At 43.8% G+C, this 113,291-nt stretch overlaps 11 protein-coding genes and 1 long non-coding RNA gene across 18 annotated transcripts; 10 read left to right on the top strand and 2 right to left on the bottom strand.

Annotated features, from left to right (window-relative positions):
* Positions 1–20,809: 20,809 nt before the first annotated feature.
* evx1 (even-skipped homeobox 1) lies at positions 20,810–23,381 on the bottom strand. 2 transcript variants are annotated; one of them, XM_041955991.1, is made up of 3 exons: positions 23,018–23,381; positions 21,804–22,039; positions 20,810–21,337 (listed from the first exon to the last, which is right to left on the bottom strand). In XM_041955991.1, exons 1-3 carry the CDS (start codon positions 23,379–23,381, stop codon positions 20,810–20,812), a joined length of 1,128 nt encoding a protein of 375 aa, XP_041811925.1. The 2 variants fall into 2 exon arrangements, with proteins under 2 accessions (XP_041811925.1, XP_041811926.1); XM_041955992.1 differs by having other exon boundaries at positions 21,804–21,967.
* A 9,462-nt stretch (positions 23,382–32,843) lies between these two features.
* hoxa13a (homeobox A13a) lies at positions 32,844–34,298 on the top strand. Its single transcript, XM_041955566.1, has 2 exons — positions 32,844–33,504; positions 34,051–34,298. The coding sequence occupies exons 1-2, from the start codon at positions 32,844–32,846 to the stop codon at positions 34,296–34,298; spliced, it is 909 nt and encodes a 302-aa protein (XP_041811500.1).
* Positions 34,299–44,616: 10,318 nt separating this feature from the next.
* hoxa11a (homeobox A11a) lies at positions 44,617–46,326 on the top strand. Its single transcript, XM_041955452.1, has 2 exons — positions 44,617–45,283; positions 46,094–46,326. Exons 1-2 carry the CDS (start codon positions 44,617–44,619, stop codon positions 46,324–46,326), a joined length of 900 nt encoding a protein of 299 aa, XP_041811386.1.
* A 5,867-nt stretch (positions 46,327–52,193) lies between these two features.
* LOC121619449 (homeobox protein Hox-A10) lies at positions 52,194–54,207 on the top strand. Its single transcript, XM_041955174.1, has 2 exons — positions 52,194–53,058; positions 53,933–54,207. The coding sequence occupies exons 1-2, from the start codon at positions 52,194–52,196 to the stop codon at positions 54,205–54,207; spliced, it is 1,140 nt and encodes a 379-aa protein (XP_041811108.1).
* Positions 54,208–58,616: 4,409 nt separating this feature from the next.
* Positions 58,617–59,769, top strand: hoxa9a (homeobox A9a). The gene is made up of 2 exons (XM_041955041.1): positions 58,617–59,169; positions 59,528–59,769. Exons 1-2 carry the CDS (start codon positions 58,617–58,619, stop codon positions 59,767–59,769), a joined length of 795 nt encoding a protein of 264 aa, XP_041810975.1.
* Positions 59,770–63,975: 4,206 nt separating this feature from the next.
* LOC121620045 (homeobox protein Hox-A7) lies at positions 63,976–65,625 on the top strand. The gene is made up of 2 exons (XM_041955982.1): positions 63,976–64,342; positions 65,309–65,625. Exons 1-2 carry the CDS (start codon positions 63,976–63,978, stop codon positions 65,623–65,625), a joined length of 684 nt encoding a protein of 227 aa, XP_041811916.1.
* A 5,393-nt stretch (positions 65,626–71,018) lies between these two features.
* On the top strand, positions 71,019–73,558 carry hoxa5a (homeobox A5a). Its single transcript, XM_041954731.1, has 2 exons — positions 71,019–71,726; positions 72,368–73,558. The coding sequence occupies exons 1-2, from the start codon at positions 71,144–71,146 to the stop codon at positions 72,616–72,618; spliced, it is 834 nt and encodes a 277-aa protein (XP_041810665.1). The 5' UTR covers positions 71,019–71,143; the 3' UTR covers positions 72,619–73,558.
* A 7,733-nt stretch (positions 73,559–81,291) lies between these two features.
* Positions 81,292–83,760, top strand: hoxa4a (homeobox A4a). Its single transcript, XM_041955033.1, has 2 exons — positions 81,292–81,779; positions 82,317–83,760. The coding sequence occupies exons 1-2, from the start codon at positions 81,362–81,364 to the stop codon at positions 82,640–82,642; spliced, it is 744 nt and encodes a 247-aa protein (XP_041810967.1). The 5' UTR covers positions 81,292–81,361; the 3' UTR covers positions 82,643–83,760.
* Positions 83,761–86,374: 2,614 nt separating this feature from the next.
* Positions 86,375–91,333, bottom strand: LOC121619097. 2 transcript variants are annotated; one of them, XR_006007512.1, is made up of 2 exons: positions 90,834–91,333; positions 86,375–86,965 (listed from the first exon to the last, which is right to left on the bottom strand). It is a non-coding gene; the product is annotated as an uncharacterized LOC121619097 (long non-coding RNA). The 2 variants fall into 2 exon arrangements; XR_006007513.1 differs by lacking the exon at positions 90,834–91,333 and adding an exon at positions 87,582–89,219.
* hoxa3a (homeobox A3a) lies at positions 87,627–98,257 on the top strand. Of its 3 annotated transcripts, none has more exons than XM_041954694.1 (4): positions 87,627–87,773; positions 89,988–90,048; positions 93,916–94,495; positions 97,233–98,257. In XM_041954694.1, the coding sequence occupies exons 3-4, from the start codon at positions 94,033–94,035 to the stop codon at positions 98,018–98,020; spliced, it is 1,251 nt and encodes a 416-aa protein (XP_041810628.1). In that variant the 5' UTR covers positions 87,627–87,773; positions 89,988–90,048; positions 93,916–94,032; the 3' UTR covers positions 98,021–98,257. The 3 variants fall into 3 exon arrangements, with proteins under 3 accessions (XP_041810628.1, XP_041810627.1, XP_041810626.1); XM_041954693.1 differs by lacking the exon at positions 87,627–87,773 and adding an exon at positions 88,405–88,641; XM_041954692.1 differs by lacking the exons at positions 87,627–87,773; positions 89,988–90,048 and adding an exon at positions 91,523–91,937.
* A 3,682-nt stretch (positions 98,258–101,939) lies between these two features.
* On the top strand, positions 101,940–104,565 carry LOC121619338 (homeobox protein Hox-A2a). Of its 3 annotated transcripts, none has more exons than XM_041954970.1 (3): positions 101,943–102,172; positions 102,671–102,872; positions 103,503–104,565. In XM_041954970.1, the coding sequence occupies exons 2-3, from the start codon at positions 102,782–102,784 to the stop codon at positions 104,225–104,227; spliced, it is 816 nt and encodes a 271-aa protein (XP_041810904.1). In that variant the 5' UTR covers positions 101,943–102,172; positions 102,671–102,781; the 3' UTR covers positions 104,228–104,565. The 3 variants fall into 3 exon arrangements, with proteins under 3 accessions (XP_041810902.1, XP_041810904.1, XP_041810903.1); XM_041954969.1 differs by having other exon boundaries at positions 101,943–102,288; XM_041954968.1 differs by having other exon boundaries at positions 101,940–102,872.
* A 3,930-nt stretch (positions 104,566–108,495) lies between these two features.
* hoxa1a (homeobox A1a) lies at positions 108,496–109,923 on the top strand. Its single transcript, XM_041954953.1, has 2 exons — positions 108,496–109,108; positions 109,544–109,923. Exons 1-2 carry the CDS (start codon positions 108,502–108,504, stop codon positions 109,921–109,923), a joined length of 987 nt encoding a protein of 328 aa, XP_041810887.1. The 5' UTR covers positions 108,496–108,501.
* The last annotated feature ends 3,368 nt before the right edge of the window (positions 109,924–113,291 follow it).

The raw sequence follows: 113,291 nt of genomic DNA, 5'->3' as shown, positions 1-113,291 counted from the left end.
TACAACTCATGAGAAGACATTGAACTAATTATTCAACTTTGGTTCAGTTAACTCACATTTGTAAGGCAACAGAGAAACTTTTAAAAAGCTGAACCACCTTGAAACAGCGTGGCACTAGAGGGAAAGTCAGCAGGATTTATCCTCTGTGGACCATGAATGTCCCGACAACATTTCGTGGCAATCTGTAGCAATAGCTGTTGAGATATTTCCCTCAGTCAGTGGACCAACAGACAGACTAACAGTTTTTCCTCATTCAAATTGAGGGTCCAGGGATAGATGATGTGCTGCATGGACTGCGAAGCCCCTCAGGGCCAAACGTATGTTTTGGCCTGTATAAACAAACTGGACTTGATTACTTAACAGGTAAGGTAACCAACAGGACAACAACACCAAATACTGGGTAATCCTGTACCTTTTCAACTGTATCTGTTTCACCATGTGTGAACATGCCACTGTCGTCTGGTTCCACGTTTCAGAGGTTGCCATACAGTCTTATTTCACTCGTAGTTTGCTCTGATCCAGCCATCCTGCTCTTCAGTGGGCTATTGTTCCATTGTTTCTCCAAAGCTCTTCAGCAGGCGCTCATATAACGCTTAACGTCAGTCGGGGAGAAATAGCAGCACTAATCTCAGAATGATGCCCTTATTTCCATCATTACAATGAAATGAGAGGAAAAAAACAATTGCGGTTTTGTTTTATTTTACTCCCCTTTTTTTCTGAGGGCTGGTGTTTCTTCGCGACATTTTATGGAGCTGCTGTCGTCTAAGTGGCAGCCACAGTTGTAGCAGACTGCGGCGAGCCATTGGTGGCAGGGGTTGTGTCGTGGGCTTGTGACTCACTCTGTTATTGTTCTTTGGGAAGTATGCACTTGCCTCGGCGGTGTGCTTTGAAGATTATCTTCACCTGATTATAAAAGGGAAGTACTTGTAGGTTACGATGAAAAAGCTGACATCACATATCTCTTCCCATAGAAAAACTGGGCTCACTTATCAGGCGGGACTCGGTGTCTTTTAGCCTCCAACACCATCTTGGCCTTTGCAGACTGGTCTTCCTGAGGTCTCGCTAAAGAAGAGCTACGCCTCTGGCCTGGCCCGCCGAATTAGGCAGCGTAACTGATTCATATTTGGGTGTTTTAATTTGCCTGTGTTTTATAGCAGGCTGCTGAGCCGGCGGTTTCCTCATTAAAGGACACATGAAAGCAGGCTGTAAAGGAGCCTTGGTGAGACCGGCCTGCGCTGACGTCTGAAGGGGACGCAAGCAACCGAACGACCGACCGAGTCCTGAGCCAGCCGGTCTGAGCCGGAGGGCCTCACCCTCTCAATCAGGCAGCCAGTGGCGGGACACCAGACGCACCACACTGAACTCTGTCCACACCAGGATACGACACCAGTCTGATGTGTCAGCAGGAGTTCAGCGTTTGATGCAAGACTTGTGTTTGGATTGTGGGGTTTGAATAGGCCAGTCTTACAATCCTGAGCTGAGGGATAAATGCCTTTTTTTAACCTTTTCAAGCGTCAAACAACACAAAACTGGGCTAAACTGGTCTTGAAATTAAATTTAAGTACGTTATACACAGATGATAAAGTTTTGTATCCTTCCTATTCCTGCTGGTGTGTTCTCAGACTTTGAAGTTAATTGCCCACTTAGTACAACCCCCCCCACCCCACCCCCATTTAGAGAATAAAACAGCCTCGGCTCTGAGAGCTGCTGCTGTGATAAATACCTGAGGCAACAGCGTCCATTATTTCACCATTATAACCGCTGGTGGATCCTCTCGCCTGTTTAACGACTCGCTCCTTAAGGAAGTAAGAGCGGTGGGGTCACAGTGCAGGGAGGCACCCCGTGATTCATATCAAACGCACGCTAAGTGGCATGTGGCCAAATTAGCGGCTGGAATCTAGCAGGTATAATAGCTAACCAGGCGGTGCGTAACGAGCCACTGTCTCGCTGTGTAGTAACGTGGCCTTGATATCTTTTACATGAACCCACCAATAATAGTCAGGCTACGTAGCCCGAGCCCATATCCACACCCATAGTGTCTGCACATCGGCACAACACCCACACAAGTCTTCATCCTGTTTTGTAGACAACATTCTCCCATCCTGAGTCATTGACTCTGCTTAGATTCATTAGTGAAGATAATTCTATTGCAGACAGCGGGTCAGCACATAACATGTCATGACTACAGCGAGGCACATAACAGCAGCTAATTATAACTATGAAGGCCTCATTAGAATATCTATGGGGGCGTAGAGAGTTGTTGTGAAGCGTGGAGCCACTTTCTGGTTAAACGATTGCATCTCAACAATATGAGTAAACGTCTGAGAGAGGAAAGGACTTGGTCCTGACGTTTGTGTCTTTTTTTCCACTCACTCTGCGGTCGCAACTTGCTCCGAGCTGAACATGTGTGGTCAACGGCCTGCAAATAAGTCCATCAATATATCCCAATGTATTTCTAAGACGGCATCCTCCAACATTATATTGATTCATACTTTCCTATACTTTGCCCTTTCCTCCTCTTTTACACTTCCCTCTTCATATTACCCCCCACACACCCTCTGTCACCTATGACTAACGACAATATGCACACTCTATTCATCACACAGTGCTGCACATGCTCAGTAGCTCTTCATTATATTAATTACTCTCATTGGAAGAGCGATCATCAGCCCCCGTCAGAATCCATCACCGCCCTGTTCCCACAGAGACCCCGGCCCGGTAAATAATCACCGGTGTCGGTAACAGGGCTCCGGCCCCGCCGGTCTCGTCCGACCCACCAGGGTGGGCCCTAAATACCCCGGGGGTTGTAGCTCCCACTGAGCTACATTCATCTCTGCCAGTGGCGGAGGTAGCTGTCAGGCCGGTTCTAGAGGCTGCTGGTGCTGCTTCATACCTGCAAAGGGTGAGAGCAGAGTCAAGGCGGTCTGAGGCCGGCTCAGTCAGAGGGGAATAACACATTCTGTTTTACAACAACCTCTGGAAAGGTGCAGGAGGTTCTGTGGATTCATCTGTGTGGGGTAGTAATGGCTTTAAATGAAAAATGAGATCTAGAGTTCAAACAAATTTATAAATTGTAACAAATCAATCACAGGACCGTGAGAGAGACCACAGGGTAGAGTTCACACTGAACATGCTCAGTGTGGTTCATCAAACTCTTTGATTTCAGTCTTTTTGTCAGGTGAAAACAACGCCACTGAACCTGAGGTGCACACCAAGAAAATGCAGCCCGACTCTTAATGATGCACCAATCCAACTTTTTCTCCTGATGCCGATTCCTCAGCTACTGACCTGAGACCAGCGCTGTCTTCTACCCAAGTTTAAAATCTGTACACTGCACTGCATTGAAACATTTCTGTGAAAGGTAACACGAGGCCAGGCACTGTTGATGCGCTAAAAACTCAGTTCATTGGCCATGACTGAATAAATATAAGTTATAGCATCAGCACAGAGTGTTAAAACGACACAGATGAAGCAACTGTTGATTGGTCATATCATGCTTAATAAAATCCTGATATCAGTTCAGTTTCAGGAAGTTTGTATATACTTTAGGGAGTGTTATTTGAAGCAACTCCAAGAAACATCCCCAGAAAGTGAGCATTTGTTGATAGCTTGCAGTTACACTGCTTTTTTCACCCATTTGTAAAGTAACAAGAGTTCACTTTGCTAAAGGGAGTGGGATCACCTTTATGACACCAACAGCTACAGAGTGTGATGTTTTTAGGTCTTTTAGGTCACTAAAACACTGAGTCCATGTGCATTTTATTTTAAAGGATAAGGCTTGTGCTTTTCTACGTTTTTGTTATTGTCAACAAATCCCATGACAATATCAAATTTAGAATTGGGTTAGTCTGTCTATACTTCCGGACCTCTCCAGCTTGTCCATGGCTCTCAATTCCCAGCCCATTTGTTCCTAGTGAAGATGTAACTTGAATATATACTTTCATTTCTTACACAAGGCTAAATACTGTACTTCGCTAAAGCAGCTGTGCAGTGTAGTTTTCAGCAAACATTACTCAAACACAAGGAAACTGTATTTGTTGGGGATTATTTTCAGCTGCAGATGTGCTGGAGAGTATTTATGCTTCCAGAATGTTGTATGTGGGATTTACACAAAATAAAATACGGTGCCCATATTCATCTTGGCTGATGGCTACGGCACAGAGGAACAAGCTGTAACTGTTAGTTGACAGTCAGAAAAATACAGAATATCACCACCATATCTCATCACGTCCCTTTCACAGTATTTTTTTATTGTTTATTTATTTATTATTTAGAAGAGGAGACTTTTTTGAAACACAGTTCAGGACTGCAGAAGCATTTAAAATACTAATCGAAAATTTGGCTCCAGCCTCTAGTTGCCCTGAGCATAGCAACTCTGTGATAGCCTCATCTCGCTCTGTTTAAAGCTCTCTTCATGGCCAATTGACCTGATACTTCACTCTTGTCTCTTGCTAATTGAACAGAGAAGGAACAAGAGAGAGGAAGAGGAAGAGGGAGAGCGAGAAAACTAGAGGGGGCTGAGGAGGAAAGGATGGTGCGATAGAGGACGAGTCAGAGGAGAGGAGTGAGGGGTGGTGTAGCATGCAAGGCCTCATTGATTCGGTGGTGAGCGGTGCAATGTTTCTCTCCTGACGCTTACACGCATTAAAGCTACATAAACACCCATAATTGGTTCGTTCAGAGCAGAGTGGAGGGAAACAGCACGCGCACACACACATACAGCCATCGCTGTCTGTATGTGTGTGAGGATATGGAGAGAAACAGGGAGCAAAATTAATTTAAAAAAGGTATCACAAGCTTGCAGAATGGTCGGTGTGGGAAAGATGGCCATGAGTGTGTGTGTGTGTGCGTGCGTGCATGTCACATGTCCCAGTGCTGTACTAAGCAGGAATGATAAAACCATCCTCAGAGACGTGGGATGACAATAACACTCACTTCAGGGAGAGGACGAAATGGGAGGGACGCTGCTGACTGTGACAAATTGGCTCTCAAATATTGGGGTCGGCGATTGGCTGTGGGAGTCAGGAGGGAGAGATACGGTTGGCTGGCTGAGTTGATGGATAGTTATTATGCCACTCTATTAAAAGAATGTGCAACTTTGGGGCTTTGCAGTTCAATGATAGCTGTGGAGGGCTGCTCAGCACGGTCATATGGGATCCTGCAGAGTGTGCGTGCTCATCTGTGCAGGTCTGTCTATGTCCTGGAACACAGGTGAATAGACAGTCCATGAGTCCACTGTGAGAGAATTAGACCACTGTAAGAGCTGTGTGTCCTGCAGTACTGATGGGAGTGAGCCTGTCGCTGTTCGTGGATGACAGTGTGTGTGAGAGGCAATATTCAGGGTGTTCCCTGCGTCCCGTAACGTCACATCCATCAGGTCATAAGACCCCCTGACATGGCGTAACTGGCACCCCCACCTCCTGCCACACCCCAGAGGGCCATGTCACTGGCTGAACGGAGCGCTCCCTGGATGTGGAATGATGGGATTCCTCGCTTCTGGCTGTCATCTCTAATCCGACACTCTCACCCACACAGCTGAATCTTCATCTTGCTCGCTCTCATGCTGTGCACCGCAAGTCCGGTCACACACACACACACACTCTGCATCCCTGCATCCCTGCATCTCCCTACACTCTGGGCCGCAAATAAATTTGCATTCACTGCCAATTCAGATGCTGTATCAACATCGCTGAATATACATATCGTTGACGTGTCCAGGTGCTAAGTCACCATTATGTCTCTACAAACCATGCACACACACACTCACACAGGAAGGGGGAGGCAGGTCACAGTGGCCCCAGAGCACTGGACTGTGCTAAGCAGGTAAATATAGTGAGGACAAGTTTTATTAGAATAGAAAAAGCTCTGTAACTGTCACAGGTAAGCATGACCGATTGTGACGGATCTTTACCTCCCTGCCCAACAGTCCAACAGTCGCCCTCAGCTATTCTGAAAGGCCTCCACACCTCTGTGTTGTGCCTTTTCTGTACTATTCCTAAAAGAATAAACGTCTCATAAGGCTACATTTCCTCCTGTTTTAATTATTCCACAGTTTAAAAAGGAGGTATCTGCAGTTTGGTGTGTGTGTGTGTGTGCGCATGTGTGTTTGTGTGCATCCTCTGTAATTTATTACTAATGTCCTCGGCCTATAAAAAAGAGGTGTGTATATGTCATGTCTTTCTAATGTAACTGCCCAGCAGATTACCGCCTTATTGCCTCCAAATCAATACCCTTGAGTGGGTGAAAAATAAGGCTTGTTTCATCTCAAGTCACCTCAGCATCTGCCCTGCACACGCACACAAGCACACAGGCACTGTTAATGCATGCTCTTTCACATATATGCTCGTTACAGTGTGAAAATGAAAACAGATTATTGGGAAATGAGAAAAGAGGGTAGAAATAGAGAGATGATGAGAGAGATGTAGAGCTGAGGCGGTGAAATCTCTCGGGCCATGTCACCGCCACTAAGCCGACACACAAGGAACCATCCATTCTTGATCCTGTGAAGCTCATTGATCCCGTGAACCTCCAGACGCAGTAAGGAGGTCCCCCTCTCCTCCTACCATTGCTCCACACTCACTCTATTACTGGAATCAATTTTGATTATCATCTATAAACTGCCTGTGTTTGACCCGGTGCTTAAAGGAGCTGGTACACCTAAAGGTACTGGGGAAAACAAATGGCCGACTTTTGCTCTGGACTCCCCATTTTGGTGTTTTGTGATTCGAAGCGTGGAAGTGGAAATGAAGCACGAGAAATAAAACTAAGAGAAGAATGTTAGGGAGATGATAACAAACTCGGTCTTGTGGATTGGTTTTCTGCTCGGTGGAATGGGCCTTGAATCACTATGTGTGTATTTTCTATCTCTGCTCTAAACTCATCAGTAGCTGACTGCTGCATACTTTTGCCACCAAAGGCACGTCCATATCAGCATCAGTGTCCAGCTCCTCTCTGTCCTCCTTTATACCACTCTCCCATTCACACACCTGACTCCATTCCGTCAATCATGCCTCTCAGATAGCACCATGATCGCAATCGACACTCAAATGATGGAAGTGAATAAAACTCATTACTGACAGTCAGCGTGAGTCATGGCAGGGCATTAAAAGTTGCGTCTGGCCCGCAGCCGCTCATCCCTCAGCCATGCTTTATGATGGGGAGAACCTGGTCGGGTTCCCATCGCCTTCCCGCGCCAATCTCCATCAATCCACCACACCTACAGACACCCCCACCTCCCTTACACTTAAGGCACCTTGTGTTGTAAGACATCAAGCTGCTTTTATCCAAGTGGTGGGAGGGTTTTTAGCTGTGGGGTTTGGACGAGCGGTGTCAGAGAAGTCTTGGTGTCTGGGGTTGCAAAATGTGGTTGTTGCAATAAACCAAACGAGCTACTACTTTTTATTTTTAATTAAACACCCATTGCCACTCTCTGGAACTTGGGACCAATTATTTCTCACACTTGTAAATGCAATGGCTGCACAAAAAAAAAAGACCCCTGTGCAGCCATTATAGTGCCGCTGTTCATACTCTCCACCTGACTACACTAACCACTGGCTAAACAAGTCTTTACCTAATGTAAACTAAGCCAGACCAGTGAGTCACCCGCCGTCTTCGACCTCCTCCTAACTGTTCCTGTCCTCATAAACCCAGAGCAGAGAGAGAGCAGTGTTTACAGGAACACAGGAGCGGCTCACCTCTGATCTGCCCTGCGATAGGGGAAAAAGAAAAGACAGAGAGAGAAGGACGGAGGGAAACAGAGAGGAAAGGAGACACCAGGGGTTACATGATTGCAGGACAAACTCATAAAAGTTCCATTAACCCGCGAGGAGTTAAAGAGGCCCTGTTTTCATCCAGCAGACAGCCGTCACAAACAGAGCATCACCATAAACCGTATCCTCCTTCCTTAGCTCCATCTTCCTCTTAATCTCTAGCCCTTGCTCCCACAGGCGCTCTCCTCCAGTGCTTCCTTTTATTTTATTTTCCTTTTTTCCTGGTTTTTGATATTTTACTCATGTATTCCTTCCTAAGCAGTGGACAAACACAGATCTATAAAACAAGGATCCCCTATAGCCTCCGCTTCTTCAGCTCTTCCCTCCTCTCTTTCCCTACCTCCCCTCCTCCCCCTCAGATGACCAAAACAGGACTCCCTCCTTACGCCCTCTCCCCCCTTAATCTGGGTTCCTGGTTTGTGAGTCACAACCTGAAGACGCCACAGGTCTGTCAGCGTCAGTCTGTCTGTCTTATTAAACCGGCTCGCCATTCATCCATGTCCACTCACCGACTGCTTTCATGTAGATCTGCTTTAAAGAGAAGTTTGCATCAGAATGTGACTCCATTACACCAGTACACATGTGAGTGTCCATAGATTAGTGTAATAATACAGATGGAATAATTAAACTGTGCATGCTGTTTAAGTGAAAAAAAATCATGCCTTCACACACACTGTGAGGACCTTTTCTTGAGGTAATCTGAGATTGCTTTTATTTAATTTTGCTGCCATCTTTGGTGTTGAGCTCAGCATCAGCTCCACTCATCTCTGCACTTTCCAGAGGGTTAACTGTAAATCCACTCTTTTTCCTGCACTTTCAGTCCTGCTTTCTATTGTTGCAACATGCCAACTAAGCAGCTCTTTGATTGATTCCATGCAAACCACTGCGGCCTCTGCCAGCAACAAAACACATCACTTCCTGTTCGCCAGGGGGAGACCCAAGTCACAGTGGCTTCACAGAACAAATGTAAAAGATTCCCTGAACAGGGTATGAGCTTAAATATAACTACTGTATCCATCAGTTATTGTACGAGTAATTAGAGCAATTTTTGGAAATTAAAATAAGACAATTTTACAGAATTCAGTCATAAAATTTTAACAATTATATTTAATCTTCACTGTACTATGAATTAAATGCTGTGCAATTTATTGTGCAGTCGTGAAAAAGTCATCGGCTATTTCTCAATTAAGGTTTTGGTCTTGTTAAGTTCAACATCTCTTTTTGCAACTTTACACAAAACTATCATCACCTGCTAATCATTTCAACTGAATATCAATAACAGGGAGCACTTAAAAGTCCCTCAGAGAACTTTGCACAATTGGTTGGGAAATGTTTGGGTTAGAATAACCCATTGATCAGACGTCAAGACCTGGGACTCTCTGAAAGCTCTGCATTTCACAGGGATGACGTGGGTTTTGTAGGATGCAAGTGCACGCTTCATGGAGTGCAGTGATTGTCTGGGGCCGTACTCGTTCACAAGTTTTCCACTATGGGGGTTATGTTAGTTTTGTGCAAATAATGTAGGTTGCTACTCTTAATTAGTGCTATATAGTCATGCTGACAATAGAATGTCATAATGCGCCCCCATATCGTGTGACATGAAAATATTGGATGAAATTTACCATGATCCTACCCCCTGGGGACGGAAAGGAAGTGAAGACGGTAGTATATTTGGTCTGTGGCCTGGGAGATGAAAATAAACCTAATAAAACCCATGTATATGGAAATTGATAAGCCTGCCTTGTAAAACTGAGAATGTATTGATGCAAGATACAATTACTGTTAATGCAATTATTGGTTAATAAACAACTTTTTAGGTTACAGTTTGGCTAGTTAATCCAAAAACTGATGAGATGACCCAATGCAAGCCAATGAGAATGCCCATCAGGCAGACAACAGTCTGTGTGATGCATAAAGCTAAAGAGGTTAAAGAATAGCAAAGAATGAAACTGAAGGGTCTTAACTCTTCTCCCAAGTGGCTTTGGCGAGAGTTTCACTGTTCTACTACATAATATGATTTGTTGAGCAGGTCACTCAGCAGACTGAAATGTTGGCATTGAATTTTCTCAGATATGTGAAATTTGTACATATATGTCATATATATCAAATCAACATTTCTACAACAGGTATCAAAGTGATGTAGTTCAGATTTCTAATACATTTTTTTGATAGAAGGGGAGGTGGTGGCGTGACAGTTCGTTGAGTACACAGGGTATTTAATTAGATTTAGGTAAGATCACGGTTTGGGTTAAAATTAGTAAGTTTATGTACATCATGTTGGTAAAATATGTTAGGTATGTGATGTCATGTATGTGACGTATCTTAAGTATGTTAAGTTAAATTATGTACTTGAGATAAAATAAGTCAAAATTGACTTTTGGTATCAAACAGAACATGACCTCATAAGAATGCCGTTTTACTGCTCCTTCCTACTGTTTGTTGACCTGGGAATGAGAACAGATGGCTACATGCATTCGAAGACTAGAGCAAACAGGTCCCAGACAAAAAGCTGTCATCCTCTCCAGCTGATAATACATGTAGAGAACATGGACATAAAGACACAGTATTTTTCTTGTATTGATGTGAAGATCTTGGTCTTAAGCATAATAAGGGGGTGGGAAACAACATACTTACAGTATTTTCAGACTGTATTCATATATATTTACAATAAAGAACAGGACAGAGCTGGTTGTGCAGATGTCTGCCAAGCAGCCGACTAGCGTTCAAGGCTTGTTTGTGACCACAAAACTGAGAATTCTTTACGAGAGATCAGGATGTTTTCCAGCCATGTTTGTGGCAGCTAACCAAGCAGTTTTTGTTCCTAAATCTAACCATGCGTCAACCACAGCATTGTCGCAACATAAGATTTAAAACTGAAATGTAAAAAAACATAAAGTTTGAATGTAAAGAACATAATGAAACAAAGTTTAAACATTTCTCTGGTTTGTTGAAATGTACAATGCCAACAGTTATTCTGGTTTATGGGTTGTGATCTGATTGGTTCAAATTAACCAATGATTGACAATGACAGACAGATGGTTCTTCCAATCCCCTGCCAAGTACTGTATTTTTTAAAATGCCTCCCCTTTTTCAAACAGTTTCCATGGACAACTTCCCAGATGATTCTGTGAAACAAACCATCTGGCGCTTCAGGTTTATCTGCTGTTATTAAAAAAAGACAATAAGATGATATGGACTCTAGATGATATGGACTCTAAGAAAACAGGTGCAGTAATATATATAATATATATATAATAATATGATCATAATGTACATCATATCATCAAGATCAATAATCATGCATCTAGGGAAGAATCAGGATTATCATTTAAACCTGAATCCTGCAGCCTTACATGTACTTGTATACTCTCTTCAACCTACCTTTAATCCTGCAGATAAATGTGTTTCTGTTGAGTCATCCTTTGTAAAATAATCCTGGCAAGTTCATTTGAAGTGTTACTTTAAACACCGAATACACACACATACAAACACATACTGCTGATCCCACCTCTACCTTGTCAGTCACAACAGTTTTATAGTTTTGGAAAGGTCTGCTCGTACTCACAAAGTATGAGTGTTCTTTCAAATCATCCATTAAGGCACTAAGCGCAGGCTCTTAGACTCTCTTCTGATGCCTACACTATCTGGTACCACTATCTCTTCAGCAGCCTTTCCCATGGTGTAACCTTACCTCCCAAACAAGCAAATATCTTGCCTCTCACTCGCGCGCGCGCACACACACACACACACACACATCACTCTGCTCCTGCTTGGTTGGCACTTGCACCAAAATGCACCACTTTAGTATGAGCTCCTCCATTGGGACTTGACCATTTGCTAAGCCCCGGCTCCTAGTTACTCCTCCAATGCCTGTCAAGCTTTAGGTTCACTCACAGTGCATATAAATACAGCTGACAATGTTTTTTTTTTTTTTTTTTTTTTTAAATGTATATAGCTGACAATGTCAACGGGAGCACTTCTACCACACACTTCTTTGTAAATTTTGAAACCATGGCTCCTTGAATTTAGACAGAGATACACAAAACAGTCCTCTCATTTCTCAAAAACGCAGTTACTTGTGAAGGGGGTGCAACCTGTTCTCATTCCCAGTTTGTTAAATACTGCCGATGTTTTAGACCCACAAGGTACCATTTCGTGTCTGCGTGAGACGGCTGCTCAAAAGCCTTTCTAAACTTTTTAACACATGGTTAAAGTTGTGAAACAGTTGCAGTTTGGACAGTTTTAGGCACCAAAACTGTCGGTTCGGTTTAATTAAATTTCATGGTTTGGCTTAAAATTAGTATGTTTTCCGACAGGATGTAAGTTAACTTGCATGGGTGAGTTTAGCCAAGGTTGACTTTTGGTTTCAAATGGGACATGAACCCCCGGCCCTCTGGGTCAAAGTCCTGTTTTCATCCTTACACAGAATCTTTAGCCCTCTATACTGTGCCACCTTGCTCTGAGCGTCTAACATTGTCATGGACTGGTTTACATTGGAGTTCACTGAAAGCCTGGTGCTCAAAAAGTCATCTTCACCAGTTGATAATCCAGGTAGAAGACATGGAAACAAGCACACAGCCTTTTTCCTGTATTGCACTCCAGAGCTACTTAATCCCAAGTACAATAAGGAAGAAAGGAATTATTAGTATTATCACATCGTATTCTGCAAATACTTCCACAGAGCTTTTTGTTTTACACGCGTTCACGTGACAAACTAACATGGTAACTTAATGATGTGCTCCTCAGTCTTGAAAGGAACAGTTACTGTTAGCTAAGATAGTAAGATAGTTGGACAGACATGCTAACAATTGCATCTTACATCAGATAAACACACGGTCTCATCAATGCCTGTTTTTGGTTTTGGGAAAAGGAGGATTGCTCTTACTATATCTCTGTGCACATCATGTCAACATGCACAGAAATCCAAAGGTTTACAGGTCCATTGTGCCACAGTTACCAAGCTGATGCCAATCGCTGCACTGAGGTTTACCATCAGAATTTCTGATGAGGTCTTATGAGGTCACAATACATGACCCTCAGTTCAGCCTGCAGTGCTTTTGAAATGAGCTTTTCATCTTCAGTTAACATCACCAAACCGCAGCCATTGGTCAGCAGCAGTTAGAGGTCAGCAGGACGACTCAGCACTTCACCCTGAGTGCAGGTTGGGGGATGGGGGGACTGGAGTCAGAAGGGCAGGGGGTTGGGAGATGGAGGAGCGGAGAGAAGGGGAAGCCCAGACACCTCGATCCCCCAGGAGAGGACCACTAGGCTGGGTGTGACGGTCATGGGATGGAGGCATAATGAGGATACATCACTGCTGCAGTGGGGTGCTCTGTCACAAGCACACACACCAACAGGCAGGGATACAGTAGTGACACACTCTGACTGCGCATCCACATCACCAATGGCCCGCACAGACATCAAATTACCATCAAACCTCTGAGCTGATCATGGCAGACAATGTCAAATAAACTCCAATCTCACTGCAAAATCCAACATGCTGCATTTTGAGTGATGCAAGTTCTGTGTGGCTCTGGGAACATGCTTTTTCTTGCACTCCGCTCTGGAGTCTGTTTGATGATTCTCTGGGAAAGAAGGGGCACAAGTTTTCCTGTCGCCTTCAGCCACCGCCGTTGCTGAGCAGTAAAGCGGCCAGCGTGCTGTAAAATAAAATGAGGTGTGGAGAGAATTGGACTGATCTGCAAAGCCATTGGCTGCCGAGAGAGTCGTAAAATAATATCACTCCGTCGTAAAACAAAGTGCTTATTAAATCATTTTAAACAATATCGAACGATGTGGTGTGCTCCGTGAGCACAAAACAAAAAAAGATCTCATGGGGAAAGCAGCTGAACAACCAAATGAAATTTAATAAGTTGATCATCATCACAACGCTGAGTAAGACTTTTGGGAGACCTTGGTGGCTGAGCTCCTCCCAGTACTATCAATAAAGTGTCACTTGGCCATTATGTGGCTATTACTTGGACTTTAAGTGACAATTGTACATCAGAGGAGCAGAGGAGTACAGCCTCCCCCTGTATTACTAAAATGAGCCTGCGGTTATTTCTTTCTGTGCAGTGGTGGGAACAACCTACAAAAAAAGAAGAATGCATGTGCTCGTGCGTGTGTACACACAGTGTGTATACGATACAGCATCATGTCATATATTGGCTGTTCAGCATGAAGTAATGACACTTCTCTCCAGATTGGTGGCCAAGTGGGCGCACACACACAGAAACACACACGTGTCCTAACGTCTTAACTATCTGCAGTCGCTCTTTCACAATCGCTGGCTGGCGAACTAAAATTCTTGCTGCATTGATCTGCAGTGAACAGATTTCTACCGCTATCACTGCAATGGAGGGCTAATAAAGGAGCGGGACCTTGAGAGGACTCTGACAGGAGGCTCCTTATGGATTTGTGCATCAGTACAAGTAATGAGGATGTAGAGACTTGCAGTGGAGGGAGGAGAGAAAACAGGAGCTGCACTATAGCTAGGAAATTAACATGATCAACGGTGGAAGTTGATCACCATAAGCATCTGCTAAATGAATGTAATGAAATACAGCTACATTGTATGAGTTACTTACAGCGTGCGTTTGCTTCATGGCGGGACAGTTTCATTGTCTTGGAACCAGTTCAAAGAAAACTGTATTTCCTGCTTTCCCTGTCCTCTTTTTTGGTCATTATACCTATATCAATTTATTGTTCACTCTAGTTCAAAGGCTTTTGGTTTGATAAAGATCATTCATGAATGGCTCAGAATACCAAGCTGTATTTATGACTGCTGTAAACTGAATGTCTGCAAAATACACTGATTCAATCTTTTGCTGCAAGTGGTCAAATCACAACTGCATGCCACTGTTGTTGCACACTGTCCCTTGGCTTCCTGTTTTGTGCCTGGCAAGTAACGGCAAATTACCAAACTCTTACTATCTTTTCTCCACTATCAAAGTTGGTAAGTTTGTCCTTTTATGTCCAGAAATCTGAGTAATGCAGTTTCCTCACCTGTGTATTTCAGTGTGAATGATTACAGTAACAAGCAACATGAGTGTCAAATGTTCTTGACATTTCCTGCTCCATGAATCACAGCAGAGGAAATGCTTCCACCTGGATTGGGGCCACTTCACAGAGTTCCTGCAGAGTGAAATATGACAATGGCCGATATAAAAAAAACAAACAAAAAACAGAAGAAAATGTACTGTGCTGGCTTACACACCCAATCCGTAAATCATCATTTCACTTAAGGGTCATAATCCATAGAACATGCTAGTAAACACCTGCATGCTCTGTGCTACTGTACATTGCCATGGTTGTTTTTCTTCATGTCTGGCTTATCGTGCTCGCCTGGGTTCCACTCCGTCATGCCAGCTAATCTTCATCTTCTAAACATTTTGGAAGATTGCAATTACTTGGACCCTGCCTGAAATAAAATCATTTTTTCTGTTAACAAGTGCAAAAGCACAAGAATGCAGAGCTTTGGTCATCCTTAACAACCACTGGTTTTCCATATAACTGAGAATGAACCAAAATGCAAATGAAAAACACACTGAAATCCTTTGAAATTGTGCTCTCTGTTGTAGCTGAAGCAGTCTGATCCTTCTTTGGTTTTTAAAATCAATAATCGTATCCTTGTATCCTCTATCACAGTCTGAAATGGCTCCAAATCTGAGAACTCTAATGATGGCAAAGAGGATAAAAATGAGGAGGGATCAACACCAAATTAGAATCCCCAAGGAGACGGTTCTGGTCCACCACCAGCCACCCCAAAGGCTGTTTTACAACAGCTGACACTCTAGCCAACCCTGTTCATGCCCTTTCATTTCAACATGATGAATTATCAAACTGTTTTGTACAATATAGTCACAATTTTCTGTTACTTGTCTTCTGTTAGCAATAGAAAGGGATATATGCCCGTACTGATAACTTGCATAAGAAATATCCCTGTACTCAGTATTCTGTGTTTTCTTGGTGCAACACCTTTTGTTGCCTGCAGAACACTGACATCTTTGTTCAGTTGAAAACACAAGACCACAATTGGGAATTTGTCACTTAAAGCTATATTTCAGCTCAAAGGCCGAGGGGGGATAAAGGGAGTTTGGGAAGCTGGAATCAGCTCTTTTTAAATCCTTAAAATATTAGAAATTTGTGTGAGGGGTCAAGGTGCATCATTTCAGTCTGAACCATGAAACATTGTCCTGAATTAGTTACAGCAACCAAAAAAAATGCATCCTATTAACAGGTCATTGCACACATTTTAGAGTTGAAACAGATATACGTAACATTTACATTAAACATGGGCATCTGGGTTCACTTGAATGCAAAATAAACTGTTGCCATCCGAAGGGTATTTCAGAATATAATTATGTTCAATACACAACAGAAATCTGACTTCAACCTCAAACACTCCACCTTCAAAATTAATTCTGAGAGCTGCAATTATTCATCACATGCTCGTCTTAAAGTTGACAAAGGACAGTAGTCTGAGGTGGTGCTGCAGGACCTGGACTAAACGGGCCTCCTGGGTCCAGAAACAGCAGGTTCATAACTTCAGGTATTTGTAAAACTGAATTTCTCCATCTTGAGAGAGAAATCGTAACACTTCAATATGGAATAAACTATGATTCTATGCAATACGCGTTGTGGAGCTGTATTGATCTATAAATGCCTAATGGAGACTGTGGAGACTTATTACCTTAGACTGATAACTGATAGCCCTTTGGTTTAATTCCCAAGCCTGCGTTATCGTATGCACAAAGGATATATTGATTTTCAGTTTCTATTGAACGCTGACCACATTCGTGTTTTACTGTTTGAGGATTTGAGAACTGAATTTAAAACGTACAAATCTGCGAAAAACGCTGATCTTTTAGAAAAGGACATGCAAATGGTTGCACATACCTGTTCCGGGCAGCAAACGAGTTGGACGCCACACACCTGCTTAAAAGCTCCAGGAGCAAACCATTTTAATAGAGAGGGGAGTGAAGTGCATACACAGCATCGATTTGTCTTATTATACTGATTGCCGTTTGTCACTGCATCGTTTATGTGAATTTGTGTTTCTGTAAATATTTGTTTTAATGTTAAATGTCGAGTTTAGTGTTGTTGTTTTTTAATATTTATTCTTTTAGCGTCCTCGTTGCACCTGCATGGTTTTTTCCAACGTCTTACCTGCACAGAAGGTCCATAAAAGGCAGCCGGTTAGTCCGCTCGGGTTGCTTGTCTCAATGTAAGTCACGATGACAGACGTGTCACCGTCGGAACATGTCAAGTAACCGCCAACAATGTTCAGTCCAACACCATCTGCCCGTGTAAGCGTCTATTTACTTCATATTCTCTCCTTTTTCCTTTATGTTTGAAATCTCACATAAATATACTGAAGTGAGGTGAAATTCCGCCCATGAGGTGGCATAATTTATGTTGCTGTAGTCTGAAGTTGACACGAGTGGACATCTATGAACGATGTAAATGGTTTTGTTCACAAACGGTGACAATTAACCACTTTGAACTGATAGAAAATATAATTATGAAGCGAAAAGTGGGGTTTCAGACACGTTGTGTGGGCTTGTACCTGCTCTGCTTGTAGTTTGGTAAAGCAGGATAAATTAGGCCTCTCAGTGGCCTACAAGTAACCCCGCCACAAACCAGATTTGCTTTTGTTTTTGACACAAATACGCACATAATTGTGAAGTTGCTTGCGTTTACTTTCTACTGTGAGCGGTGTCATGGTACACAGAACCCAGCAGCGAGAGAGTATTTGGATCAAAGATGCTCATTTTCAGGCCAGGAGGGAGAATTTTATCCCTGCATGAGCGCAAAAACCCCTGAGAAACATTTTAGATTCCAACAACTAAAATCCGAGCATTTGAGAGCGCCTTTTTGTATCCTGAATACACCCTGCTGTGTTTTTCTGGCTCCATGTCACACAAGCACGCAGCAGCCCATTTTCCAGCTGCATATAGCTGTCTCCGGTGCGCCGTAAATAAGGCTGATAAAGACGCCGCCGAAAACGACTTTCACGCGTCCCCCGATTGATTTAACGTGACCCCCGTTTCCAAATGATATTGGAAGCCTATTTAAACAGATGAAGGCTTAAATTGTCTTGCTTGTATGCGCATTAATCTCCCATTCATCATCATTACTGTGTGATTGGTCCGTCCACGCCTCCGCCAGCCCCTTGCGTTACGACAAGGGCCTGTAAATTAGGATGTAATCCAATTTCAACAGCGGCAGCAGCGGCAGCCACAGATCCATTTGGTGCGTTTTTGAATTTGCTGCCGGTGGACAGCTGCACTGCACCGCCCCTATCAAAATGCTTTGTGCTAGTTGTGGGAGCTGGGGAGCCCTGAGCCAATTCGCACAAATAGGATCTTGTAAGGCTGGCGTAATTGGTGTTTTGTGCGCTATCTATGAGCCCATCATATCTTGAAACTCAGTCATACGCAATCTTTCAGCGATTAAATGGCATGTTGACGCAAGATTAGGCCGCTGAGGATGCAGCCGCACAGTCTGTGCAGTGGAGAGAGATGGAGATCCATATGCGTGGCTGGGTAAATGTGGTTGTAATTTGCCTCACTTTAGTGTGTCATTCTGGCACAGTGTGACGCGGCTTTTAGAAGATGACCGTATAGTGCTGCCGCTCCTGTGTAACCAAATGAAAATCAGCTCCAAGCTTTCCAGGCTGTTAAAAATAACCCGCTATGAAACCAGAATTTTGGAGCGACTGCGCCTCTTGAATATTCAGCTACCCTGATTCCGTTCGTCCTTATTTTATAGTACGATTTTATTATGCACGAGCCAAAACCATTTCCCTGCGTGACCCGTGTCCCCATCAGGCTTAAAGACACCGGCTGATAGTTTACATAAATCTGCCTTGTGGTTTCTCCCCGACCCGGGCGGCTTAAACGGTGTATTATTCCAAACATATGCATTTTAATCAGCTCGGTCACACTTACAAGAACTCCAGTTAATAAGGCCATCAATCAAACCCGAGTGTGGGAGGGGAGCAGGGGGAGAGGGAGGGCTCATCGGTGCGGTGTGTGTTTGTGCGGTGTCTGATTTGGTCGAACCTTTTTTGCACAGAAAGCGTCAGAGGATGAAAATCTAGGGACCGTGTTGGGTCTGGTTTAGTTTCGGCGCGGACATCGTGCTCATGGAGGAGGCAGCTTGGAAATAATGGCGCAGAATAATTTGAATAATGTGCTCTGCTAATTATTCGTTAGTGTTAAAGCTGCAGGATAGTGTCCCAACTAAAAAAGTGAGTGGGATACCTTTGAAAAAATGCAACCTTGCTTGTTAGTTTGGCAACAGTGACGCAGTTTGCCAGGAAAGGCCCGCGCTAAATGCCATCTCTGCGCACATTACTGCAAAACTTCTAATCTCTCCCATCTACGATGTGAAAGACTCCTTTTAAAATGTGATTTGTGCGTCTCGCAGCTGGCCGCAGCACCTCGCCAAAATCCCATCACGCTCAAAAAAAGACTTAATTTGCGCAGCCCCGCTCAAATGCGGCCAATTAAGATCCCGCTGATTGGTGGTGGGCCTCTCTGAAATCATCGATCTCTTTGCATTTCCAATATCTCCAGACAACTAATTCTGTCGTGTCTATTAAGCGGTCGGAGAGAAAATATGAGGGCCGTTAGCGGAGCCCGGGGACCACTTAACTGTCACGGTCAATCTAGCCGTCCCATCAGGAGATATGGGGGCGCGCTGGCGTTTTTGACACCGACCACTTGAGAACAAAATTAGCGTTATTATTGGAGGAGGGTGGTGAGGGGGTGAGACACCAATTGTGAGCGTAGATAATCCTTAACAGGCTGCAAGCGAAATAAAAATAACCTGAAGGGAGGAAAACTTGTTTGAATCTGATTTTATTCTGTAACATTTGGGTAATGGATGAATTCTCATTTTCTTACACCCGCGTTCGGGCTGCTGGAAATTTAAATAACATCATAAAGGTGTTCAGAAGACACACACTCCGTTGCTCCATTGATTCTTTACAGTGTTTATTGCAAATTAGACTTTGAGGACAACCCAGCCAATGAAATAAAATAAAACAAAAACGAACAAAAACAACATAATCAGTCACTTGTTAGTCCACTTTCTCCACGAAATCCCACTAATCTGGCGCCACTGTAGCAGTGCAAAGCGAGAAAACATATTTGAAGAGGGGCCCGTAGGCGGATATTAATCACGTTTTCATCAGATTGGAGAAGTGGCTCTCATATCGTAAAGGGAGCGAAGTGAAAGAGCGTTTGATGGCCTTTAAAAATGTTCGCTTTTTTCCCATTGTGATTGTCCTCCCTCTATCTTTCTCCATCCTCTTCCTGGTCCTTCTCCCTCCCCTCCCCTCGTCAAACCGTGCGGGCTGTAGTAATCCGTTCCCCTGGCGCCTTGTTACCTTTTGGCAGTAACGATCCCTTCCTGGTATTATCATTAATTCAACACTCAAAATTCACCGGGTCGTACATATACATCACTTGCTAATTTTCCTAGCATCTGCACATTTCGGCCCGGGCCGCCGTGGAGGGCCCCGGTGTGGAGAGCTGCGTTATAATGAGACGGCCGCAGTCTGTTAACAAATCCCCTTGTTAAAAAAGAGAGATGGAAAGTATCATTCTCGCCTAACTAACAATACATGTAGGTCGATTTGGACGCGTAAAGAGACGACAAGAAATGATAAAAAAAAAAAAAAAACCTTAGCGCCATCCATCACGGAGATTTAAACGTTTCTCTGGATCCCCTCCCTCTCTCACACGTCAAATTCATCTTCTAAAAATCAAATCTGCTTTTGCGCCCGTGCTGTCATATTTCAGCCCGCGGTCCTGGCTCTGCAATGGGATTATTATTTTTCAGTAATGGGAAGATCCGTTGTGCGTCACAAAGCTGAAGGTCTGGCTAATTATCTTGGCCCCAAAGTTTAAGATAGCTTTCACTGCTTACAGGCTACCTCTTCATGCGGTTTCAGTCCTGATCATATAATATGTTAGGTGAAAAGCTTATGGTAAAGGTTTATATAGAACGAGGGTTGGCTTGGTTTGGTTTTATCTGGTCAGAGGCACTTCTTCCCTCTGGTCTAATGTCACAGATGAGGATTTGCTGAGAATTGAAGGCGTGAAAGTGACAAAAGCGTCAGTCCTGCTAGTTGGGGAGCAAGCGAAGTCCGATGCGGGGGGCCTGGCTGAGATACCGTTGGATTGACTGGAGTGGCAGGCCAGGCAGGAGCACGGACTTCCTCCGGGACCGAGGCCGTGGGTCGGACCCGGGTACAGGGACGGGTGTCTGAAGGCGCACAGGAGCTCGGGCCTCTGGTAGGGGTGAGACAGCATCCGGAAACTGTCGAGGGAGCGCAGGGGGTTGGAGAAAGGGGTGGCGGCCGGAGCCGAGCCAGCTCCCACACCCAGGTGGGAGTAGTAAGGTAGCGGCAGGTGGGACGGGAAGGGGTAGGGCAGGTTCCCCGTGGCCGCCGCGTGGCTCATCATGTAGGTGTAGAAGGCCGGGTCGGCGGGGTGAGGCCAAGTCATGGCCAGACGCTGGCGCTTGTCTTTCATCCTGCGGTTCTGAAACCACACCTGGGACAGAGACACACCGAGTCAAATATTAACCGCATCCCCCACTGGTTAAAAGACAAACCACAATAACAAAAGCAGACATGTGGCTCAGACAGCAGTTCCGCTTTTACGCACCAGTTTCAATTTGAGTTACAGCGACTTTTTACATTTGCTTGATTTTGTTCTGCTGTTGTTCTTGTACCAGCTGAAAAAAATGAAAATAATAATAAAAAATAAAATCTAGGCCTCTGTCCCTAAACGGCTAGTTTGTCCACTCTCTACGTTTAGTCTGAAGCTATTCTTGGTCTTTATGTGGTGTTTTTCTTCTATATTTTCTGTATTTTATGTAATAACCTTTCAGAATCAGTTATTTAAACAGGATGTGCCCACAAAACATGAGCCTGCGCTCGCGGCTGGCGGCTGGCGGCTGGCGGCTGGCGGCTGCCGGCCTGCTTCAGCTTTGCTCGTTTGAGACAGAATCTCTCACCTTGATTGTGGTCTCAGGTAGATTTAAGGCGGCCGCAAGTTCGCATCTCCGCGGCCTGGACACGTAGTTCTCCCGGTAAAACTCCTTCTCCAGCCGTGCGATCTGCTCCCGGGTGAACGCTGTCCGGTACCGGCGAATCTGATCCGCAGAATAGGACAGAGAGCCTTGACCCGGTACAGTCGTACCCGGGTCAGCGCCGGCCTCACTGGGATGACCCGGAGAATCCCCATTTCGACCTGAATCAGTGTGCAGAATGATTAATCAGACATGATTAGCATGCAGTTTAAAACATCACGCAGTAGAATCATTTAAATGGAGGAAAAACACATTGACACGTTTTATTTCTTTCATTCCTTTTATGTTCAGTATTTTCCGAGAGGTGGCATTTGAGAACTAGTTGACTAATTTCAATATTTTTACTGCTCTGTTTCACTTTTATTGTTTAGGGCCTTCCTCATAGACAGCTCAGGTCTTCTTTTGTGCAGCTTTAACAACCACCTGCTAATAATTTTATCACTATTATTTTCCAGGTTATTCTGATTTGCTTTACCATATTTAGGTGACTAGAGTGATGAAACGTGAGGTTGCAGTGTTGCCATTCGTTTGTCTCCTTGCCATCCTTTTGCCTCGAAGCAAACAGCAACTACAAATGATTAATATATGTTTGTTAATGTTTACATCTAATTTCGGTAAAGAATGGAACACATTTGCAGCTGACAGTCTTGAGAGTTTGCGCCTCAGACGACGCCGGATGGACACCCCATGTTAGTGGCCTTCCCTGCACGTTTTTGCTTGTGGTTTACATAAAATCCTGCATTCTTCCTCATGCAGTAAATGTATAGGCTCTCGGCTGACTTGCAGCACGAGTGACTCATTGTCAAACTGAGAGGGGAAAATGCCTGGTTAGATTGTGGGTGTCACCTCAGCGTGTCTCCAGCCACACTGGTCATTTGACAGAACAGCTGTGCAGCACCGCCTGCACTTCTATTTTGCTGTTATTGGCGCTTAATTCCATTACACTGGAGACATTTAAAATTTCGATTTCATTGCACATAATTACGCATTTTATTATTATTATTATTATTTTTTGCTTGAAGTCCAGGTGTATATTGACATGTCTGATTGGCATAATCCACGTTGGCATTCAATCAACTTCATCCGCACAGCCATGCAGTCAGAGAAAAGCCGCAGTGGCATGCAGCTACCAAACCTACCTTTAGCTGTTGGGTAGTCCATGCTTTCAGGCGTGCAGCTGACATCAATTTCCTCGTAGAAGTCCGACTCGGTGTCTGAGCTGCTGCCGTCTTTGTGGTGATGATCAGTCCGGTGCCTCTCTCCGGAGGAAGACGTGCCAACTGGTCGCATATCGGCGCACATATTCCTCCGTGTGCTCTCCTCTATCACCACCTCCGTCCTGTCCCTGGAGTAGGGCGCAGCGCCGGGACTCAGACAGCTCCTGTGGCCCGGCTTCCCCTGCGGTTCTCGCACGGGGCTCCCGATGGCTTCCGTCAATTTAGAGCCGCTCTTGCCATGCTGACCTCCCTCCGCCAGCATCACCATCTCCTCTCTGCTTTCCATCTCCCACGACTTAAAAACCTCGACTTCGCGGGAGAGTGCGAGCCGTCAAAAACCAAGGCGATGATTTTCAGGTTGGAGGGGTGTGTGCGTGTGTGTAGTGGTGGTGATGGTGGAGGTGGGTGGGGGGGCTGAGTCCCGCGGAGAAGGAGAGGCTTCTGAAAAAAGAGGGGATGCAATCCGGTCTGACCCTGAGAGAAGAGCGCTCCAGAGTGCGCAGAGGGAGCTCTGGGAGGGATCACCATTTACCCTCTCTCTCTCTCTCTCGTTCTCCAGAGCTGTCATTCTTAATAGGCCCATCGTCATGACGGTCCCCCCCCTGATGACGACACGCATTGATTGGATATGGGTAAACAGACGGAGAAATGTCAGCGTCGAGGGGGAGGTGGGGGGCGTCAGGGGGCACAACAAGCCACTATAACAAACACTATCTATCTATCTATCTATCTATCTATCTATCTATCTATCTATCTATCTATCTATCTATCTATCTATCTATCTATCTATCTATCTATCTATCTAAGAAATAAAAAAAAACAATAACAATTTTATATGAATCTTATTTTATTAATCTGATTTGTAGCTACTAGTGCAGAGTTGTAGTGATAAAAGACACTTACCTTATTTGCTTCACTTTAGTGTACACCCCTCGCCCTCATCCTCCATCTCCATTCTCCCCATTCTCTCACCACCTCCACTCCACCTAAAGTGGAGTCAAGTAAAGTCCTCAGGGGTCAAGTTGTGCGGTCAGAGTTTAGATAAGACACCATTTGACATGAAGTCCTTAAAGTCAACAGCAAGGACTCGAAGAATTTACTATTCGTGCCTCTTAAACGAGCTGTGTAGCCTGTTATTACTACAACAAATGTATGTGCGGGCTTTAACTTAAAAGAATAGAAGAAGTCAGAAGTGAGTCATTGTCTCATTCACCCACACGCATTTAAAACAGGGAAAATATAACATCACGGTGTGCTGCTGTGACAATGCCTCAACGAAGAGCAGTGATGGGGGCATTTTTTTAACACACACACACACACACACAGTGAAAAAAATGTGTACAGTGTATTTCTATCAGAGGCAGGCATGATGAGCTCACCACACATTAACTTCCTTTGTGCTTGAGGTAAACTCTTTCTGGGTTCGCAGGCCTAATGCGGATTTAACACCGTTGTAACACATTTAGTCTCATTATATCCTCGATGTTTAACTGTGAAGGATGCAGTGCACACAATGTCCACTGAATGGTTTCTGAGGTTAATGTCTCCTCAGGCTGTGATCAAGTTGACTCAGTATTTGCTCCAACTTCCAGCCAGCAACCAATGAAAGATATTAAATTAAATTAAACTAAATTTCAGTTTTTATTTATATAGTGCCAAATTACAACCGAAGTTGTCTCAGGACACTTTCCATATACAGCAGGTACAGACCAAACTATTTATCTACAGAGACCCAACAATTCCCTAATGAGCACGCACGTGGCCAAGTGCCATTTAACAAATATTCACTTCTTTAAGCCTAAATGACTGTAAATGTTATCGTTGTGCTTCATAAATAAAACAAAGTATATGTGGGGACCATTGCTGAGAGAGAGAAAGAAAGATGTTTATTGCGCTATCACTATCAATGTACTGTGGTGATGTGGTCATATTTTAAAGACCTCCACCTGATAACCTACCTTAACATATGACTTAACATATGCTTAATAACATTAAAATAATATCAAGCTGAGTTTCAAGCTGTCGGGGAAATGCCATTGCATCACAAGGACCTGAGCTTACCTGATGCCTCTAGAAAACAGCCTCTTGTCTGATTTTTGACCAGATTTGAGATCTGCAGCTGAAGGCCATGGTGGCATACACTGACGGCCATGATGTGGAGAGGTGGAGTCATGTGGTCTCATCAGAGAGGAGAGGGCTGTGGAGCTCCAGCAGCCTCCGCTGTCCTTGTGCGCCCTCGCCTGTCCGAATGAGGGAAAAGGTCCCAGCGCCCCCCCCCCCCCCCCCCCCAGCGAGGGAAATTCCTTTGGCTTTCTCCCTCGAGTCTTTCATCTGGCCAGCAAAGGAAAAAAGTACCCCCCCCCCCCCCCCCCCCCCCCCCCCACACACACACACACACACACACACACACCTCTCTTTCTTCCTCCTCGCTGACGACTTGATCTTGCTGCTTTTAAGAGTTTGCAAAAACAGACATAAATGTGATCTTAGTCTATCTGTCTGTCTCTCTGTCTGTCGTGTCAATATGCATTAATTAATTAATGTGTTCTAGAGACGTAAATTCCCGTGGCATTTTGGAGTTTTTGGAGACTCAACCAAAAGCCCCAAACTCAAGATCAGTCTGAAAATCCTTAATAAGGAACCATAAACTAATGGGAAACGGAATGAAACGCTGAGGGAACTTCTTAGTCGAACTATAAATATAGTCTTGAGTCAGACGGGAAAAGGGAAATTGAATATCTTTCATTCCGGACTTTGTGGCACAGAGGAAAGAGCTAGTGTGGAGCTGAAGGGGCTGGTGATTTATATTCCCTGCAGCGGTTTAATTAAACTAACGTACACATGATCTGATAAACAGTTAATCTTGTGCATTTTCTGTCGTATCGATTTTGAATATTTAGTGCAGTTATGTAGGTTATTTGATTCAGGCGAGATCACATTCGAGCCTGCTGATTCAATAGCTCCTTTGTTTTTAGAGACGTGACTGGTTTACTTTCAAAATCATAAAGATGGGTTACCATATAGTCTTTTAGTGAGGCGTCCAAAGATGGCAAAGGTCCCATTGTTTTGTTACTTACCAGGAGTTATGCAATAGGTCTTGGCCAGGGCAGATAGGATCTTGTGATCATCCAGAGATAACACTTAGAAAGGCTTTTGCGCAACAGATGAGTGACCTTGTGGGTTTACAGTAGTGTCACTTATATTGTGTGTGTTTTAGATAGTGAAGGACAGCGGATGGGTTTGGAGAGTGCTGATTGTGCCCCCCCTCCTTATTTACATGAAGGGATGACAATGTGCACAACAGTTATTGTGAAAACTCACACTTGGTCCACATCCTGCGCATTCTTGGTGGCAGAAGTGCAGAACACTTAAGCGCAGGGGCTCTGCTTCAGTGTCTAGTTTTGCAGGGGGAGATCAAAGAGGGGGAGCGCCCCCCGCGGCAGACACTGCAGAATGCGCCCCTCAGTTTTACTAGCCAGCCCAACTTGAACTTGACCATGGAGCCTGCGCAGTACGCATGTAATCCAATCCGCGGCCCTGGCAGCGCAGACCTGTCAGAATATTTGCTTTTGGCACAAATAGTGTTTGAGTGTGTGATAGAATGGCGCATGAATGGGTTTGGTGGACGGTCGGTGCGCCGCTGGCTGAGGCGCACCGCGTTTCACACTAGGAGCCAGAACCTGGAAGAAAATAACATCTAGCCTCTCCTTCATTATCGTGGCCCCTCCCGTCTGCGTTACTTCAACTTGGCCTTGAAACGGGATGACGCAGCTACCAGAGAGTTAACTCGCTGACCTTGGAGCGAAACATGTCCTGATGACTATACAGCTGGAAATCTCTGCGCTGTAAGACCCGCTTTTATCGCTCTTCCCCGCTCCATCCTGCACACCCTATTACACCAAGGGCTTAGCAAGCCACTGAGATCAGGCCTGTATTACCCCATTAAAGGGGAAAACATCATGGGGTATGGCTTACCACCAATTCAGCAGCAGCAAGGCAACACACCAGGTGCAAAGCCCTGACGTTTCACAAGAGTGCATGTAATTCTTTAGGCTGGTCGCTGCGTCCCTGGCATCTTTGAGAGAGGTGATATTTACAAGTCTTTCTGCTTGCAAATGGGATTTTATTTTCAGAGAGTGTTTCTGTCATCAAGTGCACGTCCTACTGTTTTCTTTATGTCTCGTTTTTTTAGCTGATAATATTTCAAGTTCGGCCAGAGGCAGATTGTTTGTGCGCATTTTTAGAGCAACTCTCCAATGGCAGGCGTTTTGCGATGCGTTCAGGTGCTGATGTCGTGTGGGTGCAACACAGCATTCAGACTGGCTTCCGACTGATTTACATATGATTGACAGAGTGTTACAGATAGCCCCGACAGACGGCTGCAATGAATCATAGCGTTTCAATCTTTCATATTCACCGATAAGATACAATATTTAAGTCATTTAAATAGCATACGGGAAATAGAGATAACTGAGGTGAAAAAGAAGAGAGAAGTTTGCATATTGAACACGGCACTGTGTGGCTCCTTAGTCAGCTACATTCGGAATAAATCAATAAATGTGCAGACATAGTTTAATAAACAACATTTTATTGAAATTAAGCGATCAATCATAAAACACAGGCATATTTATTAGGAACTTATAATAATAATAGGCTACATTTCCAGGATTTGAACAATGCTTTTGTAAGTAACTAAATTAAACAAATCACTCAAAATTGAGGTAACTCTTAAAAAATAGATTTTGTTATATTCTGCCTTCAAAATCTTAGACATCCAATTATAAAAAACGTTTCCAGGTCAACTGTTTAAATTGCTTTTCATTTGTATGTTTTTATAACCGGTGGTCATCAAAGGCTGAACTGCTGCTAATTAACTTAGGTCACTATTTTCGTTTAGTTTCTACTGGTTCTCGCTAAGACGTTAAAACAACGACGCTATATTAAACTCTTCATATGCATGCGTTCACTGTACACGCATCTTTTTTTTTTTTTTTTCCAATAAAGACACAACAGGTGGAGGTGTTTAAAAGTGCACTGGGCTATTTGGCGCATAAAGTCGTGCATCACTTGGGCTACATTAAGTTTCTTTTTGTTGTAGCTTATTTGTACCCTATATTTGTGGTGCGCAAGTCTCCTGAAGCTGCACCCAGAAACATGTTCTTTCATATCGGCCCTCTGTGCTGGATGCAAATAATAAAAGGCCGAAATGGCAGATTAGATCACATTGTATCCTGATGACGATAAAGGAAATGATGAACTGCAAAGGATATAATAATAATAATAATAATAATAATAATAATAATAATAATAATAATACAATAGTTGAAGTGCGCTTTCCCCTGACAATAAATGATAAAACTAGGCCTATTTGAATTATGCATTTCCTCCCTTTCTCTGGTTATCTGTAAAGGAGCAGGCCTCAGAATGGCACACGGACACACATTCAGACACACATGATGACATTTAAAAATAAGTCACTATTTTCCCCTCCATCATAGTCTACATTCATCCAGTTGCACTGAAATACAACAGATGTGTAACTGAGTACCGGCTAAACTTTCAATGAAACAAACTGCAGACCTTTACGTTTGGAGATTCCTTCATGCCAATAAATGATTTCACATGCAGCTCATGGGCTATAGCTTTAGCAGGCTGTTAACGCAACATTTAAGACTTCTGCTGGAGAAACAGAAACAGGCTGAAACGTAGCGCTGGCGTGTCAGTCACGAGCGCACATTAGGAACACCTTGGGAGTGAAATTTCCCAGTTAACCGTAGACCTTTAGGTGGCTTCCTGTGTGTGGGTCCGAGAATGAAGTGGGTCAGTTTGTCTTGTTATTTTTACGCAATCCTTCATAATCACACCGCAGGCGACCGTCCAGAAAATATGGAAAAGTCAAGCGTGTGACCGCCCTGTGGTTCACTGCTTTGACCACAGAAACATATTGGTTGTTATGTTTTGACAACTTTTTGACAGCCGTCTACTTTAAACACGTGTCACAGACACGTCTGACATTTGACTGCGTGTAGTTCGTCTTTGCAGCGCGTTTTATAACACAATTTATGCTATTAAAGATAGAAATTTATTGCTGAGCATAACTTTATATGGCCTTTCCCCAACTTTGCTCATGCAGGCTTCAGGCGTTGAGGCCGTGGAACAAATGCACTCTTTCTCTCGGGCGCTGCGTAATTTGGATGCCAGTACAAACAGGGGGTTGAACCTTGATAATGACCTAAGAGAAAAGCTTCCAGGCTGTGCTGCCAAGCCCCCAGAGTCCTAGGAACCTCCTGGGATCCTTCAGATAGACCAGGAAGGTGGTCCATAGGGAAATACGGAAACGTTTAAATTCACTGTCATTTAGTTATTTCACTTAGAAATGTATCGAGTCTGATCACTGCTATCTCCCATACATTTCCCTCGGACAACTGAATGAGAATTCAGTGCCAAATCAACAATGAATAAGCGCTTCTCTTTGTGACGAAGCAGGAACTTAACTCCACAGTCAGATGTGCGTCTATTCAGCGGGACAATGTGTGCTCGTGTGTGTGTGTGTGTGTGTGTGTGCGTGTGTGTGTGTGTGTGTGTGTGTGTGTGTGTGTGTGTGTGTGTGTGTGTGTGTGTGTGTGTTCGTTCGTTCATTGTACTTTGGGGTGTCTCATGTCTGGACTGACCACATGTGCGCGCCGGCGGCCACCTTGGCGAGGGTGCAGCCCTGTTGTGACTGCAGGACTGGAGAAGGAAAATAATGTCCTAATCGTGGATAAAACGTTCGCACTGCGTGAAAACAGGTCGCAGGAGCATGTTTTAAAAAAGGACCTGACATTGCTGTCATACTGATAGATGATGTACAATATAACTTGACAACCACGGCGTAAGAATGGTTAATGATTAACGCGTTTGTGTTTATTTTGAAGCTGGATTTGCCTACATTGAAGAAAACGCCACAGGGCAGCGCGCAACAGGCTAGGCCTTGTACAGTTACTCCATGACTCACAGCTGTTGCTGCATGTTGTTGCTGAATGATTTCATTACATTTTTTCTGTATGTGTGATAACGTCAAGACACATCCAGGCTACTTCGATCATGCTTTGAAGCACATTATATTTTAGCCGGTATATCTCACCAAATTGTGACGGCAAAGCGAATGCTTAAATTTAGTTTATGAAAAAAATTGCGTATAATCACGCTCGATTTGAATAATTGTAAAATTGAGGAATGGCGCATGGAAAATTCTTTAATGCCTTCAACAAACGGACACAATGTTTGCAATTCAAATGCAAGAAAGAAGATGGCTCGCGTTTTGAACTCAAAAGCCAAACGGTAGCCTGTTTGTGTTTTCTAATCTTGCATTTCTGCACGATTAACACTCACCTGCTATAATTAGTAACTCCAATAAGCGGTATAAGCGCGTGTTATTTCAAAAGTCCGTGTATTAGTTGGCTATTCTTTGAAGTAGCTTTTAATCAAACACACAAGATGATAGTAAATCTTGTACTTTTCCTCTCATTTGGATTTAAGTTGAGATATTACCCCTATACAATAACTTTCAATAACAAAAACAACAAAAATAATGCAGTCCCACGTAGTTCCATTATATTCAACAGAAATGATGCACCTCCCCCAGAGACAAAACATAAAGTACATATTTTGTTGCTACAACACACACCGCCTTTCAGTCTTGGTTGTTGTAAAGTAAAACAACCTTAGTCCATCATTTTTCGCTCTGATCGGCACTTTTCCCCCACAGTATGTTTTTTTTTTTCTTCCCAGTGCCAGAAGACCTCCAACACAAAACCCCAAATTTTCGCGTATAAAACTGCGCATAGAATAGATCAACGCTAACAGCTAATCATTTGGGGCTTTGATATCGTCTAGTTTGGGATATAGCATGTATTCAGGCTGTTTTCAAAAAATCTCTGTGTAATTCAAAATGATTTGCAATATTATTTAAGTTGATGTTATGTTGGGATCTACTACGTGTAAGTTCAGTTTTTGATTAACCAAAGGAAGCAGATGAGACCCAAGAAGCCTTTTTCTAAAATAATTAAATAAATATCATACGTCTATAAGCTTGAAAGCAGACGTCTGCATTAGTGTTTTACGCACTTGAGTGGCAGCTTCTGTTTGGTTGATTTTTTGTCCTCCGACAGCAAATAACACACCAGTGCAATTGCTAAACTCAGTTAGGCCCAAAACTCATGCTGGATTTTCAGAGTCTGGTAAGAAAACCAGTGAAAGCTCCACCAGGTCCATTTCCTCCAACACATAGACGGAGAGTCACTGGTCGTAAACACAAACCAGTAGGCCAGACACACATAGAAACGCACACGCGCGCACACACACATGCACGCACACGACACCTCTATTCCGTCCGCTCTGTTCTGGGATCAACATCATTTTCACACGTACCTGCAAAAAAACACCTCCAAAAGATCTGCACATAAAAAAACAACAGCATCAACATTCCTTTTATATTTCCAACCTTGTGGTACAAAAGTACGCACCACCCAAGTGAAACGGGTAAAGACTAGTTCTTGAGAATAAACGGCAGAGAAAACAAAATGATAGTAAAAGTTAATGTCCTCCAATAGCTTTCATTGGGACAGGAATTCTCACCCCTCTTCCGCTCTTTTCAAGAGCTCAGACGGTTCCTTCAAAGCCTGAATAGCCCCACTGGCTGGATGGCTAGACAGCAACTTTCAACTTGACCTTGGCCTCCAGCCGCGTCTACCTCCTATGTGAAAACACGCACACACCGCCAAGCCGAGAGCTGTTCTCTCTCTTTGCATATTGTAAACATGTCGGAATTTGAGTTTTTTGGAATAATCACCTAAAACCTTGACGTTACACGCGATTTACTCTATTTCTAATTGCAATTTGTATGGAGATATGTAAAGGGGAGGCTGCAACTGGCCGTCTTCTATAAATATTTGCATGCATAAACGAAATTACTTGAAATGCGTCGACTCTCATGCTTTTCTAAAGCACTTTGCAGAATGCGCTGCTTTGGGCAGAGTACGGACGGACAAGTATAACACAGAGTATGTATGCAGCTGCAGGCGCAGAAGTATGTTTATTTCCGTGTTTATTATGTGCAACACTGCAGTACAATATGCTGTAACATCATGTTATTACAAGTGAAAATCTCCTTCATTAAATGGCTGTATAATGGTACTCACTTCATACAGCGACGCAGACAAAGGCTGGTCAGTGTGCGTGCGTAAAGGCCATAAGGCTACGCACATTATGTAGATGGTTGAGTCATAGCTGTGTCTTTTTGAAATTATTGACCACTTTCTAACAATCGCCCCTTTTCTTGGACATTAGACATAAAAATAAGCATTTTCAGACCAATATTACCCAATTCGAGCATTTTGGATTCTGGAATATAGCCTTAATCAATCAAAAGCAGGCTACTCGTGTGTATCATATCAAAAAAATAAATAAATAAAATAAAGGCTCAACAACCATCTCAGCTGAAGCAGAAGCGACAAAAGCGAAATCCCTTTATAGGTACGGTCACCTTACTTCGCCGCATTTTTCTCCATTTAATTATCTGTACTGGGTGATGTTTACCGTCCTCTTTGCATAGCCCGGTCACGTGATAACATCTGGGCCAATGACGGCGCGACCTCGGCGCTCTTGTGCGCGTCAGAGTGGCATTACTCTCTGGGAACCAGTATCTCCTTTTTTCAGTCTCTGGGCTTTTTAAAAAAGAGCCAGAAGCTTCAATGTTGGATGCCGTGCTATGACAACGTCACTGCTCCTCCGTCCTCGCTGGGTCGACCCGTCCGTGATGTTCCTCTACGACAACGGCGGAGGTTCCGATGAAGTGAGCAAGAACATGGAGGGTTTTGCTGGTGGCAACTTTGCTGCGAACCAGTGCAGGAATCTGATGGCTCACCCCGCGTCCCTGGCACCAAGCACGGCTTACTCGTCCAGCGACTTGCCCACCTCCGGTATGGGCGAGCCAGTGAAACAGTGCAGCCCTTGCTCCGCGGCTCAGAATTCATCCAGCGCGTCCCTGCCATATGGGTACTTCGGTAGCGGCTATTACCCGTGCAGAATGTCGCATCACAGCAGCATAAAGTCGTGCGGAGCGCAGCCCCCCTCCGCTTACGGAGAGAAATACATGGACACGTCCGCCTCGGGCGACGACTTCACCTCCCGGGCAAAGGAATTCGCTTTTTATCCGACCTATCCTTCAGGCCCATACCAACCTGTCCCCAGTTACCTGGACGTTCCCGTGGTGCCAACAATCAGCGCACCGTCAGAGGCCAGACACGATTCCCTGCTGCCTATGGAGAGCTACCAACCGTGGACTCTCGCCGCCAACGGCTGGAACGGCCAGGTTTACTGCGCCAAGGAGCAGCCCCAGCCCGGACACATGTGGAAGTCCTCCATACCAGGTAGGCGACTTCCCTCAGAGTCCAGCCTTCACAGGACAGAGCTTTTTTTTTTTTTTTTTTTTTTTTTTTTTTGTTACATGTTACTACATAGTGAACAGGATGCACATAGTATAGAATGGGAGGTGTATGAAATGTCAGTCGCTGTGTCAGCCTGCAGAGCAAACAGCACAACAGTATGTTAATTTGGTTACAACAAATTAAACAGACAAAACATGTTTAGTCTAAAAGAAGTGAAAAACGCAGTGCGCTCACATTATTTCTTAAGTTTCCTTAAAGAATTAAAAGAGACAATTAAAAAAAGAATCAGCTGTCATTATCAAAGAGCAGTTAACCCTGTTTTTGTGTGTAAAGGATATAACACATTATTCTAGGCAGCAAGTCGTGAATAATTTATTTTATTTGAAAGCAAGTACAAATGTGTGGCTCACTTATGAAGAAATTCTCATTTATTGGAAGAAAAATGGCGCACAAAATATGGAGTGAATGTGAGCCCACTTGTTGAGAAACACCTTGTGACAGTTTCTTTTGTCCCTGCCTTCTTCTCAGACGCGGTGTCTCACGCCGGAGGAGACTCTGGCTCTTATCGACGCGGAAGAAAGAAGCGCGTGCCATACACCAAGGTGCAACTGAAGGAACTCGAGCGCGAGTACGCCGCCAATAAATTTATCACGAAGGACAAAAGGAGGAGGATATCTGCCCAGACCAACCTGTCCGAGAGACAGGTCACGATATGGTTTCAAAACAGACGCGTAAAGGAGAAGAAAGTTGTCAACAAATTGAAAACCATCAGCTAGTTTTTATTATTATTATTATTTTTTTTTATTACGGACAGTATCTGTGGGAGATAAACTACTAGGCCAACACACACACACACACACACACACACACACACACAGACACCGACACACGCGCACACGCGCACACGCTCGTGGACTCATGGATCGGAGCAACAAAACTCCTTTCTGACTGAACATGATTTATTTGTATGTTGCCAAATGATTTCCCGGAGCTTCTGGAGCAGAACTTCTGAGGCCTCTGAGCGCTGGACCTTCTGATTCCTCTCACTTGTTGTTAAATATTGTTTTAGGACTCGAGTAGGAGGGAAACAGCGAAAATATTAAACTGCAGTATGTGTGACTTTTTTTTTTTTCTTCTTCCTTCTGGCACGCTCGCTCTCAGTACAGGAAAACTGACCCCAGCTCACAAAGGTGTGCGCCACCGAGCTACGCCTTTATCTGCGAGTTAACGAGAGTGATAAACGTGAAGATTCACAGGAAGTGACGGTGTTAACGGATTTGGACCTTGGGAATGTTAAATATTAATCTCTCCTGGCTCCTTTTTTTGTTTCATTTTTTTAATCTACTCACATGCTTAGCTTGTATGAAGTGTAGTCTCATCATATGAATCAGTGCTCTCATTCATATCCAGTCCATGGTGCAATTCTTCTTATTATAATGCTTAGATAATCGTTCGGGATATGTGTTCATATCAATCATAGCTTTTATAATGTGTGCGTATTCATGTGGTTGTATATAAAGTAAAGTCCGGCATGATATCCAGGTTATTTGTGTGTGAGTCCAGTATGTCGGTGTTGAAGTCCGTCCCAATAAAATATGGACTTGGTGCAATTTTATCCAAGTTATGTTGAATGTTGCGCTGTGATCATAGCTCACTTTATATCCTTCCATCCAGCCACTTCAGCTTTTGCTCTTCCATTATTGCGAACACTCGAAAAATACTCTTCAAGGCCCGCAGTCCGGCCGCATGAGGCAAACCAGGTCTCAGCAGTGAATGTGTCTTGCCGTGGCTTTGCTGTGTCTGCAGCAGTTTTCTTTATCAGGACGCACTACATGAAAACTCTATTTAGAAATTCCAATATTTGCAATATATAGTTGAGTTCTGGTTGTCTGTGGGAAAAGAGGAAACAAGTCAGTTGAGGCTGGTGTGTGCTGAAATATAGGCTGACATTGCCATCTAGCGACGACTTTGTGATACATACTCAAGAGGGTCAGTGGTCAAATATCCCATCCCAGGCCTAATGAATAACAATAACAACAACAACAATAATAATAATAATATAAGAAAAATAATATTATAAGAAGCAGAATATTGGTAATGTTTTGTCGTTGGCCTTGCCTCAGACGGCAGTCGTAATAAACAGACGCAGGTGGAAAGTGCAGGAAAACCTCCTTTTATTCAATAAACAACATGTGCAAAACGCTGCGAAATATCCCCCTTACTCACTCATGTGTCAATGTACCATGGAAACAGTCGCTTAAATAACAAAATAATGGCAATGACATTTAATCTTCCAGCACACTGAGGTAAACTTGTGTTTTTTCTCCAAATGCATTTCTGACCGCTTTTGTTTTATTCATAAATACATGTTAAAGGTGAAATCCATGTACTTTTAAGTTATTTTCTAAATACGCGTCATTCTGTTGATATATCGCTGTGATATTTTCATTGCTTGCGTTTACGGAGATGCAGCTATTTTACACGTTGAACGTTGCTCTGTTTTGATAAATATATTCTGATAAAAAAAAAAGAGAAATGGGTTTGTTCAAACTGATTCGCTAAATGTCGAGCAGGCTTCATTTAACTACATTTATCCCACTGGTTTCAAAGGGCGCAGGCGGCCGGGGATCAGTTGATTTTGTACAAATCAGGCCTTCAACTACCGAGGTTTGTTAATCTCTATTAAGCTTTTTAAATATCAGCGTGTTTGTGTATGAATCAGAATCCCTTTTATCTCCTTGTTTAGCTTATATTTTTGCCATTTCCGTATAGGCTTTGGATTAATCAAAAATAAGAAGCAATACATAATTTGCCGAAAAATTCTCTTGGTCACTGTGATGAAAGGTAATTTTGAAATATTTGGAATTTATTATTAATTTGGCACATTCTTCTGGACGATTCGTCGAGATATTATACAAACATCCAGTAAAATATGCTTTATAAGTATACATTTATAATACAGCGTTAACTGCATTGATGTAAGAACATTCATATGGCTGCTTTTTTGGTGCTGGGGAAGAAACAGTCTAGCGCTTGTCGGTGCGTCCTCAGTCAGTCTCATTGTTCATCGGCCACTGTCAATAGTAACTTTGTCGCGTTAAGGTTTAGGTATTTACCCACTGTTCTCAAGCATTTTCTTCCTGATTGACTGAGCGCAATTTTTAACACACCTGCAGCCAAAAAGCCCAGCATCCAACAACATGTTTGGTTTGGCTGCATTCACAAATATGATTCAGTCTTACTGGTAGTCTAATGTCAGGCGTGAAACCAAACCCCTCCTTATTCACAGCTCCAGCTCCTCCAGCTCGCTTCTCCACCTGTTAGGCTGATTTACGTGCCGGATATAATTGTTCAGCGTCATGCGTTATGTGTCTTCTCCCAGTAATTCCAAGCACACAGGCTTATGCACTGTAGCTTGCTGTCATAGTCCACATAAGGCTCATATCTCCCTTTCCCCCCGACTCCTCCCAATAATTGAAAGCGCATAGGCTCGTGGGTGACACTCATACATATGCCAAGAGGCATAATGGCTTTACTTACTGAACCTATATTATTTAAAAATGTTTCTATAAATCCTCATCTGGAACTTGGGTGCTAAAAAAATGTATTATTATCATCATCATTATTATTATTTATACGGCTATCATTCTTATTATTATTAGTCGTAGTGATAATTAATTAAAAAAAATATATGGTTCTCACTTGTAGCTATATATACTATATTATTTTCCCACTAAACATTTGTGGACTTTATTAGGTTTTTTTTTTGTAACAAACACAGACTCGGGATTATTTGCAACACAGCAAACTAAAGACTGGATTGTGGAGTGTTCTTAAATAGCAAGCAGTCTGATATCTTGTGCTTATGACTTGCACATGGCCAGCTGGCTGACCTAGAGGAACGCCACACAAATGTGACACTGTAGGCCCTACGTCCGCGAGCACGGAATGCAGCGTTGTCAGGCTCCCACGTCCTCTGACGTAGGCACGGCGGGGCGCGCTCGGGTTATACAACAAACTCAGAGATGGGACAAAAGTGTGATGCCTGACTGCTCAGTGCATCCTGTAGTCCATAAACACGAAAGAGCGGAAGAGCTGGCGCCTCAGAGCGGAAGTTTACTACAAGGAACGTGACCGGCGCGGCAACTCATTGGCTACGAGGGAGCAAGGCAGCGTCCTATTGGCTTGCTGAGAATCAAAACAAGCCTACAAGTCCCGCCTTCGTCCTGACACGAAACGCGACAGTCCGAAACTCCAGCCGCACGCTCCGCCTATCCCTCTGTCCTCACACGAGCCATCTTTGATGGGACTGTGGCAGGAAACACAGGAAGAGGACGAAGAAGAAGAGTTCTGCTGCCACACTAAGGCAAAAGAGTGAATTACAGTTCATTTCAGTGCTAAAAAAGGGTTCAGTTAGTAATATTCATAATTTAATAATTCAAGTGAAGAGTAAAAGCAAACCATTAAAATCATTTGTTTCTCAGTTGGAACTGTTTTAAATCCTCTGCCATTTAAATAGCTATTGAATTTCACATTACAACAACGGTGAAAACCGCCCCTTTTAAAGAAAAAAAAACATATAATGATTTGCTTTCATCAAATTAATTGAGACGACTATATTCTGCATTTAGTTTGCGTATAATTGGGGCAGAAACTGCATATATCTATAATATCTGCAATAAACTGATATTTTGTGAGCTTTACGGATCATTGAGTAGGACTGATAGGGCACACATTCAATAAGCAGCCCGGTATGTCTCTTGCATGCCTGTCAGACGTGGCTGAACACAGACAGGGCCAACGCCAGGCATTGCTCTTTACATTGACCTTCGTTGTCCCTGTGCGTAATGGAGGCGAGGCCTGCAACCTTCACTCAGTCAACAATATAGCTCTGGTCAAGCTTGAAAAGGACGAGTGTGGACGGTAATCTCGTAATACACCACAAAGACCAGAGCAGACATAAGCTTATCCAAGACCGTGACAGCGGTCAAATAGAAGCACTTGACCGAGATTACGTGAAAGCCTCCTCCATGTCCCTGTCAGCGCCTTTTTCCTTAGCACACGGGCTTTTCCTGTCCCGATCTTATTTGGTTTGATGTATAAATGCCAAATAATTTATTGTGTTCATTTATGAGGGATGTATAGGTATATTTTAAGAGACAGATGCACTGCGAGTACGAGTGCGTCATAGATTACAGTGGAAGCAGAGGGTCTGGTTGATTCGCGTGTCTTTTGTTCGCCTAAACACAGATTTAAGGTAATTCCCTAAACAGAAAATACGCATTTTACATTAGTTATAGAAAAGGAATAATCATAAACGTGCACACGATATTATGAAGCCAATTTGTGAAGCAAACCTTGCATAAATACGCTAAAGCAAGTTTTTCTTGACGATTTGATCCTCTATATTGACACGCGACATGGGAGATTATGGGTGTCCTTGAAACCTTGAAAAGGTCTTTTAAACCTCTGCAAGATGCTTCTTATTCGTATCCTATCTAGACAATAATCTGGTATGACATAGTTACTGTTTAATCCAAAACAGGCAAAAATAAAAGAACAATAATTGAATCTATTTTGGTGTTTTTTTCCAAGTAAAAAAGCTTATTGAACTACAATCAAAGAGAAACAGTTGTTATTTGGTGATTCGGTGGCCAGTCCTCTAAAAGAATTTGGATCAATTAAGATGTGTGAATGAAAGAATATCCCGCCGAGACATTCGTTCATTATTTGAGCTTGGATTAAAAAAAATCGGGACCAAAGAGACTATGAGTGATTATATAAGTGATGGTAGAATTTCTGGTGAGTTGTTTAATTCGGCGGCGCGTTTTCGTCGAAATTGGTCGTCCAGTGGAATAAACGTGTTTACCATGAGTCACAATATATTTGATCTGAGATCGTATGCTGGTGTCTATGGCCCCTTTTTCACTATTTTTGTGTTGTCTAAATTTCGAAATGTCCTATCTAAATAAGCTGCAAGCGTTTAGGCAGTTTCCAAATGTCACGTTAGCATTGACGACTGTTAAATATTCAGTTTTGTGTGTATGAGGATGATCACATCTTAAATGAAATACAGGAGATACAACCAAACACCGAGAGCGTGTTTGGGCTTTTGCTTTGTGTTACAACAAAGGAGAAAAAGAGCCGTAAAATAATGCAAGGTTTACTATTCATCGGCCTGAAATCGACTATTTTCTTTACTAAATGTATTAGAAATGCATTTTTTGAGCATACGCACACATTTCGAGGACCGGAAATTAAGTTTAAATTTAATTTGTAATCATCTAAATGTATTTTAGCTCTGCAACCATCATGAGCAAGTGCGCAATTGAGACCCAATGGATGTTCTGACACAATAGCCTAGTTTGTACACAGTGAGTTCATTTTTCAGATAGTTATTACTACTCTTAAATTCCGATCTATTTCCCTCTTTCTGTCTTTTTCTCTCTATGTTTTTCCTTTGTAAAAATCGTTTATTCCCGCAGTGAAGTGCCGTTTATGTCCTTTTGTCCATGTCCGCTCCTGCAGACGTCTTGTTTCCCAGGGTACCCTCTGCAGGATAATCCAACGCTGTAGGTCTCCACTGGTTAGTCAGAGGTGCTCCCGTTGACCGTGGAGTTGATCAGTTTCCCTGCATGGCCCCTGTGTGGTCCGCCTGGCCCCTCTGTCGTCGCCGTCGCTGTCGGCCTACATTTCTGTCACCTGTGGATAAATCAACAGTTGTTCGCTGAATCAGGTTCAAATTTAGGCCGACGGATATTTTCCTGCTCGTTCATTTGCACGCCACCAAGTGCGAGGTGCGCTTGTTTCATGTTTCAGTCGGATGGTTTTATAATCCCCCCGCAACGCCACACTTGTATCAGTGTAGCCAGCGCCATGATTGCGGCCGAGCCAAGAGCATGCGCCATTCAAGTTCAAAAACACGTTATTTTAAAAAAAAAAAATCTCAGAATGTATAGATATCCAAATATAATATAGAAATATTCTCAAAATTATGCATTTATGAATTATCTCAGTATAGATTTGTTGTGGCTTTGCGACCACTGGCCCGTGTGCGCACTCCAAACCTCAATGTTTGGCTCAGTTGTGTTTTGTGATCTTTTAAGATACATATAAGAGTGCGTGCTGTAAAAGGTAACAGTGGGCACCCGTCTTCTTATTGTCTCCTGCTACCCAAACTATATATTAAAGACTGTGTTTTCGTTTTGAGATTGAGAATATAGTCAACAGATGCTTTGAGGTGCAGGTGTGGTGGCCCATTTTTCTACCATAGAATGAAAACAACAGAACGGCCAGTAGCCCACTAAAGCTTTGGCTCTTTTATTTCACTTGAAGACTTAAGAAGCTACAGGAGGTTTCTTTGCAAGACACTGAATGCGCCCATTTAACCTCCTTTACAGCCTTTAGGCCTACCTGACGTGGCGTTAAACTGTACTTTCAGGTCCTCCCCACACTTGATTGTTTACTTGTTGTCTGGCTAGGTTTTATGGCACAAGGATTGGGCTATCTGTGCGTCGCATTCTCTTCCTGACAAAAAGACACTGCGCTTGTCCCTCTCCAGGGGAGGAATTGCGCTTAATTCCAGGTTAAATGTGCTGTGTTGATATCTGTGGATTCATCTAATTGTGTGATTTTAATGGTTGATCTTAATGTTTATATCTGTTACTAATTCAAACAGTCTCACCCAGTTGTGTATCTGAATGTTTGTATGTTTGTTTGTGTCTGTGTGTGTGTGTGTGTGTGTGTGTGTGTGTGTGTTTGTGTGTGTGTGTGTGTGTGTGTGTGTGTGTGTGCTTGCGTGCGTGAGCTGAAGCATAAAGAAGGAATTGAGACTTAAAGGCCAAGAAAACATCGTGCCTGAATAGCCTAGATACACTGATTCTCCGCACCAGATCTCGTCCACAGTCCCTCATGACTTGCCAAAAGTCAGTGAGTTAATGTTTATCTTTCAGGCTTCACGTTTCATTTTTTTGTCCAAAAAATCTGATATAAGCTCAACATTTTCTCTGAATAAAGCTCATACGATGAAGTTATTATCAACCTAATGGGTTGATAGAACAATTCTCCCAAGTAAAATCATGTGTTAGTATCTGTTTATTATCTAGACCACTATTTGGATTTAATTTCAAGGCTCCACCAGACTGTATATTAATGACCTACTACAGTCTCACAATTAGTGTGAAGGTGAAGTTCATTTGACTTTTCCTCAGCTAAGAGTTACAGGCTCACATTATCGGTCAATCTTGTAACCTAAAGCCTGCGTAAATGCAAAAGCAATTAAAGGAACTCCATCCGGGGCACAGTGGGCCCTTTGCTCTCTGTGAAGGACCCTCTCCCTCCCCCGAACTTGAAGTCGACCGTACAGACAAAGCTTTGGCTTTGAGAGCTTTTACGCAGCGCCAGACTGCAGTTTGATGACCAAATACCGCAGGAGGATGGTCAGAGGATCAGCACAACGATTCATTTGATTCAAAACACATTTGACATAAAAAGTAGCTTTTAATTTTGAACGCCTCTCTTTATTTTTAGAATATTTCTTCTTTATTTTTTTTAATCAAAGGGTTAGAGATATGCAATTTCATTGTAAGTAGAAATCTTACCTTGGTTGTGCACGGACATGATTTTGGGTCACTGGAAATCCTCAGTTGCTGACTTTGAGTCCGTGTAGGTGGCGACTTCCTATCACGCTTGGCCAGTTTTGTGGTGTCTGTCTGGCCGGGGAGAAAAAAAAGCGCAGCAGAATACTATAGCAGCTATAAAAACGAAGGTCTGTGCAGAGCTGGCTTTGGTTTTCCTGGGCATCCTGTGCTCAATTACAGCTTAAAAGCTTCAGCACAACTCGTAGAATTTGTCTGGATTGTCTGAGAGGCGGAGCGTGTGGTCGCAAAGACACTCGAGTTGTTTGTGCCCCTGCAATTTATCCAAATAAAATGGCCTGCAAGCAGGACGGTGGATAGCTCGGACTGGATGCTTTTCTTTTTTGTTTTCTTGTTTTGATACACTCACAGGGCGTTAGTTGGTGCTTGCACCGTCTTAGTGTGTGTGTGATATTTTAAGGTTGTGTTTCACATGTGACATCAGGGGCCCCTTGGATCACCATGTGCACATCGGGCTGTAGGGCCAAGCCAGCCGCGGCGGTCTTAATCCGGGCTCAGTTCTCTCATTCACAGCACATTAGAGTCAGGTTGCAGCCTCTCCAAAACAAGCTCCACGGTGGCCTGAGAGCATAGAGCCAGGGAATGTGTGCTGTGACATGTTTACCAAATCAAATAGAAGAAAGCCCTGCATTTTCAAAATGTGTGACCTTGATTTATTTTCACAGTGGGAAGTAAACCTTTAATCTAAAATTATTCTCATATCCCTGTATGATATATATTTAGGTTATTCGCAACACAGATTTTAAAAATTGTAGAGCAAAGTGTTGCTTATATATTTCGAGTTGTGACTGTGAAATACATAAAATCTGCATTTGGAAACGTTCTTTCCCCCCTTAATCATGTGCGTATATTGGTGGAATTTACGCAAACCTGTGTATATACGCGTCGAGGGAATAAACAGATAAAAAATAGGGATCTGATGGAAATCAATATTCATCAAAACATGAACGTGTCTTGTAAATATCTGGAAGCTGTCTTCTTACTGAACGACGCACATATGAATAAATATTTGCACCAAAACGTAAAGAAATAGCCGTGCGTAAAAGTGGAGCGGGTAGTTAGTGGATCCATTAAATACTTCACATGAGGCAAAACAGAGAGCTGGAGCCATTCACGTAGAATAAGTTTATAATTTCGACGAGGTTGTAACATTTCACGATTGAAGCAGACTGTTTGAATGGTTATAAGCGCCAGACTGTCAGTTCTTGCACGTTTTCCTCAGTGAGCCTCCGGAAAAGTATGTGTAGGTTTCTTCTGTTATAACGCCCAAATCAATACAAAATATTACAATAACAAGATGTTTCAATAACAATAACAAGATCTGTTTACCTCAGCATTACAATTTAAGATACTCGTTTAGTGGTGTCAGGTTTCACAGACCACCGACATTTAGTTATCTGTATTTACCTTAAATTTATATTCTGTTCACCTTAAATCTTAAGACCATATCCGTTGTTTATTTCGTCAAAAATGTCAGTTTAGTCTTTGTTATACTGGTACCACCACTAAGGCTGTGGCCAGTTGGAACATAGCCGCTACTTTGAACATGACCCTGATAGCCAAATGCCCACTGGGCCAAATGTTATGTTGTAAAACCACCAAATGATGATGACTAAGACATTTCTAAAAGCAGACTTTAGAGATGAATTGCTTGTCTCTTTCCCCCAGTTCAAACCCATGTTATCTATGCGCGGTAATGCTGATTTAATGTTATTCTTTGGGTCCGGGCGAGTTAGCCTCCAGAATCCTTTTAGTTTTCACGCATTGCACACATAATGTAAAAACAAAGAAAACTAGAAAGGCTTAAAATACGCACTATTATTTTCCCAGGGCAGATTGAGTTCGGAGAATCTGGGAAACTGATATTGATATTTAGGTTAAAGCTTCGATTGAAATCCCTCTTCTCTCTGCTAAAAGCAAAAACAATACATAACAAAACAAAACAAAACAAAAAAATCAAATCATAGTTTTGTCTTCCTCTGACTTCGTTGCATGTCAAGGAATTCATTTTTAAACCGACATGGCGATAAACCACCAATGTCAAGCTTCAGGACACAGAGCAGTCATGTCTCTTACACTCCTACACACACTCTTTCTCTTTCCTATACACACATACACCCACACATCCACACCCACACGCACACACCCAAGCACGCGGACACACACACACACACACACACACACACACACACACACACACACACACACACACACACACACACAGCCTGAAAATCTGTCAATTTCTGCCATGTGGTCACGTGACCTCCTCCTCCGTGGAGTGGATGGAGATGGCTCTCCACGTCAGCTTACGTCTCCAAATTTCTGCTTAGCGAACCTGCTTCAAAGAGGCAGGAGGCACGGCGCTTCAGAGCCATGTTCAGGGCGGTTATAGAGGAATCAAACCCCAACATAGAGTTATAGTGGAGGGTGAACTACGATGATGGATTTTGACGAAAGGGTCCCCGTCGGATCGAACATGTATTTGCCCAGTTGCACTTATTACGTCTCGGCGGGGGCTGATTTCTCCGGTCTTCCCTCGTTTTTATCCCAGACCCCGTCCACCCGCCCCATGACATATTCCTACTCCTCTAACCTGCCGCAGGTCCAACCCGTCAGAGAGGTGACGTTCAGGGACTATGCAGCCATTGACGCGTCCAGTAAATGGCCGCACAGGGGGAACTTGCCCCAGTGCTACCCCAGCGCGGAGGACATGGTGCACCGGGACTGTCTGTCGGCGCAAACGGCCGTCGTAGGGGACATGTTCGGTAAAAACAGCCCCGCAGCCGCAGCCGCCGCGTACCACCACCACCACCACCACCACCACACGAGCGCCGGCTCCGCTTCCACCAATTTCTACGGGAACGTGGGCAGAAATGGCGTGCTGCCACAAGCCTTCGACCAGTTTTACGAGACGGCGTACGGGAACGCGTCGGAGAGTTCTTCCACAAATGGCTACTCAGGTGACAAAACCCCGACCAAGCAGCCCAGCTCTGCGCCGGAGGACGCGCCGTCGTGCAGGGATACCGAAGCGAAGGAGCCGCGGGATGAGACGAGCAGCCCGGAGTTATCTTCCGGCAACAATGAGGAGAAATCCAGCAGCAGCAGTACGTATTAAAGTCAGCGCCTTGGTTATGAGAGAAAGTTTGCAATCTTGCGCGCTGCTGTTAAAATTTTTATATGCTGTTTTATAAGCATATAAGGTTTATAGAGGGCCTGTAGACCCCCCACCCCCAACAAAACTTTGTTATAAACTGCAGGATCACGTGTTTGGAATTGAAATTGGCCGTGAAAGACATCAGGCCGGTGATTTTTCTGTAACACTTCATGACGTTTCCAAAAAGCACCCAGTTATGAATGTGAATTCCTATACAGACCAGCGCTCAATCCATGTATTATAAACGCGCTTGTTTCACGGTTTCTTAACGTTAAAAGGGCGCTTGCATGTAATGAGGGTGGTGCCTCTGGTTTAAGGTTTAGCACACACCAGCTCTTGTGTTAAAGCTATCATAGACTCTCGTGTTCCCATTTGTACATTCGGCCCTTTATGTGTTCTATAAAACCAATATTTTCATATAAACTGTCTAATGCAACGCAGGCTCCTGCTCCTGTAGCTGCTTAGATTTCAACGTGAGCTTGTTGTTTTCATTTGCTGGAGAAGGTCAAAGCCCAAGTGTATTGTCTAGCGATCCCATGGTTTGGTCATCTTTCCACTGTAATATAACATCGCTATATATGACACTTGAAATACTGTAATGGGAAATATGTTATTAATGCTTCATGTAGAGGAAATCCGCTCACGCGTAATCTGGGCACCATCCAAGGCGTGTAAATCTTTTTTTGTAACATTGTCATGGCTAATTTGAAATGTTGATATTTTCTGTGACCGGTGTGCTCTGTCTTTTTGTGCCTTCCAGATGGACAGAGGACCCGCAAGAAGAGGTGCCCGTACTCCAAATATCAGATCAGAGAACTTGAACGAGAATTCTTTTTCAGTGTGTACATTAACAAGGAGAAACGCATGCAACTGTCTCGGATGCTCAACCTCACCGACCGACAAGTGAAGATCTGGTTTCAGAACCGCCGCATGAAGGAGAAGAAACTGAACAGAGATAGATTACAATATTATACGTCTAACCCTCTGCTTTAGGGCTGAGGACAGCACCGCCACAGCTCTCGAAGTCCTCCTTCTGCTGCGGGACTGACTGCGTTTACAGACACACTGACTCTCCGGCTGTGACTCCCCCAGTGTACATTGTGTACCACAATGGCCGCGACAGCAGCGACAACACCGCTCAATGGTTAATTTCAAGTTCGAGGACAACAGTATCCCGTGATCTGAAGTACCACGAGAGTGAGCATGAATCCAGACAGTGTGCTGATTTCGCTCTCCAGACTCTGATTTGGGAAATTGTAGAAATGGATTTTTTGCCCTCGCCAAGACTGTCCGCTCGCGAAGGCCCATGTTAATATTATTGTGACTCGCAGGACGCCTCGGTTATTTTCCTTTTAGGCGGGCAAAAAAAGCACTAGTCATTAATTGACTGACTCAGTGTATTTTGTAATCAGAAGATTTATTTTACTTTTTTTGTTCTGTTTTTTTTAAATCAGAAAAGTGGTGGACTTAGGATGAGGGCGAATATGTGACTTTAGTAACTGAATCTATATTGGTGTGACCAAATAATGAGTCCCAACGGATGAGAATGTAACGTGTTTCTGTTTTGTGTGCTTATTTATTTTGTAGCCACTTGTTTACTATCTCCTTTAAACGGCTAGCCAAGTCAAAGTCCATTATTACGGGCGGGCTATTGGGATTCCGTGTTGAGTCTGGGCTGACCTCAAAACCAGCTTTTGTCGTCCTCCCTGGAGCCTGCAGAATGAGGGCTATGAGTATTTATATTTTGCGTATCTTGCAGTTCACAAATCCATGCTGTCCTTTTGATTTTTGGAGACTATCAGTCGAGTTTTGATAATGCAGGCCAAACCAGAGAGATAAGCTTGTCTACTGGATCCGTGTGGAGTTGCACTGAGGTACACGCCCATACATATTCACACAGGTATATATGCAGCGGGCCTCTTCGGTCTCATATTGATACGCATAACAGAATATTTTTCTCATGACTCGTGATCCTTTGGTACTTGCAATGTAAAGAAGATTTTAAAAAGCTCCGTTTTCAAGTGTGCTATCAGGGCAAGGCTGGTCAGGGTCGTCGCATTGAATCAATTGCTTGGTATGCCCAAACTATTGTGTATTCTACTATATTTCCAAATAAAAAAAAAAAAAATGAAAAGATTATTGAAAAAAAAAAACTATTTCTGCGTGGTCATTGTTCTTGTTCTTGTTCTTTTTTCCCCTCACGGGCTTTTCTTTTTGAAAATCCAGATCTGTGACGCATTTGGTGAATAAAAAAAAATCAGAAATCGTTTTACGCACGAAAAATCCACACATCTAACTCGCGCTTGCAATTGAATCATCACAAGTGGCTGCCTTGGTATTTAGCAAGTGATTAAAAAAAACACTGAAGTGCAGCACATCTGAGGGCTCAGATGCAAATAATGAGCCGTCCAATGGACACACACACACACACACACACACACACACACACACACACACACCACAAACGCTACCTAATTTAAATTAAACACGATTTTATGTTTAAATCTTAAAATAAAAGTTGATATAGTAACAAACTAAACGATAAAGCTGACGATTCTTGCTGATGCCATCAGATAATCTTTACTCTCTTTGTGTGTGGTTTGTACTTCTGTGGTTCAAATACAGATGACCTACAAATAAATGCTGTCATCCTGGTGCTCTCATTGTGTTTGTGCTGGCGTGTTTTCCAATTATTCTGAACCAGGCCTCAACATGTTCTGACCCACACAAGACATTTTACAACTCTTGCACACCATCTGAAGGAAATCCTTGTTATTGAACCACTGTGCATAGTGTATAGGCCCATCTCTATCTCCATCCACAGCATTTGTTGTTGCCAAACATTTAGCATTTCAGCATGCACACTTTGTTTTCTATTGGTTTCTCACTGTCTCTCTCTCTCTCTCTCTCTGTAGTCTCTGTGTGCAAGCTGTCATTTCGCTGATTGGTTTTGGAAACACTGTTCCAACAGCAGCCTCCTTTGGCGAGGGTCGCCATATTTGCTGTTGTTATCACTGTGTTTATGGGGGCTAGCCGCAGCGCATTGGCGTTCATATATGACAGTCAAAAGGGCCATAAACGCGGGGAGAGAGGCTGAAGTTTATGGTTGCCTCTCTCTGCCATAGTCCGGCCTTGCCTTGCGCATCCTTTACTGCGCGCTGGAATTCCGTCCCTAATTACGGGACATCCTCCCCGTTGCCGCAGCAACGCGGCCATAAAAGCTGTCTGAGAGTCTGGGGCATTTGTACAATTGGAGTGCAGTGCAATAAACCGTCTGAGACCCAAGGTTATTAACTGTGTTACCAAGGAGGCGAGAGCAACGACAGGGAGAGGACGGATTGGAAAAGCCTCCGCTTGCTTTCTGCATCGACTTCATTTGAGTCTTTTCCCCCTCGTGTGGTTTACCCACCTCGAACCAGTTTAGTGGCGGACGGCTGCACTCGGGATTAGACTCTCCTCTACCACCGGGCGGCGCTATTGGGACCAATGTCATGGCCGTGGACCTTTTCGTCTCCAAGCTCACCTCGAATGCACGCAGGTAAAAGTTGCTGTCAACACAGGCTGGAGCTTGAACCGTTCACTCTTTGGCAAGAACAGATCTTCTGTGCGCTCAGCCTGTAGATTCGTCTCTTGCATGTCTAGTCTGCTAGTTACAAATGGGAGCCCTTTTTTCGTTTAGTTTCCACATTTCTCTCTGGTGCTCACTGGGCCGTGCGGTAGAGAAAGTCTTCCTGGGGGCCCTAATAAGGCAACACATCTGTGCCAAGGCTTCATGCTGCATGTGCTATTCATTTTGCTGAGCTTGAGCTTTTTAATGGTTGAAGTATAGCATGGCCGACTTGTACCTGGAGAGATCTGCAACTCCGTCCCGTTTCACCACAAATGTTTTGGATTTGAAGGGGGTGGGGGGAGTCTGCTTTAATTATTAAAAAATGGATACAGCTAGTATCTTAACGATGCAACAGTAAGCAGTGGGCGCTGGATGCGAAACAAATGATTTCCTTTTCCAGATGGTACTCATGCTAATGGAGCTCATCTTAAATCACAGCAGCTGGCTTTGCATGCTCATTCTTCTTGGTCTTCTTCCTCTTCAAAGAAATCCACTAACGACATTTGACGTCCTTCCAAAACAGATCATTCTCTGAACGTGCCAAGTGCACAAAAGCTCCTATTAGAAAATTGTCGATTTGATTGCGATAGGGCAGCAATCGCGTCTCCCTTTCCTTCCTGTTTGGACACAGAGCTGCACTATCAGGCTATCAGTGTCAGTCCAAGTGGCGAGTGGCTGCTCTGGACCTTAATGCGTGTGGACCGAGTCTCTTTCTCCTTTGTCTCTCGTGAAAAATAAATGCTTCCGCTGGATGTAATAAAACGCCGCATTATTGTTCATAACTGCACTCGGGACGAACATGATACGACTGAAACGGCCTCTTCGGCCACGATTATATGGGCCGGATCAAAGCCAGTGGTCAGAGTAAACTGTTTTGAGGATATAATAGCCGGGCAGCTGTGAAAATGAAGATTTAATAGCTACAATTAATAACTGTAACACGAAGATATCGATAGGCCCCCGTGCCAGCACAACACCATGAAGTGTGCAGGCCAAAACAATTTAATACTGGGCACACATAATTAATTGACGTATTTAGTTTCCTTACTGGCTCATATGTCCCATAATGTCCAGGCCGCTGTGGGGAAGAGTACACATGCTTTGGACCTAATGCTGTTAGTTTGTCTGTATTAAGTAGGTTAACATGAATTATTTTATAGTTTTGGGGGAATTTACCAGACAGGCGCAAATGCTCGGCGCACGGCCTTTGTCTTTAAACCTCCCGCACTGCAGAAAATGTTCTTTACTTTATGTATTTCTGTAATATATCATTTTGCTTTTGAAATAGACTATTGCACTATATTCATACACACATAAATAACCTTCAACCAACTTGCAGTCATTTAAGTCATTTGAAATATGTGCGTTTTGAGCAGGAGGGAGTGACAAATGTCCGCCGTCGACGCGCTAAAAATCTAAGCCAGTGTACATAAATGAGCTGTCAATGACGGGAGCGTTTGAAAACCTAAATGGGCTCAATTTATGAATTTCTCCCAAGTTTGCTCGTTTCAGTACAACAGGCTGCAAACAAACCCGGGGGGCTAGCGGCCACCTGGGCCTGGTAATGGCAAAGCTGGCCGAGATTAACTTCAACCTGGAGAGAGCAATAGAGTGCACATGGCCAAGGACACTACGAGATGGAAGGAGAGTTTTATTGTGGCCCTTATTGCCCCAAATTGGACCGACAGGATGACTTGTATGTGCAACCTTTATGTCTGATTTGCTGTAGCACGTTGCGCCTGTTCCCTCACAACGTCCTGATCAATATCTTGGCAGTTTAACGAATTGAAATTTTAATACTGAGCCCAGTTTGCATTTTTTTATGTTTATAAGAACAACAAAAGTATATTTTAGTTCCAACAGAAAAGTACAAACAGGTTTAACCTTTTGTTTGTATTGTGCGTAATGACTAGTCGGGCACAGCAGAATTCCATGTCCCAAATTAGTGGGAATAAAGAAGTAACCTATATTTTCATGTTTTACTTGGAAATGTAAAATGACTTATACTGCATGTCATTACGAGAAAAACAGCGCCTGATAGGCTCTAATAAAGGAAGTTACTGTATATCGTGTTACATTCTGAATTTGAGGAATTTAGTGTGTAAAGGATGCAGTAATTCGTCAGATACTAAGCCATTTAATTGTCGTGTAAAGGTCTTTTTAATTTTAATTACTGTAATTTTCACTGTTGGTAGCTGCTGTTGACAGAGAACTGGCTCACCGTTGGTTACGGTTAATCTTAATGCATTTTGCATAATTAAATATTAGTCCAACACCTCGGATAGAAAAAAAAAACAGACGTTTGTTGTAATGCTTTAATTTTAGGTACACACCAAGACAGTTCAACCAGGCAAACTTGATATTAACTACTTCGGAGACATGCCTGTGGCAGATGAAAATGGACGAAAATCGGAAAAAAAATTGCATGTTTGATGTTGCTCATTGTATCTGCAGGCAGCATTAGTCTTAACACTTCTGCTTTTTGTGCGGATGAGTTCAGACCGTGTTGAAGGTAAAGGATGCACCATATAAACGGCTTCTTGCCAAGTCTTTTCGCCAAAGGCGAAGTCTCCCTACAGTTAAAAACATTTTATTACCACTAAGTCCCATGGCTTTGTTATTGTATGTCTTTGTTGGCGGTTCAGCAGCAATGTGCTTTGAAATTAGATTTTTCGCCTTAAGGCCACATCTCCATAACATACACTTGTGTTTTAGTGTGTTTGTAACGAAAAGGGGTTTTATTTCCTCTTCCACGACTTTCACCTGAGTTATATATCAGTTTGAGGGCGTGAAATTGTATAAATCCAATGCTTCTAACTGTGTTGCACTTACTGTTGAGTTTGTGGTAACATTTTATTTGTAGGAAGGGGGAAATCAGTGCTTTAGACATAATTTGTTGTTGTTGTTGTTGTTTTTTACAGTTGAGAGGTGACTTCAAACGTCTTTATAGAATCCTTGAATTCAATACTTCTTCTTCTTTTAAATAAATATTTGTTTTAAACTTTGTCTCGTCGGACCTCGCCCCTTCTACGGGGCACTGGTGGTGCATTAAGGCGAGGTGAGGGAACACACTGATTACTGTGCTGTCTCCTCTCTCTACCTCAGCTCCATGATGGATATCGCTCCGGCTGCTACGTAGCCGCGGAGTGGGAGGGACTGCCCGTCTTCCAGCATTTCCATTGGTTTTACAGTCCGCACGGCGGAGAGGGGGGGGTGCCTCTAATCATATCCAGCATGTTTTGCACAAGAAATGTCAGCCAGAAAGGGCTATCTTCTTCCCTCGCCAAAATACACCACAATAATGTCATGTTCGGACACTCCGTCAGGAAATGCGTTTTTAGTGGATTCTCTGATCAGTGGCCGCCCCGAGAGCGGCGGAGGTCACTACACGGGGAGCGCGGTGTGTGTGCCCCATAGCACCGCCACAGAAGTGCCTTACGGACTACACAATTATGGATACTTCCCAGGTATGGGTAAGCGGAGCGATGTGGGTCCCCAAAACATGGTTTCCGCCTCAGGTGCGTACATGTCCAGCATGGAGATGTGGATGGACGCGCAGAGGTCATGTCGAATGGACCAAGAGCACCCGGTGGGTCCCCAGGTCGCGCCCTGCTCGTTCCCGCAGAACATTAAGGAAGAGAGTACCTACTGTCTGTATGAGCAGCCGAAGTGCCCTAAAGCCTCCACCGCCGAAGATCTTACATATTCGAGGTTAACGACAACCGGCCTCGGCTCCAGCTCTTGTACAGTTACCGATGGCGGCGGCGGCGGGGGCTCAGTGCCCGTGCCGGGCTACTTCCGCTTGTCTCAGACGCACGCACATTCTCATAAACTTTACAACACCAACGGCCCCCAGCCGAACCCTTCCCATTCTCATTTTGGCCTACACCCCACTGCTCCTGCTCGCTTCCACACGCCACCAACCTCGACTTCTGCTCCAGCCACGGCGCATGAAGGGAGGAACACCGAGGAGCCCGTATCCTCGGGAAACGCCGACCTGCAACCTCACGCTGCACCGGGGACCGAGGAGGCACGCGACTCCTCGGATGCAGAAGCCTCCTCAGATGACGAGACAGAAGACCACCACAAAGAGAGGCCAGCAAAAGCAAGTAAAGGTAAGCCCAGTTCGTCATAGGTGTGGTCCTGCACTGTTGTTTTGCATGCATGCAGAGTAGGTAGAGTGAAGCTTTTTAATGGAACCTTTACTGGCACTTTTATTTGACTGATTAGACTGCAGTGGCAAGTCAAGCCACGACTATGAAAACGTTGCATTTACATATTGTCTCTAAGTCTAATAATACAAGTTTTTATTCTGGAAATGCATAATCTTTCCTTGCGTAATAATATACGCAAGGAAATATTATGCGTAAAATGCAAAAAAAATCAGTCAAGACTAATGGGGCAAAGCTAGATCAGGTTTAAATAAATAATCCTAAAGTTAAATGGGAAATAAAGGAATTATGTGAATATATAATCATACAGTATAATGCGTTTTGAATAGCTTTAGCCGTGGCCAGTATTTATTTGCGCTCTGCGTAAAATATACTTGAACATGGGCCTACATGTATGAGCTGCACCTTAATATCTTTGTATTCATTCACTCTTTATGATAAAAAGAAAATGTTTCAGTTTCACTACACTATTGGTGCACAATGTTATATGCCGTGTTATGTAATATTTTCGTACTATTACTGGCGTTTTAACTCCAAATCTAGTGAAGAAAGAAGCCATACTTTGCACATAACACAGACAGACAGACAGACAGACACACACACACACACACACACACACACACACACACACACACACACACACACACACACACACACACACATCAGTGTAGTGTGTGTATACCCATAAACACAAACACACTCCTGTTTATGACACACACACACACACACACACACACACACACACACACACACACACACACACACACCAGCCCCTCGTGTTGCAGTGCGTAAAACCATGTATCTGCCATTTCTTTAGGAGACACAAAAAGTGAAAACACGGCCAACTGGCTGACAGCAAAAAGCGGCCGGAAGAAACGCTGCCCGTACACCAAGCACCAGACACTGGAGCTGGAGAAGGAGTTCCTCTTCAACATGTACCTGACCCGAGAGCGCCGCCTAGAGATCAGTAAAAGCGTCCACCTGACGGACAGACAGGTTAAAATCTGGTTCCAGAACCGCAGGATGAAACTGAAGAAAATGACGCGGGAAAACCGGATCCGGGAGCTCACCTCCAACTACGGATTTTCGTGATGAACGAGGTGATCACGTTGTAATCGGAGAAAATTGGTGCGAATCAATGACGTCCACTCTTCCTCGCCACTTCGTCCACATAATGACTCATTTCACTGTGGGGCACAACTTCCTTTTATTTCCAGACAGGCTTTAAAGTCAGCGCATCATCCTCTGTGAGCTACTGAGAAAGGAAAAGGAGAAAAAAATGAATGTTATGGGTTCTATTTGATTGTTTTCTGATGTCGTGTTTTTGTAATGTCGACCTGTTTCTGTCACCCCTGTCGTATGGTTGGATAGTGTCAGTGGAGTTAATAATAATAATAATAAAAAGGTGTCCTGCAAGGTGGCTTAAATGGTCCACTTTCCTCCCCACCGCTCTATTTCTAAATTTAATTAAACAAATATGAATTTATTTTATTTTAATTGGAATTGCATGATATAAGGTTTTCCTCTTTTTTATTTTTTCTTATTATTTTTTTAGCAATTTAAAACCACCCTGGAATATAATGCCCATGCATCACCAAGGGAAGAATAATTCACCTGTGAGCGATAGATTAGTCTACCATGATATAGGCCTCTTCTATGTATGAGCTAAATGTATACGTTGAATCTTTATTCACATTGAGGAGGTTTACACGAACGCGGCGTGCAAAGTGAAGGAGGAACGTTTTTATTGTATATTTCTGTGTACATATGACATATTGTGTTTTTTGTGCAATGCTTAATAAATTATCAGCTCGCATTGAGGAGTAGCTGCTTGCATTTTTGTGCTGTGGGTTTTTATTAGAATTTTTAAGACAAAGTGTATTCCACAGAGGCAGAAAAAGGGGCTTTGCTTGAAATTCAAAATCCAAAATAACATGGCCCCCCTCGCCGGAGGTTCTCTAGTTCTTTTCTTCTTCTTCATTTTTTGCGAACCTGCTCAGAAATGTTTGTAGAGGCTAATGTAATGGCCATCGGAAATAATTAAGATATTAGGCTATAAGCCGTCTAGCTGCATGCCCGGCCGGCTATTGTAGAGTTTTATGACTGGCTGGTATATGAGCTTTCTCCCTCTCCTCTAAGAGCAGCTTCAGTCGTGGGAGAGCCTTTCAGACGGAGAGGAGGCCCGGCACTCAGCTAGAAATCTCAACTGTACAAATACACTGTGGATAAAACATTACCTTCTGCTTTAGTTTGGGAATACTGGTATTAACGTTTCCAGCATCGGGTAAGTCCATTTATCATTGTGCATTTGTCCATTTTGCGTCCTTGTTGCAGGGGCTCTTTAGTGTGTACAATACAGTTGTACTTTCTCAATACAGAACATTTTTGGACACTTGATGACGGGACCGGCGACCACGGCGCATTATGAATTGGCTGCTTGTGTTTCACTTGAGGCCCGGATCGACTGTCGAGTGGTTTAGGTAGTTTCATGTTGTTGGGGTCCATTTCTAACTCTGCAACATGAAACTGTCTTAATTGCCCCAGTTACACACATCGAAAGCGAAAGGAAAGCAAATCGGGGACATAAAGATGATGGGATTTGATGAAAATTGTGGAGCGGTGTTGTGGAAGCGTGTTCTAAACCACCCTGTCTTATAAATCGAGAAGGGTGGGGGGTTGACTGGCTGTTGTGCTTATTCGTAACCTGTCTCTTGTAATGTTTTCTTCAGAGTTCCCCGCTTGTGTTTGGCCGTTAAAATAAGTCTGAGCGGGCATGTGTGCTGAATTTAAACGTGATCAAAGACGAGCTGCGCTATGCGTCGTGGACTTGGGATTAAGGGTAAATCCGCGAGTGTTTTCCGTGAGTAGTAGTGACGCAGACACGCCAGACAAGGCCTCGGTTACGACCACTGCAGTGGAGGGGAAGGGGAAGGTGAATGGGGCAACAGCGACCTCCCTGGGCAATGAGACCGGATGCTTCCGCTGCGCAATAGTGGCTCAGACAAAAGGAGGGGAAGGGCTTTATGGCGATATTTAGATCCGCCAGACAGGCTGTTATCTGCAGAAGCAAAAGAAGTGAATAGCCCCTGCGGTAAACTGGGTGAAAAAACACCCTGATTTAGGTTTACAGCCTGAGAGCCATTGGCATAGTGGCGTCTTTTCCTGCTCTGGAGGTGTTTGTCTATTCTAACTTTTAGTGCACAAATAGGCGCACAGCCGCTCCTTTCCCCCCTCGGCTTGTTTGAAGTCTGTTGACCAAATAATGCGCAAGTGCCAGTGAGGTGATAGCTTCGAACTAAAATGCACATTATGGACAGCTTGCGCGTCCCCCCCTCTTCTGTGCTCTTCTAAATGCAATGGTAAGAGAATTCCTGCGCGTTGAATTGCCTGTGGCCTTGTGGGGTGTTGGCCAAGCTCTCCGTTTATTTGCTGGTAATAAATAAAACACGCATCGTAACGTGTGAGAACTCAAGGTTGCTGCTTTGTGGACGTGATCTGCAACGTGAGCTGAGATTTAAGGATATTATGGATGCGCACACGGCCGCCACACTTAGTACAATCCACACTGGCTTTACGTTATTTCTGTCTGTAATACGCACACATGCTCAGTATACAGTGAATAATGTGTTGCATCAATATATTTTCAGCAAAATATATTTCGTGCCCGCTGAAGCTTGTAAAGAATTTCGACAAACTCCCCAGTTCACATTTAGATGTTTATTAATTTCCTTCAACGTCTACACACAATTTTCTGTACTGTTTATCAATTAATCGATTGTATTTATTTGTTGTATTTTGCAATATCAATCACTCCATGTATTTGAAACGTGCTTTTGCGTCCTGGCGTCCGCCACTCCTCGCACCATTTCATTCTAAAAGGAGGGAACCACAAGCACCACATTACGCATATATTTAGCTCTATTTAAGTGTAACGATACACCGAGGCACAAGCTGCTAGCAGGCATTAGAGTTAATTTGTTGATGGCGGTGATGATAGCAGCATATAGAGGCTCATACAAGTGATAACGGCGGTGTAAATAATCAGCGGGTTAAGCGGCAGGTTTAGCGCGGGGAAACCGGGTTCCGCCATCAATGTTTACTTGGAAATAATTTAATAAATATTCGCTTATGTGTTTGAATTCAGTGAGTGAGTAAAACATATACACAGTATTTATTCAGTTTTATTTGCTCATTTCAATCTGCTATTCTGTACTCTTTTATTATTTTTTAAATATATTTTTTATCTATTTTTGTCGTCATTTTCTAACACACCTATTGCTTTGTATTTTCAACATGCAGTCATAAATGCAGCCATTGGCTGTACAGTGAATGTGGTTTCACGCCGCAATTAATAGCCGTAACGGTCTGAAGGTGCAACTAACAAGACTAAGTTGGGGATAAAATAAGCCTCCTTTTTGTAAATCTGATTTGAATTTTCAAAATAAAATATTTTTCAGTCTTTAAGAATTATTTCTTACTGATTTCTTTGTCAACTATGAGAAATGCACTAGTCCTACATTATCCGCGCTAAAACTGTACATATAACATTATGTGGATTACTGGATGTTAGAGATAGCCCCAGTAGATTTGTGTGAAATCTACATATGACGCGAAATATCCTTGTCTACATCACGAAATGTGGTTATTGTGGAAAATTCTATTCTATTCTATTCCAAGAATCACCACTGACCCACCAGCAACTATCTTGTGCTGATAAATGTTAAACTGAAAATAAATATCTTAGTCAATCTAAGCTATGACCCGCATCTCGTTTGGTGTGTGTCTGTTTTGGCTGTAAAATATTTAAAATGCTTGAAGCCAGAAAATGGAAAATATACGGACACTGGAAGAGGCCCGATAGAGCCGAAAAAGAGCAAAATAATAAAGATTGTAATTTGTAGTTGTGAATTTGAGGCGCACACGTTGTTTCAGCTTTGAGCGGCTCCGTTTCTTTAATACACTAGTGGTTAAAATATGTTTTGGTGAGCAGCAATGGTAGGGTGCTTACGTGTCCTATAAAGTACCTCGTAAAATAAGGTTTCCAAAAGCATACTGTATCGTTTTGGATAACCAAGAAGGGGTTTTAACAGCAGCAGTAGGGTAACATGCTGTAAATGGCTTTTTTATTCAGTCATTCATATTTTCCGTCTCACAGATAACAGATCTAACTCAAACCTTGATAATTCTTTGCTTTAAAACTAGAGGTTGTTATAGGAGAGCGGGTGAGTATTTAATGGTCAAAGGGATTGATTTATCCTTTATTGTTCAGCCTTTATGATCACGTGTGCCTGCTACCCAATGGCATGGCAGCCTGACTCCACACTACTAGCCCACTGTAGTTCTCTGTGGGGCCAAGTTGCTACTTGATTTCTCCACATTGTTATTTTGTGAGGCTGGGTTTACTGCGTGTGTATGTGTGTGTGTGGTGTGTGTGCGCGCGTTTTGCTTTTGCATGTATCTGTTGTATGATTGCGTACATGTGAACGTACAATTTTTCTGCCATGTCGACATCCGGAACACTGACTAGTTACTACGTGGATTCCCTCATTCTGCCCGAGAGCGAGGAGCTCTCTGCGCCGAGATACCCCTCCGGTCCTGGGCTCCAGCACGCCAGACAGTCCGCCTCCATCGGCGACCATAACGAGCTCGGGACCTGCACCTTCCCGTCCAAACCGCCAGTATTCGGGCCGTCATGGAGCCACGTTCCTGCTCAGTTCCCAGGCACCGTCTCCTCTGTGTATCATCACCACTATGGGCATCCCCAAGGCCCGGTCGCTGCAGAAACAGATGCCCGCTATCAGTCGTGGCTGCTGGAGCCCATGTCCGGTTCACTGCCCATGGCCGGATTACCGACGACCCATCACTACGGAATCAAACCGGAGGGTCTGGGAACGCGAGCTGACGGCGCGCTGCCCGGTTCCCACACGGCGCTGCTGCTCTCTGATTACGCCAACGGGACGGTGGCCACGGCATCACCGGTGGAAAAGGACGCAGTGTCGGGCCAGGCAGGGGACATGAGCGGGGAAGCTGAGGAGAAACCGGGCCTCGATCCAAGTAAGTCGCTGCAGAGCCCTGTATGTTTATAGCCTACTATTTATACCGCATAAAGCTGTGAGGATTGGGGTGCGTGATGGGGGTGCGCGTCTGAACAGATGCCATTCTGAACGTGCCATTTCCTTATGGGGACTGTTAATGGCCCAGCTCCCATTGCTATATTAGATAACCTTTGCAGCTTTTAAAGTGAACGTGAGCACGAGAGGGAAATAGGGGGTGGGGGGTTGTATTTGGATGCGTTCACATTTGTGGACACATTTTTTTAAAGCCATTTTTTTTAAATGAGTGATGTTTGTTTCTGAATTTGGTCACTCGGTACCGGCCCCTCACACCAGTGTCGCACCCCCACTCTTTCTAGATAACCCAGTGTCCAACTGGCTCCACGCGAGTGCCACGAGAAAAAAGCGCTGTCCGTACACCAAGCACCAGATCCTGGAGCTGGAGAAAGAGTTCCTCTTTAACACCTACCTGACCAGGGATCGTAGGTACGAGGTGGCGAGGCTGTTAAACCTCACCGAGAGACAGGTTAAAATCTGGTTCCAGAACCGCAGGATGAAGATGAAGAAGTTTAATAAAGACGGCGCACCGAAAGACGAGTGACTGAACCGTAGATATACAGTATTTAGGCTGTTAGCGAGCTTTTTTGTGCGGAAGCTCTTAACTCTGCTGGACCTTGTTTTTAAAACTTCATTGTCTTATTGTTCGATATAACAGAAGCTATTAGGCTTATTTGTCTTGTTAAAAAAAAGCATGTTGGGCTTCAGTTTGATGCGACTACCTTTATAGCCTATTGCACAATTTTAACAGTGCCCACTGTTTTTTTATTTTTAAATGTATTCTTTTCTTATGTTGATTTAACATGATACCTCGTTCTGTGCATTCGTTGGCCTGGTCCCTGTGCTTGTTTGTGTATGGATGTTTCTAGCTGTGTGTGTTCTGGTTTGTAGCTCTGTTCGTTGTCTGCCTCAGAGTTACCTGAGCGAATAGTTTGTAAAATGTATTAATTTTATTGTTGTGTCTCCCTCACTGCTAGAACTATGATGACCATGAGTTTGAATCTCACATTGGAGCCGTAGAAAACAGACTGATTGCGTTTTGAAGTAGGTGCATAAATCTCAGAAAGCCTCTTCAGAAAATGCTACAGGCTAATACTAAATTAAAAGACGTTATAGGCGCTATATTACGTGACACGATTGACTACCTATGTCTTTCAACTACCTACAATAACCTATTTTTTTCGATGGCGGATTAGAGTAGCTTTGCTTGCATTAGAGGCTTAACTATGAATTTCAGGGAGTAACATTTTGAAAGTATAACGTTTGTTAGTGGGAGAAAATTAAAATAAACACTGTAGGCTACTTATTGAATACCTCACGGTCTGCTGACCGTCTGACTTTTGGTTCACAAATGTAATTTGTACTTTATTTATTAAATAAAACAAATTATATCTGCGAATGCATGCACGCTACGTTCTTATTTCATTCTAGACTCACCTCAAAATTAATTACAGCCTATGTTGTTATGATGTCTGAATTCACGAATTCTTGCCGCACAAAAAGTCTTCATTGGTGCGTTAAATATGGCGGTTACTGCTGTCAACTTGATCCGAACAAACACACACACACACACACACACACACACACACACACACACAAGCGCGCGCACACGCGCATATAAAAATGCATCAAGAAAATACACACATTTATTTTGATATTTGCGCATTGCGAAAATCGGCACGTTCTGGTATGTTTTTGTAAATATTTTCATGCATTTCAATTTGCAGACACACACACACACACACCTATAGGTGTGTGTGTTTTAATTGGTGGTGTGTGTGTGTGTGTGTGTGTGTTTCTGGATTGGGGACAGAGCTGTGTCTTGGCAGAGGATGTTGTTAGCTGTATACAGCCATAAAAGACAATTACCGCTATAACCTTTTATGGGGTGCAAAGCGCTCCGAGGCGAGAGGACACGAAACAAAAAAAGACATCGAGGACTTCAACAGCTGAAGCCCAAAATAATGCAGCCGAATGTGTTCCTGTTCAGATCAGATATGACAAGGCCGCTCAGCCTAAGGCTCCGTCATTTGCGCCAATCTGCACATCATCAATTTAAAACGAGAACTGAGTTTTTTTAGGTAAATATTGTGAAATATGGCAGAATTTTGGATTTAAAACGCAACGTGAGCTCATGTAGTTTATCAAAGAGGTCTAGTTTTAAAATATGGCCTCTGCGTTTTTGAGGCCGCTTCAAGTCTCTGCACGTTGGAGAAAATATTTGGCACAAAGACAGAAAAGAAAATACGAGAAGCAGCAAATCCAACGTGAGCTAGCTGCTAAGTCAGATATTGGATCGGGACCAGTCACGGCTCTGTCACATACACTTAGTTTGCATTGAAGGCTACACAGAAACGGATACATGATTGTAGTTAGAAGCTAAATCGGACTTAAGTCCAACTGAAGTGCTGTTGTGACGCGTTAGGGGACGCAGATGGACCCAAACTTCAAAGACTCGACCAGAGACAGTGCAATAAAACGCCTGGTCTGCTATACTGTCTGGCATTCCAGTTTTAATGGCTTTATGGCCGTCCAGACACAATTAGGCCGTTTCCAGAATGGCACCCATTTGTTTTTTTCTTCTCTTTCTGTGAGACTGCGCTCTGGACAAAAGGCCGAGCGGAAATGATCAGCTTTATTGGATTCTCCCCGACGGGGACGCGCAGGACTCACGGTCATTTGGAGCGATCCTTTGTTTCTACCTGGGAACCTTCCGCCCTCTGCTCCTTTGCTGGGCCCGTCCTAAAGGAGAAGGAGCAATAAAGCCAGCATCTAGTTTCAAACACAGTGGCAGGCCTGTAGACGGTGCTTTCTGAAAATACGCCTGGACAAGTCTGTTCGTAGACATCTTTGCTTAAAATCACAACCGAAGAAAGTAAAAGTTACCTTTGAGCGTCATTTCTCTTACTTTTATCTTGTATTTTAGCCCGAAATGCAGCAGAAAAGAGAAAACGCCTGCGCACTGCTGCGTCCCATCCTGCAGTGCCTGCAAGCCACCAGAGGGAGGCGACACTTTTCCACAACATCTCCCCTCCGCTTTTAACACTCCTCCCTAATGAACCTGCACCGGGGAACAAACTGTAGTAACATTTTAAGAGTCCAGCAAAATGATTTCACACCTTTTTACAGTCTCAGTGCAGAAGCCGCTTCTCCAGCCTGCGGCTCTGCGGGCACGACTGAAACAACAGCAGGCAGCGCGCGCTGGATTACTGCTTTTACCACCAGATTGTGGCTCTTTGTTCGGCCCATTTTCCTTCTCAGTTTTTTTTTTATATGGCTCTCATTTTAACTTGTTTAATAGCTGGGTTGTTGAGACTAAGATGAGATGTGAACCGTTTTCCTCAAAGCTTTTTTGAATATTCAACATGTAGATTTTCATGCCCTAACGAAGCTGCACCTTTCTACCGAAGGGCTTTTAATTTCAGTTGCAATAAACAAAACACAATCGGCTTCCAGAGGTGCACAATTAAATCAATAGTTTTCCACGTTCACAAATAACTAAACGAATTTAGGGTACATTTATTGTTTTACTATAACCATCATCATTATTATTCTTATTGTTGGTAACAACAACAACAACAACAATGATAGTACTTAACACATTTTTTTTCCCACTGCAATTCTGACCATTTGTTTCTCTTTATCTTTGTGTGTGTCCGTTGCCTGCTTTCTGCTAATTTATTTGTCATTTGTTGACCATTTTGTTAACATTGCAAATACCAGTCAAAATAGCAATTGAAGAATGAATTAGTTGCTGTTGTTGTTGTTGTTGTTGTTGTTGTTGTTGTTAGTAGTAGTAGTAGTAGTAGTATTAGTAGTATTAGTGTAGTTATTGTTTGCAGGCGCAATTAAAGCATGTTTTATTTTACACCTGCCAAACTCTCACCTCGTAAATCCAGTTTTAGTGCACATAAAACTGTGATATTCAATCCAGCCAGGAAATAAAGAGAATGTTTCTGTACAGTGTGAATTATTTGCACTATTGATACTGATACCTACCAAAACATTAAAAGTATTCAAGTATTGCAGCATATGTGTGTGTGTGTGTGTGTGTGTGTGTGTGTGTGTGTGTGTGTATGTATGCATACACACACGTACAATTTGTACACACAAACAGTCATTTATTTAACACGAGAGTGAATGAAAATATTCTTTTAAAACAGGCAAGAGAAACAGGCAAAACCACTTTCTGTTGGAATAGTTACTTATTGTGATACTCGATATTATAACCAATAATTATGTACTCTATGCTAGTGTAGTCGGCTACTGAGTGAATTTAGATTAGCAACCTATAAACTTATAAAGTTAGAAATATTCCACGAGATACATGAACTTAAAAATGTAAAGATTTTATATGGGCCATTATTCGTAAAGCAGTAAAATCAGTGTTGTAAACATGACCCTAAATTGCATAAATTACCTCTTGATCACTGGGATTTTGTCAGTTTCTCTCGGGTGTGTTTATGTGTGTGTGTGTGTGTGTGTGTGTGTGTGTGTGTGTGTGTGTGTGTGTGTGTGTGTGTGTGTGTGTGAAGTGTTAATCCTACTCCGCAGTCCTGCGCCATCATGAAATCCGTGTCTGCCTGCCGATTGGATAAGAGCGGCCAGGCCCGAGTCACGTGGGTGAGTTCCTCGGTCGAGAGTAAAAATGGGGTTTGGTGTAAATCTAGGGTGTATTGCTGTCATATATCACACTACCTCGTAAAAACGACACTGAGGATTCTGGGCCAACAAATCAGAGAGAAAAAATATGAGTTCTTATTATGTGGACGGTCTTCTTAGCAAATATACTGCGGCCAGTTCTCTCTTCCCAAACGCAGAGCGGGCGTCTTGCAGTATTGGACCCAGTGGAGAGGACTATGGCTCGGCTCGGACTGCCGCGGCCATCGCGTTTGCACCGTCCCTGTCTGGGGTTTACAGCGTTAATAATGCAGTATACCAGAGCCGCCCCGTGTTTACCTCGGGCTATGGCCAGGGCCAGGACGCACACACACTGCACTGCAGCCTGTTTGACCAGAGCCGCCTGTTCAGCGACAGCTGCTACCACCCGGAGCCGGGACCTCTCACCTCGCCGCCGGACAAACAATACCGGATGTACCCCTGGATGAGAGCATCAGGTATGTGCTGATCGTGCCTCTTATCTGCTATTTCAAAGCCCTCAGGCCAATGCTTTTACAAAACATTGGGATACTTCCACTGGGCGTTAGTGGTTCAATTAATTTCGCGAAGCCATTGGTGTTGCATGGAAAGAATCGTAAAACTTTTATTGCGCAACTAATGAGTTCTGCAGCCATAAATTCATTTGGCCAGCGCTCCTGTGTGTTCAGTACGCAGAGACCTTGCCGCTGGGGGTTTTCTCTGCACTCCTATTACTCTTATAGCCTCTTCTCCCCTATGTGGTTGTAAAAAAGACCGGCCTGTTGTGTAAATCAGTTCTCTTGCACTCCACAGCTCCTTTCTAATTGGGTCTGCACTGCACTGCAGAGGCTATATGTTTTTTTTCTGAAACTCGTTCGTATACATTGCTGGATCAATATGCACCAGTATTGTCGGTTGCATAAAAAAGTCAAGTGGATTTAGAATGCAAGCAATTTGAAACATTAGCATTTGTTATCATTTCGAAGGCGAAGGTGTTGGGCCTGTAATCTAATTACTTATGGCCCCTTCGGTGCGCAGAACGACACTGGCTTTTAATTGGAAAGGCATGCAGAGTATCAAAGGAGGCATGGGCCAAACATCCCAGCAGGGCTGCTTTAAATAGAGGCAGAGAACTTAAAAAAAAAATCCCCTACTGATTTGTGTGTGTGTGTGTGTGTGTGTGTGTGTGTGTGTGTGTGTGTGTGTGGGTAGGGGGTAATGTAGAAATGTGAGCCATAATTAATTAATTAATTGCACAATCACAAATAAATGAACGAGCCCCAGAATGATTCCAACTGCAAGTTGTTATTGTCAGCACCAGTTTCAACAGCACTTTAATTAAAGCTTCATGCAGCATCATATTTCATACATGCAATAAAATAAAAAAAAAACATTTTATGATTTTATGCAAGTTATATAGAGCTAGCGCATCTTTTCTTCCCCAGATACAGGCAGAAAGCGGGGGAGGCAGACCTACTCCCGGTACCAGACCCTGGAGCTGGAGAAGGAGTTCCACTTCAACCGGTACCTGACCCGCAGGAGGAGGATCGAGATAGCGCATGCCCTCTGCCTCTCGGAGCGACAGATCAAAATCTGGTTTCAGAACCGCAGGATGAAGTGGAAGAAAGACCACAAGGAGGAGCCGGTGTCGATCCCCCCGGGAAAGAAGGACGGTGATATTCAGGCGGTTTCAGAGACCGGAGAGCCCGAAGGTGGAGACATCCGGAGCGCCGGTTTGGAGTCAGAAGCAGCTGCGAAGTAACGGAAGAGACAGACAGCGCATTAAATGAAAGAAACGCACGGGTTAAGTGTGGGTCAGAAATAGATCTGACATGTTCAATTCCCACGTACCATTCATGCACTAAGAGCTTTGTGCGCTGATTAGCTGAACGACAGCTGAAGTCAATTATGTAATAAGCATTTAACAGTAGGCTGTGTTTCATATTTAAACTCCAAACTGCATAAAAGCCTCCGCATGAAACAGCGACATTAACTACCTATCTAAACTATATTTTTGTATTTGCAATACGACATGTTATTCAGCCTCAGTGCACTGCTGAATCAACATTCCTTAACGAAAAACTACCTAATATTGACCTGCTAATATTAAAACACAAGCTGTTCAGCGCGGGTTGAAACTGATGCTATTTGATTTCTTCCACCTATTCGGATACATTTTCCCCACAGTGGGTTGTATTTTCTGACGGGAACAAATACAACATTCTGCGCAAATGTGCCTTATTTTGAACAAAGGCTAATTAAAAGTGAATGTTTTGTTAGTTCAACGCCTCCAACTGTGATTTAGGTGCTTCTATAGGTTTCACTTAATGTGCCACTGTATGTTTTTTTTTTTAATTATTATTATTTCACAATGTCACTATGCCTGTTTTCGATACTTACTGACCCTCCATCCATCCCAGGAGTGACAGAAATATTTGTTTTTGCGGATGAACTTGTGTAACCTACCTCATATTCCTAGAAAGCCAACTTGCTTATTATACTATAAACAGGGACACCTAAAAAGTTTCCAAGTCTTAGCCGTGTCCTCTAAAATGTTCAGGCACAAAATGTCATACGTGTTTGTAAATGCCAACAATAAACGCATGCACTTTTATTTAGACGACATTGCGTTACAGTTTCTTTTTTTTTTTAGCGTAAAATGAGTAAACTGTTGTAATCCAACATGTGCAAATACTGTGACATATCTAGAGTCAGTGACCACGTTTTCAATGTGAATTATAACTCATATGTGAACAAATAAATACAAAACGTCTCAAAGCTCTGCGGGTGTCTTGATTCTGTAAGTGAGAACAATTAGCTTTTACCCGCCTGCTTGCTTGCAGTCAATATTTGCGAGCGCAGCACTGTGTAACCACGACAGACACGATTATAATCACAGCAATTACGCGTAGTGGAGTGTTAATATGTAGCTCGGAGTCACTAAGCGGCGCTCATCGCGGTCGGGATGAGGTTGCATGTAATGAATGCTGCAGTCCATTATGAGGGTTAGGTAAACACTGGAGTTGGGGAATGTGAGCTATGAGGATGCGAGATGGGGCAGGCTGCAGATGAAGGGAAATTACTGTTGAACTCTGCATTCCCTCTCCCCTCTGTAAGATGGCGCCTGACGGTGACCTGCCCCCTCCTCATCTCTCCCTCCAGCGCTGGGTCATAAATCCGTTGTTGTTTATGAAAATTTACAACATGGCAATACAACTTTACGACCCGGCTCGTCTTCCCATTGGCCGCGGCTTGTCACGTGGCAGGGAGCCGTGAACATGAACTTTTTATATATAATTTCCAATAGCGGAATAGAGCAGCCTTTCATTTAACGGTCTCCGGCTTCCACGCGGCTCTTTTCACCGGCGACCATCTACAGTTGTTTCTGGGAGTTTGGAGTTTTCTCTCGGTCAGGCAGAGGCAGGAGCCCGATCTAGGGGACATGACTGGATCTTTTCGGTGCCCCGCTGTCGCTCTCCTGACACGTTTTGGCAAGATGAGTGGAAGTAGCCCCGGTGCGTCACTGACCCCCGGGAGCCCCAGTTTCCGTCCGTGGACTGAGCCGGATCCTTCGCTCCGTTACTGGCCGTCTGCACCTGCCAACTCCCTGTACCTCACCTCCTGTGTTTACAAGCAGAAGCCTCCACAAGGTAAGACAACTGACACTTGCATGTGTTTACTCTTCTATCAATATGCAAGCAACTTCAGCAAATTATATAAACTGCTATTTTTCTGGGAATATTACGCCTTCATTTGTTTTCTGTTTAAACACCCAGAGGCTTAAATCCTGTTGAGGAAATGGTTTCGTGTTATTGTGTTGTGGTTGGCCGGTGCTACTTGGCAAATCTGATCCGTCTGAATAAGATTAGATAACGTTTGAAACCGCTGCTGCTTTTGTCTTGATCTTTCTGGTGGCTTTTGCGTGCTGTCAAGAGCTTATTTGTTTGTTGTTGGATTTGAACGGGGATGGGCTTTCGGCTGCAGAATTCATTGGGTGGATGGTGGCCAAAAGATGTGCTCTTTGACGCCCTCCTGTGGAGACACTGTGGGTGTTGCTGTTCGCAGCTCTGCCTGTTTTTTTTTTTTTTTTGTTTTTTTTCTCCTGCAAACGCACACCAGACAAGTCGACCTCTATTTCCAGCCAGACTTGGGAACAACAGCGGGTTGTTCTGCCTCTGTGTTCATGCAGAGTGCTTTAAAGTTGTGTGCCTCATATGTGTGCATGCAGGCCTGACACACTACAGACTGACTTGATAAAAGATGATTATTTTCAGTGAAGACAACGAGATAATTTTACCATTTGAATGACCTCTGATTGACACAGGAACGTCCATATCAATGAAAGTATCAAATATGTCTCATTGAAATCATTTCTTTGCGCTATGTGTCGATACAACATAAAGCGCAGTCAGCCAGAGAGCCTGATACACTATAGGCCTATTGTGACTCTGCAGTGATCTGTGTCGTGCAATAAATTAGGAGTCGGCCAAGCAACCAAGTTCGTAAGATCTAAAAATGCAACGCATGGAGAAATTTCTTTCGAAAGATGTCCGTCGTGCAAATGTGAATGCACATTTAAATGCATCGAGTATAACGATCAGTTTCTAGTTTGCACATTTTTGAATGTAAGATTTGTTTTTTTTCCGTTTGTTTCGTTGCAAAAAATACTAGTTTCATATCAAAGCGGTGAACAAACGTTGCTGTCTCCGTATGTTTTGACTTCTGTTTCCTCCAAGGTGAAACTCATTCTGTTGTCAAGAGTGTGTCCGCTGCTAATATTTGATAATTGTTCTCCTTATCGTGCTCTATAATAACATACTGTCATAATTGTCCTCACTGAGGCCACTGTGAGCGGTGTTTCAGCCGTGCGTAATGATATTTAGGCAGGAAATAAATGAAGATATTAGGAGATTTTATTTGTATGCTCTTAGACCCATGAGTGCTGGTGTGTGAGGGCGCCTGCAGAGTGCACTGCCCTCCTGCTTTTCCTGCGGCAGTGGCCCCATCGCTCCCAGGCCGACACGCTTGACACCAGCGCGCACTCACTCCTTTCCTCTCCTTTCTTTTGGTCCTTATTTAGTTCCTCCTGGGTGTGTCCCTGGCTCAACTCGGAGAAATCATTTTCGTGGGAACTTTGTTGCCATTGGCCAGCCATAAATCAGCTGTTGGGGCATGCCTGTTTAGCCAACACACACACACACACACACACGCACACGCACACGCACACGCACACACACACACACACACACACACACACACACACACACACACTGAAGGTCTTCTTTTACTGTGGGCCCACTGGACGTGGGAGCCCGGTATTCACCCTTCCTCATGTTGTGCCTTCTGGGTCTGTTACCGCAAAGGGTACACATACCTGGGACGGAATAAATAATCTGTATCTCGCTGTTTTTGTCAGTAACACATGATTGGGCTTGTGCTGGGTAAAGGGGCTGCTCTGGGGAAATGGCATGTTAGGGGGGAAGCAGAGGACAAGTCGCTCCTTCGAGAGACGGAGGTGCCATAAAAATTCCACAAGGAGAAAGCCAAACGGAGAGCGCCGGGCGAGGCGCCATGCCTCTGTTCAGGCTCAGAGTATGCGCCAGGCTCTGTGCGGGTCTTCCTGTTTTTATAATCCTGCTCCAAATAACATGGACAATAGTAGATTTTTGCTTTTAAATGCGCGCATTGGCCAGAATAATGGAGAGAGATCGTCGGGTTTTTGTTGTTGTTACTTTAGAAAATTATTTTCCAAAAATATAAAAAAAACTTTTTTTGAAATTTTGTATATCAATCATTTGTACTTTTACTTTGTGCTGTGTTGTAATCGATCGTTTAGACAACTGTTTTATAATTCCTTCTTCAATATCACATTGAATAGCTTTTTCATTTTTTACAAGTGGAAGCTAAAGAACAGAAGATCATTTTTCGCCCAATATTAGACTGTCGAGCATTGCACAACGCAGAAACTAAAAATATGAATTATTACCTGAATGTTGTGGCTATTACACATTCAGCATTTTAAATTCATTGGCTTCATTTTATCCACGAATCGCTTCCAATATCCCCCTTTTCGAACATTTCTGATTTCAGATGTAGTCTCTTTTGTTTCTTTAAATTGCAGAGTGACTGCAGAGAGCTCCACACTGTGTATCCGCGTTCACAAGAGAGATTTTATGTTGTTCTCGATCTTGTGCTGATATCTCGCAAACAGAGAGAGGGAGAAAAAAAAAACGAAAACTGCAATTTGGATAGATACTGACTGTTTCAAAGTCAGTCTGAGGGATGATTCGCCTTTAAACGAGAGCGTAATAAAGTGCGGTCACATGCAAAAAAAAAAAAAAGCTCGTAATATCATCTGAGGGCTTATTGTTTGGACTCGTTCAAATCTAAGCAGCCCATATTAGACAGTAACGTGTATTTACGTGTCTTCATATATCCCCTATATCTAAAGTTATAATTCTTCGCAGTGGTATAAAGGACAGGCCTTGAATGGCACTCTTTGTCACATTATACGACAATTTGGTGCCTCGCTTTTATCTTTCCCCCTAACATTTATTCATTAGTCTTTTCCCACATGGGTGCTTGTTCACTTGTTTTATGATTAGAGGAAAAGAGTGTGAAAAACATTGTTTTGAATGGGCTTTTATTCTATTAACTGCGCAGACTATTTGCACTCATCGCCTATCATAACATGCACAACAGATTCTGATCGAATTATTTCTGTACACTTTCCTCGCAGAGATTGCTCTCTCAGCATGTCACTTGTTGTATTGTTTAGGGGCCCGTTGGTTTTTGCCGCAATGGTCGTTAACCTCTGAATGACCCCCGTGTGGAGCCCACGCCTCAGATTGCGCCGCAGACAGGCAGTGCAACAGTTGAGCCAGAGGATGGCGCACGACGACAATTCAAAACACTCGAGCGCTGCCTCACAGTTTGCCCTAGCCACGAGCGCATGGAGGCGCGCACCCCTCACATCCCACCCAGTATTTCCTCTGTGCACGAGTTTACCTCTGGAGGTCACCAAGCAGGATTTACGACTGGTCAACAAAAGCACGTGATTCTCCGCCGTACCCCATATTTGGGTGCCTACGTAAGAGAGAATCAAGTCCATGTCCCACTCATTTCCATAATTCATCATAAATTGTGCAAGGGTGCTATAGGACGCGCTAAACCATAAGAGCCACAAATCAAGCACACAGGTTTATGCTATTTTACCTCCAAAAAACAATAAAAAAACAACAACAATACCTACAACGAGCAAACGGTGGAATTGTCAACAAATGAGCTCCTATTTTGTGAACTCATTCTGCGGTCGCTATCCCAATGGCGCGGACTTCCAGTTACATAATTATGGAGACCATAGCACGGCAAACGAGCAATACAGAGACTCCACAGCCATGCATTCCAGCAGGTACGGCTATGGCTACAACGGGATGGACCTAACAGTCGGACGGGCCGGTACCGGACACTTTGTGGGCAACGAGCGGACGCAGGGCTACTCCCCGAGTCACTCAGCGGCGACGACACCCTCGGTGGAGCCGGTCAGGTACACCCAGTCCGCCAGCAGCACCGGGACATCGTCTCTATCGCCACCACCTGACCCGCTGCCGTGCTCCTCGGTCGCCAGCTCATCCCCGGTCACCGAGACTCAGCCTCAACACCGAGGCGTGAAGAACTCTGTAACGACCCCGTGCTCCAGTTCGAACGGCGGCACGCTGCTGCTCAGCCGGGACTGTGTGTCCAAAGCCTCCCCCCTGGAGGAAGAGAAGCCCGCGGGAAGCGCACCGACAACTCCTCAAAATGTCACCGACTCAACGCAGCCTCAGATATATCCGTGGATGAGAAAACTACATATAAGTCATGGTAAACGTCTTTTTTTTTATTACGCTCTGGTAGTAATCTTAGAGACCCGACGCTGTGTTATTGTTTGGTAAAGGTGTGTTCATGTTTATATCTTACTCAGGGACTTTTAACTATACGAAAAACAGCTCAATTTTACATGAGCTATTTGACATATATCATCTAAAAAGCAGAAAATGCATGCACTTTTAAAAGTAGCATGTGTCGCCGTATGCGGTTCTCACCTGTTCTGGTGTATTACCAGTTTTCAGTAGTGTCAACATAGACCAGGTACGGGCTAATTTAATAACATAACATATAAGGTTAAAGTTAGTTAAAATGTGTGGGATATTAGGATGTGTGCGTTTTTGTTTGTTAGTTTTCTGTAATTTTGTGGTCAGATAAGCCACATTCTAAATCGTTTTACTGTATTAATTCTTTTTCGCATGGCGCAGTTGAAAAGGTGTGTGTCTGTTTCTTGTTTTTAATGATTTTGGCCTCTTAGTCGTGTGCTAACTTTTATGCCAGTTCTGGTTGCAGAAACCACGTAGGCAACACAAAAAATGCGAGAAATGTAGTAATAAAAAGTTTGGGTTTTTTCCCCCACACTGTTATTTTTAACGTCTTTACTATATCTCGTGTTTCCACATCTTTTACGCTGCAAGATTTGGCAGGACCAGAGGGGAAGAGAGCCAGGACTGCATACACCCGGTACCAGACCCTGGAGCTGGAGAAGGAGTTCCACTTCAACCGGTACCTGACCCGCAGGCGGAGGATCGAGATAGCGCATGCCCTCTGCCTCTCAGAGAGACAGATCAAAATCTGGTTTCAGAACCGCAGGATGAAGTGGAAGAAGGACAACAAGCTGAAGAGCATGAACATGGCGGCTGCTGGCGGGGGAGGCTACAGGCCTTGATGTTCACTCCTCTCTACCCCTGATAGCGAGCACTATGAAAATAAAACAGAGATTGTCATATCAACTTCTCCTCCTCCTGCTCCCAGAAGCGCAGAGACTTTGTTAACGGGCTGTGTGCGGGACAAGGGGACACCCCGCCCGAGCCCGAGAATGTCCAACAACCGTCCCATTATATTCCTTAATATTATTTCCTTTTTATTTCCACCGTGGTAATGCTTATGTGCGTATATATAAAAAAATGCATTATGTACAGTTCTGTCTAGATTTAGAAGAAAAAGAAACACCTGAAAATAAATGTTTGTTTAAATTATTTCTTGTTCAGACGAAAAAAAAGAGAAAGAAATAAAAACATCAAAGCTTGAAACGCTACCTACCTACCGCGAATAAATCCAGTAAAAGTTGTGTGATGCACTCAGAACAACAACGGCCTGTTACAGGCTGGACGTCGAGCTGCCTTTGTGTTTAGCCTTCGTTTTCTATGTATGTACTGTATATGTATGTATTTATTTGTTTGATGTATTGTACCAACTTGTCAGATAACTTGCTTCCAAAAGTAGAGCCAGCGGAGTGCGTAAAGCCTTGTGTGGTTATTGTATGCGTTGTGAACACATGTATGGACAGAGGTGCCGACTCAGTCTTGTATGTACAGTAGCTGTGCCTTGTATCTCTGTTATTTTATCTTATTTTTTGTTGCAGGAGCTTCTGTTTTGCGTTGTTCACCTGGGCGCAACATCTTAGTAAAAGCGTGTTTTCTGTCTTTGCTTTCTCTAGCTGTTTCTATGTGGAGGGTCCCACAGTAAATCCCATTACCTATGTGTATAACTCCATCGTGATTAGCATTTTGTAAATGTTTTTCAAAGACTGGAAGTCAAGAATATACTATAATGATAATAATAATAATGAAGATGATGATGATGATGGCCATTATAATAAACTTTCTACTGGAACGGCAACAATACAGTGAGTGCACGTCTTTGTAAAACTATTCCATCCTCATTTGCGCTCTTGCCACGGCTGCTGCATGGAGGAGAAGAGTCAGAATTTGCTGTCTAACAACGTACAGCCTCTTGTCAGAGTTTCCTCAAGTTAAATCTCCTTCTATTCAACAGGTCCCCTTCAATGAAAGTTTCATGTTTTACTCACCTTGCTGTGGAGCTGGGAGGGGGGAGGCTTTTGGGGGGGTCCTTGGCCACTAACCGGCTCCAGGGGCCGGGCGTCCCCTTGCGCACACACTCCTGGGCTATTCCCGGGGAATCAGCTCGACTTTTCAAGCTGTAAACTTTATTAGGGCCGATTCTGGCTCTCTGACATTTGGGTGCTAAATGAATGGGGGGTTTTGTCTATGAATTAGATCGTAAAAATCATCCGGAGCGCGGCCAGATAGGCTCACTGGCCATAAACGGTCACGTGGTAGCCATTAAAGTAAGTTTTATGGTTTTGGGGAGTTGACAGTATATTGCACATAACATATAATCGCACTGACGGCGAGGCTTCGTCTGACTCTCTCTTTGCAGGCTGTAAGTGTTACTTGACCGGTACAGACCGTCTCTATTGCTCAGTCTGCCTCATTGTGGAACGGACGCTCTCCAGGATGAGGACCGCGTCTCTGGGTAAGTTTCTGCTGACTATCCGGTAGCCCGAGAACAGCCAGGCTGGGTTAAACAGTCTTATTATTGTATTCGCTGCCGCTATCCGTCCCTATTAGACCATTACACTAATTTGTCAGTTGTGCAGTGCTGAATACTGGTCTCGGCAGATGTTGCGCAGGGTTGGGTCCGGTTCATGGCTATTTAATTGCTTCCTTCCCCGAGTAACTTGTTTCCCTCCATCTGTGGTGTAACTCATAATCAATTTTTACATGTTGGATAATCATCTCTGTGTCCATTTCCACCCCCACAAACTTCTAGTTGTTGTCGTTTTATTACATTGGAGAATTCACAGACGCGTGCGCCAGAAAGTTTCCAAGGGGTGTGTGGAGTGTGTGGTGTTTCCTTGATAAAGTTACGCGCTAATGCAGGCCTACAGGTTTACAGCTAGCCCAGCTTCCCGTATTCTGTACGTGCTGATGACTTTTTGGAAGTTGTATAGGGGTTTCATTTTGCTGAGCGCTGCGCTCCACGTGTTGGCACCATGTATGGCTTTAGGACAGGCTGTAAACAGTGTCAGGTCAACACAACACGGGGACAAACAGCAGCGGGGAGACTGTTGAAGAGGAATTCCGTTTTGTGTCTGCCACGTCGTTTTGTGTTTGGGGTTGAAAAGTTCAGATGACCTCTCAAAAGCCACTCTCGCTTTGTGGTGACCTCTTGTCCGATCAGTGACGAGGAAAAACCGTCCAGCAGTGGACCCTGAAGCCAGAAAACTTTTCGCTTATTTTTTTGTTTTTGTTTTATTAGATGCGTTGCCTTTTCTTTTTCTTTTTTTGACCTTATATTTTTTCCTCAAAGATGTGTGGTTCTTTGTGCCCGTTTCTAATCTCAAACTCCCAGGCCAAAAGTGCACGAAATATCCAAAAAATAAATAAATCGGAAATCAGTGGTTGAGTTTTGTGGGTTTTTGCAGAAAAACAATCCAGCAAATAATCCTTCAGCTTTCTTAAAGTTGATTTGCAAACGCAACACTGTCCGCCAGCCATGATAACTTAAAAACAGCACCAAGGTTTTATTTTAGATGCAGAGGCCTAAATCATACTCTCTCCAACCACTACAGGTTATTTCTCTAAAAAAAATAAATGTATTTATCACCGTAGACCTTTAAATAGTCTTGGATCCATTTCCGCCCACGCTGGACTTTTGCATAGACAAGGTGGAACTCTCCTCATATTGATAAGAATTTTCCCTCTTTTTCATCCAGCAAAAATAATACAGTTTTTAATAAAGTTGCACTGATCGTCAAATTCACCAGCACAATCCAAACCATATTGCTCATATCCCTCAGTTCACTGCTTAACAAATTTGCCCATTGTTATGCAAAGAAGTCGACATCTTTACAAAATACTGATTTACACTCTTTCCTGCGCAATTTTAGAAACACTGAAAATACAGACAGGACACGCCGAATGTGCGACTATCTGGAAATTAAAACCCTTGTCAATATTTCAAACGGAGAAATTGCGACAGGGCCCCATGTGCGGCATATAGGCAGAGAGAGGGAGAGAAGCGCTGCAGGTTCATCTGGAGGTCAGCCACAGCACCAAGATAAATCTGCATCCTCTCAGAGCCACCAGCAGAGCTCGCTTTAGGCCAAGTTCACTGTCACCCTCCTGTATAGAGCGAGGGAAACCGCTCACACATCCACGGTGCCATCACACACACACACACACACACACACAAACACACACGCACGCACGCACACGCGCGTCTTCACGCTAATGACACGTTTGCTTGGCGTTGCCTATAAGCATAATGCGTATAAATGAAGTTACCGAGGGACAGAGAGCCCGTGGTAACATCCTGCACCAGAGGAAAGGAGAGAGGGGGAGTCTAACTTTAAATGTTGCCTCCAACAAAGACTTTTGGCTGCTTTGGTTGCTCCATAACGCTAATGAATGATTTGCATATTTTACAGCTCTATTAGCCTTGAGTGGGAGCCTACTGGATTTATCTTTTCACTCCCCCTTTGGAAGCATCATGAAGCTACAATTGCATTTTAGGTCTCGCGCTGGCATCTTCTCTAATTATGAAATTTGGGGAAGTGATCATCATGATGGCAAGAGAGATGCACATTGTTAAAATCAATTTTTTTTTCGTTTCAAGAGGGCCAGATATCTCACCGGGCTGGGACAGATGAGAGGGAGATGGCTGCAGAGGAGGAGGAAAAATTGGGGTCAAAAGTTTACCCGCTGAACAAGTCTCCGTCATCTGTTCACTCGGAGCTTGATGCCATGCCTTATAATAGCGATCTTGACTCTCCACACAAAAGACAGAATAGCTTTGAATTACATATGTTGCACGGTGCACTCCAGGTGAACCCTGAAAGCGCGGTGACCTCGCGTTCGGGACCGGGGGAGGGGGACCCCCCACCCGTCCCCAGCAACAAGATTGAGTGGCTGGCGTTTTATTAGGGCGGTTGATTGGTGAATTTCCTTTGAATAAATTGCAGTTGATATGTTTGGGGACGAGGGCAGAATTTGCATTTTGAGGATTGATACTCTCGACCCGGTCACAGGGTAATGGGAAGGCCCACAGCCCCCAAAATGAGCCCCCGGACCCCTTAAAAAACATTTAGCCCCTCTCTTCCTGATCTGCTGAATAGAAGCTTTAAAAGAAAGCAGAAACGGGACAGATGTTTTTGTGACTCAGAGAGAAAGTTGAAAAATCTTTTTTTTGGTAGGTAGGTAGGTTTTTTCTACTTTACACGTGTTTTATTTTCACTGGGCCTATTTGATCAATTTGCTAAATGAATACAGCTATTTCTTAAAGCGGACGAAAGGATTGAACATTTGGTTGTAGATGTAAAGGCCGAATGTCATAGAAAAGAAATGAGTGAAAACTAAAAAAACTACAGCAAAAAATAAAACTTCTTGATACGCTGAAAAAGCCTAAAACTGGGTTTCGCCTAAATAACTTCTTGTATGTAACCGGCAGCAAAAAGAAAAAAAAACCCACAAGATCACAACAATTTTCTGTTAAAGAAATGTATTTTTTTATATTTAAAACAAAAGAAAACGCATCATGTGGAATTTCTGATAAAACAGGATCAATCAAATCAGACTATATTGGCACTTTCGATTTCATTCATTCATGTTCACCTTTTATAGCATAAAATTAATAGTCAAAAAAGATTTTAGATATGTTCAAAGTCAACATATTTTGATATTTAGAAACTGAACACGTGCAGAAGTGTACCACACACACGTACAACATGAGTGACTTCAAAGATCTTCTCGCCCTTTGTAAACCGCACAAGTGTTGAAACGTCTATAATAATATTCAGTAACATTCAGAGAAGACGACTAACTTTAGGTTTCTGTTTAATTAACACTTTTGTTCATTGAATTTAAAAGCAAAAGCTGATCAACGCAGGCTGCAAATCCGCTTACCCAAAGTCACGGAGTTGAATATCAGCCTGTTTCCTACAGGGTTTTTAAATTAGGCTGTGATTTTCTACAGCAAGCATAATTTCATATGCTCTCAATCTGATTATTAGCACTTTAACTCACCTTAAAGTGCACATTCCGACTTATTCAGCATTTTGAAATGTCTCTCTCACTGGATTCAGACAGACGCTTTTAGTTTTGGAAACATCAGTTGTGTGCATGTCTAAAATATTCAGTCTCAGAATTAGTAGAGCCTCTTTACTCAGAAAAAAATAAGGTAGCTGTCGATGCACTTCCTAAAGCATGTAGCTGCTCTTTGTTCGCCTCCTGAAGGTTTGAGCGTCTCTGCGCTGTTGATCTAATCAAAGTTTGCAGCTGGAGATAAAAGCTGTCCATTCTCAGTTATTGTGAAGGCTCCTGTCGCCTACATCCCTGCTGTAAGGACCACGATGTTAAAAAAAGATAAAAGGCATATGTGTTTACCAATATGAAAATATTTCCATAAAGCTTTGAGAGGTGTTTTCCAGCCTGAACTCCTGGCACATCTTGAATGCAGAGAGAATTTTTTATTCTCCCGTCAGGACTCCGTATAGACAAGAGACCTTGCGTGAGCCATCTGCAATCTGTCACTATCGTCACAGCACTTCTCTGATAATCTAAATTTACAGTAAACTGTCAGCATGATGTATATTGGTTAAATAGACCTTCACTTCACAGTATACGCTTTGAAAGGAGACACCGTGATCTGGCTCTTATTTTGTCCTAAAATAAAATCTCCAGCACGAGGCTGTGACGGTTTTTGTCCACATCAGGGAGCAAAATAGCTTTTTAAATTTGGTGGAAAATTACCGAGATAGTGCAAGCTATCACTGTTTCCAAATGCTTCCTTTTAGTCCAATGGTCAATTGGATGATCATTATCCTATTATATTTTGTGCAAGCTGCGTTGTTCAAAAAGGGGTTTCCAGATGCTGCTCTGCATTCAAACACACAGCAGCACCGTGCAGGCCTGGACTAGATAACGCAGGAATTACTGGGAGTGTTATCTTAAAATGCTTCTTTTGCAGGATTCCTGAGCTTTTATGATAAGATGTTTTAATAAAGTTATTCACAGCTGAGCATTAAAGAAAAAAACGCAGTTCATGGCAACAAGTAGACTGACCTGTAAAAACAGATAGCCGTTATTCACGCAAGGATAACTTAGAGTAAGTGGATAACAGCCAATCTGATCTAGCCCATATTTATATAGGACCTATATATAATAGAATGGCAGCAGACTGTAAATTTAGATATCACGTGAAGTCGTCTTACCGCTGACATTATGTTGACATATTGCCTCTCAGGTGGTCTCTTGGCCATAAGGATACAGTGGATATATGGCGGAAAGCACATAGCTGCCATTTACAATGAGTTAGGTGCGTAAAGCCTGTAAGATACATAAGATAGTATAGCAGCTCTGCCTTACACCAACAACGCCCTAACATGAAAAATGCATTTTTAAAATAATTTTTATTTTCTAAAGAGCAAAGAACTGAGGCATGCCTCCGGCTGCTGTGGGAAAGAAGAATTCACCTGTTTTAAGTCGTCTGCATGGATCCAAAAACTAGAGACTCAGTGATGGAGAAAACAGAAATCTATTTCATTTTAAATATGAGTCCATCTGCAGCGGATCTCTGGAGCTGTGAGATCCTCTTTTTCCATATGCTTGTTTTAACTCAGAGTTCGACGTGTGGTTTTCTCGATAGTTAAAGGTCATTTGCACTTCTTTTTTTTTAATCCTTTGGGGGCCTTTCTGGGTGCTGACCCGCGCTAAGTGCTCCATCAACTCCACAGAGTTGAACGGACCCTGCAAAACTGAAGTCCAAGTCCGGGGTGAACCCCAGGTCACTGCGTCTAACAGATATGAAAATGTCGCCTCTTTGGAAAGAGGGCACGCCTTGTTGTTTAACAAAGACTGTCAATGGGCAAGATTAATCAGAAACAAAATGGAAACGGTGTCACTTTGGGGTCAGGCAGAAGTTATCTCTGTTTAGAGGAGCGAATAGAATGGGGGGGACCAGGAGAGGGAAAAAAGGAGAGAAAAGAAAGCTTTCAATATTTCCGAAGTTTGGCCTCTTGTTTCTCCATGCAGAGGCCTTGTTGACGTGGACAGTGTGGATCAGCTTTGTGAGGAGCTGCTGCATCTTCCAGGGACGCAGATACAGTGTGCCACCTCGGACATGGACAGGAGACACGACCTGGACGTGATGGCTGATGGGGAGCAGCACGGTCAGACACTTTTAGTTTTTTTCTGCCTTATAAACATGCAGTCTCAAAAGAAACGTGTTTAATTTTGATCAGATTTAAATATATGACAGACTGAATGGATGATCCTGAATTTGTGCAATTTACTTCTCTATAATAATACATTAAATATTACTCTTATAATTAAAATAACGAATATTATTGTTGTTGCTATCGCTGCTGGTCCTTGGGAAATTTGTCCCTTTATGCTTTTAGCATGCTTCTTCTCAGCACATATTCTCATTGTTGCAATACATGACAGTGTTATTATCTTAGCCTTGGCTGTTGACAGTAGAGTGGTACTGCAGGAAGCGCATGAGAGACTCTCAACATATTACAGATTTGCACTGAGATGCTGGCAAACTGTTTGCGGAAAAGGTTTTTCTGTTTCCAAATCTCTGCAGACCTGGAAGGCTGCATCAGATGCGAGGGTATCTGCGCTGTGCAGAGAAATTCTGCCATCTCTTGCTGCAAATGTTCTCTCATGATTGCAAATCCCACGCTTTTGCTTTGGCACCTGGCTGTAATGCAAGGTGCGTGTCCTGCAAGTGTTTGTCCAGTGTGTAAGACGGGAGAGTTGATAATGCGCGATGGCCGTGCGATCAGTGTCAGACAAGTTTCATGTGATATCAAAGAGAGAGCAAAAGTGAAATTATTGCTACGTCTTGGGGATATTGCAGGGGAAAAAATGCAGGGTCTTCTGCATGTATACAGCTGTGCAACGTGAGAGATTAGCGTTTTCTGTTGTTTATGTGTGTGTCCTGAGCGGGTATAAACCAGGTTCCACTGATGCACAAATCATATGCTTTAAATGCAGGCTTGTATGTCCGCAGAGCAGCGGCTCGTCAGTGCTTGCAGGAAGCTGGTGCAGTAACACAGTTTTCTTTTTCGATCGTTTGGATGAGCTAAAACGCAGCATTATGCTTTGCACCGCTGTGTTGCCGTGTTTCCCTGTTTAACTCTTTATAGGATTCAGCACATCTCAAACTCCAACAGCAGACATTCACGTCACTATTAGAAACAGTCTTTTGTTTGCAACAACCTTCATTTTCTCAGGGCTTGAATTTCAGATCCTCTCTGCGCTCGAGAGGAGATGGATTTTTGTTTCTCGCATGCAGGAAAAGCCTCACCCACATAAGTTTGGCCCCGTGCAGTAAACAAGTTAGTTGATTGGTTTTGCTTTATATACTGTGATTTAATAAGGAAAACACCAACGTAAGCCAGCGCGAGCAGTGTTGGTGGTACCAGTGCCATGCTTTCCATTGGTTCCTGTTTACATGATGCCCACAGGACACGCGGTGATTGGTGGCGCCTCGCACGTGACCAGGCAACTTTGTACATTTGACAGGGAGTAGGAGGGTTTTGTGGAGATCAGAAAAACGACAGCGCGATAAAAATTAGTATTGTTGCACTTCACAAATTAATGACCATGAGTTCCTACTTGATAAACTCCAACTATATCGAGCCTTCCTTTCCTCCATGCGACGAATATCAGCAGAGCGGATACATCCCCAACCCTGGCGACTACTACGAGCGGCCAAAAGATACGGGCTTCCCCCATCACGACGAGCCATCCTATCCGAGGTCAAACTATACAGAATCGGGCTACGATTACGGTAACGTTCCCGCCGCCGGACTAGATGATTTCGGCGATGGACACCACGCACAGCCGCAACCGGTTCCACAGAGCCACGGTCCTCGCCTCACCGCGGCCCCAGACGGTGGCGCAGGGGCAAATGCCAGCAAAGACTGCAGCCTCGCCAGTGAGGTATATCCCGGCGTAGCGAAGGGCAAGGAGCCGGTGGTCTATCCTTGGATGAAAAAGGTCCACGTTAGCACCGGTGAGTTATCGTCACGGTTAAATAGCAGAACCACTGAGAAACAACCGCTGGAACACACGCAAGCCCATTGAGGCAGCACTAGTAGCAGCCCTTACAACAGCAATTTACGACTATCGAGCAGCAGGGTCGGTAATTAAGGACCCTCGTAAATTTTATTGCCTGTGTTCGTCTGTCGGGGCCATGTGCCTTTGTTGCTTTTTAACCCAAACTACCTCCACCACTGGAGCCGAGCCAAACTGTAATATCCAACCCCGCTGTTTTGTTAATCATTTCTAAGCTTGATCTGTCCCCGGATGCGAGTGCTTGTACACTCGGCATCTCCACATTAAGGTCATGTCCGTAAACTGAAACAAGACAGAGAGTAAAACAAACAGGGCGGCTGTGATTTCCCAGCAAACCCACACATGTTTTATAGTTTTCCAACCTTGTAATGTGTCCAGTGGAGGAACTAAATGGCTTTGGAATAAACGCTATCACCCTGCATGTAGCCTAACACCTGCTTGCTTGCCTGTGTATGGCTTTTCTTCCCCCCTCCAGTCAATGCCAGTTACACAGGAGGAGTGCCCAAGAGGTCCCGCACTGCCTACACCCGCCAGCAGGCTCTGGAGCTGGAGAAGGAGTTCCACTTCAACCGGTACCTGACTCGGCGCAGGCGGGTGGAGATTGCGCACACCATGTGCCTGTCCGAGCGCCAGGTCAAGATCTGGTTTCAGAACCGGAGGATGAAGTGGAAGAAGGAGCACAAGCTTCCCAACACCAAGATCCGCTCCTCCAGCTCGGCCTCAGCCTCGGGGGCCCAGCAGCAGCAGCAGATCAAAACAGGCCAGCAGCTTGTCCCCACGCCGTGCACCGCAGGTCTATAGTGCTTGAATGAACCCCACCCCACAAAAACCCAATCCAGACTGAGATGGCAAATAACACAAGTGGAGTTTGATGGACCGATTCTCAGTATTTTACACATGGTGTTCTCTCTTTCCCCTTGCCTCTGCCATTGGGCCCCTGTCACGTCCTTTGTACCCTTTCCCTCTCCGCTCGCCCTCTTCATATAAGCTTGAAAATCACCTTCAGTTTCCACGGTGGCAACTGAGGTGTTTATATATTTGTTTATTATTATGAAAGAAGGATAACGCACATTCAAAAATAGGACTTGGATCAAAATGTATCATTGCAGTTAAAACTGAGAGAGGTAAAAGTAAGTTTGAACTCATTTTTATATGTTCTCTTTGATTTTATTTTTTTATTTTTTGGTTCCCTATTACTCATGGAAAGTTCTAATATACTTGAAAGATATTTAGCGAGACTCTAGATGCCTGTTAGAAAACCGGACGGCTGTTTTAGAGGTATGGCATCAGTCAGAGTAACAGTGTAGTTTGTGTGTTTGAGTGGGTTGGTTTACTGTTGAATGTAGTCCAGGTGACTTTCACATGTAATGTACATAGGCAAATCATAATGAAGGCACAATAGGCAAAGAATTTCGTCAAGTAGAATTATGTTGGTTGGTGTTGTAAGGTCTAGTTTTATTTGTGCTAGTCCGTCCCATATTGTGCTGTGTTCTAAACTGTGAATATTTGTATGTGTTGTCTCAGTAAAGACCGTTGTGATGTAGACTAGCGTAGGCTCAATCTGTCCTTGTGAAATAAATATGTGCTTCACTTATAAGGCTGGCTTGGCTTTGGATATTTTGTCCTTGCAAATGCTGATCAGATTTGAGCGCAACATGTATTTTTGAAGCCGCGCGTATTAGCACGCTAAATGCATATATGTGCCTCCCTTTAAAAAATGAAATCAAATAAAAGAATAGAATTGGAATTTGAGGATTGCATTTTCTAAACTACACATTTGTTTTCGTGCTGTTTGTTTGCATTTCAGTTCGTGGGCCTTTTAGAACTTTTATTTTAAGCATTTGAATCAGTTATCCAGTGTTTGGAGACGTGTGCGTAAAATTGTTATAGTCCGTCCCAGCGTCGGATAATTTACTGCGTCCCTCTTTCATAATACTTAATATGTATTTGTTATTTTATCTGAATGGAATAAAAATCAATCTGCTTTATCTGATGCTATTTGCAGAGAGGATTCACTTGTTAAACAGTGCGCATAGTTGCGCAGTTTCTCTTCCGAATTACAGGGACTGTAACAGTTCCAACATATCCAGGTGTTTAATGTGTGCAACCAGAATCAAGCGTGTCTCATATCGACCACACTGCATAAAACGCGTTGATCTGTCTGTATCCATTATGTCGTTTAATTCACAACTGAGTGATATTCTACACCGTAAAATGTACACGGATGTCACGCGTATTTCGTGGATAAAGACGAGATGTGGTTGAAATATAGAAGTCAGATATCCGCGGCGCAAATGTTGCAGGCTTTGCTACTTACACGGGAATCAAATCAACCCCGAATTGTTAAATGTATCCGGCCACACATATTGTTCTCACTTGCCATTATAAGGAGATCTCAGTCAACCTCAGTACACCAGAGTGTGAGTGTTGGTCACTACCTGCTACATCCAAACAATAGAAAGTTCAACCAGGGGACACGGCCGGCTCTGGCCAATCACCGACTCAGAGCACTTCTTCTGACCCCTGACCTTTCGACACACACAGTGTTCACATCATACATCAGTGCTGAGACCTCCGCGAGCTTTTTCTTCTCATTTAAGATTTACCCAGAGACAGCGCGGAAACAAAAACGGTGTTTAGGTGTGAATCTGAGCCATGAATTTTCCCAAAAGTATTGCTAGAGACAGCTCGTCTGCAGTTCATCACAGAAACACCGCTGTCAGGCCATGTAGAGGAGGCAGAAAGGAGCTGAAAGATGCTGCAATTGTGCATGTAGTTCAATATGATTTTCAGTAGGTTTTAGCATCAATAGTTTCTGCTCAATAGTTTTTGCCAATAATATCATAATGAAAGCGTTTGCAATGCATGCAATCGCAAATTCGATAAAGGCACATTCACCAAACTTCACACAGTAGACGGAGAGAATTAACACGCATTTTAGTCAAAGCCTTACAACCTTGGTAAAATTTTTGTTGCTTATTTCACGTTTTTAGATTTCTTATCTGCGTAAGAAAAATCATCCTGCACAATGTTAAACCCCTCTTTGCTTTCGACCCTCTGTGCAGCAATCGCTGCAGACATGGAAGCTGTGCAGAAGATGGCGTTGAGGCTGATTGGCACCGGTTTTGCGCAGACTCCAAGAAGTCCAACTAGTTAAATTACAGACTTCAAGTCATTTGATTCGCGAATAGAGGTCACTTCCAATGTACTGAAATTTTAATTCGCCCGTTCACGTGACTTGTTGAATAATGAATGCCCCGGGGTCAGAAATAGATCTGAAAATCTGCCTTATTTTCATTTGAAGTGAACCTCTGCAGGCTGCGAGTCACATCTCTTCTCCCCTGACAAAAGTCTGTCCGCTGGACACAGACCGTCATGACCTGTGAGTAGATTTGGCTGTTTTTTGACTTGAATTTTGTGGAGAGCTTAAAAACGTGTTTAAATTATCCCGGAAGTGGAGGTTGTTTCATGATCATATATCGCACATTAATGGATATTGTAATCTGATCTGTTCCTCTCCAGCTTTACATTGCTGTAGAGTTTCTGAGCTTGCTATATCATAGTATTCTTATTGTTAAATTCAAATAATCACGCTGCTCCATTTCATTGCAAAACATTTTAATTCACCTTACAAAATATATTCATTGCATGTGTATGAAATTTATGCTTAAATATTATGTTTAAAACATATTTGACACTTGTGTTATATTAGACCTTTCAGTTAATATGATACAAGACAACAGGTGTAATTTTCCATTGAGCTTCTTAACTCTTCAAACCAGACAAATTAGGAGGATAAAAATTCAATCCTACTTTGCAATAAATAAAAAATACATAAAAAAAATACAAGTTTTATGAGACTAAACAGTTTTGCAAATGTGTTAAAAATGAATTGTGACTAAACATCTGGCTGCAGAGGTGAGGTGGGTGCAGCTGAAACTTCTCTGGGTGTGAAGGAACACAGTCACTAAAAGCTGACATGATTAACAAATAAATAAATAAATAAATAAACCCAACAAAAAACCTAGCCTCTGCCTTCATGTGTGCAGAGTTTACCTCAAAGATACCGTAGCCTGTTTAAAGATGGAACAACGCGTATTTTGACAGTTTACCATATTTTATCTTGATTAATATATTGATTTCACTGTTGAATATACAAGTGTATTTAAACAACAGTAACAATATAAATGGCTGAACTGTTGCCTGAAAGAGCCTTTCAGTGAGAGTGAATACAATCGTCAATTTAGACACAGGTTAAACATTAACCCTAAATCCTCAGGGTATGAGACAACGTCTGTAATAACGATAGCACTTTATTACTTATTTTTATCATCATTGTTATTATCATTTTCATTATCATTATTATTATTAATAATAATTATTATCATTATTATTAGTCGTAGTTGTTGTGGTAGTAGTAGTATTGCTGGGCTTTTTTTCACTTACCTGCACAATGTAACAGACAGCATTTGAACAAAGGCCCTGATCTATGAATCTGTGATCTTAGAACAGTCACAATAAAGAGCTGGCACGTTCAACATGAAAATTCAAATAGCTTTATTACAACCACCTTCACGCAAACAATTAGGCTCTCCTAGTCCGTCTGCATCCATGAGGCATGGCTCCAAGTCATCTTGAGCGTTGAATTTCGCATTAGCCTTGATGTTGGCCGGTGTAAACCTCGCAGAAAGAGTTATCTTCGACAGGGTGTATCGGTAACCCAAGCCTGGCTGTTAAGAGCTCCGAGTGTCAACATTGTGGGAAGATATGGAGCGCCGTCTGGCCAACATCCAGAGGTCTGCGCCTCGAACTCGTCCTCGCTGACAGCGACGAGGAGCCCTGATTTGTGTAAATAACTCTGAAACGTTTGTTTTATGCTAAAACGGTTGAGATTTGAAACATAATCAATCAACTACTACTTTTGAGCAAAGGATAAGTGGAAAAAAAGTGCAACAAAAAGTGAAAAAAGTAGGCTACCAGCTGAGGGCCTTTGGTTTCCAAAATAACTTCCCACTCGACTCTCTGCGCCTCTGCCCGGGTCAAGGAAGAGTTCAGGTGCGGTGGCGACAGGCTACGTGGTGCACGGTCATGTCGAGCCCTATCATCCTGGTGACAGCTCCACATCTGTAACCGCAGAAGAGGAAAGAGGGAACAACAATTTACAGACACAAACATTCAGTTAAACAAAAGAGAAATCGTCTTCCTTTCACCCCCTTGCGTCTAGAACCTGTGCGTAAAACTACTTTTTTTTTTTTTTTTTTTTTAACTATGATCGTTAATATTCCTCCTCTCTTCTCCAGTTTTACAAGTGATGAAGGTGAATTAATAAGAGCCGGTCTGCTTCTGTTCCAGCCTTTAAAAGTTTAGCGCTCAACTTGTAGTTTGAGAAGACAAAAGGCTGGTGTGGGAGTGGGATGCTGTCTATATCCGCCCCGAATGATTAATAGTTGTGGTGGGATTTTTCCACGCCCGCTGCTCGGTGTTGACGGAAAACAAGCGCCAAACGGTGCCGAGATGAGAGAAGCTCTTCCGGGCTGTGGGACTGTTGGCAAGGAGTGGCAGAAGCCAGATATCTTCTAAGGCGCACGCGTGACACGCTCTTTAGATAAGAACTGGTTTATATTAATGTGGTTTTGGCAAACTACAGCAGGACAGGGGCGCTTTTATCCTCGTACCACTTACCCCCCAACCCCCCGCCCCCTCCTCCAAAATTTCCCAAACTCTTCCTTTGCGCACAAACCTGTAATTTCACTCAGCTGGTCGCTGGTCATAGGAAACGCGTAAGCACATGTAGGTCGAATGGGGGTCCATGTAGTGATCAGCGGGGTCGAGCAGCCACTCTTTGGTTACCTCACCTCCACTTTCCGCTCACTGCTGACTGACACGCACCCCTCACGACCACCAGGACGCACACCCTCCCTTTGTAGGACAGGTAATTGTGTGACTTTTTTCTCTCAATTTGGCCAACAGCATGCCGGCTTTTGCTGATGGAGAACCAGAGGCTGACTAAGTGGTACTACAGCCAAGCTGTGGGACTGAGGACTGGGGGGCGATATTGAGTAAAGCTCTCTGCAGCCCTGGCTTTGCTGTGAAAGAGAAAGGAGAAGAGGTTTTCCGGGGTGATGTGTAATCATTATGCCAACCGTAATTTGGTATTTTGTCGGGGGGACCCTCTCCATCTCACACAGTGCAAAACATTCTGGTTTAATCTTGGCTCAGTGCTGGAGCCGCACTTGAAAGTCAGCACAATACAGCAGGATTAGGTCTTTCAGCCGCTAACAGGCACCAAATATATGGCACTTTAAAACTGACAGAACAGTCTTTCCCTCTGAATGGGCGACACGTGGAAAAGCTGCTTCTCTGCGAGAGACTTGCTCCTCTGCCAGATACATTGCAGTGTCACATAGCCCTCTTTTTTCTCCCTCCAAACTGATCCGTTTCTCCTCAGGGGCAATGACTGCCTCCATTAATGATTCACGGGCTCAAATAAAAGGGATTTAAGTTGACGTTGCGTCACGTGAGCGGGGCGCATAATACTGCGCGATGTTATGGCACGGGGAAGAAAACCGGAGCCCCGGTCTGGCCATATGATGCTGATTATATGCGGGTTACCCCCACTTTCCGTGAGGGGAGTCCGGGCTTTGTAGTTTTGTTTATCGAGGGGGAGAAAAAGAGAGGCAGACTGAAAGAGAGAGGATCCCGGGTTTGTGGATGTATTATACTGCTGTCACGGACGGATATGTTTTTCCACGCGGACAGAGTCAGAGCGTGAGCTTTGGGAGGATGGATTTTATTTTGAGGTATTTCCGCCGATTGTTCATTACTGTCGTGAGTTATTGCTGCGAGAGGCAGAGGTCAGTTAAAAGGGTTTCAGGGTTTTTGCAGGGCGAGAAAATAGACAGGTACCAAAGAAGCTATAGATATTCATATAACTGTTAATATCTCGGATTCATCATAATCAAGCGACACGTAAATAGACCCGCAGAATTTGCACATCACACATGTAAGTGACCAGTTAAGGGTTTATCTGGGTCATTAGGATCGAGCCATTGTTCCCTTTTAAGCTTCTTAGCCTAAACATTATATCAAAGCCATTATTAGTTTCAGTGTAAACTTAGGATAGAGCAGCTCGGAATGAAATATTTCTACATCTTAAATAACATAAGCAGACATTGGGATAAATAGGCCCGGACAACCGTTTGTAAATAGAGCGGCCATTTAAATATCTGCTTCCAAGACAAACCCCAAACAGAGCGCGCGGCCGCTCCAAGGTGCAACCGGTCCTATAAAACAAAACATCTCGTGTCTTTACGTGAGGTTTTTTTTCCCTGTGTAAATGATACATCAAGATGGGCTCCATAAAAAGCAGGGGAAAGCGGTGGGGTTGTGTCGCTCCGCCGGGGAAACGAGGATATAATGGAAGACGGAGTGCCATCCAGGACCGCGCGGCCGCGCTGAGGTCACGGCGCTCCTGCTTGATTTATGGGCGCGGGGACTTGGGGAAGATGGTGCGCGAGAGCTAATGACTATTCGATCCGTTTGTGGAGAAAATGCAGCAGGGAAACAACAAGCACGTTATCTGCATATAGGCCCGCTTTTATGTTATTAGCGATATTACGCTGATAGGCAACAATATTTGGTTAGAACGTTTTTGTCTTGTAAGAATCTTTGCGCCCTGGCTTTTCTTTCATGCGGTTTATTTATTAGTTGCTGTGGACGTGTGTTTCACGCGGATAAATATATTTAGGTGGATGCTTTGTTGTAATTGATGTAATTAAAGGAATGTAGACGTTATGGTTGCTCGAAGAGGGAGGATATGATATTAAATAGATATATTAAACAGGCAGACTTGGAGCCTGCTGTGAAGTCTAAAAATCTGACCCAAATATGTATCTTAAGAAAATGTTTGCATCGAATTTTACTAGATTTGAATTGCACTCCCTGATCCCTGATGTTCCTTGCTTTACACTCCATTTTACAATGAGGCCTAAACAATTACGCACAAAACAGTCTTTTTATTTTTCATCAATATTTCCAGCTCTACGGGGAGCGCCTGCTCAAAATTAAAATCCACACTAATGCATTTTACACGTGAAAAGGTTGTATTGTCCTGTGAGAAATTCAAAACATTTATTCCTCATTGCAGAAACGCAGCCAAGTAAATTCAGGCCATCGCACGGTCTCCGAGACACCTTGAACTGCCTTCGGTAAGTCCATATATCTTTATTGATTTGTGTTATGAATGCTTGATGGCGATATCCTTATTCAATTTCTAATAAGTACCACACACGCCCACCGAAGCACTCGCAGGGATAGAGGAGCAGCTTATGGCTTGTACATTTCCTTGTAGCAGCAATACGAGCAGCCCGAGAGCAATAATTCCTTCTCTTCCACTTGTCTTTGTGGTGTAATTTGTCACTATAAAAGTGACGAGGGGAATCGCAGCTCTTGGAGCGGTGCCTCACTCCTTTCAAAAACTCCTTTCTGTGAAAGCCATCTGTTCGGGGCTGCTATAGTTTACTGCACTGAAGTTTTAAAAAATGTTTTTTTGCTTTCATCAACATTTCGGATTTTTCTCCCCCCCCCCCCACTCTCCACATTGTTTTAGGCCGTATTACGCACGGCGGCATACGACCACCACCTCACTGACATTTAACCCTCAGCTAAGGGCCGAATTAAAGAGAGAGACGAATCAGCATTTTAGCAGAACACAAGGAGTAAATAATTATACAAAGTGACTCGTCTGGTTTGGGAAAGAAAACGCCGAGTTGGCTAGAAAAAAACCTCACGCGTGAATTTTTGTCCCACTCACCCTCCCACGCCGTCCGCGTATTCTGCCTCTTTTTTAAAATTGTGTCATTGAATTTAGTCCCAGAGCATGAAACCAACAGAGAAGCTGCAGCTCTGGACGTGTTTACTGCCCAGGGAAGCTTGAGAGGACATTACTCTATTTTTTTTCAATCTTCCTTTTGGCTGCAAAAGGCAGCATTACCATGCAGAGGGATTCCCCCTGCTGCCGCCTCTCTTCTCCCCTGCTCCTCGCTGCATGTCCTCCGCTTTGCCTTTTGGTGATGAAACTTCTTCCCATTTTTCACACCCTGCTCCCGGTGGGGTTTTCCCTTGATACACATCGACCAGCGGCTTTGATGTGAAGTTGCTGTGCTTTCTAGTCTCTTAAGAAAATATACACATTTTGTTGTATTCTTCCTAGAAGAAGCCGCGCAGGCAGCGGAGTACCTAGCGCTGAAATGACAACGAATTGCGCGTCCTTGCGCCAAAATATCGAGGATCGTTTGCAAATAATGCGGGTTAATGATTAAGCCCGTGGATAGAAGCCCTTTATGTCCCGTGGAAATGGAAATGCAGCATGGTCAGCGGCGGATTATTCCTTTGTATTCTCCCCTCACTCCAACATTCACATCCACTGAGGCCACAATCCCACTGCAGGACGTGGAGAAAATAATAACAAAAATATTTAAACACCTTTAAGACGGGCTTCCCTGCTGTTTCTAACGATGCATTATTTTTTTTTTTCCTAGACACCCTGCCTCATTTGGTTGGGGGAGGAGGAGAGACAGCCACTTGATTTGAACTGGCTTTCCAAGGCGCTACTTATTTGCATAATTTTTTTTTTGTCTATGGTGACGCTCTGGTTCGGGGCAGTTCACTGGTGTCTGCATGGTACTGGTGAAGGATCACATAGTCCAGCATAGCCTCGGCTGAGTTTAATATTGCTATGAAGCCCTGGCCATTGCTCTATAGCATGACGATAATTTCAATCCTGAGGCCAGATAACTCTTATCTCGCTGACCTGACTGCTCACGGCTGCTTTCGTAATCTCGGTGTACCCATTCACGTCGAGTAGGAAAAAAAGAAAAGGAAGAAAGGAAAGGGGTTTCTCTCGGCTCTTCCCTTTTTTTGTTGTTGTGGCTGCTAATGCCTGGTGTATGGCAGGGCGCAGTCTTCTGCTGCTGCCGCCGCTTCACCCCGCCAGCCCTGCCTTTAAACTTTTTCCTCTGGATTACTGCTTTGATCGATTTCGCCGCTGAATGAGAGAATATCGCTCCGTGCTGTGCATTCGTCGTCAGAGGCTAAGGTAAGCTGGCCAGAAATAGGCTCCCTCTGTTGTAAATGGCGGAGTTTGTGTGTCGCGCGGTGATTTATCACCGTATGACTTAGATCTCGGTTCAGGAAGAGTTCACACGCAGACACACACACTCACACACTCACACACCCAGTCAGGCAGCCAGATTTCTCTAACGTGGAGCGGGCTGCACCGCGTTAGAAAAGCTCAGGTCTGTCATTTGTCTCTCTTTCTCTGCCATTTATGACTATCGCAGTGGCTCGCCTGGAGATTCACAGCACAAAGCTTTCTGATATCTTCTCCAGATCAGCAGGAGTGCAGGAACAGTGGAGACACCTTCTTTCACTCTGCGGTTTGGCTGCGTTGAGGGCAAAATCAGGGCTCATTTCAAACTGGTTTGCTTGTCGTTATGCGCGTCTGCACGAACCCAGAGTTGTTCGACATTTCCATTCCATCTCTTTGAGCTCATTTATTGAAAATGCATTGTAGTTATGTGTCTGCGTCGGGAGTACACAATACCTATGCACTGTGAAATAAACACGCATTTTTATCATCATTATTTTACTGCAGCCTACTCTAATAGCGTCGTTGCTGTTGGGATTACATTTACTATCAGACACATCACACCAGGACCGAATTGTTTCAGCACCTAAACATTGAAAGATATGGTTGCAAACAAATCATTTTGATTTTATTCAGTTCTTATTTAATTCGTTTAGTCTCCGTATTATCTGCCCCCTTCATTGGGACGACTGCAGTGATTAAATATAGCAGACAAAAGAACTGGTTCAAATTTGTATTTTTTATTGAAAAGTCCTGCATATTATTATTATTATTATTTATTTATTTATTTATTATTATTATTATTATTATTATTATTATTATTATTATTATTATTATTATTATTATTACTTTGCTATGTTTGTTTAATGACAATGGTTAAACCACCAGAGGCCACTTTAAATATTCCACTATTTCATTAGTAGTTATACATTATAAGTGATGACCTGTTTATTATGGTTTATAGTTTCCCCAATAATGGCTGATCCCCATGGTTACCTGCGTGAATTATGGTGGCTCGGGAGCAGACTCTAGCTGTGCCATCTCAAGTTTCTGACCGCCATGAGCACCGGGCTTAGGCTGCTCACCGGGCCGCTCATTCCGAGCAGGCCATCCCGGCCCACTGACCCCCATACATCACCGCGACGGGCGGCCGCGCAGACAGCACCGACAGTAGTCATTATTATGGGCCTGCAAGAAAAAGTTCACACTGTGGTCACAGAGGTGCACGGATGTCCGCCCGGTTTTTCAGGTTTCCTCGCTAGACCTCCCATTCACCTTGCAACATTGCAAAGAAAAGAAAAGGGAGAGAATGTGGTTGTTTATGCTTTGCGCCAGGTGTCCGGGGAAGCACAGTGCATTGAGGTCCGTCCTGTTACTGAAGCAAGATTTTGTTTTTACTAACAGCGAAAATTAAAAACTGTTTTGTTTTTGTTTTTTTTTTAAAAGACACACGGATTATTTCACGAACTACATAAGAAATTAGATGTAGTGCTGACAGCCCTGTTGGTAGAATAACAATATAACAGAAATATTATTTCCCTGTGTGGTGACCCGCTAATAAGCTTTTCCTGCAGCACGTCTTTATATCCATACAGCATTTTCTGTGAACTGTAACTCTATATTCAGCTTCATTGTTAATAGGCTCAGAGGTTTAAAATGTCGTGCAGTTTTCTTGTTAGGTCCTAAAATTGATTTGGCAATCTGAAATGCTTTTGAAAAGGTTTTTGTTTAGATGTGGTTTGGCACAGATGGTAATACAAGGTTAGTGCGTGCCTTTGTGCCCTGTGTAAGCCATAAGGTAAACGGTAATAGTCTGCAGAACTGTTGGCCCTATCTTGCTTCCATAGTCTCCAGTGTCAGGCCTGTATTGAAAAGTAAGATGGATCGCCACCATTTCTTCTCCTCACAGTGCTTCTTGTAACCCTAGGTTCACCCGAGGAGGCCATTGGCGGAGAGGCGTCACGTGACCACGGGGTGCCAATGTTATTCTACAAGGGTGTCAAGACCCTGTCAGTTTCTGAAATAAATATTGGGAAACGGCGAGATGCAAAAGGCAACCTACTACGACAGCTCCGCAATTTACAGTGGCTACCCATATCAAAGCGCAAATGGCTTCAGTTATGATGCCAATCAGGTCCAATATCCCCGGGCCTCTCATGTGGAAAGCGAGTACCATCGACCTGCCTGCTCCCTGCAGTCTCCTGATGGCTCCGTGGCTCTGCAGAAGCCGGGGGAGATGGCGGAGAGCTGCGACAGGACCACAGCCATTCAGGCGGCGCAGTCCAAGGTTCATCCCGAAAGCAATCAACCGCAGGTGCCGGTGTCAGGCCCACCCCCTCCCTCACAATCCCCTGGTGCTATCAGCCAAAACACAAGCAACGGGTCCAGCCAGCCCAGTGCCAAGAACGGCTCCCCGACCTCTACTGCTCGCGGCAAACAGATCTTCCCCTGGATGAAGGAATCCCGTCAGAACACTAAGCAGAAACCCACCAGTAGCTCCAGTTCAGGTACTGAACACTGCTGCTGACACACACACACACACACACACACACACACACACACACACACACACACACACACACTGATAGCCTCTGAACAGAAAGTTCCATAAGTTTTGTTGAGGGAGGACACAGTACATAGGGGGTGTGGGTGGGTGGTAAGGTAAGAGGTTAGTAGGGAGTGGGGCAAACCGCAACAGCACAATACTTCTGTGAAGGTTATAATCTTCAGTTTTTTTTTCTGTGTCAGGGTCAATTACTCTATATTTCTAAGTCAGTGGTTTGTGGTATTGTATTTCATTATACGTGTATGTTGTTCCCTCTGGAATCCTAAAGTTATTCACGAGCCGCAGCCAAAAAATATAATCAACACTTCCGTGACACAGGCAGTCTATGTATATCTATACATAGTCGATGTATGTGTTCAAGTCTTACTTTAATTGCATCCACATTTAGTCACATCTTCTTAAAAATGATACCCCAGACATTACTCACCATCAAAGTACTTTAAGGTTGTGGACTGTAGGAGCAACGTGCCTCAGCATTGGAAGTAGATCCCACCATTTGTTGTCCACATGCCCTGCAGCTGACCTGTCCGTACTGTAAACATGCATCTCTACTGATCACACAATGTTCCCAGAGAGACAACAAACAAACACGCACAACAGTTGTTTCAGTTTGTCCTGTTGTTTTGATTAGTGCGGAACTTGGGGGGTCAGAGGGGGTTTGTGTTTGGGGGGTTGCGTATTTACATAGAGCCAACCTAAACATTCATACATGCTCATCTCCCCATGAGCGTCTTCATTTGCAAATTTTGCGGGTAATATTTCAATGAATGCAAGAGGTGGGATTCAACAGTAAAATTGGAAATGCAAAGTCGTGTGGCTTCAGTTTGATATATGTTTGGGAAGGTGTTTTCGTTAGATTTTAACAACCCGCGAAAGTGCTAACCTCGAAGTCCTGACCTCTCAGACACGTTTTACGCACGGTCACATACTGCTGTTTTGATGAGAGCAAAACTTGGTGGGTCAGAGTTCCACATGTACATCTACCAAACATGCTCCTCTGATTTTCAATTGATTGTTGTAAATTAAGTGGCTAATTTTCTAAATACGTTTTGTTCTCCTGTAAAAGTTGAAAGTATAAATCAAGGAGTGCCATTCATGTAATTATATTATAATTATTATCATTTATGTTTTAGGGAATCTTTATATTCGTTTTTAACAATACTTTGATGTCTTTTGAATGTATGGTAATACTATTACGCACGCTTTACGCAAGCCAGTTCATGCGCTTTATTGGGAAAAAAATGTGGATTTGGGTGTATACTTGCATAGAGCTAATTTCGAGACAGTAATTTTCTAATTCCGTTATAGGCATTCGTCTCCAGTAAGAGCTAAAATGCAACGCAGTATGGCGCCCGTATCATTACGCACAAACGCAAACCAGATCCTGCTTTTTTGATTAGAGGAAATCTTGGTGGGTCAGGATGGGGCGTTTGTGTTTGGCTCTTTGTAAATAAACACTCTAATCTGAACAGTCAGCGATGCTCACCTTCCCATGGCCCTCTCATTTTGTAATCTATGGGTAATTTTCGAATTAAGTTATATCCACTCTTCTGCAGTGAGACTTTAAAATGCAAATCAGTGTTTCGGCCTTCACTGTGATTTATGTTTGGGAAGGTGTTTTCATTAGCTCTAACAACACGCTGAGGTGCTAGCATTTATGAAAAGCCTTTTACGCACGTTTTACGCGTTTAAGACAGACAATAATCTTGCCCTTAATACGCGTTTCCCAAATCAATCTCTTTCATAAATCTTACTAACTAGTCTTTTAAAATGAATTCACAAATAATCGCGCAATGATAATCGTTATCACAAGTGATTACCCCACATACATGGGCTACATGGGCTATAACTTCTCTTTCATCTCTGTAATAACCTAACGGTCCAGGTTATGTCATGCTGCATTCCTTTTGCGCCAGGTTTGGGCGACAGGTAGTGAAATTTATTAAGTGTTGGCCGCCTGCCACAGCGGTAAGTAGACCAGCACCTTGCTATACAGCAGGCAAGCTCCAGCCTCTTAGAAGGGGAGGCTTATCAGTGAGGGCAAGGCGAGCTGCTTTATACACCCTGAGGAATACATAATGCTTGTGTTTGCATTACGTGTGTGCTACTCTGTGACTACGGGGGAAGACGAGGGTCAAAATGCTTTAGTAGGAAATCTACCTGCTTCCTGGTTCCATATCAGATATTGACCTACTATTCTCCAGTTACATTTTTTCCCTTTGCAGTTAGTGCAGCGGGCACACGGGCACGGTGTCATCACATTGATTGTTAATTGTCTTATGGAGCCCCCATGATAACCCTTGTGCTTTGCAGTAGGGGGCGGATTTATCAAAATGTTGTGATGTTTGCAACACATGCGCGCATGCACGCGCGTACATTAAGAGGGGGGAGGAGAGAAAGTCGATAATAAAACCCCTATTTAAGTAGTGAAGCGGGGCATATTTATCTAATAAACTATTTGCTCACCATCCCCACCCCCTTGATGGTTGAAAGTTCTGTTATCAGCTGTGAGCCTGTTGTCACACGGCTTTGTTTTCACTCTCACTTCTCTCTCTCTCTCTCTGTCTCTGTCTCTCTCTCTCTGTCTCTCTCTCTCTCTCTCTCTGTGTGTGTGTGTGTGTGTCTGTCTGTCTGTAATGGATTACTGATTGACATCCTCCTCTCCTTCTCCCTGACAGTGGAGAGTTGCCCCGGAGACAAGAGTCCTCCGGGGTCAGCAGCATCTAAGAGGGCCCGGACAGCTTACACCAGCGCCCAACTAGTGGAGCTGGAGAAGGAGTTCCACTTTAACCGGTACCTCTGTAGACCCCGGAGGGTGGAGATGGCCAACCTGCTCAACCTCACAGAGAGACAGATCAAAATCTGGTTCCAGAATCGCAGGATGAAATACAAGAAGGATCAGAAAGGCGTCGGAATGATGCCTTCCCCTGGCGGACAGTCCCCTCGGAGTCCCGTGGGCCCGGCCTCTGGCGGTGGAGGCGGAGGATACCTCAACTCTATGCATTCTCTTGTAAACAGTGTACCTTATGACTCCCAGTCGCCGACGTCTTACAATAAACCTCATCAAAACGCATACGGTATGGCCACGTCATATCCCCCTCCTTTGAACAGCTCCCTCAACAACTGCCCGCCCTCCCAGAAGAGGTATCCCGGGACCGACTCGGCCACGCCCGAGTATGACGCGCATCCTCTCCAAGGCAATGGCAACTACGGGACGCACATGCAGGGCAGCCCTGTTTATGTTGGCGGAGGTTACATCGACTCAATGCCCAATTCTGGGACCTCCGTTTTCGGTCTGACCCACCTCCCGCACCCGCCGTCCGCAAACATGGACTACAATGGAGCAATCACAATGGGCAACAGTCAGCATCACGGAGTGTGTGATCCGACACCGACGTACACAGACCTAACGCCGCACTACTCTCAGGGAAGAATCCAGGAAGCGCCCAAACTGACGCATCTGTAGCGATGGCGCTGCCCGGATCACTCCGCCCATTGTCTTATCCACCTCCAGACACATTACTGCTTTGTTTCTGCGCCTCCTCACGGCTCCCACCTTCTCTTTGCCTTTGTTTATGTTTTATATAGTTTGATGTGTGAAGTAGCGTAGGATAAATAATCACGACTTGCTTGAATTTTTCTCTATTTGCTCGTGTCATTGTCTCACAAAGACCTTTATCTGGGCTGTAGGACGTCTAGAGCGGGAGGGAGGGAGGGAGGGGGGTTATATGCATAGGCCTATTTAATCTTTTTTTTTTTTTAATCTTGGTTTAAAATTGAAACTCAAACAGGGTATTATGAACAAATGTTATTCATTTTAATGTGAATTTGTCCGTTTTATTTATCCGCAGTTGAAGAATTGTGTTTTTTTTGCATTTTGTTGCACTTGTGAAAGGATCCTTCAAGAACCACGAGTTGGGATGTATGAAGGAAAATACATGTTCAAAAACAAGGGTCATGAGCTTACACGCAACCTCCCTTGCTTGTGTTGTTCTATTGGACTTTCTAATGTTATTTATTTTGTTCGGTGTAAAGATAAAACAGTCCTTTAGTATTATTTGACACCTCTGCGATCTTTGTGTGGGGAGGAGGTTGGTGGGAAATTAGCGTCTCGGCCCTTTTCCAGCCCATACATGCAGCCTGCAGAAGCTCCTCAGCAGCAGCAGCTATCACAGGCTTTATGTTTCCATTTTTTTTTTCTTCTTCTTCGAGGAGGTGTTTTGTTTTCTCAGCGAATGTAAAATCAATCAGTCATGCAATAAGGGTGGAAAGAAGGACACACGTTGGCAGTTTCTTTATTGAAGAAAAAAAAGAAAAGAAACAGACATCATCAATTTTTTTTTCGATGTCACACATTCCATGCTGCTCCAGTTCGAAGAAATAAATAAAAGAATTGAAATATAATTGCAGCAAACCTCATAGTTTTAATTTGGACACATCAGAAGCATTTCACACGGTCACAAAATTAAAAACAAGGCAGTTTCTTGATGAAAAATGTCCAAATACATTTCTAGTTTTGCAATTAGTGCATTTTATTGGCGTTATTATATACTTCATGACGGTGCAGAACTGTAGAGGTGATGATAGAAAAGAAAAAAACACATTTTAAACAATTGGCAATATGAGAGAAGGCTGATACAATAAAATGTTAGTTCAGTAACAAACCATGGATGACAATTTGTCTATATTTGTATCATATCCATGCAAACAAAATAATGTGACACCAGTGGCCATATTTAACATTCAATAACATAAAAGGGAAATGGCCGCAGATAAATATTGAATAAACGCTACTTGATTGTTTCTCTCTTCATTCGACGTGCAGAAAACTCTCGGGTGGCCTTCTCCCCTCCTCTCATCTGCGTGGGCACATCCATAATAATAAAAATGTCAGCCGGGCCCTTCATGGAGACTCTGCAAGAAGACAACAAGCTAAATGAGAAATCGTTTGAAAAATAATTCCCCGATATGTTCAGTCAGTCAAATGTGGTCAGAGAGGATGCAGGCTGAAGCAGAATCGGACCGGGTCTTATTTGTCTCATTGTTCTGCGGATTAGCAGATGCCACTTCAACACGAAATGTCTCGGTTATGTGGATGGTTGTCAGTGGGGAGCCGAAAATCGGCAGCGTATTCCTGTGTGTTGTTGTTAAAATGAAGGGTCTCCATAGACGTTATTATCATACATCTGTTTTTTATTTTGAAATTATTTGAGTGTTTGCTGTAATTTCTTATCATTTCTCACTTAAAAGAACACAACACAGGCGCACATGGAGCTAAAATGATCAGATTATTTTCTAAATCGCTCATTTCTTTCAGGAAAAAAGCAGAGTTTTTTTTTTAAAGCAAGCTCAAAGATTTTTCTGCTTTTCTCCTCAAATTATTAACACCTTTCTGTGCCATGTTTACCTTTATTGTTTTTATGCCTTTGTGCAACTGCAGTATTATTTGTTCTCACTGATTTTGCACCAAGAAATAATTTTCAGGCCAGTATGATTGATATAAGAGGGCATGAACATTAGTAGCCCTGACATATGGTTAGCAGGGAAACCTAGAACAATTGAACCATGGTGTGTAACATTAAAAAAAAAAAAAAAAAAAAAAAAAAAAGCTGATGCACTGAGTATTTCTGCATCTCCAACACACACACACGCACACACTTAGAGATACACGCGCACACATGCACACGCACACGCAGCAAGACGCTGATTTGACCCATATGCGCCACACACAGGTAGCACATAAATAACGTTTTAACTGAAACAGAAGACTTGTATTTCTTTCATTGCATTTCCATCCGTGGGAACGTGCTCCTAAATCAATCCTGCTGTAAAGACAAGTGTGTAGGACAGGCCGGGGTCCACTAAATGCCGCCACCCACTCCTTTCCTTGCACACAAAGCCTGTGCGTAATTCCAAAAAAGCCATCCATCTCTTCCCCTGGCAACTCTGTCCTTCGCCACGAGGTCTGGTCCACTCACAAAACCCGCATGTGGCCCAAAACGACAAATAAATGCCGTTGTATAAACTGCATTCGCCATTCAAAGATAAAAAAAGCCAGGTGGAGAAGCTGCTTCGCCCTACTCACCGTTGGCGCTTTACCTCCTCCTCAAAGAAGGAAATGGTCGCATCTTGCGAAGCTGGATTCTTATTTATCTTTTAAAACATCCCTCCAGCGACAGCCCAGCTATGACTGCGAGCAGAAACTGGTTCTAATCTGAGTGGCCAGTGTTTCTCGCCGCTTCCTGGCTGCATTTGATCCGGGGGAGAGTTAGAAGCCTTAAATGTGTTGTGAGGGCACCGAGCTGTCAGACCTTTTGGCGAGTAAGATTGATCGCGCACAGGCTTCCAGGACTCTTTGTTTGGTATATAAGCAACAAACTGAGAGAGGCCTAGCACTTCTCTTCTTTCCTCTCTCCTGCTCACCAAGCCATATTTATTTTTTGGAGTGAAAATACAACATGTACTGCTTGACGAAAAACATCCCAAATGTGGCTTTCAGAGATTATTGTGGAAGGGCTATAAAACCACTGCAACACTGCGGGGACGAGCCATTCAATAACACTCCCATCTACATAATAACGCTGCAAATGGATTCGCTCTGAATGGTCGATTGTGAGCGCGTTGGTGTTTGCTTCAGTGCAATTTCAGGTAGAGGTGAGACTGGAAATACAGTGAGACGCCTTTGTGGCTACTGCCCTCCCAGTAAACCCTGCTGTAGCCTCGTGGTTTCCCACTCCTGACATTGAGACGAAACCACTCTAAATATGAGCATAATATTCAAAAATAAAGCTTACAATTACGGCTGCTTTTGGCAATCGAATACATGGACTATTAGCAATCCTAAAATAAAGAGCGCGTGTGTGTTCAACCAAGTGTTTGTGGGTATGTTCGCGCACATGGGCGCGCATGACCTCCCCATAAAAACGACCTTTTAGTGGAATATACGAAAAACCTTTGATATCAGCTTTAATATCATATCTCCACGTGCCGCATTAAAAGCTTATAATGGAACAATGTTTGTGAGCGTGCATGCATGCGTGTGTACCTGTTTATGGATCTTTATCTGTAAATGTCAAACAGCTGTTATGGGATGGAATGGTCTGGACGTGTCATATCCGTCAGTATTAACTGAATGAATGGGCTTTTTATTGCAACACATGTCAATGGATGCACTGCATATTTCATTATTATGCACCTTTGAAGAATCTGTTCAGTCGGCACACACTGAACAGACCGGATCGTTGGGGTTTGCCTCTGTCGAAAAGTCTCAATATCAGTTTTTTGGGGGGGTATGTTTTTTTTTTTTCTCACCTCTGAAGCCAGACTCTTGCCTGTATGAATAGCTACTGGAGTGAAGTGTGTGTGTGTGTGTGTGTGTGTGTGTGTGTGTGTGTGTGTGTGTGTGTGTGTGTGTGTGTGTGTGTGCGCGCGCGGTGGGGGCGTTCTCCACTGACATCCTCAAACAATACGAGAAAAGAGGAGTGCACGAATCCGCGCACCCTAGGCTGGGCTCCTTCCCTGTAATAGTGAGCGTCAGCCATTCTTAAAAAACACATTTTGTAGCTTAGTGGACTGGACTGGAGGGGCGAGAAGGAGGATAAACTGAGCGGACAAAGATGTAAATAAAAAACAGTCGTGCCCCAGCTGAGCGAGGCGTTCTTCGTCCGAGTTTTTGGATCAATCAGGCAGACAGTGGCTTCTTTTGATTAAACCCCAAATTGTCATTGGGCAGAGGTAATCATGTGACAGGCAATTCGGTCCAATTTCAACCTTGTCTCCATGAATTCAATAGTTTAATAGTAGCTCGGTCCCCACACGGCCGTAATCAGTGAAATAGAAAAAAAAACACCACCAGGAGATTTTTTTAATGATTTTTTTTCTTTCTCGTACTCGCTGAGCCGCAACATTTATAAAAATACGCGTGCAAACTTTCCTCGGCTCTCAGGGAGCGGAGATGAATTACGAATTCGAGCGAGAGAGCGGTTTTATCAATAGTCAGCCGTCGCTTGCTGAGTGCCTGACATCTTTCCCCCCTGTCGCTGATTCATTTCAAAGTTCATCAATCAAGAGCTCGACGCTTTCACGCCCGACACTGATTCCTCCTCCCTTTGAGCAGACCATTCCCAGCCTGAATCCGGGCAGCCATCCGCGGCACGGCCGGCCCAGGCACAGCCCCGACGGATGCAGCCCGCTGCCCACAGCCTCCCTACCCCCGGAGTACCCCTGGATGCGGGAGAAGAAAGCCTCCAAGAGGAACCACCTGCCGACCTCCACCGCTACCACCATCTCCAATGGACCCGTGTGCTTCTCCCCGAAAGGTGGGTGAATTTGAAACACTTGGTTGTTAAAGTGTTCACTTATCTGTTGCTAAAACTGGAGCTCAGTGCTGAGGCCTTAAAAAAAAGAAAGAGAAGCTGGAGACGTGTTATTCTGATAGATTTATGGTTACTGCTTTGCTGTGATTGTGGATGAAGCAAGAAAAAAAAAGTTTGTGTAAAGTTTGGTGATGTAAGATGATTTATTTCCCCCTTGCCGTAGCTGAGTTTTGATGTGTGACAGTAATGAAGAGTGATGGAGTGCCGTTGCCGAGGAGGGCAGCTGGAGCATTCATTAGTATCCCACACCAGCCTGGACCTCGCTGCTTTTATAGTGCACTGTTTGCTTCACGCTTACGCTGGACGTTATTTCATGTGTAAAACAACCTAATGAGTATCTTTACGTTGTAATCTTTATTCATATTATTATTATTATTATTATTTTGATAAAAGGCTAAGGCTGCAGGCAATAAGCCTGGGTCATTGGCTCCAGCGGCCATTTTGCTGCAGAGTGCAGTGAGCCACTCTCTAGTGGTTTGTGACAGCCATAGCGTCAGATTCACGGGCAGCGGGGTTATGCAACTGTTGTGTCCTGCGTTTTAATCCCACACTGCCGTGCCGTTCATTTCGCAGGCTCGCCTGAGATTGTGGAGAGCGCCGGGGGAGGAGGAGGCTCCCGTCGGCTGAGGACGGCGTACACCAACACACAGCTGCTGGAGCTGGAGAAGGAGTTCCACTTCAACAAGTATCTGTGCCGGCCGAGGAGGGTGGAAATCGCGGCCCTGCTGGATCTGACCGAGAGGCAGGTCAAAGTCTGGTTCCAAAACCGGCGCATGAAGCACAAGCGGCAGACCCAGAGCAAGGAGAACCACAACGGGGAGGGGAAAGGGCCGGGTGCCGAGGACGGCATCCACAGCGACGAGGAGGACGAGGCCCCCCCGTACGAGCGGAGCGGGGCCCTGCTGGAGAGAGATACCTGCTCCTTTCAGAACAACTCTCTCAGCTCCACGCAGCAGCTCCACAATGGCGAGTCCGTGGGCTTTGCTGCTGCGCCGCTGAACAGCAATGACAAAAATCTAAAACATTTTCCCAACCCGTCACCCACTGTTCCGGGCTGCATGTCAACAATGGGCCCAGGCTCGGCATCTGGCCCGGACAATGGCGACAGTCCCCCGGCCCTGGATGTTTCTATACACGATTTTCAACCTTTCTCCTCGGATTCCTGCCTGCAGCTCTCCGACGCAGCCTCGCCGAGCTTGTCAGAGTCTCTGGACAGCCCCGTGGACATTTCTACGGACAGTTTCTATTTTTTCTCGGAGTCTCTAACTACAATCGACCTGCAGCATCTGAACTATTAACTGAATTCAATCACCATAACTTTTCTTCTTTTTCGGGACAATAAATATCAGACTACGATGGTATTAACTCTGATGTTATTTGTATATTCGGCACATTTATTCTGTTGATATTTGACTTGACGATTAATACAAGGTAAGGATGAATTAAATCACTGAAATAGCACTACTCAAACGTGACTTGTAATTACCATAACAAATCGATCTCTTGGAATGGAAATTATGAGTGTTTGTGAATAATTATACAGTATTAGGCCTATGGAACCTGGTCATTTTTATTTTTGTATAGCTTCCAATTGTCTTGGATATTTTTGTTAGAATACAATTAACTTGCTACAATCCCTTTTTTCCTGGTGTTTTGAGTCGTTTCTTTTTCTTTTACTGTGACGGTGTATTTTTTTCATTTATCTTGAATTATTCATGTAGAAAATATGCCACATAAAAGTAGGGCATAGAAAGATAGAGACCTTATGCAAATTTAACAACAGGTTGGTAATGAATATAAATAGTGTAGTCCGTGTTGAGCTGAGAAGGCAGACACACACACACACACACACACACACACACACACACACACACACACACACTTTTACTTTTATTGCAGAATTTAATTTCAACATTACATATAGATCTATACAGCCTATAGATTGCTTGAAATTGTTTACTAAAACATAAGAAATCTGTCTTTTTATAAAATGAATTTGATGGCAGCCATTTTTCTTTCTTAAAACTTTGGTGATCAAACTTTTTTTATGTAGCAAAATTACCTTTAAATATTTGCAAATCAGCATTTAATTAACAAACTAAACGAAATAGCAGCATTTACTTTGCTGAAATGAGTTTTGTTTTAGTGACAAAGAGAAGTTAGCACCATTTCATGCTGCCTGCAGAAACCCTAACGCTGATTATTTTTATTTTCACCTTCAAACTTCATACTCTGCAGAGTAAAAGCAAATACGCCCGCTCGGATCTTAACGTGACAGGGCTCTTAACATTGTGTGCATGTTGCAGGCAAATGCCCGAGCCATGTTTGCCTTCAGGAGCTCATAAATCACTCCGTGGCATGAATGAGACGGACATTAAGGAGACCAATTGTGGCGTAATGTGCACAAATAAAACCCCACTTACATTTTCATACGGGACTCCCCAATTCCTGGGCTAAAAGGGGGCTGAGTCTCTGCATGCGTTTGGTAATAATTCATTTTTATGGCTTGTTTAAACACGGCTCTGGCTCGGCGACCGCGGCAGTAGCTGCCTGTTATGAGGCTGCACACTTCTGCCCGTGTGTTAAAAGTAGCACAAACTCAAACCAGACTACTTCTGGGTTAGATCCTTATTTATCAACCATGCATTCACTAAGAATAGCTGCGGAGAGAGGGTCATTATGCAATATCTGGCTTACTTTAGCAAGAGAGTTTGTGAGTTTTGGGGGGATTTTCCAGCGTTATTGGAGCAGTAGAAAGTCCTGGGGGTCAATATGGGCATTATGAATGGTCTTGCTCTATTGTATTGCACTTGAGTTGACTTATGGGAATCAGATATTAGCTCATTCACAGCTTGACTCAATATGTTATTCCACCACAACAGCTTTGTGTGTGGGAACAGCAAAAACAACCACCGGTTGCGACGTCGGCCTGCCCAGATCGATTCAGAAACTCATCTCCACGCGCGAAATTCATAAGCTGGAGAGTTCAGCGGCGGTTTATCGAATGATCTGGAAGCCATAAGCAGCCCATCGACTGGCTGAACATTAGCCTACTGGTTAACTGGAGTGTGTGTGTGTGTGTGTGTGTGTGTGTGTGTGTGTGTGTGTGTGTGTGTGTGTGTGTGTGTGTGTGTGTGTTTAAGGAGGGGTGTATAGGGGTAAAAGCGGGGGAGGGGCAGATACTCTACACTCCTACGCTCCAGCACCCGGTGACTAACCGCGGGGCCAGTATAACCAAATCATTCCGAGACAGCGCGCCCTTTCTGCGCACACATGTGCTCACACAAAGAGCCAAGAAGGCTGCAAGGCCTGGCGAAGTTTCCTGAGGCTGGCAAGCCAATGATCCACGGCGCCCACTCACTACTGTTGCAGAGGAGGCTGAGAGGAAGGAGGAGGGGTCGAGGGGGTGGTATTGACCCCACTGCGCTTTTTTTCAGTGGTGGGAAGTTCGCATCACAACTTCACTTTTTTTAATATTCCATGAGCTTGAAATAAATGAAAACTTTAAGTATAGTACTAGCACGGCCACTTATATTAAATGATAACTTCTATCTAAAACTAAAGGGAATAGAAGACGTATTCAGACCCTTTACTGAAGAAAAAGTAGCATTACTACACAGTGCACTAAAACACTCAATTACAAAGAAGTCATGTTCAAAATTTCACGTAAGTAGAAGCAGATAAGTGTTAACAAGAAAATGAAAGTATTTAAAGTAAAATTATAAGGTGGCAGAAAGCCCCCTATCACTGTTATATACTGACTTATCACATATTATATCCGATTATTATTACTGATAACATGCAAGCAGCATTTTAATCATGCAGCTGGTTGAGGCGGTGTTAAATTCTTCATATACTGTTGGGTAGTTTGATTTATTAAAATGTGTCATTTCCTAAAGTTAGCATAGGTTGTCTGTGTAACATCTGAAAAGTAACCATAGCTATCAGATAAATGAAGGCGAGTAAAGGGCATATTATTCCTCTCTGAAAGCGAGGTAGAAGTAGGATAAAATGGAAGTAATCAAGTTAAGTACAAACACCTGATGACTGCACATAAGCACAGTATTACCACCATCTGTCTATCTATGGGAATACTGTCATCATACATTCATTAACACATTGTATAGAACATTTTGGGAGTTGGACCACATACGGCCAGTGGGGGCGCTCATCCCTCCATGTGATCCTCTCTTCCTCCCCCCCCCTCCCCTCCCCTTTCTTCTCCTTCCTCAGTGACAGGTTGGCCCTGCACTCTGCCATCGCTATACCGCAGCTCTCCCACGCACACTCTCCCCGCTGCTCTGGCACCTTTTTTTCTTCCCGGCGCAGCTTTCTGTGGCCATTAATTTCTCCAACAGCTTTATTTGATGAACTTAACAGGATAATCAGCCCACTCTCGCACCTCGGGCTATATGGGCGCATTAGCTCCACGACGGGCCTCGCATTATCAGATCATTTGATCACTATACATGCATAATGAATACATGTGGGAGTGAAATCAGAGTAGATAGCAGACCCCCATGACCCTGGGAGAGAAAAAATTAATACCACATCATCTTAATGTTTAATATGTTGTCTTGTCGTTACATCACCTGTGACCTCCTGGCAAGTGCTGAAAAGCAGCCCAACATAATGCGACCCTAATGGGGAACAAAGTTATATTAAAGAAAGAAAGTCCTCTTAGACTGAGCTGCAGTACTTTCTGCTTGCTTCAGGAGTCAAACCGTCCTGCGTCTCCGTCATGTCACACTGTGACGATATTTGCTGAGCAAATCCCTCGCAGTGTTAAAGCGTGAAACACTCCACACTGGAATGAGACACAGAGAGCCCATCATAGCCTGTGGCGGTGGCACACACACACACACACACACACACACACACACACACACACACACACACACACACACACACACACACACACACAGCTATTCATCCATCCCGCAGAGAATGAAACTGTGTGGCATCACGGCTGTGTTGCGCGGGCGAAGTCAGACACGCACTGAGGGCACACGCACAACCGCGTACGCGCATAAGCACCAACACGAGCACGCACGCGAACCCAATGTCCTCTCTATTCCAAAAATACCGTACCTGAGGTCAGGGGGCTGGGTCGTCCTCGTGGAGGGGTTGCAGAGGGTAAACCGTTCATCTTTCCCAGGAGCGAGAGCGCACAGCTGGGGTTAGAAGACGATGTGCTTGCGGCTCCCCGCTCTTCATGCGAGCCCGGAGCTGTCCGCCGCCGTCTGCCTCCCAGCTCATTGTTTGCTCGGCCAATACATTAGTGGCGACGCGCGTCACCTTGATCGACGAGCGCCTGGAATTTAAATAGCCACTCAAACACCAATCTGTCACCGGCTAAGGGGATAAGGACAAGTACCTCACTGGCTGACCCGGGCCCACGTGACAGCACCCGTTCATTGATATCGGCCAGTGCGCCCCCCTCCCTCCACTGATAAGGACAGAGTATAGGTAAAGGTTGGCACGGTCACTCAGGGTAAGAGGGGAGAGAGGAAGAGATCAGAGGGTGTCTGTAGAGCGGACGGTCCCTCGGCCCTGGTAGAACAATGCTACAATGAGCAGCTTCTTAGACTACTCGGTGATGAGCGGTGAAGGTGGCTCATGCTCTGTCAGGGCTTTCCACTCGGACCACGGGATTACAACTTTCCAGTCCTGCGCGGTTACTGTCAATAACTGCGGGGCGGATGACCGCTTCATGGCCAGCAGGGGTTCCCCTGACGGCATCCCTCATCAGACGGGGTCATACCAGTCTACTGCGAGCTCGCTGGGTCTCGCCTACGGGGCCCATCCGGCCTGCAGCTCCAGCTATGGACCCCAAAGTTTCTGTTCTACGTATAACCATTACGCGCTGAACCAGGAAGTAGATTCCACAGCGGGATTCGCCCAGTGCGGCCCGCTGATGTACTCGGGTAATGTTTCCTCCACAATGGTCTCTCAGCATCGCCAGGGTTACAGCGCCGCCCCCCTGGGCCAGTTACAGTATGCCCACGCCGCCTATGGCGGCGGGCACGACCAAGCAGCACCCTTTCCTGGGTGCTCAAACCCACTGTCACCACTGCACGCAGCTCACCTGGAGGCTTGCTGCTCACCTCTGTCTGAGGGCGCGTCTTCTGCACAGACCTTCGACTGGATGAAAGTAAAGAGGAACCCACCAAAAACAGGTGGGTGCCAAGTTGTGGCTGTAGCAGTGGCACAGAGTGTTCTATCTGCAATCAGCAGCTTATAAGTGATGCAAACTCTTTAAACTGAAGTGATGTCAATGTTGGCAGACCATTCCTGTGTGAGAAGTAACCACATTGAAAGCGAAGTTGAGAAGCTGCTTGATTGTTTCATTTCCATATTTATGCTGTTCTATAAGACTGAATAATGTTGTAGCAGATGCTATGTTTTAGCGTTATTTTAAACATATGACACATGTATTACAGCATGTTTCAAAGTAGCTGCCATTAATTGACTGCTGCGTAAAAGTTGCCTCTGGCTGCGTAAAAGTTGCTCCCAGGCACAAGCAGTTGTCTAATAACTGCGTGTTGTGAGAAGAGAACATGCAGGTTAACTCTGCTCCACAACTTTACGGTGATTTGTTTCTCCGTTTGCAGGCAGGTCTGGGGAGTACGGTTTCGGGGGTCAGCCGAACACGGTCCGGACCAACTTCACCACCAAGCAGCTGACGGAGCTGGAAAAGGAGTTCCACTTCAACAAGTACCTGACCCGTGCGCGGCGCGTGGAGATCGCAGCCGCGCTGCAGCTGAATGAGACTCAGGTGAAAATTTGGTTCCAGAACCGGAGGATGAAGCAGAAGAAGAGGGAGAAAGAAGGGCTGCTGCCGGCCAAAGCTGCATCCTCAGACCGGGGAGAGAGGATTCAAGAGAAAATGGACGATGCAGAGTCAGAGAAGTCTATCTCAGCTCCCTCTACTCCATCTCCCACATCCTCCACGGTGTCGTCCACGGGGGCTGATCCTTACTCCTCCAACTAAAAACCTACTGCCTCTTTACCTCTTTTGGGCCACAGGCGGCCTGTATATATCACAGCTCATACCCAGTGTATCAAAGCCAAAGTCCCGGTTAATGGATGACATATGTGGACATTTAGGATGAGTTAATGCACTATTTGGGTCTTTGGACAATAACGTGGACCATTTCTGAGTCATAGATATGTTTTATATTGTGTTTTGTGTTCAGAAGAACGATGAAATTGCTGTCCAAACAAATGTAGGCCATGGTTTAAAATGTGTCCACTTTCTTTTGAAATTTGACATCAAACACGCCACGACTATGATGGTGCAAAAGTAATCCAGTACCTTCCTTACACCTGCTCCTGACCAGTGCTGCAGAATGTGCCAATGTAAAGTCACAAAGCTGCACACACAAACAAATACCTCAAATAATGCCAAAGTTGCGCGTCATGGCCACGGCCAGGCGGCTTGCACTGGATGTCGTCAATTAGGCATCACACAATCAACGAGACGACCTCGTTTATTAATCGTTATAGAGTGCATTGTTATCGTACCTCCTTAATCCTTAATCACTGTCACCTCTGTGTTTGAGGCCTGTGTGTTTGTGTGTCGCGACTGTCTGAATGTCTATTGTGTGAGATTTGCATGATGCGTAATGCTTTCATGTATTATTAGCGGGGCGCTGAGTTTTATCAGTTGGGGAACCGGTCGTGTGTGGCCATGTATGTTCCAGGCTTTTATCTGTTATCTATTTAATCCAGTGGAGCACATACAAAATGTTTTGTCCAGAGAGACGTTTACGGGTCAATCATGTGTATTAAAGTGCGTTTATCTCAACTATGCCATTGTGTCATTGCTGAGGGGAAGTATTGGGAGAGACAGAATTAGATTTCTCAGAGGATTTTAAAGCAAATCTTCCACGCAAATCCGCCGTCAGACCTTTATTTCAAGCTCTACAGACAGGAAAGGAAAGCTCCGTCCATTTTCCCATCGTTTGAGAAGCCGCACGTGTCGCTTTTACGCAGCGCAGAGTCTCTAAATGTATGCGGCCGTGCGCGCTCCCGTCCCTGGGGTGAAGAGTTATTGGCATTATAAAGGCATGTTTATCCACGGAGGAGATGAGAGCGCGGACGTCAGCGTCATTTGTGATGACAACCTTATCGAGCTCTCGGCTCATTGAGGGGACAAAAAAGAAGCTCTATTGATTAAAACATCGAGGTTAGGCTATCGACAAGGATGGGGCCCCACTGGCCCTGTCAGCGTTAACTCCTCAGTTCCCCAAGTCACACGGAGGTGTCATCGTCCGCACCTGATGACACGATGAGCAGTGAAAACTTGCAGCACTGCATGTCACGCAGTCAGCTACACAACTTTGATTTATCGAGAGCTATTATTTTAACATGTGTTATATTTACGCCTGATTTGTAAAAATGCTCTTTAAGGATATTGAATTTGAAGCGAATAACTATAATATTGTCTTTAAAATCAACGTAGATTATAAGTGGAATAATGTGTATTAATATCAATCCATACAAGTGTGTCTAAACTGTACTAAAAACTGCGTTTTTTTTGTTTAGTGTTATTTCATATTTAAGGTTCAAGGTGGCCTCTATCCTCCGTCAAATATCCAAAACTAACAACAAAAAAGGGGGGGTTTCCTGGTTCTTTTGCTGTTTTGATTCCTGGTGTGCAGCCTGCGAGTCCATCTTACCATAAAAGGGCAAAAAACGCCAAAAGCGCCATGATTAATGAGCGACGTTCACCTTTACCTTGGATCCACCTGCAGGAGCTGCTCTATTGGAGCTGTGGAGACCTGCTGAGGCTGCAGCGCAGGCTGCTCGGCCTAATTCAGCAACATCAGACATGGAAAAGGAGAGTAAGTCATGTAGCCGACTTCTGTTTTATTCACCTCACCCCCGGCATATTCTCTGTCGATACTGTCATGCATTGTTGTATCAGGTGTTTTCCTACGTCCAGGAGAGCGGACGTTCTGTGTGAAACGTGCGACAAGGTTAGTTTGGTAACTACAGACGCCCTCATTTTGTTGTGAGAGGAGTTGTTTCGGTATAAATAGTGAATTATGTACATAGACTTGTTGCTCAAGGGCCCGTGTGTGTTTGTCAGGCCAACCTGAATCAGTGTGAGCAGGAAGGGAAAAAAGGATCTTAATGTGCTCCATCTGCCTGACAAACTATTTTGTTTTAGCAGATAATTTAATATTATCTTGATTTTCAACAAGAGGTCGGTGGTAATTTCAGTTAATGTTAGTGGAATATATGTTATTATAATTTTAAGAGGAGATTGTTCGGAATTGTTAAAGCAAAAAGGAAAAGTAGTTATATTTCTATAAGTGTTTCTTTAACTTTGAAATGATTAAACGACAGGGCTATTGAGAAAGTTTAGACCGATGAAACCACATGGATTAGATTTACACGGTTGTATGCATAATAATTTCTTTCTTTTGAACTGTTATGATCCCATATGCTTTTGATCAAAGGAATACATATTTTAAAATGCTGTTATTAGATTAGATTGTTAGAATTTTAAGAACGTATTATTGCATGGCGAGAACTCGTAAAAATGTTGTGGAAAAAATAATTCTCATCAAAACACGTCATAACATTACGTTCTTTCTATTACTGGGTTTGTAAAATATTAATTTCACCGCCTAATCTGCAAATTTAAAAGTTTTTAAAAAGTCATTTTGGTTTTGTTTACGAGCCTCGATAAAATATTAATCAGCTGCCTAATTCATATCACATTTTCACAGTGACTCCTCTAAATCTGCACATCTGGTGTTTCCTATTTTGTTCGCAATTCCAAATTCACCTCTGTGCAACACGGACTGATAACATTTTGGCACATAGTTACTCATTTGGCCGCAGTTTCCAATTTATTTATTTTTCCCATGTGTGCGCGTCCAAACATGAAAAGGTTTTACAACTTAAATTAATTTGAATGTAGATTAAAAAAAATTAAGTTGCAGTAAAGAGTAAAAACGAGGAAGAAAGTTATTTTTTGTTGCACATTTTAAACAGTTATTAGCTTACTTACATCAAATAAATACTAGTAAAATTAAAGGCGATCACTGAGTTCCTGGAGGTCCAAATAAGCCTCCTCAACGACCGTTTATGCAAAGTTTAAGCTGTGCGGTTCTCCCTCCAGGCCCCTGTGCGCTATGCAGGAGCCACACAGAGTGGATTAGAAACGCAGCTGATCCACAAAAGAGACCCCGGGGTCAATCCTCGGTCACACTTTGAGTTTGTTGTCCCAGCACCACCCACATAAACAACAGTTTACAGACCACACCGGGCAAACAAGCAGCTCAACAATGCAGTCACAGTCCAGCTCCGACGGCCTGTTTGACCAAAACACATTCAGAGTCGTTG

Source organism: Chelmon rostratus, chromosome 16, assembly GCF_017976325.1.
Source record: "Chelmon rostratus isolate fCheRos1 chromosome 16, fCheRos1.pri, whole genome shotgun sequence".
Taxonomy (NCBI): domain Eukaryota; kingdom Metazoa; phylum Chordata; class Actinopteri; order Chaetodontiformes; family Chaetodontidae; genus Chelmon; species Chelmon rostratus.
Note: the sequence above shows the minus strand (reverse complement) of the source record. Positions and strands in the feature narration are given on the sequence as shown.

Coding starts and splice junctions, on each gene's coding strand:
- evx1 (XM_041955991.1), bottom strand. CDS start 23,381: ATGGAAAGCAGAGAGGAGATGGTGATGCTGGCGGAGGGAGGTCAGCAT. Junction 22,040..23,017: donor GGACTACCCAACAGCTAAAG/GTAGGTTTGGTA, acceptor ACACTGATTCAG/GTCGAAATGGGGATTCTCCG. Junction 21,338..21,803: donor TACCTGAGACCACAATCAAG/GTGAGAGATTCT, acceptor TCTCTGTCCCAG/GTGTGGTTTCAGAACCGCAG.
- hoxa13a (XM_041955566.1), top strand. CDS start 32,844: ATGACAACGTCACTGCTCCTCCGTCCTCGCTGGGTCGACCCGTCCGTG. Junction 33,505..34,050: donor GTGGAAGTCCTCCATACCAG/GTAGGCGACTTC, acceptor CCTTCTTCTCAG/ACGCGGTGTCTCACGCCGGA.
- hoxa11a (XM_041955452.1), top strand. CDS start 44,617: ATGATGGATTTTGACGAAAGGGTCCCCGTCGGATCGAACATGTATTTG. Junction 45,284..46,093: donor GGAGAAATCCAGCAGCAGCA/GTACGTATTAAA, acceptor TGTGCCTTCCAG/ATGGACAGAGGACCCGCAAG.
- LOC121619449 (XM_041955174.1), top strand. CDS start 52,194: ATGTCAGCCAGAAAGGGCTATCTTCTTCCCTCGCCAAAATACACCACA. Junction 53,059..53,932: donor GCCAGCAAAAGCAAGTAAAG/GTAAGCCCAGTT, acceptor CCATTTCTTTAG/GAGACACAAAAAGTGAAAAC.
- hoxa9a (XM_041955041.1), top strand. CDS start 58,617: ATGTCGACATCCGGAACACTGACTAGTTACTACGTGGATTCCCTCATT. Junction 59,170..59,527: donor GAAACCGGGCCTCGATCCAA/GTAAGTCGCTGC, acceptor CACTCTTTCTAG/ATAACCCAGTGTCCAACTGG.
- LOC121620045 (XM_041955982.1), top strand. CDS start 63,976: ATGAGTTCTTATTATGTGGACGGTCTTCTTAGCAAATATACTGCGGCC. Junction 64,343..65,308: donor CCCCTGGATGAGAGCATCAG/GTATGTGCTGAT, acceptor TTTCTTCCCCAG/ATACAGGCAGAAAGCGGGGG.
- hoxa5a (XM_041954731.1), top strand. CDS start 71,144: ATGAGCTCCTATTTTGTGAACTCATTCTGCGGTCGCTATCCCAATGGC. Junction 71,727..72,367: donor AAAACTACATATAAGTCATG/GTAAACGTCTTT, acceptor TTACGCTGCAAG/ATTTGGCAGGACCAGAGGGG.
- hoxa4a (XM_041955033.1), top strand. CDS start 81,362: ATGACCATGAGTTCCTACTTGATAAACTCCAACTATATCGAGCCTTCC. Junction 81,780..82,316: donor AAAGGTCCACGTTAGCACCG/GTGAGTTATCGT, acceptor TCCCCCCTCCAG/TCAATGCCAGTTACACAGGA.
- hoxa3a (XM_041954694.1), top strand. CDS start 94,033: ATGCAAAAGGCAACCTACTACGACAGCTCCGCAATTTACAGTGGCTAC. Junction 94,496..97,232: donor CACCAGTAGCTCCAGTTCAG/GTACTGAACACT, acceptor TCTCCCTGACAG/TGGAGAGTTGCCCCGGAGAC.
- LOC121619338 (XM_041954968.1), top strand. CDS start 102,509: ATGAATTACGAATTCGAGCGAGAGAGCGGTTTTATCAATAGTCAGCCG. Junction 102,873..103,502: donor CGTGTGCTTCTCCCCGAAAG/GTGGGTGAATTT, acceptor TTCATTTCGCAG/GCTCGCCTGAGATTGTGGAG.
- hoxa1a (XM_041954953.1), top strand. CDS start 108,502: ATGAGCAGCTTCTTAGACTACTCGGTGATGAGCGGTGAAGGTGGCTCA. Junction 109,109..109,543: donor GAGGAACCCACCAAAAACAG/GTGGGTGCCAAG, acceptor CTCCGTTTGCAG/GCAGGTCTGGGGAGTACGGT.